Here is a 144,179-nt window from a genome sequence, read left to right as displayed (position 1 = left end):
ATGCAGCCCATCAGGCCCTGGGGATTTATCAGCCCTCAGTCCCAACAATTTACTCACAACCTCCTGTTTCTGGATCCGGATATCCATTAGATCCCCTACTTCCCCAGGAAAGTTCCCCAAGTCTCTTGACACTGCATGACCATTACCCCCTAACTGACCATAACCTATATCCTCCTTGGTGAAGACAGTTGCAAAGTATTTGTTAAATTCCTCAGCCATCTCCTTGTTTCTGGTAATAATTTCACCCTTTTCCATTCTTAATGGACTAATTTTGGACCGAACCAATTTCTTCCTCTTCACATATTTAAAAAATTTTTGCTATCCTCCATTATATTATTTGCTAATTTCCTTTCGTACTTAATTTTCCCCTCTCTTATGACTTTCTTAGTTACCCTCTGATGCTCTTTGAAGGTTTCCCAAGAAGGCTGTATTTGTACAATCAGATGACAATAAACTTGACTTGAAATGTCTCATACTAGCGAACATGCATTTAATGTGAGGCAGGAGGGGCAATTTAAAGAAGATGTGCAGGTCAAATTTTCACACAGAGTTGTGGGTTCCTGGAGTGGGCTGTCAGGATTATTGGTGGAAGCAAATATAATTAAGGAACTTTTAGAAAGACACATGAATATGCAGAGAAGAGAAATGAAGATCATGTGCAAGTTTTAGTTTAATTCATGAATCATGATCAAACCAGACATCATGGGCTAAAGGGCCTGTGCTGTACTATTCCATGTAAAATGATAGATTGTTTCAGTTCAAACTAGATATAACTGTCACCACAGACAGAAGGCATTCTCAAATATGATAATTAATATGGGGCCTTCCATTCCTCATTTACATTTCTATGAACTTATGGATAATGTGAATCAGCACCAATTTTTTCTTTCTGTAGTTTAATGGGAGATATTAATTTGAAAATTAATCATGTGGTGCAAGATCTGGATGGAAGTAGTACACTTCCACCATGTACAGTTTTCCTGCAATATTGATTACATCCCATCTCCAAATGTTACACAATCCAGAGAAAAGAAAAGGCAAGAAACTCCATCAGGCATAAAAATGTAAAATGGGGTGGGGCAGGGAAGGGGTAAGGTAAGAACTGGCAGGTGTTAGGTGGATGGTGGTGACATATGGATGAGCAGATGAAGCTAGGTGGGGGAGGGAGATATGTGGAGACAATAATTTCTGCTTATGGGATCTGATTTAAAAAAAATGTCCAAACAGATGGGAATATTAGGGGGAGAGGATAGGTAAAGCAACAAGAGAAGTGGGCAGTGGGAAGATGGAGGCAGGTGGGAAAGGGGAGAGAAACTGGGTTAAAAAGTGGTTGGGGTAATTTGGATATAAGGTGGAGGGTAAGAGGTTCAGGAGAGAATGGCTCTGAGGGTTATGGGTTAACTGATTTCCCAATGTCCATGTCATGAAGTTGTAGATTACTCGGGTTGAATAGGAGACTTTGTTTTTCTTGTTAGTTTCATTTCTGTTGATGCCAAATCCTTTTGAATAGTGTTACAACTGGTTCAGGAGTATGGATGGCCTGCACAGTAGCTGGATTTTCTGCATTCATTTCACTCAGCCACTTCTTGATATCGTGATGAACAGAATTGGATGAAGGTATTATCTATAATGCCTGGGATCTTAGGAAGCGATTAAGAGAAATAATTACAGCGTTGTCTCTTGTACTTGGGTTCCATCACTGACAATGGTTTACAAGTGAATGCTCCAGTTTGCGTCAATGACATAGAGAAAGGATATAAACCAGAAATCGTCTACCTGCATAGGGCGACGATTCGTTTGCAGAGGTAATAACTTCGACCAAATTATAACCTGGAACTTGCTGAGTTATTCCAAACTCGGGATTTGGCGACAAGCTAAAAGAAACATTACATCGCGTGGCAATGAGTTTGTTAAACAAATTCGCTGACATTAGTTTCTACAATGAGCTGAATGTCTCTGATCTCGGCTGATGTTAAAGCCGCGCCCTACGACCCAGCATAAACAAAGTTTTATTTACCTATCTATTGCCTGTAGCGACATTACCACCTGGTCCCCATCGCCATCTCATGGTTCACTAAAAGGGCCATTAACTTGCATGACAATTATCTAATGTTTGTTAGAACATCAATTCTTCAGTCCATCGGGACAACGATCTCTCCCCCGACTTGATCAATAGCCCACATTTAGGATCGGACCGGGTTTCAAGTTTGAGAAATGTAAACCAACCCAGTACTTTTCGCACAACGCACTGCTCGGTATCCGCTAAATGATCGTCCATATATCTTTTACTTCCTATGGAGACTGCGAGACCAGCTGAGTTCCTCCAGCATTTCTGGGAAACGACCCTCCTGCTATCTCAATCCATGTGCAGAACATGACGCTCATTGACCCCGCGCCAACCTGACGCTCCCCTCACTGATTCAATTCAACAGATCTTAGGTTCTAGCCACTGATAAGTATTCCCAACTCAAGCTGGACATAATCCTGGAGGATTCGTCGCTTCAACTCCTTTGCATGCCCAATGAAAGGGATTCACATGTATTTTCTGATCAAATAAAACGAAAAAACAATATTTTAAATGGGAACTTCAAGTTCTTTAAGAGCAAGGGTTTTCAATTCCTTGATACTCCTTGGGCTTTGGTCTATATCCATTACTCTCAGGAAATTTATTCCACAGAATTTGTTTGGTGTAAAGGATTTGCTTGACAGCTGTCCTAAATTTACCATCTACAATAAAAGATTGAAGATCATTTAAAAAAATAATATTCCTATTGAACGATTTCCTGTTCTGTTAGTATTCCTATGGACTTCAAGGCCATAACCCAATCGTCCCATCTCCGGTCACCCCTTCTCCTTCAGTCCATTGTTACACTCTGGACTGGGGACACCACAACACATGCTCAGTTTGCTCAAGGCATGCTTTTGGCGGAGAGCCCGATTCAATTTTCTCCGACTCCTTGGCTATAGAGATTGCTGTTTTCCACTCGTTAAGTACCTTTCGCTCAGAAGATTCACTCTTTGAGAAAACAGATGTCTTAAGCCTTGAATGGAGTTGCCCCCTTAACTCTGGTACTATATATTGACGCGGTTACCTAGAGTCCAGACACTTAGGATCATACAATCACATCAATGGAAGGGCAGGACTTGCTCTTCCAGCGTTGTTAACGCACAAATAATCAACCCTTACAAATCAGTAAGGGTGTCGCTTTTTTTGCTGACACCGTGATTGAAGTAAAAACAATGCTGGGGAAACTCAGGTCAAACAGTGTATTTTATCTCGCAAAGATAAATACACATAAACACCGAAACGTTGGTTATGTGTCTTGTTCTTTGCGATCTAAAATACACTGTTTTATTTGCTGAGTTTCCCCAATAATGATTGAAACTCGGTTTTACATTTTGATTTCAGGCTCTCTCTGAAGCATCATGTGAATTGGTGGGTTGGAGACATTCTGAGTACTAGTTCTGATACAGAGTTTTAAAGAAGTCCGAGCAAGTCTACGGATCCTGTAAATTATTTGAAAAAAATATGAAACGGCCTTGTAGTTAGGTTCTGAACCGTGCCACTGTTCGTAATAAAAGGAACGGGAGCCCTTAAAACATACCGGACCCTACACTCACTAAAACCACACTCACTAAAACCAATTTGAAGCTGCGGGAAAAAGAAAACTTTTTTTGAGGTCTGTTTCTACTCATCAAATCAGATTCTCTTCATCTGTCATAATCTTCACCAACAGTGGCGAAGTGGCTTGACAGGGTTTTTTATCGGATACAATAAAAATGTAATTTGAAATAGGTTACCAGCTCGATTCCCGTTTCTCCTACATTTTAACTAAAGCTAATCATAAGGATTACTCTTGAAGAAGATTCAACCGTTGTTAATCTCGAAACAAGGGATATTGTTACCAAAATTCTTATTTTTATTTATGTTTTTTTAAAAATAAAACATCCCCAATCCGAATGTAACTCACGTTCAGCATCCTCTGTTAAATTATTAGATCAACAAATATAAGTTCATTTTCTGATACTCAAACACCAAATATTTGTGTATAAATAAAATCAATGCTTGCAAATTTCGAATTCCAATTTTATTTCTCTACTGTCGCGTTTTTTCTGATACTCAAACACCAAATATTTGTGTATAAATAAAATCAATGCTTGCAAATTTCGAATTCCAATTTTATTTCTCTACTGTCGCGTTTTACAAACTGGAACCATTCTCGCAACACATTTTAGTAGCGGCTATTTGAACCTAAAGTTTATTAAGTCATGCTGTGACCTATTCCATCAATGCCTTATGCATTCAGACTGAGTGAACTCCTCGCCATCAACCTTGCCTTCTCTTCAGTCTACGAACTGCACTGTCAAATAACAAAGCATTTTTAAAGGGATTGTTCGCGTAGTATTTTCAAGTAAGTTTTATCAACTATGACAGGAAGTTTAAGGTACACCAAGCCACAATCAACGTGGCAGGTGTAGAAACATTCTTTTCTTAATATATATGGTGAATGTGATCTGAATGGAAGAAAATAGGTTGGTTTCTTTGCAGGACTTGCTATGAGCAAAATGAAGAATTTAACAATAGTTCAAATAAGCAACTCGTTCAACGTTTGTGCAGAAGAGATTATCCAGATCAATATCTTACGAGACTAGAAAATAAATCATAATTTCCTCCACTTATCAAATTCTGTATTTCGGGTCGGATAATTCATTATATGAGTTAATACACATTTTGGCACGTTCCTCTGCAACGTCCTGGACGTCCTCTGCAAATCGGATCAAATGGACATAATGGACCTCAAAACTGCTCAGGATAATTTGGCAACCGCCTGGGGACCAGTATCGAGTGATGAAGGGATTCCGGACTGTGTGTCAGCATCTTTCATTCTGTCTGTTATGCCTCGACATTGCTCGCCTGCCACTCGCCGAGGAATATCGGTTTTTTTCTCCCTAATTCCAGGCTTGGCTGACTGATCGAGGACGCTGAGATCGGGACTCCTACAAGATTTCCGAGATGTGCGACTGTTTTCATCTTCCCTTTCCAAACTGGCGAGGGGATCCAGCCAGTGGTGGGCTTACTATCTATGTCTTTGTAACTAACCTGTTCATCTTGCTTTCTTTCCTATGCTTTGGATTCGTATTCCTCGCTTTTCCGCAGTAGTAGGGCGTGGTGGATGTTTGCATGTACAAGGCAGCAAAAAGCAAGGAATGTGGAACTAAAACATCTGCAATATTTAGCTGCTTACATTTGTATGTTTTTACAAATGTTTTGCATTTGTATCAACCTAAATTCTTTTTTGTTTTGCATCTCTATCGTGGGCTGAACGACTAATTTCATTGCAGATATGCATGCATGGATTGTTATATTAACTTGATGTTTTAGGCAGACTGCCTCTGTTAATTATTTGGGGTGTAACCGTTTTGAGCGGAGTTTGCCTCGTTATCTCCCATCCCTGTTTTTGCTGTTGTTGGGCGTACGGTAGATCCGTAACAACTCGAGAGAAAGAATTGTGGGCGAAACCCTGAAGTCTATTTGTTGGCTTCGTGTATGATTAACCGGCACAAACAAGGAAGCATTGTGTGGTGTTGACACGCCAGAGAATGAGGATCAGCCACACCCGCGTTCTTTACACACTCTTTAGTTTTGTGTACGTTGTTTTAAACTTAACTTCACTATTGGGCGTGCGCTGCGGTCACTGAGAGATTGAAATACTTTTGTGGGGAGGTGACGGTCCGGTCCTGGTGACATTAGTAAATGCAGTGGGCAGGCTGGTAAAAGTTAGCTCACCCCAGAAAAATGATGGCATCGAACGGGAGAGATGGTTCAGCATCCATCATCCCACCTCATCCCCTCAAGGTCATCTTCAGCTCCCAGTACAGGTCCGCAGGGAGATTCCGCGGTGGGTTGTCAGAGAGCAAAATATTAGTCGAAGGCCGATTCCAAAAGTTTTTTTTTAAAGTAGGGATTATATTTAATTTGATTTTAATGGTACCGCAGGCTGACTCTGAAAGACTGATCTTGCCAATTCTCCACGAGATCAAAACAACCCGAATACACACCCAAAGCAAGGCCAAAGGATGGGTTTTGACCTTTCATAAGTTCTTGAAGCAGTGCAAGTGGCGTTTAAGCCTAGATGTAACAACATTCTATTATGTAGGATTCCATGTGTTTAATGAGAAATTTAGAATGAAAATTCTTGTGCAAAATAACCATGGTGCAGTTTGATTTGGCTCTTTTGCCCATTTAATGGTTTGCTAAATCGTGACCCTGCCATGACTGCAGCCAACTAACTCCTGAAATCAATACCCCTGAAGGCATCTTTATGACACGTGATACTTATGCTTTCTACTTGGCTCGACTTTGGATGGAAAACTCATTGCAATATACCCTATAAATAATTAGCATCGCAACTAAGTACAATTGACTAAAATCTGGAGCTCAGTGGTACAAATGCTATTTGTGAGCCAGCGTTGTCTGAATTCTGAGACTTTCCTGCTTCTGGCTCATTCTGCTTATTCGTTTAAGGTCTGAAACTTTGGAAATATAACTACTTTTTATGGACATGGAAAAAACCCTGAGTTTCTCCAGCATTTTGGTGGTATTTACAGGTGCCTAACCTTTTATCCAAGATTCTAAACACTGCTAACTCCAAAAACCGGCACTTTTTTGGGGGATGAAAATGCCCGACTGCCTCGCTCCTAGCCCCCGCTGTCCATACCCTCCTAGTCATCTGTCGCCCAGCCCCCACCCCCGTCCGTCTGTTGACGCACCATCCCCCGTTCCCGGCCATTCGTTGACTCACCACATCTGCCTCCAGCCATCAATTGGTCACCCCCCCACCTCTGTCCATCTGTCAGTTGCCCCCCTGGCCATCCATCGGTCCCCCATCTAACTCCAGCAGGGGTGCAGTGTTGCCTAGGGAGTTCACACATGAAGGTGGTGGTGACAGTTCAATGCAGGAGCAATGGCCATTTTCATTACCCATAATATTCCATGCAGCTGGAACTGCTTTGCCAGTGCCAGTGGTTTAAGCTGTGTGGAGGGGGGGGGGTTATGGATAAGGAAGACAGCCATTGCTCTCAAATTGAGCCAGCCGCTGCCACAAGTGAACTTCGGGCTCGGGGCTGAGAGTTACCTTTCCACTGAAAGTAAGAGAGGGTGCCCATGGGGATGGGGGACGGCAGGGATGGGGTTCTGAGCCAGTTTTATTTTGAAATTTTACTTTAAAATTTTAAAAAGTTAGTGATCTTATGGTCTTTAATTATCTAAATTCATTTAACACCCTATGGCTTCTGTTGTGTGTGATTTTGAAACATCACATTTACTTAAAGGGACCACCATTTTAAAATGATTCTGAAATCCGGAAGATTCTGAACAACGGCAGTTGTCCGGTCCCGACGGTTAAAAGTTTAGACACTTCTACAATCACAGCGTCTGCAGACTTTTATGTTTCACTCGCTTCTTCTCAGCAGAGATGTCTCGTGTGCATCCTGTAAATTTGTTTCTACATGTATGGAGGCACCCAGAATTGGATTTTCATTGAAGAATAAACAACAGATGAACATTTAATGAGCTCATCTAACATTTCTTACCATTATTTCACTAGAAATGCGTGTTCTTTTTGTCTCCAGAATTCTTTCTCTATCTGATAAGATAGCTCAGAAAATAATTTTGAAGAATTCTAACTTGCACAGCTTGCTTGTACTTGCATGAGCTGATTTGGTGGTAGTGCAAATGGGGAAAATATTTTTATTACTTAGCCTTATTATCATTCACTTGACAGGGACAAAATTTATACTCAAAGTGGTCTCTGTGAAATGGTGCTATGGTCTATTCTGCTTGAAGACATAGCAGGTTTTTAATTTGGTGCTTCAAGGTTGTTAAAGAACTTAAGACACTTCCAATACTGAATTTTATTGTTTTGTTAAGATTATTGTTGAGAAAGCATTATTTTTAAGGAGCTGATTTTACAAGGTTTTGCAGAATATTCCTCATGTAGACCTGCCTCATATGTTTCAGAATATTTCTCTGTAATTAAGCAATTCAGGAAGAATCAAATTTCAAATATCAAATTTTGGGAAAGGACTGGATGGGCCATTGAATGATTTTAGACAACAGCTGTATTTAATATCCATTCATTACTTTGATAGAAGAGATTCTGTCACATCGGGATATGTGTTACATTATCATTAATTCCACAATTCCTAATTGGGACATTTTCCTGGCCACTATATAGCTGTGTAAAACTCTAATCAGTATGAATGATACTGATTAGATAATGCTCATAAAAATCCTCAAGAGGCTCTGTGGCAGATTTTAAATGGCAACTGCCATCAGAGTGGAGCATTACCGTGAAGCCAAGAATTATGTGGAGTTAAAATTGATCATTGCCTTCTCAGACTATTCGTACATTTCAAGCTACATCCTGCTGTTTAAAGATTGGAACAACTTAAAAAGCCAGGACATTGTATGGAAAACAGGAGATTACAAACAAGGAACAAATAAAATGCTGGCATGTTTTCAAAAAAGGACAGAATCAAAATCTGTGCTATAACACTGACCCCTTCACACTAATGTTATGTTCAATAATAGTTGGCAACAAATCACACAGCTGTTTTATATATATTTAAGGTTGAAGTTGTTCAGAATTAATTCATCTTGCTTACTCAAATGTGTGGCAAGTTTTCAGACTGGAAATCCAACAGAGATCAGAACAGAAAAATACCTAGCATATCTAAGTTTGCCGATGGCACTAAATTGAGTGGAAAAAACAAAAAGTGTAGAGGATACAGAGAATCTGCAAAGTGATATAGCTAAGTGAGTGGGCAAGGGTGTGGCAGATGGAGTACAATGTTGATAAGTGTGAGGTCACTCATTTTTGAAAGGAAAGTAGTAGATTGGACTATTTAAATAGTGAAAAATTGCAGGATGCTGTTGTGCAAATATATCAGGGAGTGGTTGCGCAAGAATCACAATAACATTTAGTTTGCAGCTGCAGCAGGTAATCAAGAAGGCTAATGGGACGTTGGCCTTCATTGCCAGAGGGATTGGATTTAAGATCCAGAGGGATTGGATTGGTTCTTCAGCAACTGTATAGGATACTGAAGAGGCTTCTCCTGGAGTACTGTGTGCAGTTCTGGTCTCTACTTGAGCGAGGATATAGTGACTTTAGAGGTGTGGCAGAGAAGGTTCGCCAGGTTGAGTAGCCAGGGATTATATTTAATGGAGTTTAGAAGGATGAGAGAGGATCTTATAAGAGACATTTAAAAATTATGAAAGAATACACCAGATAGAAGCATGGAGGTTATTTTCACTAGCAGGTGAGCCTAGAACTAGTCTCAAGACATAGACTCAAGATTGGGGAAGAAAATTTAAGACAGATAAGGAGGAACTGCTCCCATGAGAGTAGTGAATCTGGGATTCGCTGCTCAAGGAAGCAGTGTCTCATTCAATGTATTTAAGACACAAATAATTTTTTTTTAAGAATGGGGGAATTAAGGGAAACAGGTGATGGATCATGGTCAGATCAGCTGTGATCTTATTTAATGGTGTATCATTTCATGTATTAAGGACTGTTATGACATATAACATATGTATTGACTGAAAAAAAAATTAATGCTTTAAATACTCAGCTTTGTAGTGAGAATTAATACCTTTCATCAGAATGAGGAATATTTAAAAAATGGTTATATGTTGAGGAGATGTACAAGAAAGAAATGAATGAATTTTTTTTCCTTGTGCATTTCAATCATTTTTGTTCTTTCAGTTTTTTTCAGCAATTGTCATTTCTTGCTCTTTGCTCTTTCCTTAAATCTGAAAATTGCCACGCATTGAATGGGCAAGGTGTATTAGTTATCAACAGCTTAAAAGAGTTGGGTGATTTGTCACATTAATTATGAAGGGGTCAGTGTGCCAGCATAGTTATTGATTCTGTACCTTTATTTAAGAATATAAATTTACTTTTCTCCATTCTAGTTTTTCACCTTTATTTTCTTTTAATTTATACTTTCAAATAAATGTATTTTGGGATTATTTCTTCCACTCATGTTCCTCCAGATTCTAATGTTTTCTATACAATTTCCTGAATTTCATTAACAATTTTAGTATTGTTAATTATACTATATTCTGTATTAAAATTAGTTATATTACCTCATTTCATGCATTTTTAATATTCTGAAAGCATTAAATTAATCAATGGTGCCTTTATTGCCTTTCAAATGGCTGGAGGTCCTCTCAAAACATATTTTATAAAAGATACACTTGCTTTAATTATATATAGCTAAAAACACATGGCAAATAATATGAACACTTCATAACTTGAATGAAGGGAATTTCTGGTGATAGATAATCAGAATACCTTGGGTCAGAAAGCAAATGTTGCATGATAATGGAATGTCGGTTAGTTTCATCGTCTAACAACCTTTGACCAGACTTACCCCATCAACCTAATGGATATATAAACACTTAAGTTGAATTTGATGATTGCCTTTGATGGGAAAGAGCTGACCTGTCGGCCATTAAACACTTACCATTGGTTTCAGCAGAATTAAAAATTAAATGGAATGTACAACTGGCAAACAAATGTTTCCTAAACTTGTTTAAATTTAAGAATATACTTCATGGAGCTAGGGAACCAATGGATGCAGTACTAGAACTGCATATATTTTTGTTCAAGACTAAACAGCTGTTTGTTCTTTGAATGTGGACTGGAAAGCTGGTGAGAATCAAACCCAATTAGTCTAGAGGCAACCTACCAACAGCTAGGAGAAGGGTGACAGCAACACATTTTGCCCATGAATGACATAAGTGGGAAAGGCCTGAGTTGCAATCTTCTGGTTTCATTGAGAAGAGAAAATGAGATCAAAATGGACCTTGTTAACTTCTCAACAGCTTTTCTGGATTGGCCAGGTAAGATGAGGTTGCTGCCCAGGAGTTGATGATAGTTACTTCAGACTCTTTTATCCATTACTGCATTAGCTTTGTAAGTCAGGGACTCATCTGAGTAATGCACATCTCATCTGCTGATAAAGTCTGTGGTATTTAAATGAGTAAGTGAGTTGGAGTAGATCAATTTTAACTGCTCCCTTTTTCATCCCCAATAATTAGAATCAAAATTATTTTGTCATACAGGGTATTGTTTGGTAATAGGCGCTAAATTGGAAAGTACTGAAATGGCTTTGGGGATCATAGGTGTGTGATTAACCATAAAATGGTGTCGGATGCTACAAAAATTTGTGTGACAACTGCATTAACAAGATATCCATGAACAGACAGCACCAATTGTGCTATTACCTGCTTGAATAAATATCCACAGTACAACCTTTGTAAGTAGCTAATGCGGATTCAAGCTTGTCAGCTCTAAATAGAGGTAGGCCTGCAGCACTTGGAGTGAAAGTTGAAAGGTGGGTGGATGGATGGAGAAGTTGAGGTATTTTATGACTGTAAAACATATTGGGTATCATTTATACTTGTTGGAAATGTCATCTTACCACTGCTGAGAACAGGTAACCTGTTTCACTTATGTGGCTTCGGAAATTTTGGCTGACGAGGTTGAGAGAAGAGAGGTTCTCTTTCGCCAGGGCCATAAATACTTCTAAGCAAATAATTAGCTGCTGGTGGGAGGAGGTAGTAAAATGAAGTTGACACCAGAACTGAAGTGGTTCAAATGTTCGCAGTCCTACTAAAATGTAATTATTTTATTTATCTGGTCAAGGGCAATATCATTTTCCCCCCACACAAACAAGGGCATGACCAGCCTCATTCATAATCTGACATCAGCCAGTATTTCTGTACTTCCACCCTTCATTCACACTACATGCTCTCATTTCTGTACTTTAAGCCTCATATTCATATTCCACAGTTTTCAAACAGTACTAGCTATTTAACCATGGCAGACACACCATTCAAATGCATTGCAAGACATTTGTGAATGCATTTTCCTCACTTTTGCAGGGATAATTAGTGATTAATTAATGTTGGGACTGTTTCTTTTTGTCTTGTGATTTGGATGGGTTTGTGGTTAAATTTGCAGATGATACTAAAATAGATGGTAGCCCGGATAGTGCTGAGGAAACTGAAAGGCTGCAGAGAGATTGGGATGGATTAGGAGAATGGGAAAAGGAGGGGCAGATGAAATACGATGTTGGAAAGTGTATGGTCATGCAGTTTGGTGAGGAAATAGATGAACAGACTATTATTTGGATGGGGAGAAAGCTCAAAATTCAGAGGTGTAAAGGGATTTGGGAGCTTCCAGTTTGAGTTGGTGGTGAAGAAGATGAATGCAATATTGTCATTAATTTCTAGAGGAATAGCAGACAAGAGCAGGAATGTAATGTTGAGACTCTGTCACAAACTTACCTTCATTGGGAGGAGAAGAGTTTGTATCAGGATCACCTGTGTGGCAGTTAGCCAATAAGAAGGTCAAAGGAGTTTAGCTGGGTAATGTTTGGGGAGTTGAAGAATGCAATGTTGTGTCGAGGGATTAATAAAAATAAAGTCGACTTCATGGTGTGCAGAAATAACTAGTAAGTGGTTTCTTTATTTGTTTGTAAGCTGTGTTAAATCACTGCTGTTACAACTCTATAAGGCACTAATGAAACCTTGGAAAACTCTGTACAGTTTTGGGTGCCTTATTTGAAAAAAGACCTTCTGGCGTTGGAAAGGGTTCAGAGCAGATTTATTAGAATGATACCAGGAATGAACGGGTTAGCATATGAAGAATGTTTGTCAGACTTTACTCATTGGATTACAGAACACGAGGGGTCCTCATGGAGGCATTTCAAATGCTGAAAGGCCTGGACAGAGTAGATGTGGCACGGAAGTTTCCCAAGATAGAGGAGTCTAGGACAAAAGGGCACCACTTCAGGATAAAAAGGTGTCAATTTAAAGCTGAGATGCTGTAATTTTTTTTAGTCAGAAGGTCATGAGTCTGTGGAACTTGTTGCCACAGATGGCTGTGGAGTGAGATTGTTGGGTGCATTTAAGGAAGAGATTGACAGGTATTTGATTAGTCAAGGCATCAAGAGTCATGGAGAGAAAGCCGGTGAATGGGGCTGAGTGGAAGGATGGATCAGCTCATGATTAGAATGGCGGAGTAGACTCAATGGGCCCATTTCTGCTCTTGTATCTCATGATCTTAACACATTAAGCACCATGCTGATCATGTATTATGAGCTAACTAATGGGAGACCAGTGCAGTACTAATGCTTAGACATACAATGGACTCATGTTTATTAGAGTGACCATCAAATCCATGGCCAGTAATAACAAAAAGATAATTAGGATAATAAAGAGTTCTTATTTAATCTTTTTTCTTACCTCCTAAGTTTAATAATTGATGTTACCCTGTTGATCGAGCTCCTAGTTTCTTCAGAATCTGATTGATGAAAGTTGACAATCAGACATAGAAGGTCCAATTTCTGCTTGGAACATGGGAAATATGTGGTATGTAATGTGATTTCATTCAATGTGAGATTGACTCAGGAAAATGTCAGTCATAAGGGGAATCATCCACAGAAATACCCATGGGAATTTCCTAATGACAGCATCTTTATGTAGAAAAGATTTCCACGTTTAACTCTTATAACTATCAGCCTCGATAATGAAGCCTCAAATTTAGATTTCTTTTTGTACAGCAATATTTTTCTTATGCAAGCTACAGATGGGGGCTGATAGAATATTAAAAAGAATGATGCTGTCCTTGTAAAGAAGGAGTCTAAGTCCCTCTTTAGAGTAGAAGTGATGGCAGACTCCACCTCTATACATGCAGACTTGTGTATTATATACTGCAACATCTAGGCAATATTTCAGCTTCCACTGTGGCAGCAGGTATCCATCATCTCTTAAATAATTAAGACAACTGCAGCACTGCTCTAGGTGTGCTCTGTTATGCATAAATCTGTTGGGTGTGATCTCAGGTATGATCTCATCATTGGTATTCCATTGATCATTTTGCTGCTGTCTGTTAACTAGTAATCCTAGACTGCTTTCACTTAATCTGAGACAAAGAATATCCAGCCTCAAACCTATGCAAATCCACTGGAACAAGGTGTCTGGACGAGGAAAATTTCCAATCCAAACCCAAGTTGTTGAAGGTATGTGACTTGCTGAAGATATTGCATCTGAATGCTAAAAGGAGGAGGTTAGTGCCTATCTTGTTGTAAATGGCTATTGCTTCCTATTTGTATGATGCAAAATGCCACATCTGCTCATGGCTGAATGTTATCCATGATCATCCACTTGAGAAGGGGACCTAGCAGTAGTAAGATGAAGAAATTGAAGGAAATCAGTATTAGTAGGGAAATGGTTTAGAAAAATTGATGGGATTGAATGCCGATAAATACCTTGACACAATAATATTTGTTCCAAAGTACTTAAGGAAAAGGGAATTAAAGAAGAGAATATGTAATGAGATTGCAAAAAGTATAATAAAATTGTAATAACAGGGGATTTCAACTTTTCAAATATTAACTGAGATGGCCATTATGCTAAGGGTTTGGAATGGGTGGAGTACATCATGCACTATCAATAACTTCAAAAGACTGGAAGTTACCAGACGATAGGCTTTTATTCCCAAAGACTGAATGTCAACTCATGTTGCTGGCCTGATTCCAAGGTTTGTACTGCAGGATAGACTTGGGCGTAACCACCTTTATTAGGGGATTTCTAATATCACCACACTGCATTCAAGACACTTTTCTCAAGCAATATGTAGAGAGGAAGCAATGCTTGTTGATCTCTTGGGAAATAAGGCAGGGCGAATGACTGAAATGTTCGTGGGGAAGCACTTTGAAAGCAGTAACCAGAATTCTATTTGTTTTTAATTAGTTAAGGAAAAGGATAGGACTGGTCCACAAGTTAAATCCTAACCTGGAACATGGCCAATTTTGATATTAGACAGGAGCATGCAAAGGTTGGTTGAGGCTATTTGCAGATAAAGAAGTATCTGGCAAATTGGAGACATTTAGAAGTGAGATAGTGAAAACAGGGACAGCATGTTCTTGTTAGTATGAAGGATGATACTCATATGAGTAGGGAGCCCTAGATGACAAGATATTGAGGCTCTGGTCAAGACACAGGAGGAGACATAAGTCAGGTAAAGACGATAAGAAGATAAGGTAAAGACAGAGAAGAATAGGGGATGTAGGAGAGCATTCGAGAAAGAAATCAAGAGCCATAAAGAGAACATGAGATAGTTCAGGTAAATTGAATAACTGAGATTCTACAAGTATATAAAAAGCAAAGAGTAACTAGGGAAAAAATAGGACATTTTAAGGATCAATGTGGTGTGACGGGTTATATATATGTTTTTTTAAATGAGATTGTGGGGAGGGGTGGGGTTAGTGTAGGTCACCACAAATAGAGTAACACTTCACATCTGATTTAAAATGCAAGAACTTTGCTGAAAGTGAGACATTGTGGGTGGCACGGAGTGCCTTTGCAAAGACAATAAAAACTTTTGGAAATGCTTTGCTAAGGAACTTAAAAAGCAGGTGCAAATGAACAGTCCATGCTCAGAGGCTGATAAGATCTTTCAGAGACTGGGACTGGTGCCCTGCAAGAAGGTCATGTGGTTTTGCAAGTAGAGAGAGAATTGACCAAACAGGCTTTCTCTAAGAGAGAGACAGAGAGACAGAGAGAGGGAGAACTCAGTTCTGCAGTGGCTTTTGAGTCTGCAACATGACAAGCTGGTAAGCTTGGTTGAAAACCCCATTTTGAAGACCGATTGTGAGTTCTGAGTTCAGCCAGTTTAAAAACCCTTGTGGTCCTTACAAGAGGAAATGGCCGGCTATAGTGTTTCACCTGAAATAAGGGAAACAAGAGGAACTTTGTGGTGACCTGGAAGAAGTTATCACTTGAAAAACCATGATGGGGTAAGTTTCTTCAGCAAGACACTGAGGTGGCTGATGGAAGTAAATCAGTTCGTGTGTGTCCAATGAGCAACGAATCTCTCTTTGAACCCAACTAAAACCTTCCTGAGTGGTAACCATTTACCTTTTCACTAGAGCCTGGTGAAAATTCATAAATGTTTAATTCTGAATTGACTGATACCAATGAACTTGAAGGATTGAGAAGTGAGATTGGACTGTGAATCAAAGAACTTTCCTGAACATATACACATTACATACATGTGCACTTAGAATTAGAAGGGGGGTTAAGTTAATAGTAATAAGTTAAAGTTTGATTCTGTTTTTATGTTTAAAGAAAATTAAAAGTAACTTTTATTTAAGAAACCATTTGTCTTGGTGAATTTCTATTGTTGCTGGGTTTTGGGGTCATTTATATATGGAACCACGAAAGATGGGCAAAGTACTAATCAAATATTTCTTGTTCGTATTTACCAAGAATACTAGGGAATTTGGGGAATTAAATAGTGATGTTTTGAAGAGAGTTTACATTAAAGAAGAGGAAATGCTCATGTCTTGTGCATTAAGGTAGAAAAATTCCCAGGGCCTAATTATGGAACATTGTGGGAAGAAATTGCAGGAGCCATGGCAGAAATATTTGTATCATTGGGTGAGGTGCCTGAAGAATGGAGAGTGGCTAATGTTGTATACTTATTTAAATAAAAAGCTGCAAGGGATAGCCTGAGAACTGTAGACTAGTGAACTTAACATAGATGTGGGTAAGTTACTGGTGGTGATTCCAAAATACAGGATCTGCATGCATTTGGAAAGGTAAGGCAGGCAGGATGGGTTTTGTGTGTGGGAAATAGTGTTACATAAATTTGATTGAATTTTTTGAAGAGGTGACCAAGAAGATTGAGGGCAGAGGAGTAGATGTTGTCTATATGGATTTTAGCAAAGCCTTTGACTGTGTCCCATATAGTCAATAAAGTCAGGTTACATGGGATCTAGGGTGACTTGTCAATTAGATATAGAATTGACCAGTCAGAAGGCAGTAGTGGAGTGCTGTTACTCAGTTTGGTGGCTTGTGACTAGTGGTGTGCCAGTCATTGTTGCTGGGTCCACTTTTGTATGTCCTCTCTTTGAACAATTTGATGATATTGTAGTTATTATGGTTAGCAATTACGCAGAGGATACTAAAACTAGTGGTATTGTGGAGAATGAACAAGATTATCTGAGATTATAATATGATCTAGATGAACTGGGAAAGTAAGGCAAGAAATGGCAGAAGGAATTTAACCCAGAAAATTGCCTTGGCTTACCCTATCAAAGCACACAATGAATGGGAGGGCCTAGGAGAGTGATGTAGAATGGAGAGAATTAGTGGTGCAGGTACATGATTTCCTGAGAGTTCTATCACAGGTAGAAAGTGTTGTGAAAAAGGCTTTTGGAAGACTTGCCTCAATCAATCAGGAATTGAGTAGGAACTGTGACATCATGTTACAAACTACAGGCATTGAAGATGTTGGTGATACTGTACTTGGAGCATTGTACACAGTTCGGGTCATTCAACTACAGGAACTACTATCATTAAGCTGGAAAGAGTGCAGAAAAGATTCATAAGAATGTTACCAGGAACTGGGGTGGGTGATTGGAAGGGGGGGAGGCGGGGGAGGGGGGTGGGGGAAGGTGTGGTAGCGGCTTGAAGTAGAAATCAGAAGCTGAATAGGCTGGGACTCTTTTTCCCTGGAGTATAGATGGCTGAGGGGAACCTTTATAAAATTACAAGTAGCATAAATAAGGTAAAATCATATCTTTTTCCCATGATAGGGGAATCTAAAACCAGAGGGAATAGATTTAAGGTGAGAGGTCTAAGATTTAAATGAGGCTTCTTTTCTTACATAGAGTGATGGGCAAATATGGAAGTAGCTGCTAGAGGAAATGTTAGAGGCATGTATAATTGTAACCATTAAGAGACATTTAGGGTTAGGGTACGTGGAGAGGAAGGATTTAGAAAAATATGGACAAACGGAACTGGCTTTGTCCTTCCTTTGGGGACTGTGCATTCTCCATGTGACTGCATGGTTTTTCCACCAGATGTTCCAGTATCTGCCCACGTCCCCAAAAAACATGCGTTGGCAGGAAAATTGATCACTGTAAATTGTATCCAGCATGCACATGAGATAGAAACAAAGAGAATGTTGATGGGAATGTGGGAAGTATAAAATGCGTTGAGATAGGATTAGCATAAATATGGGAGCTTGGGGGGTCTATGTGGACTCTTTTGGATGGCTTAATTTCTCTGATTCCATGAATCTATAGTACCTTTTCCAATGGCACCCTGTCCCAGGAATTAACTGGGACTTTACTGGGACAGGATCCAGTGGAAAAGGAACAATGTCTGAATGCTTGTGTCAAATGACGTCATTTCATCCTGGGGATTAATACCTCTACCCCTACTCGTATTCCCAGAATTTGCTGACGCTGGTGTGTTGATAAAACCAGCGGAAAAGAGGCAGCAGAAAGTCACCTGTTTCCAGCTGAAGGTAGAACACTATGATTCCCAGAGATCAGTGGAAAATCAATTTGTGTCCCAGTTAAGGGTGGTCCAGTGGAAATGGCACAAAGGGCTTCCTATCCCAGGACATTGCACAGCCATTTAACTGGGATGCCAGTGGAAAAGGGGCTTTTCACACTATGAAGTATAGAATAGACAACTGTTTATAAAATATAGTTCATAGTTCAAATTCATTGTCAGTGTACATACATGACATCACATACAACCCTAAGATTCTTTTACCTGCAGGCCAGACAGAATTTCTATTTATCAGTAATTGTAAATTGTACTCAAGAAAAAAATACGTATGAAAAGCGAGAAATGTAAACAAATTGACTGGGCAATAAAGAAAAAAAAAATTCAGTAATAAATAATGTGCAAAGTCAGAGTCTTTAAATGAATCTCGGATTGAATCTGTTGTTTAGGAGTCTGATGGTGGAAGGGAAACCACTCTCCTGAACCTGGTGGCGCGAGTCTTGAGGTACTGTATCTCCTTCCTGATGGCAGCAGCAAAAAAAAAAGTGTGCTGGGTGGTGTGGATCCTTGATGATTGCTTTCCGATTGCAGTTCCATGTAGATTTCCTCGATGGTGGGTGGGGAGAGTTTTACCTGTGATGTCCTGGGCTGTGTCCACTATCTTTCACAGAGCTTTCTGCTCAGAGTATTGGTGCCCCCATACCAGGCCATGATGCAGCCAGTCAGCACACTTTCCACAACACACCTGTAGAAGTTTGCCAAGCTTTCTGATGTCGTACTGAACCTCTGTAAACTCCTGAGGAAATAGAGGCACTGATGTGCTTTCTTCACATTACTGGGTCCAGGAAAGGTCCTCTGAAATAGTGACTCCCACGAAGTCAAATTTTCTCACTGTCTCCACTTTTGATCACTGGAACGTACACTTCTGGTTTTCCCTTCATAAAGTCTACAATCAGCTCCTTGGTTTTGGTGACATTGAATCGAGGTTGTTGTTAGTATATCATTCAGCTAAGCTTTCAATCTCCCTCATATATGCTGGCTCATTGCCCCGTTTTATACATCTCTACAGTGGTATCTTCTCAAATTTGTAAATAGTGCTGTTGTTGTACCAAGTCACGTTGTCATCGGTGTAAAGTGAGTAGAGCAGGTGGCCCTGTGATGCTCTGGTGCTGATGGAGACTGTGGAGGAGATGTTCTTACCAATTAGCATGGATTGGGATCTGGAGGTGAAGAAATCCAGGATCCAATTACACATTGGGATATTGAGGCCCAATGATTAGTAGCTGATTAGTTTTAAGGAGATGATGGTGTTGAATGGCAAACTGTAGTCAATAAAGAGCATCCTGATCTATGCATCCTTGCTGTCCAGGTGTTCCAGGGTTTTGTGAAGAGCCAGTGAGATGGCATTTGCTGTAGACCTGTTGCTGCCATAGGCAAATTGGAATGGATCCATGTCACCTGAGCAGCTATGCTTCCAATCCAGCCTCTCAAAACACTTCATCACTTTGAATGTGAGTGCCACTGGTTGGTAGTCATTTATGCAGGTTATCACAGTTTATCTTGGGCACAGGTACGATTGAAGCATGTTTGAAAGAGGAGGGTCACGCACCCTGTCGGAGAGAGATGTTGAAGATATCCATGAATATATTGGCCAGTTGATCAGGACAGGTCTTCAGTACTTGGCTGGGTACTCTGTCTGGACCAGATACTTTCCTTGGATTCGTTTTTCAGAAGGCAGCCAGCATGTCATCATCAGATACTGACATTAGGGGATCATCAGTCCTGGAGCATCACAGGGCTGTGTTCTTAGCCCCCTGCTCTACTCAAGTTACACCTACAACTGTGTAGGTTGGTATGACAATGACATCATCTACAAATCTGTTGATGATGTCACGGTGGTGGGTTGTATAAAGGATGGAGATGAATCAGGATACAGGATGGAGATTGAAAACTTGGCTGAATGGGGCACCAACAACAACCTTGCACTCAATGTTACCAAAATTAAGGAGCTGATTGTTGACTTCAGGAAAGGAAAGCCAGAGGTATACAATCCAGTGATATTTGGGGGATCAGAGGTGGAGAGGGTAAGAAAATTTAAGTTCTTGGGAGTCACTACCTCGGAGGATCTTTCCTTGACCCAAAACACCAATGGCATCATGAAATAAGCATGTCAGCGCCTCTACTTCCTCAGGAGTTTGCAGAGGTTTAGTATGGCATCAGAAACCCTGGCAAATTTCTACAGAGGTGTGATGGAAAGTGTGCTGACCAGATGCATCACGGTCTCATATGGGAACACCAATACCCCAAAGTGTTATGCCCTCCAAAATGCAGTGAACACAGCCCAGGACATCACAGGCAAAACTCTCCCCACTATTGAGTATGTCTACAGGGAACGTTACCGTTGGAGAGCAGCAGCAGCAAGAATCATCAAAGACCACACCACCCAGCACATTCTCTGTTCTTGCTGCTGCCATCAGGAAAGAAGTGCTGTAGGACTCGCACCACCATGATCAGGAACAGCTGCTACCCTTCCACCATCAGACTCCTCAACGACAAACTCAATCAGAGACTCATTTAATGAACTTGGGCATTTTATTCATTTTCTTTTGTGCACTCTGTATTACACAATCAGTTTGTTTACATTAGTTATCTGTTTACAGTTCTTTTATTTGTTTACATGTTTACGCTGTGTAGTTTTCTTTTTGCACTACCAATTAGTGGCAATTCTGCCACGCCCACAGATAAAGGAATCTTGGGGTTGGAGGTGATGTCATGTATGTACTCTTGACAATAAATCTGAATGGGGATTTGCAGTGGTTCTTCTTTGTTCTGGAGGTCAAATTGGGCATAAAAGCAGTTGACCTCATCTGGGAGTGAAGCTTTGCTACCTCCTATTTCACTGGATTTGGCTTTGTAGAAGGTTATGTCATTTAGGCCCTGCCAAAAATGTCAAGTATCCTTTGTTGTTTCCATTCTAGTCTGGAATCTCCTTCATCTGGGAGATGGTTTTGATAAGAGTTCCTCCTGGTGGGTGGTAGAATTGAGGCTTTAGTTCAGTCCAGTAGGTTGTATCTGCTCCTTGTGTAGTGTTTATTATATCCTGAAACCCCGTTAATCTGTGGAATCTCTTATAGCGTGGGTGTCTGTGGACCCCAAACTTTGCAAATAAGTTGATTAAAATTCAGAATACCAATATTAAAAGAATGTGCTTAAAATAATTTCATTGAAATTATTAGTTATAGATAGCGGATCCTTTGAAAACTGGTAATATTTGGGTTTGATTATCCGTGGGCACTCTGACGTATGTATCTGTTCTGCGACTCAGCTGTAACACGGTATGAAATTTTGGACCCTAGCTACTGCATTCTAATGAGGTTTTACTGTATATATTTTCTCAATTTTTATTGCATATTTCATTACAATTATCTTACTGGTGTTGTTCAAATCCAACCATTTTATCAATGCATTTGAAAATCCTACAGTAGTAAGACATTTTCTGATGTAAACCAACTAAAATGCTCAACAGTCTAAAAAAAGACAGCGAATCCCTTGTTAAAAACAAAAGCAATAAATTTTAAAGGATGTACTGACATTTTGTTCTGGGGAGAGTTCCAAATGCTGCATTTATATATTAAATCTTATATCTGATTGATAAGAAGTGAGTCAGTATAAATTTGATTTTGTATCTCTAATCAAATGAGAGAAGAGTTTCTGATTTTTGCTGACAAGTTTGAAACTACAAAGGAAAAACAAAATATGGGGAAAAATAAAACATTGCTTTGACTTTACTGTTTCATTTTTAGATTACTTTTATATTTTCTACCTTTTCTGCGAAATCACACTGGATGAGTATAATTTCTTTGTGTATAACTCCATTTAATTCTTTATCCTTCCTTGGCAAAATAGTTTTTTAAAATTTCCATCTTTTTCTTCAGAAGTATACTAAACCTCTATGTCAATGGCTCCTGATAGCGTTAGAGACAAGGTAAACTAGATGAGTGGCATGGATTAGGGACCAGTTATGTTAGAAGATCAGAGAGATTGGAGTTATTCTAGAGAAATTCAATGACTTTTTCAAATGAAAAAGTGGTTTGATAATAATTAAAGATGCAGATTTAAAATAATTGTCAGAAGAATCAAAAGGGAGATAAGGAGACATATTTTCCCAAGCTAGTTTAAAAAAAAATCACTGGGTTTGGATATCTTCGTCTGATTTGAAGAAACCTCTCATTTTATGATCTGAAATGATTGCCTGAGAAAGTTGATTGAATACTAAAGTTAAAAATAAAATTGGATTTGTTCACGATACAATGGGACAAAGTGAATTTTTCTGTGGTGTTTTTACGTGAAATCCATTAAGGCAATATTCACTCAGTTTCTTTTGTCAGTGCATATGTCAGAATCTCAAAACAAGACACTGACCATTACCCAAAGGAGTCATAATCTGAGATAAATTATGGCTTCTGAAGTCCATGAAAGTGTAATACTACTGTGTGAACTATGTGAAAGTATAATGACTCATGTTTCCTAAAATACAAGTTTAAAGGGTATGAACATGATTTTTAAAATAAGATATAATTAGAGTCTTGATGCCCATGATAATATGGCATGACCTATGGTTCCTGATGTGTTAAGAGTGACATAACTCATGAATCCTATGTTAGAGTGACACAATCCACAAATGATGAAATCTATGTTGATGTTTCTTTGGCTTGGCTTCGCGGACGAAGATTTATGGAGGGGGTAAAAAGTCCACGTCAGCTGCAGGCTCGTTTGTGGCTGACCAGTCCGATGCGGGACAGGCAGACACGATTGCAGCGGTTGCAAGGGAAAATTGGTTGGTTGGGGTTGGGTGTTGGGTTTTTCCTCCTTTGCCTTTTGTCAGTGAGGTGGGCTCTGCGGTCTTCTTCAAAGGAGGCTGCTGCCCGCCAAACTGTGAGGCGCCAAGATGCACGGTTTGAGGCGTTATCAGCCCACTGGCGGTGGTCAATGTGGCAGGCACCAAGAGATTTCTTTAGGCAGTCCTTGTACCTTTTCTTTGGTGCACCTCTGTCACGGTGGCCAGTGGAGAGCTCGCCATATAATACGATCTTGGGAAGGCGATGGTCCTCCATTCTGGAGACGTGACCCATCCAGCGCAGCTGGATCTTCAGCAGCGTGGACTCGATGCTGTCGACCTCTGCCATCTCGAGTACCTCGACGTTAGGGGTGTGAGCGCTCCAATGGATGTTGAGGATGGAGCGGAGACAACGCTGGTGGAAGCGTTCTAGGAGCCGTAGGTGGTGCCGGTAGAGGACCCATGATTCGGAGCCGAACAGGAGTGTGGGTATGACAACGGCTCTGTATACGCTTATCTTTGTGAGGTTTTTCAGTTGGTTGTTTGATGTAATATGACACGAATTGCTGAAGCCTAAGATGAGATGTCTTGCCATTGGTTTCTTAAATCTGTGTAATAAGTCATGACCCAAAGTCTCTGAAGACTGTGGTACTAAGGGCCGAAACAAAACAAAATCTGGTGTGTGTCAGAGTATATTGATATATATGTAAATATGTTTTTGGGAGATAAATTGGGAAAGGTTTGTTCGAGTAGGATACATACAAACACTTTAAAACAGATCTTATTTAAAATACTGGAGCTCTACCCCATGGTAGATGATTCGGCTACACAGCTTTTGCAAGAACGTTGAAGGGCGCTCAAGAGACTTCACTAATGGATTGTTGTTTGCAAAAGGCAACAGATGAAAGAGCATGCTGGAGCTGCTGTTGTCTTGGAGGAGAGGGTCATGTGATTTTGCAAGCAGAGAGAGTCAAACAGGCTTTCTCTCAGAGAGAGAGGACAGAGATCACTTGTACAGTGTAACAGCCAGCAGAAGTAGCTGGGACTGGAACAGGACTAGCTGCTGAGCCTGTTTGGAAGATGGCCTGGTCAAAGCCCTTGTGGTTCATGCAAGAGGAGAGGACTGGCTGTCTAATGTTTCACTTGGAATAAGAGAAACAAAAAGGAATCTGTGATGACCTGAAAGAAGGAGGTTATCATCTGGAGAACCCTGAAGGGGAAAGTTTCGTCAGCAAGACACTGAAATGGCTGATTAAAAAGGAACAACAAATCTCTCTCTCAAAACCGACAAGAACCTCGGAGCAGTAAACATTTACCTTTCAAGCACCAAAGCCTGGTGAACTTTATAAATGTTAAATTCTGTGCACAGTATAAGAATTGTCTGCAACCAGTGAACTTGGAGGAATGAAAAGTGAGATTGGACTGTGAACCAAAGAACTTTTCTGAACTTACACACACATTACATACATTACATATGTGCGCTTAGAATTAGAAAGGGGTTAAGTTAGGTTAAGTAAGTCAATGGAGATAAGTTAAAGTTTGATTCTGTTTTCATGTTTAAAGATAATTAAAAGCAACTTTTGTTTAAGTAACCATTTGTCTTGATGAATATCTATTGCTGCTGCATTTATGGGTTCTCTGGGCTCATAACAGGTGCAATAGGAAACAGTAAAGCTTCACTCCCAGATGAGTTCTATTTGCCTTATTTGACTACCTGAACAACGAGCAACCACTGCACACCCCCATGTCCCTAGATGAACCCTTATTGCCTTCAGAAGATTGAATCCAAGGCTGAGTACTGAAAACCTGTGCTGACCAACTGGCCAACGTATTCACAGATATCTTCAACATCTCACTCTGAAGTGATGTTTCAAACAGGGTTCAATCATACCTATACCCAAGAAGAGTGTGATAACCTGCCTAAGTAACTATCAACCAGTGGCACTCACATCCACAGTGATGACCCAAAGTGAGGCTGGTGTTGATGCACATCAGCTCCTCTCTGTGAGTGGTGACATGGATCCATTCCAATTTGCCTATCGCAGTATCAGGTCTATGACAGATGCCATATCTCTGGTTCTATAAAAGACTCTTGAACCTCTGATTAGCAAACATGCAAAGATCAGGATGCTCTTTAACACGATTATCCCCACTAAACTAATAAGCAAACTCCAAAAACTGGGCCTTAATACCCCATTGTGTAATTGGATCCTGGATTTTCTTACCTCCAGACCCCAATCTATGCTGATTGGCAAGAACATCTCCTCCACAATCTCCATCATTAGTGGAGCACCACAGGGCTGTGTACTAGCACCCTGCTCTACTCACATTGCTACCCATGACTACGTGGCTCAGTACAGCAACACCATTTACAACATTGCTCACAATACTATGGTAGTGGGCTGTATAAAATGGGCCAATCAGCATATAGGAGGGAGATTGAAAGCTTAGCTGAATGGTGTTGTAAATGCAGCCCTCATTCAATGTCACCAAAACCAGGAGCTGATTGTGGACTTTAAGAAGAAAAAACCAGAGGTGTATGTTCCAGGGATCATTGGGAGATCAAAGGTGGAGAGGGTGAGGAAAATTTAACTTCATGGGAGTCACTATCTCAGAGGACCTTTCCTGGATCCAACATACTAGTGTCATTGTGAAGAAAGCACATCAGCACCTCTACTTCCTTAGGAGTTTGCAGAGGTTCAGTACGACTTTGGAAAGCTTGGCAATACTCTGAGCGGAAAGTTCTGTAAAAAAAAAAGTAGCCATTTTAATAGACAAGAAAGCCAGTTAAAATACAAGATGTAATTACTGATCCTGCAGGGAGAGATGTTATGATAAAATGCCAAATTTTTTCACAGCATTGAATATATGCACTGAACGTAGATGATGAAAAATATATACAAGAAACTTTTTTGAATTTGGCAAATGCTCATGAGAATATGCTAATAGGTAGAGACTTTAATTTTTGCTTAGATCCAATTTTAGACAGATCAACAAGAGCTAATAGTAAGGTCAAAAGCAATCAATGCTACATTGTTAATGATGAAAGATTTAAATTTGATAAATGCTTGGAGAAGAAAGAGACATTTTATTCTAGTAGACTTGATTCTTACTAGATTGATTTATTTTTAATATCAGCACAACGTCAGGACCGAATACAGCAAGCAGATTATAAGGAAAGAATTCAGCAATAACAATGATGGATAGAGAAGATTCAGTTTATAGATGGAGGTTTAACTCTGTTATTAAAAAATAAAGATTTTTTTGAATTTATTAGAAGATGAGTCTTTTTTGTGACTAATTCTAACTCAGTTACAAATAAATTTACTTTATGGGTCTTAATGAAGGCCTATTTACATGGTCAAATAATAAGTTATTCTGCTAAAATTAAGAAGGATTATATGAAAGAAGTAGAACAATTGGATATAGAATAATGAATTTAGAAAAATATTTACAGAGGCAAGTTAGTGAGGATAAACGAAGATCTCTTATTTAAAAAAAAGCTTCAATGTAATACTTTACAAGCATACAGAATAGGGAAAGTGATAATGAGAACTAAACAGGGGGATTATGAATGAGGTGAAAGGGCACATAAGGTTCTTGCATGGTAAAGACAGAACTAGCATTGAGAGCAATTATTGCAATTAAGAATGATTATAATTTAACTTTTTATAAACCTCAAGAAATTAGCAACAATTTTAAAGTTATATCAATCAGAGTCATTAGAAGATGATAATAGATGATTTTTAAAATCTCAAATTAATTTACCTAAATAAATTTTGGTTGATCAGGGAGAGTTGGCTGCTCCTTTCAGACTAATAGAGGTTAGGGAGACACTGAGTTCTTTACAAACTAAAGAGTTTAAGGATTTATTAATTCTTCCAACTATGGAAGTATTAAGCAGATGGCTGAAACACCTACTTTACTGGAATAATAAATGATTAGAAAAAAAGAGATTCTTTAAAGCGATCTTCATATCGATCTATAATATTAGCAAACAGGTTGGAAAAATACTGAAGCTAATAAATATGGATCAAATGGATATTTTTTTAAAAAAAAGTCAGCAGATAATGTGACTAAATTCTTGAGTATAATACATTTGGAACAGAAAAGAGGACATATAAGTGCAGCAGTGGCTTTAGATGAAGAAAAAGCATTTGATAGATTAGAATGGAATTTTTAATTTAAAATACTTGAAAAGTTTGTATGGAACAAACATTTGAAAATTGGATTAAAGTCATGTATAATGGACCAAAAGCTAAAGTGGTAACAAATGGGCAAGTTTCTGATTCTTTTCAATTAACTAGAACCAGCAGACAAGGGTGCCCATTGTCTCCTGCTTTATTTATTTTATCAATAGAACTATTGGCAGAATTAGGTCTGATTCTGATATTAAAGGGTTTAGAGTTGGTAGAGAGGAATATAAGAGTAATCTATTATTACAGATGATGTAATAATCTGACGGAATTGGAAAGTTTATTACATAAATTATATTCAAGATTAAAAGTATATGGAATATTATCTGATTATAAAGTAAATTAGGATAAAAGTGAGATTATGCCTCTTTCTGGGGTGATTATACACAGTGTAAAAGAGATACCCAATTTAAATGGTCAGAGAAGGGAATAAAATATTTAGATATAGAAATTGATAATAATTTAAATAATATATTTATATTGAATTACAACCTTAAGAAAATTGATGAAGATTTAAAAAATGGATAGTTACCCATAACTTTATTGGGAAGAGTTAATTGTATAAAAATGAATATTTTTCCTAGGTTACAATATCTTTTTCAAATATTGCCTATATTTATTCCACAGAAAAGTTTTCAGGAATTGAACAAATATGTAAGAAAGTTTATTTGAAAGGGCAAGATGTTGAGGGTTTCATTAGAAAAATTAACTTTTTTTTTGAAGAAGGAGAGAAACCAACATGGATTAAGATAAAGTTGGATAAAATAGGGGAGACAATATCTGAAGATTTTATATATAAATGTGATATGAGATTAATAACCAGAGATGGGGATACTCCATTGTTGAAATATTTGATTAATATATGGAACAAGGTAAATATTGAAATGGGAAAGAGGAATCATATGATATCTAAAATGCCATTGATCCAAAATAGACTTATTCCATTTAAAATGAATAATCGACTTTTCAATATTTTGTCTTCCAAAGGAATTAGGAGAATAGTGGAGTGTTTTAAAGGGGGACATTTAATGTTATTTGATGAATTGAAAAATAAGTATGAGATATAAAATATTTTATTTATCAAATAAAGGCATATTTATGAGATAAATTGGGACAAACAATGTTATTGCCTGAAAGGAGTGAAACAGAAACTTTGATTTGTAGTAGATACATTAATAAATTTATTTCAGATTTGTCTGATAAATGTTATAGCAGCAATCAAGAAATAGGTACTTTTTTTTACACTCCACGTGGCCATGTTCAAAATTGAGATTATTTTGGACGTGTTTATGAGCAATTTTAGAATGGGTTACTGAAGTCAAATTTCTTCAAGATCCAATGGTTTTTCTATTAGCTAATATATCAGGGATAAGACCAAAATTGAAATTTAATCTGTTTCAAAAGGAATTTGTGCAAATTGGATTAGCAGTTGCAAGAAAGTGTATAGCGGTTAGATACAAATTAGATTTATAACTGGGAATGGATAGATGGCATGCTGAAATATATAGTTGTGTACCTCTTGAGAAGATTACATATAATTTAAGAAATAAATATGATAATTTTTTAAAAGAATCTGGTGCCCATATTTACATATTGTAGGTATTAATTTGGGAAAGATATCCTCTGAACCTCAGTGAACCTATCAACTCCTTGGCATCAGTATATGATTAACAATGTAAAGGCAAAAGTTGAATTAATTGAAATTTTAGTAATCCGGTGTGTTTGTTTTTTCATACTTTTTCTTTTGCCATTTTTTGTTTTTCTGGTCTTTGGGGTTATTATTTTGGGGGCATATAATAGCATGCATTATTGATTTGAGATGTATGATGGATATTTTTCTGTATTTGCATGATGGAAATTTAAATATTTAAATATTTTTAAAAAAGAGAAGGCTCTGTAAAAGATTGTGGACACAACCCAGTATATCACAGGCAAAATTCTCCCCACCATCAACAACATCTACATGGAATTCTGCCATTGGAGAACAGCAGCAATGATCAAGTATCTTTACCTCCCAGGACCTGTTCTATTCTTGCTACTGCCACACGAAAAAAATGTATAGGTGCTACAAGACTCTAACCACCAAGTTCAGGAATAGTTGCTTCCCCTCCACCATCAGACTCAGAGACTCATAAAATGTCTCTTATTTTACACAATATTTATCACTGTCTGTATTTGCACAGTCAATTTGTTTATATTTCTTTGTTTACATTTACCTCTTTTGTGTAATATCTTTTTCTTGAGTATAGTTTGCAATACTAATATGAAATTCTGTCTAACCCGCAGGAAAATGAATCTCAGGGTTGTATGTGATGATATATATGTACTCTGACAATATATTTGAGCTTAAATTTGAACTTGAATTTTAATTTTAATTTGGATAGTTCCTAAAACCTGACATGAATCACAAGTTTTGACACCTGTGAAAGTGAGACATCCTCATTGTTTCCAAATTCCAGTTAAACTGACATAATCAATGAGACATGCATGAATTGTGAGATAAAAACAATCTGAGACCCAAAAGATCACCTACCCTCTACCACTTCAGATGCTGTCTGAACCACTGAGTTCCTCCATCTGTTTGATATATTTTTTTGCCCCAGATTCCATATTCTGTAGTCTTTTGTGTCTTTATGAATTCTGAGTTGTTCAGTGTGGACTTCGGTTTCCTAAAGACAGGGGACACAAGAAACTCCAAACGACAGAATGTGGAATAACAATCAAGCTGTTGGAGGAACTCAACGGGTCAGACATCTGTGGAGAGAAATGTAGAGATGATATTTTTTGTCGAGACAATTCATCCAAAGAAAACAGAATAGAGAAAGAGTCCTTGGTGCGGTTTTCCAACCAAATTAAATTAATCATGAGACACCACATGATCTGCTCAATTTGGATAAATGGCTACACTTTATTAGACTCAGATTAATTCTATGAATGGACAGATACATTTATTTACCATTGTGTCCAGTCAAATAAATAAGTCAATGCAAATAATTACAGGTTTCACTACTCTCAAAATTCCACATTAACAAATATATTTCACTTGAATTCATTTTCAATTTAATAACTTTTTCCAAGGAATTTTAAAGCATGTATTCTCAGAAGAATTTTAGAAATTTTTGACCTTCTATAATTTTCTATCCTTCAAATAATGTAACTTTTATACTATTTAAAGGCTTAATTTATTCAGGAAACAACAAGAATCAGATGAGCAGATGAGTCCTATGTCAACATTATCATACTTAGGAAATATCATGGATTCCTAGAATAATACAAAATTGAACAAGGCACATTTTTCCCTTTTCAAGCATGTATAAAATGGTCTTTTGATCATTACTTCTGAATCTATCCTATTGTTTTTCAGCAGGTCCATTGTAGATCCTAAAACCTTTCCATGGAAAATGTGTTTCTCATCCCATCTTTTACCAATAATCTTAAATCTGGATAGTCCGATTTATGACCTTTCTGTCAACAGATATTATGTTTCTTCATATTTTTCAAAAGCATTTATAATTTTAAGTTCCACAATTATATTTCCTCTGAACATTCCTTGTTCTAAAGATATCAACTCCAGTTATTAAATTATACAGCAAGGAAATAGATACTTGGCCCGCCATATTTATGGTGAGTATCAAACACCCACTCATACTAATTCTGCTCCACTATTTTATTATCTCCACCTTCTCATCAACTCTCCACCACTACCACTTATCTAGATGATGGAAACAATTTGCAATGGCCAATTAACTAACCACCCTGGGATGTGTGAGCAAATGAGAACATCTGGAGAAATCTCATATGGTCACAAGGAGAATGTACAGACTAACAACAATTGCTCCAGAGGTCATGTGGTGATACAACCACTGGACTGTAGGTGATTTCTTGTGCCTGTTTTCACTCCTGCACTGCCGACTGCAGGGGGAACCTATTGTACCAATAGGGAGGTAACTTGGGAGAGTGGCTCCACCTGTTCACTGCTGATCACTAGCCCCACATAAAAACTCATGTTGCCCTCTGAGCAGGAGCAGAGTACACGCAGCCAGAAAGGATACAGAACCTGGTGGGCAAATTTTAAGCTAATTAAAGCCTGTAGTACAGCCTTTCATTGTTTGTGCCTGTCTTCACACTGCAGTGCACCACAGGTCCTTGGGGAGCTGAACCTGGGGGACTGAAAATGTGGGGCCACAACCCACTAATCCCACGTCTCACTAATCCTATGCTCAAAATTGCAATCCAGTTGTGGCCTACCAGTGTTTTATAAAGAAATGAGGGGGTGGTTAATTGGGTATCAAATAAGCAGATGATACGAAAATAGGGGGAGTGGTGGATAGTGAGGAAGGGTTTCTTGGATTACAGAAGGATTTGGTCTGTTTGGAAAAGTGGGCTGAAAGATGGCAGATGGAATTTAATGTAGACAAGTGCGAGGAGCTGCATTTTGGAAAAAAAATAACCAAAATAGGACATATATAGTTAAGGGGAGGGCATTGAGGAATGCAGAAGAACAGAAGGATCTTGGAGTTATGGTACAGAGTTCCTTGAAGGTGGATTCCCATGTAGACAGGGTGGTTAAGAAGACATATGGTGTGCTGGCCTTCATAAATCATAGCATAGAGTATTGGAGCTGGGAAGTGATGCTGTGACTGTTTAAAGCATTGGTGAGCCCAGGTTTGGAGTGTTGTGTTCAGTTCTGGTCTCCAAATTATAGGAAGGATATAGATAAGGTGGAGATGATGCCTGGCTTACAAAATCTAGAGTACTGAGAAAGATTAAGGATTGGAACTTTATACACTGGAAAGTAGACGGTTGAGAGGGGATTTGATAGAGGTATTTAAAATTATGAAGGAAATAGACTAGACGTGAGTAGACTCTTTCCCTTGAGGGCAGGGGAGTTTGGAACAAGAGGGCATAGAGAGTATTTAAAATTATGAAGGAAATAGACTAGACATGAGTAGACTCTTTCCCTTGAGAGCAGGGGAGTTTGGAACAAAAGGGCATAGAGAGTATTTAAAATTATGAAGGAAATAGACTAGACGTGAGTAGACTCTTTCTCTTGAGGGCAGGGGAGTTTGGAACAAGAGGGCATAAGTTAAGGGTAAGGGGGCAAAACTTTTAGAGTAATGTTAGAGGATGCTTCTTCACTCAGAGAGTGGTGGCAGAATGGAATGATCTTCCAGAGGAGATAGTTGCGGCAGGGTCCTTTCTGTCATTTAAGAGAAGGTTGGTTGTATATGGATATAAGGGGGTTGGAGGGTCATGGGTGGAGGGTGGGAGGGGGGAACTAGTGGAGTTGTTCAAGTGAACCAGTGCAGACTCGATGGGCCGATGTGACCTGTTTCTGCGCTCTGTTATATGGTGATAAATTTTCATTTTTGTACTTTATACCTCTTAATAAAACAAAGGATCTATTTGCTTTTTGAACAGGCTTCTCAATTTACCTGGTAGGTTCAAGAAATTTCTGTTTATGCACCAAATATAAAATATAACATTTAATGGTAGTTGGCTCTCCTTAATCTTCCTCCTAAAATGCTCTCTCTTAATTTTATCTGCCATATTTCTGACTACAGTAAAATCCCCATTATCCAGAATTCAAAAAAATAGCTTAAAACATTGCAGAAAATAAATAGGTAAAGAAGTTTAAAATTGCGCCCCCCCCCACCCCCAATTTAGAGGGATCTCTAAATTCTTAGCTCAGAAAGAAAGTTTACCCAAACGCCTAGTTCCTGGATCTGATTTATAATAGATTTCCTGGGCATGGCATGAGTCTGTCTCCTTGTGACTCACATTTAAGAAGTACATTGACATCATAGAATTTTGATTTGAATATTAATGGTCATCTGTTCAACTTGCTGAAACTTAGTCAAAATTAATGCTTGTGAGAAACTATTGTCATTGTTTTTCAATAACCTCTGACTTTTTTGCTCCTTGCTTTATATTCATTCCAGCATATCAAGCATATGACCCTCGACTGTGTCATTGCTAGCCATGACTTCTGCAGCCTTATCGCCTGCTCTGAAATTTCTTCGCTAAAGCTCTTTGCATCAGTTCTTGATCCATCTTTCGATCCTTTGTAAATCCCAGTCTTCTGATCATGCTTTACGTCACCTCTTCAGATACCTTCTTCTCTGACTCAGTATCCATTTTACCAGGACGTGCATCTGTCAGGTCCTCTCGATCAATTTTCTACATTTTATGTCAATGCAAGTTGTTAATTTTTTGCAATGGAAGATTTAGAAGAGTTATGCTCAACTACTGTAACTAAACTATGAATAAAGGGGTCATTGATTGCTCTGCATTTGTCTAAATGCAGTACCCCAGTTGTTATTTGAAAACTGTGGGTTTCAATTTCAAAGGATGTTAATATTGACGACAGTACTTTGCTTTGGTTAGGCAGCTTGGTTAGTGGAAGCAGATTCAAATTTGACTGGTAATGAACCGCCCCTTGAATCCTTACATAGACAAAACTAGTTTCACAGAAAAACTTTGCTCATTTGACACTCATACACTGATAGAACACAGCAGTCAGGCTGACGCTCAAGGGCTCGATCACATCAGGGCCAGTTTCTGCAAATTCTCGAGATACCAAGGGTGAGAATTTTACAAATTTTCTGGTAAGTTTTAAGAATGCATTTTACCTTTTATAAGCTACATTAACAGTCTCTGAAGTAAAAGTATTTCAAAGTGAAAATCTTAATCTTCAATCATTTGTTGTTCTATATGGTTCTGCCCTGTTTAAGAGAAACTAGCGTGATTTATACCTCTATGTAATACCCGTTGTTATATTTATATCATGAGACAACCTTCTTGAATGTGTTTACTTGTCCCCAGAACATAACTGAGTGCATTGGCCTGGAACTTTTAATACATGTGTGCAAGATCAAAACATTGCTCCATTTTATTTTGTAGTTTTGCCAAGTACTGTAAGCTTGACTTGGGGAAACAAGGGGAGTTACTAATAACGAGAAAAGCAGAGTTTGATCAAGAGTGTTGTAAAGAGAAAATCATGCAACTGGATTTCTGAAGGGCAAGAACTTCAGGCATGTACACTATGGTTTTGATTACTAAGCTGCCCACATATCTCACAAGGTCAGAATTTCCAAACAGTGGAAACACTGCCTTTAAAATTGTGTTAAGTTAAAAAGAAAATTTAAGATGTTAATTTTGTGATAATTCTGAAATTACGTTAAAATTATTGGAGAGAAAAATTAAACAATTTTTGACCATTCCAAATAATTCAAATAGGTTAATCATTTAAACTCAGAAAATTATAACAGTCCTATATATTTGGACCTCATCATTCATTACTTGCAAAATGAAAATTAAGGATACATAGAATAAAACAGGAACAAAATAACGTAGGACAATCTATATCCTAAGAATAAAGAAATCCATCTGGTTAAAAGCAAACTAAACAAAGCCCAAATGTACACTCCCTGAATTAATTAAGAATTGCTTATAACCATATAACGCTTATATTTTGTAAAAGAATTCCAATGAATACTTTTTAAAGTTTATTATGTGTTATGTTTTGCAGAAAATATGTTAAAAGTTTAAATTGAGATTTGACTTGTGTCATCCACTAAATGGGAGCGGCATTTAATGCTAGTTTCCCAGTCAAAGGCCAGCCCTCAAAAAAAAATTGAAAAGTTTTAACTCCGATAGCACCAATAAAACTCAGCCATTCCTGATGGCAGCTGTCTGCAAAAATTATAGGTGCCTCATTTTTGCTGCTGGGAGGGTTGGGAAGCAGCTCACAACCTTAAAAACACTCTCCACCTGAACAGAATAAGAGAATATAATTGAAGTGGGGGGATAGATGTGATGAAAGTGGGACACAACCACCCCTGCCATGTAAATTCCTGTTGATCAATTACTGTGCTCACATTAACCCAATGTGCAAGTTCCTCATTATTTTGAAAGTCTGCTACAGTATCAGGCAACAGTGACAACTCAGGCAAACATGCAAATTGGATCACTGCACTTGACATGGGAGGTAAAGGAGGTTGGCGGTTGAGCATATCACTCAATTTCTCCCAGAAAGGCAGATATAAGTTCAAGCACTTCAAAATCAAGAATGATGCTGTAAGAATGCCAACCATGTTTGGTTACTAGTGTTGGAAATGTCTGGTTCAATTTTGCAATGTACAAATTTTGACTGGAAATTGGCGCAATTGTACAAAATCATGTACAAAGTGACTTTTATGATAAATAATGTATTGATACCTAAACTTATTTGAAATAGGTAATCATAAACAGCATTTAAGAAATACATCTGTACTACAAATCAACCACAATCAGACAGAGTTGTGATTAATAAGCTTTAATCACCTGAAAGTGTCAACACAGCTTGCATGTTCCTGCTTTGGTTCCAAGGCAGGTATTGAGGGAGGGGTTTGGGCATGACTGCCCTTATGGGGATATCAGGGAGGGAGGAGTCACAAGTTCAGGGGACGTGCCAGCCCATACAGCACTTATATATCTCTATACACAAAAGTGGTAGCACCACATTCACCCTTCCTTTTTGAACAAAGTCCAGTGGGGTGGGATGGGTTTAGTGTCCATTGCAGGTTCAGCCTGTCCGGTAGTCTTGTCTGTTGTTTGGACCGTTGCAGGGTCTGCTATGCCACAGCTGTCGTTTCCTGGGTGGTGTCTTGGTAACAAGCAGTGCCTCCAATAGCTGGTACATGATGCTGTTCAGGTCATTTGGAGCTTGGGGCACGAGATTTTGAGGGGCCAATTGGTCAGGGTTACCAGGGGAGGGGGATTGGCTTGTTGGTCAGGGAGGTCTTCTGCATGAACCAGGACCTGGATGGAGATGGCATCCTGATACTCCACATAGGCATATTGGGGGTTGGCATGGAGGAGGTAGACCTTCTCAACCAGAGGTTCAGTTTTGTGGTGTCTGATGTGCCTTTAGAGCAGCATCGGCCCAGGGTTCATCAGCCAGGATGGTAGTGTAGTTCTGGATGCTGACTTCCTGGGGAAGGAAAAGAGCCTTTCATTTGGTGTTACATTTGTGGTTGTACAGAGAAGGGGCCTGGTGGGATGTAGTGCGTTGAGGACAGTGTCTTGCTAGTGGGAGGTGGGTAGGTCCTTTTGGTTTAAGAGCTAAGAGAACTGCCCTGCAGGTGGTGACATTTCCCCCACCCCCCCACCCCCGGACCTCTGCATTCCCCTTGGGTTATAGCCAGTGGTCCAACTTGTGGCTATGCCCTTGGCCAACAGGTACTGGCGCAGCTCCTTGCTCATAAAGGAGAACCCCTGATCGCTATGGATATAGCAAGAGAATCTGAACAGAGCAAAGATGCCACATGTAGGTGGCCATGGTCAAATCTGGGTAAGGGATGGGGAAGTGGGAGTTCAGGAAGAACATTCCTGTTGGTGGACGGGAGAGGTCCCTTAAAGTCTATGCTCAGCTGCTCGAAGGGGTGGGTGGCCTTAACAAGGTGGGTTTTGTCCGGCCGATATAACTGGGGTTTGCACGATACAGTCTGAGCAGTTGCTTGTTAACTCCCTGATGCGTTCAACTGAGTAAGGGAGGTTGTGGGCTCTAACAAAGTGATGGAGCCTGGTAACACCGGGGTACCAGAGGTTGTTGTGGAGGACTTGGGAGGTGATCCAGGTGCGCATTGGTGCACATCCCCCAGGACAGGCCATCGGGAGGCTCATTGAGCTTCCTGGCCGGTACAAGATCTCGTAGTTGTAGGTGGACTGTTCAATTCTCCACCTCAGGATCTTGTCATTCTTAATTTTTCCCCGCTGTTTGTTGTTAAACATAAAAGCGACTGCATGTTGGTCAGTCAGCAGGGTGAACGGTTTTGTGGCCAGGTGGTGCCTCCAATAGTGCACAGCTTCCACTATGGCTTGGGCCTCTTTCTCAAAGATTGAGTGCTGGAGCTTGGGGCCTTGGAGGGTTCTGGAAAAGAATGCCATGGGCCTGGTTGAGTGTGGCAGCCAAGGTGAAGTCGGATGCATCACTCCCAACTTGGAAGGGGATGGATTCATCTACAGTGTGCGTTGTTGCCTTGGCGATGTAGCCCTTGATGCATGTGAACTCCATTTGGGCTTCTGCTGACAGGGGAAAAGTGGCCAATTTTATCAGGGAGCGAGCTTATCTGCATAATTGGGGACCTACTGGGCATAGTAGGAGAAGAAGCCCAAGCACATTTTCAGGGCCTTGAGGGCCTGGAGTAAGGGGAGTTCCAACAGGAGGCATGTGCAGTCCAAGTCTGGCCCAATGACACCATTCTCCACTATGCAGCCCAGGATAGCCAGCCTTGAAGTGCTAAAGATGCTCTTCTTTTGGCAATAGGTCAGATTGAGGCTTTTGGCCATCTGGAGAAACTGGTTGGTTGGTATCATGGTCCTGCTGATCATGGCTGCAGATGGACACATTGTCCAAGTAGGGGAATGTGGCCTTAAGTCCAAATTCATTGACTATATGGTTCATCTCCCTCTGGAAGACCGAGACCCCATGGGTGACTTCAAAAGGGACTCAGAGCAAGTGGTAGAGGCAGCTGTCCATCTCGAAGGCAGTGTAAGGGTTGTCCTTTGGCCAGATTGGTAGTTGGTGATGAGCCGAAATGAGGTCGATGGTCAAGAAAACCCAAAACTGGGCAATCTCATTGACTGTTGGCAATGTGGGGGAGGGGGTAGGCATCCAGTAGGGTGATGTGGCTTATGATCTTACTGTAGTCAATGACCAATGCTCTTTACCACCACTACTTGAGCTCTCCAAGGACTGGTGCTGAGTTCTGTGAATCCTTCCGCTCAGAATTGTTTGACCTCCGCTTTAATGGCTGTACTGTCTGTTCCTAGTGGCTACCTGCTTGCAGTCGGGGTGAAGCTCTCGAATAGTGGTGGTGGGGGGACCCGGAGAGTAGAGAGGCTGCAGGTAGTGTTCAGTGGTAGGTCAGTCGGTTGGTATTTCAGTCTGTGAGGGGTGGTGGGGGCTGTTGAACTGCATATGGATGCTCTGTAGCTGGCACTGGAAGTCCAGTCCAAGTATGACCAACGAGCAGAGGTGTGGCAAGATCAGGAGTTTGAAATTCCTGTACTTGGTGCGCTGCACCATTAATGTCATGGTGCAGCAACTGCTTATCTTGGCGAATTGGGAGGTCTGGGAGACTTTACATTGCATAGAGGTCGTATTGCATATGATGGTATATTGGTGTACTGTACCTGGGTGGGTGAAGCTCTTGGTTCTTCCAGTGTCAAATAAATAGTTCATGGGGTGGCTGTTTACCTTGACATTCATCATGGCTTTGGCCAGTTGGTTGGGCTGTCTTGATCAAGGATGATGGAGTTGAGCATGTAGTCACTGTCCGAATTGCTGCTGTGTTGGTTTGGGGGTGCTCGCCAAGATAGCAGCCCCCATGTTGTGCACATGGTGCTGTTCCATGTTGCTGGAATTGGTGCTTCCCCACCCCAGGGCCTCAGATTCGTCCCCTGCCATTGGAAGTGATGACTGAGGTGAAGGCGGAAGTGGGGTGATCCAAGATGGTGATGGCTATCAACCGCACGTGGCGCTACTAGGGGAAGTTTGGGATCTACACACCTTTGCTTAGTGCCCTTTATTCCCACAAGATGAGCATGTGGCACTTCATGCTGGGCAGTTCTTTCAGAGGTGCTTCCTGTGCTTGCAGAAATAGCACTTCTGGCACTCGATAGTAGTGGTAGTGACTTGTGGCCCTGTGTCCCAAGGTGGCAGCGCCCATGTCTCCCCACATGGTGGCTGCATTACCTGAGGAGAATGCTTCGGCACTTCGCTGCACAGTTTCCAGTGATTTAGCCAGGTCCATTGTAGGTTCTGATTGCCCTTTTCTAGTAGCCTCTGTCTGATGTAGCCAGAGCTGAACCCGGCCATGCACGTGTCTCGTATTAAGCTTTTGAGGTGGGCAGCCACAGAGACTTCTCGGCAGTCACAGGCTCACCCAGCTACCACAATGCCCGCATTTATTCATCGATCGACTCACCTGGTGCTTGTTTTCGGCTGCCCAGGAGGAATCGTGCCTGGTACTACTTCTGCAGGTATTCCATCGCCTCAGATTAAGTAACAAAGTCTCTTATCACTTGGAAAACCTGATGGCCGACTTGTCTTGTCTTCCTCGCTCCTCACATCATTGCGCCTCATGAAAGTGTAGAGGCAGTACACCCACTGGTCAAATTTAGTCGAGGCCTCTGGGTCCTTGGGATTGGTGTCTAATCTATCCACCCATATTACCTTGTCTATGGTCTAAAATTAAAATGATTAAATTGTCTATCAATCAACCACAATCAAACAGAGAGTTGTGATTAATAGGCTTTAATCACCTTAAAGTGACAGCACAACTTGCATGTTGCTGGCCCAGTTTCCAGGCAGGTATTGAAGGAAGGGTTTGGGTATGACTGCCTTTAAGGGGATATCTGGGAGGGAGGAGTTGCAGGTTCAAGGGGTTGGCCAGCTCATAAAGCACTTATGTACATCTATACATAATAGTGGTAGCACCACAGCAACATAATAAAGAAACCATTAAGCAGCCACAGATTGCTGTATTTGGTATATTGTGCAGACCAATATCGAAGTTCATGAAAGTTCATAAATGTACTTCAGCAGTAATCATCCATAATTTCACAACTTAAACAGAAAGTATCTGTTCAATACATTTTGAATACTGTTTAACCAAATGGTAACATCTTATAGACTTTGGTCACAAAGTAAATTTTCATGGCTTTACATTTCTGCCTGTCCGCTGATTCTCTATTATCGGACATCTTATCCAACATGTGGTTCCAAATGAGCCATGATTTCCTTCAGTGAAACTGGTGGCCTTATCACGAATTGCTTCCCTGTTACTAATTCCAGTCACCTCCCTGGGAACTATCTCTGACTGAATGAGAGAGTTCACAGTCTATGACTCTGAGCTGAGTTTTCAAACTGAACTAGTATTCTCCACACAAGGAGCATCTACTTCCACAGTTCTTATAATATTCTCAGTTTATCTGCCATTCATGCTAACTAAATAACCCTTGCCTTTGCTGTCTCAAAAAATGATATTCCACTGGTCGCCTATATGCTTCCCAACTTTCTACCCCCTTCCAACCTTGGGGTTATCTGTTGCCTGGCTGCCCGCATTCTGATCTCTCTCATCTATCACCTCTGTGACCTCTGACGATATTGATTCTCAATCTACCAACAATTCAATTTTAAACTTTTAACTATGTAATAAAATAATTCAAGGTCTTTTGACCTTCTAACATTCTTCTAAAATCCAAGAAATCTGCTTTCCTGCAACTCTTATGATGGCCACTTTAATTGCCTTCAGACAGCTAGTTCCTAATTTTTAGAATTTCCTGCTTCATCTTTCATTTATCCTTTAAAATACTCTTAAAGCTTGCATCTTTGTCAAGCTCTTAGTCATTCACACACTTTTCACTGCTTAGTGTTTTTTGTTTTATTATTGCCATGTAAAGTATATGCTTGGACTTTTATATTGCATAAAATGTGCTATGTTTTCGCTGTCCTTTCATTGGTTATGTTTTCTAGATCAACCATGTAAAGAAAACCTTTTCATCTAATCTTTGTCCAAGATATTTCTGAGCTTAAATGCAAGGCCTCAGACACAGCTTGGATAATACATAAAGAAGCAAATGTTTTATGATCCCACAAAGCTCCATTCACTCAGCCTAATAGGTGAATTTGTGGAGGGGCACATCACTCGTGGTGAACCGGCCCCGCTTGTATCGCTGCTCTGGCGGGGCAGCCGTGGGAAGATGGCACCACTGGGGGACCTCAGCACCTCGTGGCTTAGGCCAAAGTGTGCGCCTTGGGCGAGCGTGATGACATCCACCGCCAGCGTGGGGCGGAGCTCACGCCACCCTTTAAGGACGTGCGCAAAGTTTGAATAAACAGTTCACTGGAAACTCCCACCGTGTTAAGTAGTTGTGTTTCTGTTTGTGTAGCAGCCGCTACAAATTGTTCATTTATGCAATTAATTTTGTTTTAAAAGTGGAATCAGACTTGATGAGATTTTCTTCGCAAAAATTATCCACAATTATAAAGCATTTTGGGTATCAACCATTCGTCTATTCCTATACAAAGTTTTCCTGAATGTATGATTAAGCATAATTCAAATTAATGTATCCTTTATGAATTACATAATGGTAAGTGGCAAAGTTGCGTTTGAAATCTAATCTCTATCTTTTTTCTGGAATTAAAAAGATGAATCCAATTTAAGTGTGTGGCCATACATTTTAAGACGTGCATGTAACATCATTTTGTGGACTCAGCCGTTTTATAGGAAGTTAAGATTTGTGTTGGAGGAAGCAGTAAATCTTTCACAGCATTTTTTAATTTACATTCTTCTGTCCTGCATCACTTAGAACCTGGTACCAAATGTCACTTCAGCTTTGCTTACTTTACAGTGTTTGCCTGACTGTTGAATCGCCAGGGACACTTCACTCTTCTTGAAACATGTAGCATTGTTTTTAATTTTAAATGAAAGCATTTTTTCCCTTGATGGCTTTTACAGTCATGGAGATCGTCTGTAAAACAAGGGTCCTTAAACACTTCTCTCAATTAATTGTAATACTTTCAGTGTGACTGTTTTGAACTGAAGTAAACAATGATTTAGCACAGAACTGCTTGTCTCACATAGGTATAGATTTCACTGAAAAATTTACTACTGCTCTGCCCATAAACTCTGCAGATCTGTCAAGCATCCAACCACAAGTGTTCAATATCTCTTTTGGGATTTCAGTCCTACCTTTGTGTTCACTCCTGCGTTTAGTATAACCTAGATGTTTGGAGCAACACCTAATGTGCAAGCCTGGGCTAATGACACCTTTTATTATAGAAATGTAGGCCTTGTCTTGTTGTAGACACGTTATACACATTTTAAAAACAGTTCTTCAGTGACAAATACTTAAGAATGCTCTGCCTCTGGGAAGGATTTTTTAAAAATTTACAGCAGTGGTTTTCAAACTTTTTTCCGCTCGCGTACCACCTTAAAAAATCCCTATACTATGTGGTTAGTAAAGGATTATTTAAGGTGATATATGACCAGTTTACCTACCTCGGCTACACCATTTCATCTGATGCAAGGATCGACAAAGAGATAGACAACAGACTCGCCAAGGCAAATAGTGCCTTTGGAAGACTACACAAAAGAGTCTGGAAAAACGACCACCTGAAGAAACACACAGAGCCGTTGTCATACCCACGCTCCTGTTCGGCTCCGAATCATAGGTCCTCTACCGGCATCACCTACGGCTCCTAGAACGCTTCCATAAGCGCTATCTCCGCTCCATCCTCAACATTCATTGGAATGACTTCATCACCAACATCGAAGTACTCAAGATTGCAGAGGCCGACAACATCGAATCCATGCTGCTGAAGACCCAACTGCGCTGGGTGGGTCACGTCTCCAGAATGGAGGACCATTGCCTTCCCAAGATCGTGTTCTATGGCGAGCTCTCCACTGGCCACCATGACAGAGGTGCGCCAAAGAAAAGGTACAAGGACTGCCTAAATAAATCTCTTGGTGCCTGCCACATTGACCACCTCCAGTGGGCTGATATCACCTCCAACCGTGCATCTTGGCGCCTCACAGTTCGGCGGGCAGCAACTTCCTTTGAAGAAGACCACAGAGCCCACCTCACTGACAAAAGACAAAGGAGGAAAAACCCAACACCTAAGCCCAACCCACCAATTTTCCCTTGCAACCGTGCATGCCTGTCCTGCACCGGACTTGTCAGTCACCAACGAGCCTGCAGCAGATGTGGACATACCCCTCCATAAATCTTCGTCCGTGAAGCCAAGCCAAAGAAAAGAAAGAAGATATGACTGGAAAGATAAATTTGAAAATCTCTTTTTTAATCCTACATAATTGACTCATTTTGTGCACATTTTCATAACTCTAAAGGAAATGGACAATTATAATTTTTCTCAAGCAAAATATTTCAGTAGTAACAACTGGGTCTAGAGCAGTGGTACTCAACTTTTCTTTTTCCCACTCACATACCATTTTAAGTAATCCCTTACTAATTACAGAGCACCTATGGCATAGGATTACTTAGGGTGGAATGTAAGTGGAAAGATAAAGGTTGAAAACCACTGATTTACAGCAATAAATTACCAACTTTATCTAATGCAATGTTGTAGGAATGAATTTGCTGTAAAGGAATGTATCATCAAAGTAGTTTTACTTAAGAATTGTAGAGACAAAATTTGACCATTTAGTCCAGAGCCCAATAACATAAACAAACTCCATATGAATTACAATGGATCAAGATCTTCATCAAGTGAGGTTCTAAATTTATTGAGTTAAATTCTTTACTGTAATGTGTACCAAGATATGGTGAAAATCTTTTTTTTTGTGCTATTCAGGCAAGTCAACCTATACTTAAGTACAACAGGAGGAGCAAAATAAAAGTATAGAGTACAGTGTTACAGAGAAAAATTTCAGTTTTTAATCTGAGAAAGGATTTACTATCTTGGAAGCAGTTCAGAGTTGTTTCACCAGGTTGATTCCAGAGATAAGGGAGTTATGAGGAGAGATTAAGTTGCTTGGGGTTACACTTACTGGAATTCAGATCGCGAGGGAATTTATGGAAAAATAAAATTATGAAAGGGATAAGTAAGAGAGAAAAGTTGTTTCCACTAGTAGGTGAGATGAGAACAGTGATTAAACATAATCTCTGGATTTAGGGGAAGAGATTTAGGACTGAGATGAGGAACTGATTTTCTCTGAGAGTATTGGAATTCTTTGCTCAAGAAAGCAATGGAGATTTCCTCATCAAATATATACAAGACACAGTTAGATACATTTTAGCATAGGTGGGGAATTAATGGTTATGGGGGAAAAGTGGATAGACTCAATGGGCCAGGTTTCCTACTCCAGCTCCTATCTAATTTTCTTATAAAAATTAGAGAAGCGTCAGTATTGGATCTGCTATTAGGAAATGAGATGGGTCAGGTGACGGAGGTGTATGTTGGGGGAGCACTTTGGGTCCAAAATAATTATGGAGAAAGATGTGTCTGAATCCAGAGTTGAATTTTTGTTTGGAGAAAGGCTAATTTTGAGAAGTTGAGAATGGATTTGGAAGTTATGGACTGGGATAAATTGTTTTATGGAAGGATGTAGAAGGAAAATGGAGGGCATACAAAGGTGAAATTTTAAGGATACAGAAATGGTATGTTCCTGTTAGGATGAAAGGAAAGGAAAGGGTAAAAGTTTTAGGGAGCCTTGGTTTTTAAGGGTTATTAGAAATATGGTTCAGAAAAAGAAAGAGGTGTTCAAAAAGTATAGACAGCATGAAGCAAATGAGGTGTTAGAGGAATAAAAGAATCTAAAGAAGGAAATTAGAAAGGCTAAGAGGAGATACAAGGTTGCTTTGTCAAGTAAGGTGAAAATAAATCCAAAGGGTTTCTACAGATATATTAGGAGCAAAAGAATAATAATGGATAAAATTGATCTACTGAAGGATGAGATTGGACAGCTATGTGTAAAGCCAAAAGAGATGGGGGAGATTTTGAACAGTTTTTATTTCTTCAATATTAACTAAGGAGAAGGATATTGAATTGTGTAAAGAAAGGGAAATGAGCAAGAAAGTCATGGAAAGAGGGAGTACTGGTGCTTTTAAGGAAAATAAAGGTGGCTAAGTCTTCAGGTTCTAACAAGATATTCCCTAGAACATTGAGGATTGTTAGTGTAGAAATAGTAGTGGCTTTGACGGAAGGTATTTAAAATGTCATTAGTAATGGGAATGGTACCAGAGGATTAGAGTAGTTTCATTGTGTAGTTTCATTGCTTAAGACAGGAGATAGGAGTAAATCTAATAATTATAGGCCCGTAAGTTTGACATTAACAGTTAATGTCTTAGAGATGGTATATATAAATATTTGGATAGGCAGTGTTTGACTAGGAGTAGTCAACATGGATTTTTTAGGGGAAGATTATATTTGACAAACTGAATTTTTTGAGGAGGCTACGAGGAAAGTTGATGAGGGTAAGGCAGTGGATGTTGTACATATGGACTTTAGTAAGGTCTTTAATTAAGGTTCCTCAGGGAAGGTTAGTTAGGAAGGTTCAATCATTAGGAATTAACATTTAAGTAGTAAAATGGATTCAACAATGGTTGAATGGGAGATGCCAGAGAGTAGTGATAGATAACTGTTCATCACATTGGAAGCCGATGACTAGTGGTGTGCCTCATGGTTCAGTATTTACCACCCCATCATCTAGATCATTAATATATATTTGATAAATGGAAAATTGCCACCTTACTTTAGTTCTCATCTACTACTAAACAAAAAATATATTTTTAATTAATATCAGTGGTTAAAGGATATTTACTTTATAGATGAATCTATATGATATGGAGGATCGAAAGCCAGAAAATACTATAGGTTCTTGGCAGCTCTCCACTGGCCACTGAGACAGAGGTGCACCAAAGAAGAGGTACAAGGACTGCCTAAAGAAATCTCTTGGTGCCTGCCACATTGACCACTGCCAGTGGGCTGATCTTGCCTCAAACCGTGCATCTTGGCGCCTCACAGTTCGGTGGGCAGCAACCTCCTTTGAAGAAGACCGCAGAGCCCACCTCACTGACAAAAGACAAAGGAGGAAAAACCCAACACCTAACCCCAACCCACCACAATATCTGTAGATATTGTGTTACAATGCTCGAGAAATTCAGCAGGTCAAACAGGAAAGATAAAGATATATCACCAACTTTTTGGGCTTGAGCCCATGAGCTGAGAAAAGTTGGAAATCAAACAGGTTTTGTATTTTTTTTTTGTTTTTCAAAATGAATTGAGGTGTTTGAAATGATCATCAAGTGAGAATGAAGTATCAATAATCATCTCACGATTATCATACCTAATCCCCAAAACTAGAACATTTATCATACCCCGTCCCCAAAACTAGAACATTTATTACTGCATTCTAGCATACAATATTACTGTATTCAGTTCCTATGAGTAAAACTTATGGAAGAAATTCTGAGTATATTCAAAACAGTTTATATTTATAAATTGTAAAGAGGTTACAAAGCATGATACATTTTAGGAATAACAAACATCTCGTGCAATCCTGTGCATTATTTGAACTCCAAATTGTGCTGTGGCTAATAATTAGCAGCCACAATTTTTAATGCTGTGCTCCTTAACTATTTCTTCTTGCTTATCACTAGACACCAGTCACATTATTAGAATGATTATGAAGGATTATTTTCTAAATAACAGTAAATTAACCAGCACTGATATCTGATACATTACTGGGTAAGTGTATGCATAAGAGAGGTGAATCAGCATTTGATGTTTAAAAATTCTTCTTCTTTGGCTTGGCTTCGCGGACGAAGATTTATGGAGGGGTAATGTCCACGTCAGCTGCAGGCTCGTTTGTGGCTGTCAAGTCCAATGCGGGACAGGCAGGCATGGTTGCAGCAGTTGTAAGGGAAAATTGGTGGGTTGGGGTTGGGTGTTGGGTTTTTCCTCCTTTGTCTTTTGTCAGTGAGGTGGGCTCTGCGGTCTTCTTCAAAGGAGGTTGCTGCCTGCCGAACTGTGAGGCGCCAAGATGCACGGTTTGAGGCAAGATCAGCCCACTGGTGGTGGTCAATGTGGCAGGCACCAAGAGATTTCTTTAGGCAGTCCTTGTACCTCTTCTTTGTTGCACCTCTGTCTCGGTGGCCAGTGGAGAGCTCGCCATATAACACGATTTTGGGAAGGCGATGGTCCTCCATTCTGGAGTCGTGACCTACCCAGCGCAGTTGGATCTTCAGCAGCATGGATTCGATGTTGTCGGCCTCTGCCATCTCGAGTACTTCGATGTTGGTGATGAAGTCGCTCCAATGAATGTTGAGGATGGAGCGGAGACAATGCTGGTGGAAGCATTCTAGGAGCTGTAGGTGATGCCAGTAGAGGACCCATGATTCGGAGCCGAACAGGAGTGTGGGTATGACAACGGCTCTGTATACGCTAATCTTTGTGAGGTTTTTCAGTTGTTTGTTTTTCCAGACTCTTTTGTGTAGTCTTCCAAAGGCGCTATTTGCCTTGGCGAGTCTGTTGTCTATCTCGTTGTCGATCCTTGCATCCGATGAAATGGTGCAGCTGAGATAGGTTAAATGGTTGACCGTTTTGAGTTTTGTGTGCCCGATGGAGATGTGGGCGGGCTGGTAGTCATGGTGGGGAGCTGGCTGATGGAGGACTGATGGAGGCTGATGTTTAAAAATAATTAAGTTATTTTAAAGAATATACAAATCATATTAATAAATGTGATCTGAATTTTGTTTACAATTACATACTTAATACATTTTTCTTGAAATAGGTATACAAATGCATTTGATTTTTAAGAGAAAATTTCCTTTTAATATTCACTGAAAGATGCATTCCTAGAAATTGGTTATCAGGAAGTTTTGGCCTTTGATAGATGGGTGAGTGAATTGTGTAGTTTGGTCCTGGAGATCCTGAGACCTTGCGATCATTTGTCAGCAGCAAGTTCACAGCTCAGGAGCTGCAGCAAAAGTTCACAAGCTCCTTTCTCTTTACAATGAGCTGTAGCATAGATCCTTTTAAATGAAAATTATGGTAAGATCTTTTTTCATAACAAAACAAATCCAATTCCTACACTGCTCACTACTTTATGTGCAATATATACCTGATTTAATTATAAAGGTTGTAAGTTACTGGACAAGATATTCTTGTGGATGCCAAGGTGGACTTAAAGCAGGGGTCTCAAGCTTGCAGCCCGCGGGCCAACTGCGGCCCTCAGGACGATAGTTTGTGGCCCAGCCTTAATATGAAAGTTTAATGTTAGTGTGGCCCGCGAGTTTGATATGATTGGCACTTTTCAGTGTTGTGTGCAGAGCTGAACGAACCTACCAATCACGGTGGGGTATATTGCTCTCGGGGGCAGGACATCGGCTGGGCTTATTGCGAATATAAGCATATTTGTGTGTATTTTCTATTTGTCATTATATGCATGCGGCACATGCGCAATTTCCGCGGCCGCTCCCGCTTCACGCGCTTCGGCGTCCAGTCTGAACCTGGAAGTTGTTGCTCAGCGGAACAGAAAAAGAAGCGGAAAAGACGCATCGGCTAAAATCTGAAACTTCAATGCAACAGTGACACCAACTGGAATTATATATATTATACAGCCCCAAACATGTCTTTTTCAAAGCCTGCAGTGAAGAGAAAGGTACAGACAATTTCAGGAAAAGTGGGAAGTGCAATATTTCTTTGTTGAGCACAGGGGTATCCCAACGTGTCTTATTTGCACAGAGAAAGTTGCAGTGCACAAAGAATACAATTTGAAGCGTCATTACACAGCTAGACATGCTGAGGAGTATGCAAAATACCAAGGAGATGAGAGAGTCAACCGGGTTGCTAATCTTAAAACATGTCTAGTGAGGCAACAAGATTTCTTTAAGAAAGCAACCAAAGAGAATGATGCAGCAGTCGAAGCTAGCTACGTGGTTAGTGAGATGATTGTTAAAGCAGGAAAGCCATTCACAGAAGGTGAATTTGTGAAAAAGTGCATATTACAGACTGCAAGTATTGTCTGTCCAGAAAAGAAAGGTCAGTTTAGCAACATCAGCCTTTCTGCCAACACCGTGGCAGAGCGCATTTCTGACCTGTCAAGTGACGTTTATGATCAACTGTATGAGAAAGCAAAATGTTTCAGTGTATACTCAGTTTCTCTTGATGAGACCACAGGCATCACCGACACTGCCCAGCTCGCAATCTATGTTCGTGCTGTTGATGACAATTTTGAAGTCACAGAGGAGTTGCTTACAATAATTCCAATGCATGGCCAGACCACCACTCAGGAGATATTTTACCAGCTGTGTGATGCCATTGAGAATGCCGGTTTGCCATGGAATAGGTTTGTTGGAATAACAACCGATGGAGCACCATCAATGACAGGGAGGAAAAATGAACTGGTGGCACTTGTTTAAAAAAAAAACTGGAAGAGGAGAGTGTGGAGGAGGCCATTGCTCTGCACTGCATTATCCATCAGCAGGCTCTTTGCAGCAAATGCCTGAAGTTTAACAATCTGTCGTGAAATGCATCAACCAAATCAGATCCAGGAGCTTAAAGCACAGAAGTTTCCGTGCTTTTTTAGAGGAAATGGAGTCAGATTATGGGGATGTGCTCTACTTCACCGAGGTACGTTGGCTCAGCAGGGGAAACATATTGAAGAGGTTTTTTGAGTTGAGAGCAGAAGTGAATGCCTTCATGGAGAAAGATGGGGTTGCTGTTCCTGTGCTAAGTGATCCCAAATGGCTCATGGACTTTGCTTTTCTTGTTGATATTACACATGAGCTTAATGTACTGAACAAGAAGTTACAAGGCCAGGGGCAACTTGTCAGGGCTGCCTATGACAATGTGAGAGCATTCTCTGCGAAACTTATGTTATGGAGAGCCCAGCTTTCTCAGACAAACCTTTGCCATTTCCCAGCATGCAAGGCACTCATGGATTCAGGCACACCATTCAGTGGTGAGAAGTATGTGGATGTCATTTTGAAGCTACAGGAGGAATTTGATCACAGATTTGCAGACTTCAAGATGCACAGAGCCACATTTCAAATTTTTGCGGACCCCTTCTCCTTTGACGTGCAAGATGCCCCTCCTGTGCTTCAAATGGAGCTCATTGACCTGCAGTGCAACTCTGAACTCAAAACCAAGTTCAGGGAGGTGAGTGGAAAAGCAGACAAGCGTGGGCAATTTTTGAGAGAATTGCCCCACAGCTTCCCTGAGCTTTCCTGATTGTTCAAGAGGACCATGTGTCTTTTTGGGACCAAATACTTGTGAGAAAAGTTCTTCTCTACCTTGAACTTCAATAAGTCCAAGTATAGGTCCAGACTTACTGACGAGCATCTTCAAGCCCTACTGAGGGTCTCAACTACCTCCTCCCTTAAGCCAAATGTGCCTCGGCTATGCGAGAGGAAGCGCTGCCAGATCTCTAGCAGTAAGAAGTAGGCAGAAGAAGACATGTTCATAACAGTTTATGTTCAATGTTCCATTCATGTTCAGAAAGTTAAAGGTTAAAGAACTATTAATACAGACATTTGAATCTGAATAATAATAATTACATTTCTCCAGTCAGCAACTCTATGTGGTTTCTTCAGTCTTCTATATCTGCTGTATTATTATTATTTTCATTATTATTATTTTCATTTTATTTATTTATTACTGATTGATTTTTTTTCTTATGAATTGTTAATTTATTTATTTTTTCATCTTATTTTGTGTTTAAAAAATAAAAATAAAGACATTTGATAGCGTTGGAATGTTTTTGTAAGAGGTTTTCTTGTGGAAAACCTGATGCGGCCCAGCCTCACCCAGACTCTACCTCCAGCGGCCCCTGGGTAAATTGAGTTTGAGACCCCTGACTTAAAGGAAAGGGGAACAGCCTCCAGCAGCATAGATGAGGTCTGCAATGTTACACTATGCCATCAAAACTCACCTACAAGAGGTGAAAGAGGAATTACAGTATTCCGTTTATATTTGACTATCCTTTTATAATTTTTTTTCAGAATAAGAATTCTAAATATTCTTTTACACGCATAGTTAGTCACTGTCATGTAGCAGCTTCTGGTATTCTGCACGTCTTCAGACAACAAGCCTAGAAAATTTCCTCATGTCAGTGTTCTCAGGAAAACCTTGATCGTTGCCAGAGAGCAATGGACACTTTAAAAATGAGTGTGACTCCGCAGTACAACATGTGATGGTTAAATAATCTGACTGATCCCTTTTGCTGCCATGATATTCTGGCAATTATTGAGCAAGAGCTCATTTGGGAACTTGCTCTTATCCTATGATGCTACTCCCTTACTTTCTCTGCACTTATAATGCTTAACATGATAACCTGTGACAGAATGACTCCTAGTGGCTGAGAAAATGAGCAGAGTTGCATAGTGAAATATCTGCTCCATGTTACTCATTGTCTACTAATCTACTTTTAGCAGATAATTGCAACCAACAGGAATACAAATAGAGCATTAGTCAACAGTGATTATTTGTAATTGTATGCCTGCTACTACATTGATTGGAAGGGGAGTAAAACCATGTGCCTTTACCTCAGTGCTTATTGTGACAGGCTATGTTGCATTTTATATTGTATATAGATATGTTTTAAAGGAGATAAATTGTGGCAGGTTTTTTAGTAGGGTCACTTACAAACACTTCAAAACAGATCTCATTTAAAATACTGGAGCTCTGCTCGAGCTAGACAGTCTGGCACCAAGAGCCTTTGCAAAAGCTTTGGGGAGTGCCTATAGAGACCCGATTAATGGATTGTTGTTTTGGAAAGCAACATGTGAAAGATCTCAGATTAGGTTCAGGTTCAGGTTCAGGCTGTCTGAGGGCAGAGCAGAGAGAGTCAAATAGGCTTTTTCTCTGAGAGGGAAAGAGAGTAGATTCAGTTCTGCAGTGCTAGAGTTCAGCAGCTGGGACTAGAACAAGACAACCTGGCAAGTTTGTGTAAAAACCCCATTTGGAAGATGGGTTGCGAGTTCTTAGTTCAGCCTGGCCAAAGCCTTTGTGGTCCATACAAGAGGAGAGGACTGGCTGCACAATGTTTCACTTGAAATAAAGGAAGCAAAAAGGAACTCTATAGTGACCTGAAAGAAAGGTTATCATCTGGAAAACCCTAATGGGGCAAGTTTCTTCAGCAAGACAATGATGTGGCTGATTAGAAGGAATCAGTTTGTATTCAGTGATCAACAAATCTCTCTCTGAAAACTGACAAGAACCTTCCTGAGTGGTAACCATTTACCTTTCAAGTACCAAAGCCTGGTGAACTTCATAAATATTACATTCTGTGCACAGTATAAGAATTGTCTGTAACCAGTGAACTTGGAGGAGTGAGAAGTGAGATTGGACTGTGAATCAAAGAACTTTTCTAAACTTACACATACATACTACATACACGAGCACTTAGAATTAGAAGGGGGTTAAGTTACCATATAACCATATAACCATTTACGGAGCGGAAACAGGCCATGTTGGCCTTTCGAGTCCGCACCGGTTCACTGATTTTGTGCGCCCTCTTCAGGCATTGGTCTCGGTAGATCTTCATTCAATAACGATGGGTGAATTCAATGCAGGTGGAATCAGTCATAGAATTGTTTGTGAAACATGCAGTTCAATACTTCTGGGCACATTCAATACAGGGTCAATCTAAAATTTGAACCTCCCTGATTAACCTCCCACGAGGGACCTTGTCAAAGGCCTTTAATAGAAATAAGTTAAAGTTTGATTCTGTTTTCATGTTTTCATGTTTAAAGATAATTAAAAGCAACTTTTGTTTAAGTAACCATTTGTCTTGGTGAATATCTATTGCTGCTAAGTTTTTGGGTCCTCTGGGCTCATAACATGTAATACTCTGATATTTGCATCACATGACACAGATCAAAGTTTCCTTCTACAGTTTTCAAGTTGTACATAAGATTAATTTATATTGTGATTACACACTTAAGTTGTGGAGAAAAGATTTATTGCTCAAATTATGATGTATCTGAGGCTGTTGAACAGCTGGCCTCAGTATTGTCTCATCTCTATAAAAGGTCTGTTTGAATATTGTTGTCTTTTGATTACACATTTGTATACTTTCAAAGTGTGAGGTAAAGGATTTAGTACTAAAAAACATCAACAGTAGATAGATTTCCAATACAAATAGGCTGTTCTAAACTCATTGAAGCTGAAGCTGCTTGATTTCTATAATAGGGGTTTAAAAAAACAAAAGGGCAGAAGTTTAAAAGTATATAAGTTTTAAAGGGAATCTGGGAAGTTTTTAACCCAGAGAAAGGTTGATATCTGGAATGCACTGCTAGAGGTGGTGGTGGAATCAGATGCAATTACTACAATTAAGATACATTTAAGTTGAGCTTAGATAGAAGGCAGAGAAGGATATGGTCTTAACATGAATAAAAGGGATAAACTGTGGATGGTCAAAAGATTGGCATGGGTATGGTGGGCCTAAAGCTGTAAAACTCTATGATTCTATCTTAAAATATTATTTCTTGTGTTTCTGCAACTATTCATGGCCAAAAGTGTAATGGTTTGCATAAAATATACTTTTTATTTCAGAAGAATATATCCCTCCTCCTTAGATCATGCATCAATTATTTTAGGAATTGTTTCAAAACGTACTGGGGGGGGGGGTTGTAGGTTAATTGGGTAACATGGGCTCGTGGGCTGACATGACCTGTAACTGTGCTGTATGTGTAAATTTATATTAAAAGATATTTTACAATTATATATAGAAATAAGTCTTTTGATCCGAGAGAGAAAACAAGCTGCCATTGTAGTAATCATAGTTTCTTGAAATCCTACGTTTTCAAAGCAACTTTGTGTATGAACAAGTTGCACCTCAATTTTTTAATTTTAAGTCAATAGGGCTTGCCTGGTAGATTAATAAACTAGAAATAAGTGACCTCATTAGAAACAGGACAGAGTTAAACCATTATGATATAACTCTTATGTCTTTCTGCAGGTTTAGCATCACCTTGTATGATTATTAAGTATTATGAATTTAATGCTATTGCAGGTTCAGTCCAATGCTTAAAAGATGCTGAGACAGATCCTGGAGAACAAGATTTTGTAAGTAATAAAGATAAGATAAATTGTCAGACATCTTAATTTGCCTTAGAGGATATGTTTTTATAATTTTAGCTGTGCACCATACACCGATTAGTTAGGTTAAAAAATAAATGCTGGACAATTTATCATAACATTTGAAATTAAATTTAAAAAGTTTATTGTGAATTATATGAATTGAGAGTACACATTTACATAAATATAAATGAAAAATAGCACATGATGGAAATCTGAAAGAAAACAAACTGTGGTTTGACCTCTGAGCATGTCTGACATTGCATTTCATATTTCCTTACTTCACAGGTGGCTGGCTAAACAGTCCTAACCTAATGCTAAATGGCAGCTCTCAGAGCAACCCTTCCCCCATTTATTTTTCTGTTATCTATTTTCTTTCTCCTACCACCCACTTTCACTAAGGAAAATTGTCAGAAGCCAATTGGTATATTTTGGGAGCTGTAGGAAGAAATCAAAACATCTAGATGAAACCACAAGGGCACAATGAGAGCATGCAACCTTCATGCAAGTGAGCAGCAGAAGTCGGGACTGAACACAGCCTTGATGTAGTTCTGTTTACTATGCCACAGTGCCACCATGTAATTACATCTGGGTGAAATCATTTGCATTTTGTATTATATCAGTCTATTGTTGATTTTTTTTAACACCATTCTAGAACTGATGTGAAGTGTTGACTTAAAAATTCATACATTGTCAGTCCTGTCAGTGATAGTTTTCAAGTTAATTTGATATTGCATTGAAAGGTATAAAAAGTTTAATTTCTAAATAACCTATTTCAAAATTCTCTTTCCACTATCACATTTTCATGCTGTATGATCACATTTATTTTTTGAATGTAGTTAGCATTTAATTGAGAAGTATTCCACTTTACATATTAATTAATGGTACATTATTTCTTCACAGGTGTGTGAGTTGTCAACAGAATTTGTAGAAACTGTTAGACCAAGGCCTCAAGGATCTTCACCAGTATATGACTACTCAATGACTGAAGAATACAAGGACAGAAATGTATGTATATAACACCAAGCTGGAGCAATGAGACGAAAAATGAGATAATCTGCAATCTGATCATGCATTTAAAATCAGTCTATTTGCTGATATTTTCCTTACTGTGTATTCCGTGAAGAGTGATTTGTTCTGAGAACAAGTCTGATTAAGGTGAAGACTAATGAGTGTTTTGGGTGCCTCTCATGTAAAATCAAATAGGACAGAAAGGGACCCATCAACCTCTTGTGCCTTTGGCAACCAAGACTGTGATGAAATTTGGAGCCGAGTGGCTTGGGCAAGACTGAGCATTAGTGAGTAGGCTACACAAGAAAATTCCCCATGATAATACTACCACCAACTACTTCCATCACATGAATGATGATTCAGGATACACTAATTGGACCATAATTTGCCATACTGTATTTGTCATACTTTTTGTGAATAAAACATACCTGAGCAATTTATAACATTGTTCAGTAGAATGCAATGTTGTTACTGTATTTTTAGAACTTGTGTATTGTCACAGTTAGTTCTGGAATGCAATTCTTCAGTATTACCGATGTATTGTTGTCTCGTCCTATAGTCTTTACTGTATTCAGGGTCTTTAGCCATTTCTTGGTATAATTTGGCATCAGTTAAATTGGCTGAAGACTGGTTTCTGTGATGGGAGAGATCTCAGGAGGAAGCTGAGATGGATCATCCATTCAATACTCAGACTTGCCCTTTGAACTTGTATGCTGGGGCCTGTCATCAAGGGGGAAGGGGAACTTGGATCCTCTTCCTCCTATTTGCTGTTTTATTAGCCTCCACCATTACCAGACATTACAAGGAGTGGTAGGGCTGCAGAGCCATGATCTCTTCCATTGATTGTGAGATGGCTTTGTTCTGTCTATTACTTAAAGGCAAGCACCTGTGTGGTACTGGCAATTCATTGCTACAAAATTTACATCACTGCCCAAAAATAAAATACAGAATAAAATTTGCACTAACAGAACAGGTGAAAATGGTAAATAAATAAACATCTTTTTTCCAACTCACATTTATTGATGCATGTACAGATAATGTAGTTTTGCATTACAGAAAATCACAATAAGGGTTATTTTTCTTGGCAAGCAATCCCTTTGTAGTCCAGGGGTTGCCTGTACTACTTTTGTTTTCAGTATGCAGATTGTAGCTTCACTTGTTTGGCAGTCATCATTTTTAGTTGCTCCTAGCAAGAATTCTACACTCTTCAATAAACCATGGTTGAATCTTGGGTTGATAGTAATTGTGGAGAGTTGGAGAGTGATATGCCAGACGGTTGGCATAGACACCTTTACAGCATCAGCGATCAGGAGTGGACTGGGGTTTGAATCCTGCCTTGTCTGTAAGGAGTTTGTATGTTCTCCCCATGTCTGTATAGGTTTTCTCTGAGGGCTCTGGTTTCGTCCTATTGTTCAAAAATGTACTAGGGGTGTAGGTTAATTGGGATTATATTGGGAGTAAACTGGCCGGCATGGACTTGAAGGCTGAAATGGCCTGTAATCGTGCTGTATGTCCAAAAAAAAAATACAGATTGTGGTTTTGTATATTTCTGCTATGGCCAGTGATCTACAGCACTTCATGAATGCCCAGTTTTCTTTGTCAAAGACATTTTATGAGGCATCTATTTTCATTAACTCCTTAAAGAGATTGTGATGAGGTATATTTATATTATATATTAATATGCCTTTAAAAGAGATTGTTGAGGATTTAGTGTAGGTCACCACAAACAAAGACAGTAACACTTCACAAAAGACATTTCATTTAAAATGCAAGAGCTATCCATAAGGAGAGACGTCACGTCCACAGTAACTTTACAGAAACTTTTAAGAATGCCTATGGAGATTTCACAAATAGTAAATGGATTATTTTTTTGAACATAACAGATGGCCAGGCAGAAACTGATTCTGGTGGAGGCAATCTGTCTGCTTGCATTTTGCTGTTCTAAGAGGGGTCATGTGGTTTTGCAAGCAGAGAGAGAGAGAGAGAGAGAAAAAGACCAAACAGGATTCTTCTCTGAAAGAGAGAGGGAGAGAGAATTGACTTCTGTAGTGGCTTGTTTGAAACCTAATTTTGAAGATGGGTTGAGTTCTGAGTTCAGCCTGTTGAAAATCCCTTGTAGTCTTTTACAAGATGAAATGACTGGCTGGAGTGTTTCTCTTGAAATAAGGGAAACAAGAGGAACTCTGTGGTGACCTGGAAGAAGAGGTTAGCATTTGGAAAACTCATGATGGGGCAAGTTTCTTCAGCAAGACACTGAAATACTGATTATGGGAAATCAGTTTGTGTGTGTCCAATGAGCAACAAATCTCTCTCTGAAACCCACCAGAACCTTTCTGAGGTAAAAACCATTTACCTTTTCACTAGAGCCTGGTGAAAATTAATAAATGTTAAATTCTGTGCACAGTATAAGAATTGCCTGATACCAATGAACTTGGAGGAGTGAGAAATGAGATTGGACTGTGAATCAAAGAACTTTGCTGGACATGTGCACATTACATACATGTGTGCTTAGAATTAGAAGGGGGTTAAGTTAATAGTAATAAGTTAAAGTTTGATCCTGTTTTTATGTTTACAGAAAATTAAAAGCAACATTTGTTTAACTATTTGTCTTGGTTAATTTCTATTGCTGCTGGGTTTTTGGGGTCCTCTGGGCCCGTAACAAGATAAAGACCTAACTGATTGTGCCACCTACAGAGCAATATCATTATTAAATATAGATTCTAAAATCTTTTCTAAAATTTTAGTCAACAGACTAGAGAATATTCTGCCTACAGTTGTACCTAAGGATCAAACAGGGTTCCTTAATAATAGGTATTCTCATATTAATATTTGAAGATTATTTAATATTATTTATTCTTCTCCATCTGAAAAACCTAAATGTGTTGTATCCCTTGATGCTGAAAAGGCTTTCAATAGAGTGGAATGGCCCTATTTATTTGAGATATTAAAATGATTTAATTTTTGTCTCGGATTTATTTCTTGGATTAAAATGGTTTATCAAGGTCCAATGGCTTCAGTTATTACTCATAATCAAAAGTCTCTTTACTTTAGGCTGTGTAGGGGCACTCGACAGGGTTGTCCCCTTAGTTAGTTGTTATTCAATTTGGCCTTGGAGCCTTTAGCTATATGTCCTTCAAGACTCCAATGACATTCAAGGTATCAAGAGGGGTGATACAATACATAAGGTTTCATTATATGAGGACAATTTATTTATATTTCTGATCCTAAGAAATCTATTCCTTTTATGTTGTTCCTACTTTCTGAATTTGGTAGTTTTTCAGAATATAAATTGCATCTTTAGAAGAGTGAACTTATTTGGTATTAAAATTACAAGAAATTTTAAAGATCTGTATAAATATAATCATCTCCCCTTGATAGACTATACGAAAGAAATGCTTTGCAGTTTGTCTCCTATGGCACTATCATTAATTGGTCATATTAGCTCAATTAAAACAACAATTTTACCAACATTTTTATATACTTTTCAAGCAGTACCTTCCTTCATCCCTAAAATACTTTTTGACAAGGTAGACACTGATAACCTTCTTACATTTGGAATAATAAAAATCATAAATTTACCAAACCTTTATTTTGCAGAAACAAAAGAAAGATGGAGGAATGGCTCTCCCTAATTTTAGATTTTATTATTGGGCTTCTAATATCTGATTTATTAACTTTTTGGACTTATTATTCAGACATACATGAATGTCCTTTATGGGTAGATTTGGAGAGGAATTCAGTTAGAGGGTACTCATTGGCCTCATTGGTGGGAGGTTCTCTACCCTTTGCAATATCCAAAATTAATAGACAAGATCTTAACCCAGTTCTTAAGCATACGATAAGGATTTGGTTCCTGTTTTGTAAATTTTTTTGAGTTTAATAATTTTGTTTTATCTCATAAAATACATCTTAATTTATTTTTAAAGCATCATTGATTGATTGATCAGGCATTTTCAATATGGAAAACTAAAGGAGTAATAATCTTTTTTAGTCCTATTTGCAGGAGACTGCTTAATGTCTTTCAGTCAGTTAGCAGACAAATATGATTTGAGCAAGGCACAATTTTTTAGGTATTTGAAAATTAGGGACTTTCTGCACACTTCCAAATTATTCTTCTGCTTATCTGTGTAATATGATAGACACCCTTTTTCAGGTACATCCACTTCAAAAAAGGTTAATAGCTATAATATATAATTGGTTAATTAACTTACGACTGATATCCAATGATAAAATTAAAGGTGCTTGGGAATTGGAATTCCAAGAATTACTTCTGGATGCTCAATGGAATCTTATTTTTCGACCAGTAAATACTTCAATTTGTGCTGTAATTCCTTGATTCAGTTCAAGATGGTACATCGGGAATATATGTCTAAAGATAAGTAGGCCAGTATTTTTCCCAGTGTAAAAACCTACTTGTGATTGTGGTAGCCTCTTTAACTCATGTGCTCTGGTCATGTTCAAAGCTAGATAATTTCTGGAAAGGTGTCTTTGAAACCCTAAAAATTGTTCTAGGATTAGAATTACAACCAAATCTATTAACAGCTATTTTTAGACTTATACCAGCGAAGACTAGACATATGTCTGTCTCTGCACAGTGAATAATTCCCGTTTAACGTTATTGGCTAGGAAAGCCATTTTACTTCAATGGAAGGATCTTAACCCACCTACTTTACTTCAATGGCTCTCTGTTGTTATGTTTAAGTTTGGAGAAAATTCAGACATTTGGACATTTGATACATCTTTTAAATTTGAAAAAGTTTGATGACTGTTTATTCAATATTTCCATATCAGTTAAGCATTATAATCTTCTGGTAAATTTGGTTTTAATCAGGAAACCCTTTGTTTTCCTCCTTTACTCTCAGAATGACTGCCCAGTCCCTTTTTTAAGATTGGTTATGGGGATGTTGCAATAAAAAATAAAATTTTCTCTTTCGGTTTTACAAGAGAAGAAATTTATGGTTAATATATATTTGTTAAATACTAATGTTCTTTCTCTTACAATCTTGTAAATACATGTATGTAATGTAATTCTCTTTTTGTACATATGTTTGATATAACTCAATAAACAGATTGAAAAAGAATGCCCAGTTTTGAGCTTCATAAGTATGGTGCAATGGTCATTCCTACCACTGCTATCATGGACACTTGCATCTGCCAAAGCTAGACTGACAAGGCAAGATCATGTAGGATTATTCCTCATCTTGGTTAACTGACGACATACTGCAGGCTCAGTATGGAAGCTATATCCTTAAAGATCCAGTCAGCTCTGTCCATGATGATATTATAAGCTAATCATGATGACAGAAATTGAAGTCCCCTCCTTCCAAAGTCCTTCCTTCTTTTGGTACTTCTGTGTTGTGGAACATGGCAGAAGCTGATTCATCTATGAACTTGTACTGACAATAACCACACCAACAGTGCGAGTATAAGACAGCTTTCACAAACTAATATGTACACTAAGAGGTCTTGTCTCTCTGCAAGACGAACCAGGTAGGCTAGACTGTAGCTCTGGACTGCTTTATATACAAGGTCACCGGGATGACTCCTGGTGACCTAGTGGTGTAATTACATATCACCACAGAACTGTTGTGAAGTTTGGAGCAATTCTGCGAAGTCCAAGGAATACCTCTGTCTCACTCATATATTTGCTATGTTGTCATCTCTTGGGAGTTAGTTCTGGCAGCAGGATAAGATGTACCCAGGAACTGTAGGAGATTGGCACATTGTCTGTAAGGTATGATCCTATGAGTAGATAATGGTAAACCTCTCCCAAGGTACGATCCTATGATTACATTATGGTACAGCTCTCCCAAGTCCTTGGAAGTCTTTACAAGGCCAACTAAGCTGGGAGTGGCTTGCCATATCTGAATTTGGTGCCGAGATTGACACTGGGTGATGTGTCCATCTCAATCTGTATTAAACATTGTGGTTCTGATAGATCTGACTAGCTTGTAAGGCTAGTCAGAGGGCATTTAAGAGTCAGCTACATGAAGTGGATCAGGAGTCACATGGAGACTGGCTTTGTAAAAAGGGCAGAATTTTCCCCGAGATGAGCATTAGTGAACCTGATGGGTTTTTACAATAATCCAGTAGTATTTCCTTATCTTTACTAAGAATAGATGTGTTTTATCTTCATATTCCAGATGATTAATTAATATTAAATTCCACATCTGCCAAATTGGAATTATTAGTCAAGGTCATTGGATTACCAGTCTGGAAATTTAATTACTGCAGAATACCCCTGATGGAATAACCTCTGGACAGACAACGGAGAACATAATAACATTATTTGCCATTCAGTAGTTAATTTGTATGATGCCAGAAACTGATGAAGTGTAAAACTTTTGCAATCACTGTTATTGGGAATGTAAACATAACACGCATAACAAAGTCCCATAATAAAATTAATTATTGGATACAATATTTTATAAATATTTTGAATATGACAAAGCAATTTTTAACTATATCATTTGGAATTTGAGATCCTAGCATCAGATTGTGCCGCACAAAGAGACATCTTTGGTAAGGCATCATTCTCTTCTTAGTGCCACAATATTAGATAAGTTGATCAAGAGCTTAGAATGGAGCTAAAACAGTCTACCACCTTAAGATGTAGAAATACTACCACAGCTAACACTTGGTAGTGATATGAAACTTGCATTCTGTATTTAAATGTATTGATCTGCAGAAATCTAATTTAACAACATGGGCTGCACATAATTTGTGTTTAGTTACCCTTATCAGATCAAAATATAAATAAAGTCAATGTATACACGCTAACTTCTAATTAAAATTACCTATGTATAACAAAAATACATTATGACAAGACTTTTTAATATGTAGGTTGGAAGTTTCCCTCTTATTTCAAATGGTTACTGAATTCTCTTGTGTTTGTACAGGTTTTAGAGGAAATACCAGCTGAAGCATCTACTGATATTATAGACCATAAGCAAGAATTAAAAAAATTGTCAAAGAAACAATCTCCTGCAAACATGAGCAGAAAAGTGGTAGGTTTATTTTATTTGCTATCTATAATTTTCAAAGCATTGTTTCGTTTGGAGACAAATGACAAAAAAAGAGTGAAAATGGTTGCCTTCCCATTTTTTGGCATTTACACCTTTTTTTTAGGAAGAAAAAGAAGAGGATGTTGTGGAAGTGTTTGTGAACACAGATGTTGAAATGGGTGCAAGTGGATTCAGTGTTAAAGGTGGAGAAAAGGATGGGATATTTATAAAACATGTTCTGAAAGAATCTCCTGCTGCAAAACGTCTAAGTATGAAAGAAGGTAAAACATGGAATTTAAACCCAGATGTTCATCAAAAATCTCAAAATAGTTTATAACCAGAAAAAATGAAGTGCTTGTTCAATAGCTAAATGTTCTGTTCAATCCTAACTTCGGGTGCTGTCTATGTTGAACTTACATATTTTACTGTAACTGTGTGGATTTTCCAGTTTCCTCCCACATCCCAAAAATTGGTTGTGGGCATCTGACTAGTGTAAATTACCATTAATAATTGATAAAATGATATTGATGGAAATGCTCAGAGCCTGTATAATTTCAAAAAGTCTCATAAGAAACTATCAGAAATATGGGATTGATACCAAATACAAGCAAGGGCAATTAATTTCAACACAGCTTGCCCCATGAATACTAACATAACATAACAATTACAGCACGGAAACAGGCCATTAGGCCCTCCTAGTCCGCACCGAACCAAACACCCCTTTCTAGTCCCACCTCCCTGCACAATGCCCATAACCCTCCATCTTCTTCTCATCCATATACCTGTCCAACCTTTTCTTAAATAATACAATTGACTCCGCCGCTACTATTTCTCCCGGAAGATCATTCCACACGGCTACCACTCTCTGAGTAAAGAAGTTCCCCCTCATGTTACCTCTAAACCTCTGCCCCTTAATTCTTAACTCATGTCCTCTTGTTTTAATCTTTCCTCCTCTTAACGGAAATAGTCTATCCACATCCACTCTGTCTATCCCTTTCATAATCTTAAATACTTTTATCAAATCCCCTCTCAACCTTCTACGCTCCAAAGAATAAAGACCCAATCTGTCCAATCTCTCCCTATACTCTAGATGCTTAAACCCAGGTAACATTCTGGTAAACCTTCTCTGCACTCTCTCCACTCTGTTTATATCCTTCCTATAATTAGGCGACCAGAACTGCACACTGAACTCCAAATTAGGCTGCACCAACGTCTTATACAATCTCAACATCACCTCCCAACTCCTATATTCCATGCAATGATTGATAAAGGCCAGCATACTAAAAGCCTTCTTCACCACCCTATTCACGTGAGTTTCTACCTTCAGGGAACGATGTACCGTCACTCCTAAATCTTTCTGCTCTTCTGTATTCCTCAATGCTCTCCCATTTACCACGTATGTCCTATTCTGATTCTTCTTACCAAAATGAAGCACCTCACACTTATCAGCATTAAATTCCATCTGCCATTTTTCAGCCCACTTTTCTAAGCAGCCCAAATCCCTCTGCAATCCTTGAAAACCTTCTTCATTATCCACTATTCCACCTATCTTAGTATCGTCTGCATATTTACTAATCCAATTCACCCCATCATCTAGATCATTAATGTATATAACGAACAACAATGGGCCCAATACAGATCCTTGAGACACACCACTGGTCACCGGCCTCCAACCTGACAGACAATTATCCACTACCACTCTCTGGTCTCTCCCTTTCAGCCAATGTTCAATCCATTTGACTATCTCAAAATTTATACCTGAAGACTGCACCTTCCTAACTAACCTTCCATGTGGTACCTTATCGAAGGGCTTACTGAAGTCCATATAGACAACATCCACTGCGCTACCCTCATCCACATTCCTAGTCACCTCCTCAAAAAATTCAATCAGATTGGTCAAACATGACCTTCCTCCCACAAATCCATGCTGAGTGCTCCTGATCAGACCCTGTCTATCCAGATGTTTATAAGTACTATCTCTAAGAATTTTCTCCATTAATTTACCTACCACAGACGTCAAACTTACAGGCCGATAGTTGCCAGGCTTCCTCCTTGAACTCTTTTTAAATAACGGAACCACATGCGCAATGCGCCAATCCTCCGGCACTATCCCCATATCTAATGACATTTGGAAAATTACCGCCAGAGCCTCTGCTATTTCCTCCTTCACTTCTCTCAATGTCCTAGGGAAGATCCCGTCTGGTCCCGGAGACTTATCCACCTTTATATTCTTCAAAAGCCCTAAAACGACACCTTTTGTAATCTCTATATTTCCCATATTTTGCTTTTTTTTATCTCACATCTCCCAATATCCTTCTCCTTAGTGAATACCGAAGAAAAGAAACTGTTCAATATCTCCCCCATTTCTCTAGGCTCCACACACAGTTTTCCGCTCTGATTTTCTAAGGGACCAATTTTGTCTCTAGCTTTCCTTTTACCATTAACATATTTGTAGAACTCTTTTGGATTAGTTTTCAGCCTGCTTGCCATAGTTTCTTCGTACCTTCTTTTAGCTTTCCTATTCCTCTCTTAAGATTCCTCTTACATTCAATGTATCTTTCAAACATCTCCTTAACTCCATGCTTCTTATATCTAATGTACGCCTCCCTTTATCTTCGAACCAAGTTTCCAATATTCCTTGAAATCCACAGCTCTCTCAAACCTTTTGCCCCTCCTTTTAACCTAACAGGAACAAAAAGCTTTTGCACTCTCAAAATCTGATCTTTAAAAGACTTCCATCTCTCTACTACATCCTGCCCATAAAACAAATTGTCCCAATGCACACCCTGCAAGTCCTTTCGCAACTCCTCAAATCTAGCTTTTCCCCAATCAAAAACCTCAACCCTTGGCCCTGACTTCTCTCTTTCCATAATGACATTGAAGCTGATGGCATTATGATCACTGGACCCGAAGTGCTCGCCAACACTAACCTCCGTCACTTGACCCATCCCATTTGCCAACAGTAGATCTAACACTGCTCCTTCTCTGGTCGGCACCTCTACATATGGTTGTCAAAAACTATCTTGCACACATTTTACAAACTCTAACCCATCCAGTCCTTTCACAGAATGTGTTTCCCAATCTATATGTGGAAAATTAAAATCTCCCATAATTACAACCCTGTGCTTATCACAAATATCTACTATCTCCCTACAGATTTGCTCCTCTAGGTCTCGGTCCCCTCCGGGTGGTCTATAATACACCCCTACAAGTGTAACCTCTCCTTTCCTACTCCTCAGTTCCACCCAAATAGCCTCCGTGGATGTGCCCTCTAATCTATCCTTCCTAGGCACCGCTGTAATATTTTCCCTGACAAGCAATGCAACTCCACCTCCTCTTGCCCCTCCGATTCTATCACACCTAAAACAACGAAACCCAGGGATATTCAGTTGCCAATCACATCCCTCCTGCAACCATGTCTCACTAATCGCTACCACATCATACTTCCAAGTATCAATCCACACCTTCAGCTCATCCACATTTTTTACAATACTCCTGGCATTAAAATATATGAATTTCAGAGATTTCCCAATTTTTATTCCCTGTTTTCCCTCATCTTTAATAACAACATTATTTACTTTTCCTGCCAATTGCCCTTCATCTTCTTCCAGAGCATTTCCCTTCTCTATCACCTGCCCATCCATATTCAAATACTTACTACAAACTTTCTTTGTTTGCATTCTAACCTTCTCCTTACTGCTCTGTACTATTTTGTTCCCTCCCCCCAACCATTCTAGTTTAAAGGATCCTGAGTAGCCCTAGCAAATACCTCTGCCAGGATTCTGGTCCCCCTGGGATTTAAGTGTAACCCGTCCTTACTGTACAGGTCACATCTCCCCCAAAAAAGGTCCCAGTTATCCAGAAACTTAAAACCCTGCCCCTTAAGCCACGTGTTAATCCTCCACCTCATTCTATTTCTATTCACACTGTCACGTGGCACAGGGAGTAATCCAGAGATAATGAAACAAGTTTCATTATTGTAGTTTTTGAACAGTGCTGCAGAATAAATTATGCATTTCCTGGTGTAAAGTTCCAAGGCATCTTAAACCAATGCAGTAATCACTTAGGGTTGTGTTGTTGACTGTAATTATGTAATTATATCCAGGATCAGACTTAAATGTGCCTTCTGAGCTGGGGGCAATATTGTTTCTATTAAAATCTCAACTAAGTGTCAGTTTGATTATTGGACATTAATGCTACTGGTAAAACAGGATAACATTTAAAAACCTTCAGAGGTTACAATGTAGTTCATATTCATATTGCCCACAAATAGTATGGGTTTGTGCCACTTAGTCGTGCCAACTTATTTAAGATTTACCAAAGACTATGACAGTTTTAATTAATTTCAGGATCTCATCACCGTGTAACAAAATTTATGAATTTGTTTTCAATTAGGTGATCAACTTATCAGTGCTACAATTTATTTTGATAATGTCAAATATGAAGATGCACTGAAGATTTTGCAATACTCAGAACCATACAAAATGCAATATTGCCTGAAACGAAAAATATCTGGTAGTATGGTACCTGAAGCAGCTGAAGGAAAAGGAATGAAGACTAATGTGGTAGGTTTACTTTCCGAAACAAAGCTATTACTTTCATTGATAGTATTTTTTTCTTAACAACACACTGCCATCAAAACAATTAAGAATATTTTGCTTGCAATGTAAAAAAAAAACTAGTATTACAGGAAAAAAAAGGCACTGAAAAGAACGAAGAGTTGTAACTTCAGACAACACCACTGTTTTAAAACTAAGTTTGCTCATTAAATGTTGTCACTTATTCATAGTATTCGGGTTTATGTTGCCTGAATCAGTAGGGGGAAGGTTTGGTGCTGTAAATGACCACACAGATGTGTTTTCATGGAGTGAAGGGTTGCTGCTTTTAGACAGTGTTAGTGTACTGAACCAACCACTAGAAAAAAATACTGCGAAAAATGTTGTAGAGGTCAAGAGAGCTGGATACATTTGACTGAAAGAAGAGGGGGAAACATGCTAGTATTGAAAGGTTTTGCATGAACATCAAGTCTTACAATTGTACTCACAGAGCCCTGCATATCTGGCTCAAGCAGATGCTTACCATAACTTTAGAACATTGCATCGCTGAAGTATTATTAGGTTTTAAAAAATAAATATGAATATTTAGGCCTAATGCTAACTGCTCCCCCTTTAATGTGGTCTTGGCACAAAAAAAATTGGTAATATCAAACAGCACATTTTTCTGTTTTATGCTATAATCTTAAAGAAAGGTGCTTTCATTTGTGAAAGCAAATTTATACCAGAATATAAGAATATTAGAAAATAGGAGCAGAAGGCTATTCCTATTATTCAATATAATCAAGGCTGATCCACACTGGCCTCAATTCCCCACAGTTCAATTCCTCAAATTTTATAAATAAATACCTACCTCAATTATAAATACCTATCTAGCTTTCACAACTCTCTGAGGTAGAAAATTCCTGAGATTTTCTTATAACTATGTTCCACTGGTGAAAATATCTCAACATCTACCCTATCCTGGCCCCTAAAGATCTTGTGTGTTTTCATGAGGCCACCTCTCATTCTTCTAAATCACAAAGAATATGGACCCAAACCTGTTAGCTTTCCCTCATCCCAGTAATGAACTTGGTGAATCTCCTTTTGAATTTACTCCAAAGTTAGACAAGTTGGCCAAAATTGTGTGCAGTATTCCAGTTTGTAATAAATTGCACAATGAATGTTGGACTGGCTTGCTAATTTATTGTGATTCATGCATTTAAAAACACCTAGACCCCCTCTCTATTTCACTCATTTTATGTCTCTCTACTTTGATAATAATCCACTTTTTGATTTCTCATGTGAAGTGTATGACCTCAGACTTTCCACTTAAAGCAATTTTTTTCCTTTTATCACCTTGTAATAAACCTTTTCCATTAGTTATCAGAACGTTATTGGGAAGAATTTCAATGGGCTGAACCTTAATCGCCAAAGCCTGCCTAGATTCCCATTTTCAATTTCCCTGTGATCCTGCAGAGCCTCTACTGTTCCTACTCCAGGCAGTCCAGACAACAGTGTCATTTTCTGAGAAACGGCAGGGCCTCAAATGATACACTTAAAAAAAAACTCTCCATTGCCAACCAGGGTTGGTGCCAGACTATTTTGTGTCCTAGGCATGGGCATCTACTTGCACGCCCCCCCCCCCCACCATATTGCCAACTCCTATTTTCAAAAACAGATATTTTGTAGGTAAGATGAAATACACAAAACTTGAAACTGCTAAATTTATACATAAGTAATACATAAATCATTGATTATCTTTCTCAAATACAAAAGAAAATATTTTGGTACACAAATCATGTTGAACTGAAGGGCAACCCAGCATTAAAACCTTTTACTTCACACACCTTTTGAGAGAAAATTGAAGTATCCAGAGGAAGCTCACTTGATCACAGGAAGGATGTGTAAACTGAATGCAGACAGGGCCAGAGTTCAGGGCAGAAGCCACATCGTCAGAGTTGTTAGGTAGTAGCTCTATTAATTGCACCACTGTGGACAGCATCAACTATAGCAATAATAAAGTTGATTACATGTCTTGTTAATAACTTCCTGGAAGGATAATATCTCCTTATTACACAACAACAACTGAGAACTTGCAATTCATTGATAAAGAACCCTGAGCAAATTGTAACTACCGGTATATCATTTTAGCATGGCTTTACACATGGAAATTCAAAAGTGCTTTTCTGTTAGTCTGCTTTTTTTCCTCATGTTTTATAAAAGTTTGACAATGAGGATAAATAAAACCATTAATATAATGACAAAAAAATAGCATGGTGTAATTGCTGAGATTATTTATTTTAAGAATTTATATATTTTTACTTCTCATCTATGAATATTAAGTTATTCTGCTATTTGCAACTAGCTAGTACCTCTCCTGAGCTCCCAACGCCCAACTCCGAAGACCAAACCCTCCCCTCAGCAGTCAGTCTACAACTGCACACTGGAGCTCCTGTTGCCATTTCTGAACCCTCCCCTCGACAGTCGGCCTACAAACTCACACCGGAGCTCCCAATGGCGACTCCTAACCCCCTTCTCAGCCTACCTGAACTGTGGGGCACAATTTGCTCTCTTCGCTCTGAGGTCTGTGCCCTAGGCACAGTGCCTAGTTGGCCTAAAAGTAGTACAGGTTCTGTTGCCAACACATTATTGCAAGCTTTGACAGTTGGGAAAACCTTGTTCCAGCTGTGCCAATTATAACAATTAGGTTTAAAATTTCTGAAAATTTCTTTAATATCCAGAAGTATTGAAATTGTGTTAACAATAAAAAAAAGAACCATTTAAAGTTAAAGAACTGAAATGTCCCCAAATGTTATAAACAATTAAAACATTAAAATAGTGCAACTTAAAAAAAAAGAAATCTTCCTTCTTCCTCTTTACTGTAGCAAGCATGGTTCTAATGTTCTGAGGTTTCAAATCCTGTGCTCTGTTTTGCCTGAAATGGAAACCAAACCTGATAAATGTAGAAAGCTCAGGAAAATGACCTCCACTTCTGGATTCCAGAGGGATTCCCTCTATGGATCAAACTGTAGAATTGTTTAACTACATATGAATAGAAGTTATGGATTTGCTTCCATTTAGTAAAATAAACAGCAGTTATTCCAAACAGAAATACATTGCTTACAGATCAAGAAGGGCTTAATGAAAGTAATCTAACACCACTGTAATCCAGCCATTCTCAGCAGGAGCCATACACCTCCCTCTTCCCTGGGCGGTGGGGGGAAGTGCACAGTAGACATAAAGGAGGCCACAGACTGAAATCATAATATGTTTTATATGTAGCCAGTAGGAGAGAAGTAAATTACAAAAAACAACTAAAATTTACTGCTTTACACAGAAGGGGGCCCATAAATTCAGAGCAGGGTCCTAAGGGGGCCATAATCAAAAAGAGTTTGAGAATGGCTGTTGTAATCCATGTTTGAGTTGGATGTGCAATCATGTGACAAATTTTATTTGGGGGCTACTGAAATGACTTTCATGTCTGTTTAAAAAAAACCCGAGAAATTTAGTGGGGTTTCAGGAGTTGGCCAAAAACAGGCGAAATCTGTAAACAAAATTCCTTCACATTGACCCAATGGAGAAGTAGTACTCCTGGTTTTCTACCCCCTGTAATTCATAATTGACCATCTTGTTTTTCCATCTATGTCAATACCATCCTCACCCTAGCAAGAAATTAATACTTGAACTATTTCTGCTAAGGAAAGGGATCCAAATTTCATCATGTCAAAAATCTGTGCTGCCTCCTGAGGTACATTTCTGAGTCTTGGACTTCCAGTTTCAGGTTGTACCAAGAATGCAATAGATAATATTGTACCCATATCAGCTATGTTAGAATATCTGTGCAGGATTTACTATTTAATGCAGAAACACCATATGGTATGTTATGTTGGGGTAGATGTTAATATCCCTTATTGCATTCCTGAGACACTGCCTAGATTCTTCGGGGTAGCCAATCACCTATGTAGTTTCATCAATCTTTTCCTTGATTTTTGTGCTTATATGATTTATATGCTTTCCTTAAAATTTTGTGTGTAAGTTTACATGTTAAACTTAATTAAAATATTTTAAAAAAGAATGAGGTTGGTATTGCTGCCAACTAAAATATATTTTAATGTTGCTGAAGTCGGGCAGAGGGAGCATTTAAGGTCCTCTCCATGCCACTGGCTGAGATTCGTGGCAGACGGCAAGGCATCATATGCAGCCCTGATGGTGAAGCTCACTCTGAATGTCTCCATCTCCCACAGTTCTTTCAAGGAGATCTTCCTTTTCTTCACTCCCTCCCATCTTGTCCATTGCCTTGCCTTAGCAATGGCTTTTGCATACCTTGCCACCACCTCATGCTAGATAGTGCAAGCTTGTTCCAGACAGTCAGAGAAGTCTGAGATCCCTGCTTTCTGGATTGATGTATTAATGAGATGGTTACTGTGCAGATATCTTGACAGCTTATAAGCCCCATACTAAAGAAGATTTTACCCTCAACATTCAGGAGACTGATCTGATTGAATTGGCTAATATCTGATGAACCCTTTTCCTTTAGGATCAGGATTCCTTGGGCTTTCTGCTAGGATGTTGGTATCTCCTGGTTACACCATACCATATTCATGAGCCTCCAGAGGAACAGCAGGACACCTGGTGCATTTTTGTAGATGCAGCCCTTGCTCTATGCACAATTTTCTCCACCTTACTCCATCTTGGTGGGCTGTTATCAAGTTGGTGTTACAGTGGATGGACTGGTGGAATATCCGATGAAATGGTGATCTCTTTGTGGTGTCAGTGGTCTGTGTAGAGGTTTTCCAGATGTTTTTCCAATTCACAAACTTGAAGGGAGCTTGTTCTTGTCCACTCATTCCTGCGCTTCCTTACCAAGATCTCAACTCTCCTCAGTGTCACAAGCCTACTTCTGATATCTGCTTGGAACAGGTTTATGCCTTCCTTCTCCTCCTCTGTGGCCTTTCTCTATTGTTTCTTCAACTACCTCCTTTCTCTGACCAGACGATTTATCTCCTTCTGCCTTCTGAATTCGGTGGGGATCATTGGTGTAGTCTTCTTCCTCTCGCACTCCAAAACGTTCCACCCCATAGCTATAGATTAATTCCCTCATTCTTTCCAACTTCTTCATGGTGTTTCCTCTAAGTGTTTCTAAGATGTAGCAGAGGTCAGCATTGACCTCCCCCCACCTTGCCTTCTCGCAGAATTTTGGTCACGATCAATGGATTTCGCTCCTGGATCTTCTTTCCTATTGCCAATCGAAATGGGCTGGGTTCAGGTTGTTCTCCTTTGCCTTTCTCTTCCTCCACTGGGACTGGGGTATTGATGTCAAGCAGACATAGGGTTTTGTCCTGCTGCTGAGCTTCAGTCAACTGACTCAACCTGCTCATCAAAAAGTAGCCGTCAATGTGAGGTCCCTGTTGGCCCTTCTTCAGGCATCCTTTTCCGTCCTGATGTATCTTCAGGCTTCTAGTAGAAGTAACCTTTGCCTAGCCACATGAAACTCTGGAGCTTGTGTCATACTGCAGCTGTTGCAGTCTCAGGTATGCTGATCATCCAACTCATCGTCTGTTCCATTCCTGCGTCGGTTGCTGGGTTATCTGCTGAAGGAGTCATCTTCCGCCTTCACTCTCACTAACTTGGGACTATCTTCTTGCAAGTTTTGGTAGCCAAAAGTGGTTAGAACCCACACACCTTGCATGCTGGATCCTGGTTCTGTGGGTAGCTAGCCTGTGGAATCCCCAGTGGGGTCTGTTCCCTCCTGCCAGCTGTCTTTCCATGCGCTAAGTATAACACGAAATATCACAGTATTTCTTAATTTTAGAGGTAAAAGTGACATTAAAAGAGCTTTGACTATGAGATGCAATTTCATATGGGTAGTAATGTTGCAGTTATTCATACCCAACCAAACTTGTGTGTGTACCAACTCCCTTGATGTGTCAAAGGAAGATTTAACTAAGATCACAGATGATGAGAAATTCAACACCAGCCCAAAACAACGCAAGTTGACAGGCTGAAGGAATCATCCAATCTAAGATCAAATTGATCATATAGATCCTCTGAGTGAACTGTAAGTGCAAAATTGCTATTACTTTACATTCAAGTCTGGTTTGAATGTAACAAGAAAGGAAATACAGAGGAAAATTAACAGATCAATTGTAAGACAAAGTGAAAACAGAAATACACTGCAATTGAGCATCTGCAGACAGGTCAGATTGTAGGTCAATAACATTAAATGTTAAGTTTTTTTTCCAATGAGTTGTGACATATGGAGAGATCTGGTTGTCCTAGTCCATCATTCACAGAAGTCAAGAATGCATATACTACAAAAAATTAGGAAAGCTAACAGAATGTTATCACTCATTGCTAAAAGAAATCATTGATGTTTAGTGTGCATTAAATAATCCCACCACAGAAAGAGATAATAAATATATTGTTTTGCCACAGCATCACACAGTGCAAACCATCTTACAAAATTTTTTTTTAAATGCAAGAAAAAGGCAAAGTAAGATAGTGTTGGGTTCATTGAGGTTCTTGAAGCAGTGCCTCGCATAGATGTCTTCAATGGATGGAATGTCAGGGCCAGTGATGAACTTCGCTATGTTTGCCATGTTCTGCAGGCTTCAGCATTCTTGGATACTTGAATTACTAAACTCGGCCAGTAGGAATGATAACAGTGGGGAAATAATTAATCAATTATGCAGGGCATTAGCAACACAATATCTGGAGTAATATATCCAATATTGGTATCCTTATTTAAGGAAGAATATCATTTGATTGGCAATGGATCAAAGATAGATAGACTGATAACTGGAATAAGTGAATGTGCCTGTGAGAAAAACATTGCAGTCTAGGTTTATATCTGTTGGAATTTAAAGCAAGAGGTGAGCTCACTGAAATATACAAACTTCCAAAATTATTTGACGGAGTGAATGGGGAGAAATTTTTGGTGGGAAATCTAAATCTAAGTATTCAGTTTTAAATAAACAGTTGCTCATTTAAGACAGCTGAGGTGATTTTTTTTCTCTCTCTCTCTTTCTGAAGGGTGTGTCTTTGGAATTGTTTTCCTCAATAGGGAGTGGAAACAGTTATGAGAATATTTTAATGGAGAGGGAGCTAACTTCTTGATAAGCAAGGTTTACTTGGGATAGGTGAGAATGTGAAGCTACGATCTTATCACATTCACCTATGATCTTAATGAAAAACTGAGCAGTTTCAAGTGCCAAGTATCTTAACACAGCTCCTGATTCACACATTGATATGTTTGCTGATGCTCCATGATCTGCTCATTGTTTCACACAAGTTCCATTTTCATTGAAGATTTTTTTTTTAACCATCAAGACTATTTTTCTTGAAGCTTTTAACAAGTAGTGGCCACTTGACCCCCCTTAAACATATTTCAGCATGTAAACTTGGGTTCTCAATTTAAGGCCATAAGAATTAAACATGTAAAGTGCCAGTACTTTTGATTCCTTTGAGTCCTGAAACTATTTTTTCATTTGTCCCCATATTCTCCACATGCTTGGAATTGAGTTTACGATCTACCATCAGGTATTTGGGTATTGTGTACAAATCCATAAGTTGGAGAGTGGCTGAAGGCTTCAAGAGAAATTTGCGTACAAATATTACTGGCATATTTATAGCAGCAATCAGCACTAATTATTTTATTGGATTATCTTAAGGCTGATACATGTCCCTCAAAATTTGACATAGCCATTGCCAGTTAGAGATTGCAAGGATAATGTTTAATGTAAGTTTATTGGCAGTGATAAAGTACAATGGACAGATACACCAACATTCTTACTTGTTGGAGCCAAACAGATACATGAGATCCAGTAAATAAAATAGCAAAAATCTAAATGACCACAAATGCAAGTCAGAAAAAAGAAATATCAAAGAATTGATAAATGTCTATTCATAGCTGCAGAAAAACTGATGGGGGGGGGGGATGGGGGCTGGGGTGGTCACGTGAGGCAGCAATGAGGAAAGACATGCAAATATGTGCTTCCTGAGAGTGCCTCAATAGTTATTTTTTATTTTGCTATGTTATTATTAAAACCACATTCTTAAAATTTCCAAAACAAATTTTGCTGCGGATGAATGTCATGGTATAAGAAAGACATTTCGTTATTACTGATGGAGGGTTATGGGCATTGTGCAGGGAGGTGGGACTAGAAAGGGGTGTTTGGTTCGGTGCGGACTAGAAGGGCCTAATGGCCTGTTTCCGTGCTGTAATTGTTATGTTATGTTATGTTATAAGAAACAACCTGCCCCTCATAGTTTGCAAATATGGCGACTGGCTCTGGAAAAGGGGGAAAGCTTTCCTTCATCAGTCATGACACCCATTCGGGAAAGCAAGGGAGCAATATCAACACAAAAACAACTGACACTAATTAAAATAGAATCTGTAATATCAACACGAGCTGACTGAGTTAAAGAAATGGACGGGCGTGTATCAGCTAATGAAGACAACATAAGAGAAGTCACCACGCATGTCGAGGAATTGGAGAAAGAGGTGTAGTTGTTGAAAGACAAAGTGGATGACCTGGAAAACAGGAGCAGGCAAAACAATATTTGGATACTTAATCTCCCTGAGAAAGCTGAAGGCCGCAAAGCAGCTGGATGTTTGGAAAAAGATCCTATCAGAAATTTTTGGTGTTGAAACCTTTTCAGCTCCCATCACCTGTGAGAGAGCCCACCGCTTGGGAAAACCAGTGGTAACAACTCACAGAGACCGAGACCTCGAATCGCATATCTCTTCAACTTTAAGAACCAGGCCAAAAGGAGAGATTCACTATGAAAATAACAGGATTTACATGTTTTCCGATTGTAGCCTGAGATTGCAAAGCCTTAAGGACACCTTCAAGGAGATCAAAAAGAGCCTACGGGAGAGGGGCATTGACCTTTCCCTGCACTATCCAGCTAAATTTTGGGTTATCATAAGGGAGTCACCAAGTGGTTTGCTATTCCTGCTGCAGTGGTGGTGTTTTTGACATCTATCAACAATAATAACTGATAGTCTTTTTGCTCCATGCACAATGCACAGGTCATTGCGATGCTTATGCATTGAGTAAAATTTTCTGACGTGATCATTGGATGGACCACTGTAATCTTGATATGAGGACACGAGTAAGTTTCACAATAAAGATTATTTTCCACCTGACACTTTATATCAACAATTATATCAAGAGTGAACACAATGAAAAACAGAACCATACCATATCCCTGTATGAGACATCTAAACAAAACATCTCCAGGGGGTAGGCTACTCTAAGTATACAAGGGTTCTCAACAACTAAAAAACATGTAATGAGCATTAAACCTTATTAATTAAGAATTCTGGATTCTACAGCCTCTAAGCAAGTACAAAGAAAGTCTAGGTGCATGTACATAAAACTTGGTAAAGCAACATGAATAGAACTAAGATTATAACATGTGCAAATGTTTAGTAAAAGGAACATCACACAGGGTCTCATACAGGGATATGTTATGGTTCTGTTTTTCATTGTGTTCACTCTTGGAGTTCTCGCTCTATCTTTATGCTCTGAGGTGTCTCTTAATTTTTAAAAGATTTTCTTTAGGGTATGACTAGTCAATGTAAAATAATCTCCTTGAATGTAAGAGGGATTAATTCTGCAATTAAGAGGAAAAAAATTCTTACATATTTAAAGAGACATATGCAAGAGACTAGCATCACTGTTAGAACATATTAAGTTAAAAAGGGACTGGATCAGACATGTATACTATTCATTTACCACAAAAGCAAGGGGAGTAGCCATACTTGTTAATAAAAAATGTGAGGTGTAAACAAATATCAACAGAAAAAGACGAACTTTTAGTTGTTAACTGCATATGAACAGGGTCACACTGGTTTGGCATTAAAACTTGCGACAGCTTTGGACCACTGTCTGGTTCAATTTGGTCCTAGATCTAGCAATGGATCTTTTAATCATTCAAGGGCAGCGATGCTCCTAGTTCAGGGGATGAGGGATTTGGGGTTATGTGATATTTGGCATCAACTTAATCCAAATGTAAAGGACTTTTCCTTCTTTAAAAATGTCCATCGGCTCCTATTCTAGAATTGACATGTTTTTAATATCCCAAGTATGGTATCCAGGGTTACTGAATGCTCCTGTCTACTGGCTAAACTTTCTGATTATAATCCAATAAAGATGACTTAGAGGATGGATATGACACAATCATCATCTTATAGTCAGAAAACTCCTCTGTGGAATAACCCAAATATCCTAGTGGTATAAAAACAGTTGAAGATTTATACAGCCAAGGTAACTTCATCAATTTTCAACAATTGTCTGTTAAATTCAATCCACCAAATCATAATTTGTTCAAATATTTTCAAATTCAACTCTGGGTCTGGAACAGTTATATAGACTCTCCTCAAATTCCAACAGAATCCTCATTTGGAAAGCACTTGCTTAGTGAAGCCCTGTACACTACAAAGGGTCTGATATCATCTATTTATATTATTTTAAATAGTAGTTTGCCAATCTATACTGAGTGATATTAAAAATGGGAATCAGATCTTGAATGAAATTACAATGGTGTAATATCCTTCAAATGTCTCACTGTATTAATCTCAACAAAACATAAACAAATACAGTTTAATATCTTTAATAGGGCTGACTACACCTCACGTAAAATATACCATAACCCCTCTCCCAACTGTCAAAGATGTAAACTTGTGATGGAGGTTTACTTCATAAGCTTTGGAATTGCTCTTGTTAAAGGTTATATTACATATTGTATATAAATATGATTTTTAAAAGAGATAGATTGTGGGGATTTAGTGTAGGTTACTTCACAAACAGATACTTACACTTCACATCTCATTTAAAATGCAAAGGTTTTGCTGAAGCCAGACATTCAGGCACCAGTGACCTTGCAAAAGACAATGGAACTGCTTTGGAAAGAATTTCCAAAGCAGGTGCAAATGGAAAAATCTGGGCTCAAGTGCTGATAAAGATCTTTCAAGGATTTGATTTGGAGCCATGGGAGGGACTCTCATTTTTACAAGCAGATAGAAAAAGGAAAGAAAACAGGATTTCCCTTAAAGAGAGAGAGAGAGAGAGAAAAAAAATGAGAACCTAATTCTACAGTGGCAATTGAGGCTGCAACATGCCAAGCTGGCAAGCTTGTTGAAAACCCCATTTTGAAGACCGGTTGTGAGTTATGAGTTCAGCCTTTTGAAAACTCTCGTGGTTCATACAGGAGGAAATGGCTGGCTAGAGTGTTTTTCCCGAAATAAGGGAAATGAGAGAACTCTGTGGTGACCTGGAAGAAGAGGTTATCATTTGGAAAGCTCACGATGGAACAAGTTTCTTCAGCAAGGCGCTGAAGTAACTGATCAGAGGAAATCTGTCTGTTTGTGTCCAATCAGCAACAAATCTCTCTCTGAAACCAAAAGAACCTTCCTGAGTGGTAACCATTTACCTTTAAGCATCAGAACCTGGTGAAAATTCATAAATGTTCTCCAAATGTGGAAGATAATAAATTTAGGCAAGATGTATTTTTATGAAACTGTCAAATGCCAATGGTAAGATTTTGATGGGAGATTTTAATTTGACATTAAATTCTAAAATGGACAGATTGTGAAAATACACAGGAGATAAAGTGTCTAAAGAAGTAAATTAATTAATGGTAGATATGGGATTGATAGATATTTGGAAAAAATGGATTATTCATTTTGTTCCTTTCGCCATAAGACATTATTCACGTATTGACATGTTTTTACTGGCAGCTCAAGTTCAATCTAGAGTTCAACAGGTGGAATATCTGGCATGTACTATCTCGGACCATTCTCCTTTATTATTATCAATAGTATGTGAATAAGAAAAAGCGGATATAGGTGGAGATTAAATAAGGTATTGTTGAAAAAGAAAGATTTCTGTGATTTTGTAGGAAAACAAATTGTTTTTTTATGGAAAATAATAAAGATTTGGTAAAGAATAAATTTGTTATATGGGATACTTTAAAGACATATTTAAGAGGACAAATAATTAGTTATACGGTAAAATTAAAAAAAGGACTATTTAAAAGAAGTAGATCAATTAGAAAAGGAAATAACTGATTTAGAGAAAACAATACAAATGAGTCCAAATGAGGAAAAGAGGAAATTAATGGAAACAAAAAAGGACAAGCTGAATATGATACAAACATACAGAGTTGAAAGATATTATGCAAACTTAAAAGTATTATAAACTGGGAGAAAGAGCTTACAAGATGTTGGCATGGCAGTTAAAAAAAAACAGGTATTTAGGACTATAATAGTAATGAATACAAAAATGGTGAGATGGTTTATAAATTGAAGGAAATAAATGAAAATTTTAGAGAATTTTATGAGAAATTATATGTTTGAGTTAAAATAAGATGAAATTAAAATTGAGAAATGTTTGCAACAAATTAAATTACCAAATTTGTGTGAAGAGAAGAAAGAATGATCTAATTCCTTTGCTGAAGATATATAATGTTTTGAAAGCATTACAAAATAATAAAGCACCAGAAGTAGATGGTTTCCCACTGAAATTTATAAAGAATTTAAGGAATTGTTGGTGCCAATTTTTAAAGGGATATTATATCAAATGAGAGAAGTAAATGATGTACCAGAATCTTTCAAGATGGCATTGATAATGGCAATACCAAAAAAAGGGGAAAGACCCACTACAAACAGCTCCATATAGATCAGTGGTTCCCAACCTTTTTCTTTCCACTCACATACCACTTTAAGTAATCCCAATGCTATTGGTGCTCTGTGATTAGTAAGGGATTGCTGAAGGTGGGATGTGAGTGGGAAGGGAAGGTTGAGAATCACTGCTGTAGTCCTAATTGTTACTGAAATATTTTGCTCAAGGCAAATTGTCTTTGGCCCATTTCCTTTGGAGTTATGAAACCATGCACATAATGAGTAAATTAGGTACATTTAAAATGGTGGTTATCAACATTTTTCTTTCCACTCACATACCACCTTAAGCAATCCTTTACTAATTACGGAGCACCAATAGCATTGGGATTACTTAAAAGTGAGTGGAAAGAAAAAGGTTGGAAACCACTGATATAGATCATTATCTTTGTTAAATGTAGATTATAAAATTGTATCCAAATTGTGGGCCAATCATTTGGTTAAGATGCTTCCAAAATTAACCAATATGGACCAGACGGGGTTTATTACAAAAAGAAAGATGGCTGACAATATAGTGAGATTTTAAAGTTTGTTTAATGTAGCTCAAAAAAGGAAAGTTCCAGTGGTAGAAATTTACTTCAGAAGCAGAAAAAGTGTTTTATAGATGAGAATGGAACTTTTTATTTAAGGTGTTATATAAGTGTGGATTTCCTGAGATATTTATAAAAGAAATAAAAACATTATATAATGAACCAAAGGTGAAAGTAGTAGTACATGGTCAAATGTCGAGCTTGATTAGATTATAAAGATCTTCTAGGCAGTGTTAACCACTTTCACCATTTCTATTTGCAATAGAATCGTTAGCTGAAATGATTTGAATGAGGAAATTACTGGTTTTGAGATAGGAGATAAAGTTCATAACATTAGTCTTTTTGCAGATGATGTTTTTGTACTTGACTAAACCAGAAATATCACTGAATAGATTAAATAAAATATTAATAGAATATGGATTAGTATCAGGATATAAGGTTAATGTAGATAAAAATGAAATAATGCTGATGGTTAAAAAGTTAGTAACATTTAAATGGCAAAATTATGTGGTTAAATATTTGGGGATAATAGTAAATAAACAATTGAATAATTTGTATTAATTGAATTATTTACCACTTTTTAAAAATTAGAGGAAGATTTAAAAAGATGGAAGGAATTACCAATAATGTTAATAGGACATGTGAATTGTTTTAAAATGAATATTTTTCCTAGAATTCAATACTTATTTTAAACATTATCAATTCAGGTGACTGAAATGCTTTTTAGACGATTAAATAAAAATATTAGGGAAATTTTATGGAAAGAAAAGTCAGCAAGGATAAGTATGGAAAAGTTAATATGGATGAAAAGTTCAAGGAGGTTTGAGATTACCCAAATTTAAAAAATTATAATAATGGGATACATATAGAAAGAGGTACAAGAAATGATCAGTTGGCTCATTTGACTTTAAGACAAAATCAACTTCTTCCATTTGCAATGAATAATTTTATTTGACATTTGGTATGAAAAAGGTATACAGAAAATTTGAGATTATTGTAGAGGTTCAATTTTCATGACATTTTATCAATTAAAGGAGAAATATGGGATATCGCAAAATACAATACTTGCATATTATAAATTAAGATCATATTTGGAGGAAAATAGGGACAGATTTGAAACTTCCAGAACATAGTCAATTTGAATATGTTATAATAAATACTTTTATTATTTGAATGTTTATAACCACTATGTTCAATAAATTACAAGAAACAAAGTAGAAAAAAGAACTGTATAAAACTAAATTGAAATGGGAGCAGAACTTAAATCTACAAATTCAAAAAGAAATATGGATGAAATTATGTATAGACAATGTAACTAATACAATTAATGTTAGATATCAAATGTTCAATATAATTTTTATATAAAATGCATTATACACTGTATAAGTTGAATAAATTTAACCCAAATTTTTCTACTCAATGTCTTAGATGTAAAAAAAGAAGTTGGTAATTTTTTTGAATTCAGTATGATTGTGTGAAAAGGTAAAAGATTTTTGGAAAAAGTTATGTGTTATGTTAGAGAAGATATTAAAAATAAAGGTTAAATTAGATCCAAGAATCTTTTTGTTGGGTAATATATATCATAAAGGTATCAAGTTTGGGTTAGACAAATATAAAAATATACTTTTGACTTTAACAGTAACAGAAAGTGTATAGCTAAAACATGGAAAATAGAAAGAAATGTAAAAAAAAAGAAGAAAGGTTTAATGAAATAAAACAATGTCTCCCATAAGAAAAAAAATGTATTATAACAGATGATTATGACAAATTTGGTCAAATATGAGAGCCTTATATGAGATATATGGATATAGATTAATCCAGATCTTCTAATCCAACCCCCCCCTTGAAAATATGGTATTTACATGAAGAAATATATAAATATAATTATAAGTATTACTACGAATGTGTTCTTTCTTCTTTTTTCTGTCTTTTACTTCTTCTGTCTGTAGGGGTTAGGAAAGGTGGGAGGCGGAGTGGGAAATTAAAAATTATTTAGTATCTATTATGTAATGATATTGCAAGCTAATTTGAAATGTATTTTCCAAAAAAAATTCATGAATGTTAAATTCTGTGCACAGAGTAAGATATCCTTGGCTGCGTCGTAGAGAACGGAGTTATTGCCCTGATCATGACCGAATGCATCATCTTTTGGAACTCCCCCACAGCCTTAAGGCCCTGAAAATGTGCCTGGGCTGCTTCTTCTACTATGCTCAGAGGGTTCCCAATTATGCAGACAAGGCCTGCCCCCTCATCAAATCCACCTCTTCTCCCCTGACATCAGAGGCTCTTCAGCCTCATCAAGGCAGACATTGCCAAGGCTTCAATGCATGCAGAGGACAAGTCCACCCTCTTCCAGGTGGAGAGCAATGTGTCCAACTTCGCTGCCACCCTTAACCCTAACCCGCACCCTCCATGAATCCAAAATTCGACACTCCTCTGTCGAAAAGGAGACTTGGGCCACTGTCGAGGCAGTACCGCACTGGAGACGCTATTTTGCCAGCAAATGATTTACCTTGCAGACCGTGCAGTTGCTTTTATGTACCTCAATCAGCAGTGAGGTAAAATCAAAAACGACAGGATATTGAGGTGGAGAATCAAATTTTCTACCTGCACTTATGATATCTTGTACTGACCCAAGAAACTCAATGATCCTTCAGATGCCCTATCAGTTACAAGCACTCCACAAAGACCTCTGCTATGCCAGGGTCACCAGATTCTTCCATTTTATCAAAACCCACATTGAGGAGATCAGGACCATGACTAGAAATTGCAAGGTCTGTGCAGAGTGCAAACCACACTTCTATCAACCTGACAGAGTGCATCTAATAAAGGCTACCTGCCTCTTTGAACACCTGAGCATTGGTTTTAAGGGGTACCTCCCCTCCTCTGACCGCAATGTATACTTCCTCAACTTCATTGATAAGTACTCACATTTCCCATTCGCCATCCCTTGCCCGGACATGACCACTGCTACAGTCATCAAAGCCCTGCACAATCTATTCACCCTGCTACATTCACAGTGACCAGGGATCCTCTTTTATGAGTGATGAGCTGTATCAGTACTTGCTGGCCAGAGGAGTTTCCACAAGTAGGACCACCATCTACAACCCCTGAGGGAAATGGCAGGTGGAAAGGGAGACCGCTACCGTCTGAAAAGGATTCTCCTAGCTCTGAGGTCTAGAGACCTTCCAGTTTCCCGCTGGCAAGATGCCCTTCCTGATGTGCTCCACTCAATCAGATCACTCCTATGTACTGCCACCAATGCCACTCTGCATGAAAGGATGTTTTCCTTCCCCAGGAAGTCCGCTTAAGGGACCACACTAGTTGATGTCCCCAGGGCTGGTCCTTCTCTGGAAGCATGTGAGAAGCCATAAGTCTAACCCACTGGTCAAAAGGGTCCATCTCCTCCACACCAACCCCCAATATGCCCATGTAGAATACCCCGATGGGTGCGAGGACATGGTCTCCATTCGGGACCTGATAACTTCAGGAGTCCCTGAGACCATTGCCGAGCACCTCGCAACCCCTTCATCTACCGCTATCCATGATGCACCAATGTCATGGTACGTTACCCTTGCCCCAATAGATGACATGCCAGATTCGGCGCCACACATCCACCAAGCCTATGTCAATGGCAACATATAGGTTTTCCATACTGTCTAGGATTCAAATGCTGTGCTGCAGCCGGTACTATGACGGTCGCAATGGCAGACCAGACCACTCAAAAGACTCAATTTGTAACAACATTTCACCCTGCTGGACTCTTTCTAAAACAAGGGGTGAATGTGGAAACCACTGTATATATATTTGGATGTGTTAGGACACACCCCTTGGTGACTGTGCCTGAGGCTCCTCCCACTGAATAAAGGTGACTGTGCCACAACCTCTCCTCAGTCCAGGACAGTTGACCAGCATGCACGTCCCTCTGTTCTGTTGTGAATAAAAGCTGATCAGTTTCTCTACAACTTCCAGTCTTTGAAGTAATTGATGGTGCATCAGCAACATAAACATTCAGTGGCTGAGTATTCTACAATGAGCAATGATCCCCTTCATCTCCAAAACCTTTCCAAAAGCCAGAATAAGATGAATACTCACACCCTTTGTTTTGGCAACCAAACAAAGCAGTCCTTTTGATTTTGAAAACACCCTAATGAATTGCACCTTGATGGAACAGTTTGAGTTTTTACTGCAGCACTCAAACACTGGATGATTTCTGTTTGTGATGCAATGGAAGCAGAGATATCAGGCCATCTGAAACATATTATAATTGGGGTCTGCAAATAATGAAATGATCATCATTTTCTGACTTAATTCTTTCCTTCTGTCTTCAGATTCCCGAATGAGCAATGAACCACAGACATTGCATTACTTTGACATTTTCTTGCACTATTTTTATGTATTTTGTAAGGTGGATGATATAAATGTTTACACTGTGATGCGGCCACATAACAATGAATTTGGTAACAATAAATTCTGATTCTGAGCTGTACTAGCTATTCTTCACATTGTACACAGAAATGTTTGCAGGCTAGCCAATACCTCATTAGATTGTGATGAAGAAGAGTTTCTTCTCTTGAAGGGTTGAAGTGAGGCTATTATTTATTTAATATTTTTATTCCAGGCAGAAGTTGCTGTTGAGTCATTTAATATATTTAAGGCTAAGACATACTTTTGTTTATAGGGAAATCAAGGGTATGAGATTTGGCAGGAAAAAGATTTTAAAAATGTATAATTATTGAATGCCAATACAGGCTCAAGTGTCTTTTGTACCTACTCCTTATCCCATACAACTGTTCCTTTTCATATGTTCTAGTAGGCATTAAAAATAACAATAGGATCTCAAGATGCACAAATATGCATGACAAAATTTTACAATATATTCAAGATACTTCTTTGTTAAAGATAAGGTCAAACGTTTTGCTATGTTTTACATTAAGTAACTAATATATGCCAAAGGATGTCGGTCTATTCTAATAAATAAGCTAAGTTTCACATTCAATAACCAGCCAATGTTTACGTGCCTGCCTCTCTACCTCATGGATTAACTCCAGACTAAAAGAGAGAAAATAACTCTCCCTATTTTCTCCTAGGGACCCGAAGAAGATTTTTTAATGAAACTCTATGGAAGTAAATCAAAAAGAAGAGATATTTCTGAAGAATTTAATGCAGAAGGTCCAGAAATTCAAGGAATCATTCAGAAAGGGAAGACAAAGAAGGAAGAAGGGCACGATGCCACCTTTTCTTGTCCCAAGTTTTCAGCTTTCAAAAAGTCAAAGAAACTAGGAAGATCTCGCAGCTTATCGGAACCAGAAGAATATGATGAACATGGCATTACCGTGACATGCACAGATAGAGAATATCATTTGAAATCAATGGAAACACCCCAAAAAGTGAAACAAAGAGGAAAATTAAAACTACCACAAAGAGAGATAAACACAGGGAAAAAAGAAACTTCTGACGATGAAAAGCAAGAAATTTTGATTGGAATCACGAATTCTACTGCTGTGGAATGTGATGTGCAAACAAAAGTGGATGTTACACCATTAAAATCAATAGACACCTTAATGATAACTACAAGACAAAGTAAACAAATACTGGATAACCAAAGTGAACAAATGGAATGGGACAAAGTGAACAGTAAATCTAAAGTCATATTGCCGAAACTCAAAGTAGCAAAATTTGTACTTCCAGAACCAATTCCTACAACACAAGATATTGATGAGGAGAGAACATGCTCTCAAACGATGAGACAGGATATTTCACAAAAAGAATTTAGCATTACAGATGTAAAAGATGAGGTTATACCATTACCAAAGAAACATGAAGTAGACATCACTGATATTTCAATTCAAACATCTGAAACAATAAACAAAAAAGACAAGATTGAGAGGCAACAGAAAATAAAAGAAGCAAAAATGAAAATGCCCAAAGAGAAAACATCTACAACTCAATCCAAGTCTTCTACCGTTGCAATTGATGTCAATCTGATGAAAGTTAGCATTTCAAAACGAAGCACAGATCATGAGACAACACAAGTGAAAATGGTGACCAGTACGATGGAGAGTGAAAGCAAGAGTGGACCAAATGAACAGCAAACTATCGTTCGAAGCATGGATATCAGTAAGAAGAAACAGAATGGCAGAATTTCACAGAACAAGTTTCAAGGTGACATCAGAGAAAGGGAGCTGATGACAGCAGGTCAGGAAACCAACTATGCAAATAATTCAAAAGAAATTCCAAGCCAAGAAACCAAGGAAGGAAGTAGAAGCCAAAAATCAAAAAATAAAAAGCATAAACAAGAACTTGCCCAATTTGAACAAAAAGATGCAAAAATACACTTACAAGCCAAACCAGCCGAAATTTCAAGCAGAACAAAATTGGAAATTACCGTGTCCGATATCACAACTCCAAATATTACTTTGAATCCCAGCCTACACAAATATGTGACTAGTCATGCAAAACTTGATCAAGATGTAAAGTTGATGGAGCAAGATGAAGAAAGGAAGTTTCAAACAGAACTCTATGCCAGGGTCAAACAGGTAGAGGAGCCAGAAGATGGTTTAAAAACACGCGAGATTGAAAAACAATCAAGAGACAACACACATCCAAAAGTGGAAGGTAAACTGGATATTGATGTGAGGATGTTGCAGACTGATCGAGACGATTCAACATCAGAAACGAGAGTGGACAAGAAAGCTCCAGGGTCTGACATCCATTCCCAAACAATTGATAGAGTTGTTGACACATCCACCCTAACAATGAAGGAACATGGCAGTAGGTTCAAAATTCCCTCCATGAAAATGCCATCATTTGGAATGAGTCTTCCCACATTCAAATTAAAAGACGTAGATTTTGGTCTGACAAAGACAGATGTGGACATTTCACTGGAAAGGCCAGAGGAGGACATTTCACTGCAAAAGCCAGAGGTGGACATTTCACTGGAAAAGCCAGAGGAGGACATTTCACTGGAAAAGCCAGAGGTGGACGTAAAGTGTGAAATGCTGGATGTGGCTGCTACAGAGGGTGATGTTGAGGTGCTCAGTGCAGATGTTGATATTAAAGACAAGGGAAAGAAAATAAAAATACCTACATTTAAAGTGCCAGCAATTGGGATTAAGGCACCTCAACTGACATCTCCTAAAATGAGCCTTGACGTAAGCTTGCCCAAGGCTGACATGTCTTTCCCAAAAACAGATGGGGATAACATTTTGCCAGAAGGGAATATAAAGGTAGGCAAGTTACCAGCTGATCTCATTGTTGGAAGGATAGACACGTCAGAGCCAGACAAAGGTCTGAAAATGCTTAAGAAAGAGATACCATCAATTGATATTCAACTTCAAAAGATGGAAGGTAAATTGGATACTGATGTAATGATGTTCAAACCTGAAATAGATGTTTCAGCTCCAGAACAGACATTGGACAAAAAGGCTCCAGGGACTGACATCTATTCACCAAGAATTGATACAGATGTTGACACAGCTGACTCAGGAATAAAAGATCATGGAAGTGAGTTTAAAATTCCTTCAATGAAATTCCCATCACTTGGAATTAATCTTCCGACCTTCAAAGGTAAAGATGTGAATGAGGGTCTGATAAAGCCAGATTTGCATATTTCACTGGAAAAGCCAGATGTGGATATATCACTGAAAAAGCCAGATGTGGATATATCACTGGAAAAGCCAGATGTGGGCATTTCACTGGAAAAGCCAGATGTGGATATATCACTGGAAAAGTCAGATGTGGATATATCACTGGAGAGGCCAGATGTGGATATTTTACTGGAACAGCCAGATGTAGACATTACATTGGAACAGCCAGATGTGGACATTTCACTGGAAAGGCCGGAGGTGGACGTAAAGAGTGAAATGCTGGATGTGGCTGCTATAGATGGTGAAGTTGATATGCTCATTACAAATGTTGATATTAAAGGCAGAAGAAAGAAAATAAAAATACCTAAATTTAAAAGGCCATCAATTGGGTTTAAGGCACCTGAACTGACATCTCCAAAAATGAGCATTGATGTGAGCCTGCCCAAGGTTGACATTTCTCTGCCTAAAACAGATGGGGACATCAAGTTAGCAGAAGGGGATAAGAAAGCAGGAAAGACAAAAGGTGATCTAAATGCTGGAGGTATATGTGTGTCAGAGCCAGATACAAATTTTGAAATCACCCAAAAAGAGACAACATCAATCAATATTGAACTTCCAAAGGTTAAAGGGAAATTGGATGCTGATCTCATTGCTGGAAGAAAAGATGTGTCAGAGGCAGATATAGGTCTGATTAAGCCCAAGAAAGAGATACCATCAATTGATATTCAACTTCAAATGGTGGAAGGTAAATTGGATGCTGATGTAAGGATGTTGGAACCTGAAATAGGTGTTTCAGCTCCAGAACTGCCATTGGACAAAAAGGCTCCAGGGACTGACATCCATTCCCAAACAATTGATAGAGTTGTTGACACAGCCACCCTAACAATGAAGGATCATGGCAGTAGGTTCAAAATTCCCTCCAAGAAAATGCCATCATTTGGAATGAGTCTTCCCACATTCAAATTAAAAAACATAGATTTTGGTCTGACAAAGCCAGATGTTGACATTTCACTGGAAAAGCCAGAGGAGGACATTTCACTGGAAAGACCAGAGGTGGACATTTCACAGGAAAGGCCCAAGTTGGGCACTTCACTGAAAAAGCCAGATGTTAACTTTTCATTGGAAAGGCCAGTTATGGACATTTCACATAAAAAGGATGAAGGGGACGTAAAGAGTGAAATGCTGGATGTGGCTGCTACAGAGTGTGATGTTGATGTGCTCCGTGCAGATGTTGATATTAAAGATATGAGAAAGAAAATAAAAATACCTAAATTTAAAGTGCCATCAATTGGGATTAAGGCACCTGAACTGACATCTCCTAAAATGGGACTTGATGTAACGTTGCCCAAGGTTGACATGTCTCTCCCTAAAACAGAGGGGGATATCATGTTGCCAGAAGGGAATATAAAGGCTGGCAAGTTACCATCTGATATCATTGTTGGAGACATAGACACGTCAGAGCCAGATAGAGGTCTGAAAATACCCAAGAAAGAGATACCATCAATTGATATTCAATTTCAAAAGATGGAAGGTAAATTGGATGCTGATGTAAGGATGTTCCAACCTGAAATAGGTGTTTCAGTTCCAGGACTGACATTGGACAAAAAGACTGCAGGGCCTGACATCTATTCACCAAGAATTGATACAGATGTTGACACAGCTGACTCAGAAATGAAAGAACATGGCAGAAAGTTTAAAATTCCCTCCATTAAATTGCCATCATTTGGAATTAATCTTCCTACCCTCAAAGGTAAAGTTGTGAATGATGGTGTTTCAAAGCCAGACTTGGATATTTCAATGGAAAAACCAGATGTGGGTATATCACTGGAAAAGCCAGATGTGGATATATCACTGGAAAAGCCAGATGTGGATATTTCACTGGAAAAACCAGATGTGGATATTTCACTGGAAAAGTCAGATGTGGATATATCACTTGAAAGGCCAGATGTGGTTATTTTACTGGAACAGCCAGATGTAGACATTTCATTGGAACAGCCAGATGTGGACATTTCACTGGAAAGGCCGGAGGTGGACCTAAAGAGTGAAATGCTGGATGTGGCTGCTAAAGATGGTGAAGTTGATATGCTCATTGCAAATGTTGACATTAAAGGCAGAAGAAAGAAAATAAAAATACCTAAATTTAAAAGGCCATCAATTGGGTTTAAGGCACCTGACCTGACATCTCCAAATATGAACATTGATGTGAGCCTGCCCAAGGTTGACATTTCTTTGCCTAAAACAGATGGGGACATCAAGTTACCAGAAGGGGATAAGAAAGCAGGAAAGACAAAAGCTGATCTAAATGCTGGAGGTATTGGTGTGTCAGAGCCAGATACAGGTTTTGAAATCCCCGAAAAAGAGACAACATCAATTAATATTGAACTTCCAAAGGTTAAGGGGAAAATGGATGCTGATCTCATGGCTGGAAGAAAAGATGTGTCAGAGGAAGATATAGGTCTGATTAAGCCCAAGAAAGAGACACCATCAATTGATATTCAACTTCAAAAGGTGGAAGGTAAATTGGATGCTGATGTAAGAATGTTGGAACCTGAAATAGGTGTTTCAGCTCCAGAACTGCCATTGGACAAAAAGGCTCCAGGGACTGACATCCATTCCCAAACAATTGATAGAGTTGTTGACACATCCACCCTAACAATGAAGGATCATGGCAGTAGGTTCAAAATTCCCTCCATGAAAATGCCATCATTTGGAATGAGTCTTCCCACATTCAAATTAAAAAACATAGATTTTGGTCTGACAAAGCCAGATGTGGACATTTCACTGGAAAAGCCAGAGGAGGACATTTCACTGGAAAGACCAGAGGTGGACATTTCACTGGAAAGGCCCAAGTTGGGCACTTCACTGGAAAAGCCAGATGTTAACTTTTCGTTGGAAAGGCCAGTTATGGACATTTCTCATAAAAAGGATGAAGGGGACGTAAAGAGTGAAATGCTGGATGTGGCTGCTACAGAGTGTGATGTTGATGTGCTCAGTGCAGATGTTGATATTAAAGACATGAGAAAGAAAATAAAAATACCTACATTTAAAGTGCCATCAATTGGGATTAACGCACCTGAACTGACATCTCCTAAAATGGGACTTGATGTAACGTTGCCCAAGGTTGACATGTCTCTCCCTAAAACAGATGGGGATATCATGTTGCCAGAAGGGAATAAAAAGGCTGGCAAGTTTCCATCTGATATCATTGTTGGAGACATAGACACGTCAGAGCCAGATAGAGGTCTGAATATACCTAAGAAAGAGATATCATCAATTGATATTCAATTTCAAAAGATGGAAGGTAAATTGGATGCTGATGTAAGGATGTTCCAACCTGAAATAGGTGTTTCAGTTCCAGGACTGACATTGGACAAAAAGACTGCAGGGACTGACATCTATTCACCAAGAATTGATACAGATGTTGACACAGCTGACTCAGGAATGAAAGAACATGGCAGTAAGTTTAAAATTCCCTCCATTAAATTGCTATCATTTGGAATTAATCTTCCTACCCTCAAAGGTAAAGTTGTGAATGATGGTGTTTCAAAGCCAGACTTGGATATTTCATTGGAAAAACCAGATGTGGGTATATCACTGGAAAAGCCAGATGTGGATATATCACTGGAAAAGCCAGATGTGGATATTTCACTGGGAAAGTCAGATGTGGATATATCACTTGAAAGGCCAGATGTGGATATTTTACGGGAACAGCCAAAAGTAGACATTTCATTGGAACAGCCAGATGTGGACATTTCACTGGAAAGGCCGGAGGTGGACGTAAAGAGTGAAATGCTGGATGTGGCTGCTAAAGATGGTGAAGTTGATATGCTTATTGCAAATGTTGACATTAAAGGCAGAAGAAAGAAAATAAAAATACCTAAATTTAAAAGGCCATCAATTGGGTTTAAGGCACCTGACCTGACATCTCCAAAAATGAGCATTGATGTGAGCCTGCCCAAGGTTGACATTTCTCTGCCTAAAACAGATGGGGACATCAAGTTACCAGAAGGGGATAAGAAAGCAGGAAAGACAAAAGCTGATCTAAATGCTGGAGGTATAGGTGTGTCAGAGCCAGATACAAATTTTGAAATCACCCAAAAAGAGACAACATCAATCAATATTGAACTTCCAAAGGTTAAAGGGAAATTGAATACTGATCTCATTGCTGGAAGAAAAGATGTGTCAGAGACAGATATAGGTCTGATTAAGCCCAAGAAAGAGATACCATCAATTGATATTCAACTTCAAAAGGTGGAAGGTAAATTGGATGCTGATGTAAGGATGGTGAAACCAGAAATAGGTGTTTCATCTCCAGAACTGTCATTGGACAAAAAGGCTCCAGGGACTGACATCGAAACCCCTACAATTGATATAGTTGTTGACACATCCACCCTAACAATGAAGGAACATGGCAGTAGGTTCAAAATTCCCTCCATGACAATGCCATCATTTGGAATGAGTCTTCCCACATTCAAATTAAAAGACGTGGATTTGGGTCAGACAAAGCCAGAGGAGGACATTTCACTGGAAAAGCCAGAGGTTGTCATTTCACTGGAAAAGCCAGAGGAGGACATTTCACTGGAAAAGCCAGAGGTGGACGTAAAGAGTGAAATGCTGGATGTGTCTGCTACAGAGGGTAATGTTGAGGTGCTCAGTGTAGATGTTGATATTAAAGACAAGGGAAAGAAAATAAATATACCTACATTTAAAGTGCCAGCAATTGGGATTAAGGCACCTCAACTGACATCTCCTAAAATGAGCCTTGACGTAAGCTTGCCCAAGGCTGACATGTCTTTCCCAAAAACAGATGGGGATATCATTTTGCCAGAAGGGAATATAAAGGTAGGCAAGTTACCAGCTGATCTCATTGTTGGAAGGATAGACACGTCAGAGCTAGACAAAGGTCTGAAAATGCTTAAGAAAGAGATACCATCAATTGATATTCAACTTCAAAAGGTGGAAGGTAAATTGGATACTGACGTAATGATGTTCAAACCTGAAATAGGTGTTTCAGCTCCAGAACAGACATTGGACAAAAAGGCTCCAGGGACAGACATCTATTCACCAAGAATTGATACAGATGTTGACACAGCTGACACAGGAATAAAAGAACATGGCAGTGAGTTTAAAATTCCCTCAATTAAATTCCCATCACTTGGAATTAATCTTCCTACCTTCAAAGGTAAAGATGTGATTGAGGGTCTGACAAAGCCAGATTTGCATATTTCACTGGAAAAGCCAGATGAGGATATATCACTGAAAAAGCCAGATGTGGATATATCACTGGAAAAGCCAGATGTGGGCATTTCACTGGAAAGGCCAGATGTGGATACTTCACTGGAACATCCAGATGTGGACATTTCACTGGAAATGGACGTAAAGAGTGAAATGCTGGATGTGACTGCTACAGAGGGTGGTGTTGATATTAAAGACAAGGGAAAGAAAATAAAAATAACTCCATTTAAAGTGCCATCAATTGGAATTAAGGCACCTGAACTGACTCCTCCTAAAGTGAGACTTGACGTAACGTTGCCCAAGGCTGATATTTCTCTCCCTGAAGCAGATGGTGATATCATGTTGCCAGAAGGGAATATAAAGGCAGACAAGGTACAAGCTGATCTTATTGTTGGAGGGATAGATACGTCAGAGCCAGATGGAGGTCTGAAAATTACAAAGAAGGAGATACCATCAATTGATATTCAACTTCAAAAGATCGAGGTTAAATTGGATGCTGATGTAAGGATGTTCCAACCTGAAATAGGTGTTTCAGTTCCAGGACTGACATTGGACAAAAAGGATGCAGGAACTGACATCTATTCACCAAGAATTGATACAGATGTTGACACAGCTGACTCAGCAATGAAAGAACGTGGCAGTAAATTTAAAATTCCCTCAATTAATTTGCCATCACTTGGAATTAATCTTCCTACCCTCAGAGGCAAAGTTGTGAATGATGGTTTTTCAAAGCCAGACTTGGATATTTCAATGGAAAAGACAGATGTGGGTATATCACTGGAAAAGCCAGATGTGGATATATCACATAAAAAGTCAGATGTGGATATATCAATGGAAAGGCCAGATGTGGATATATTACTGGAACAGCCAGATGTAGACATTTCATTGGAACAGCCAGATGTGGACATTTCACTGGAAAGGCCGGAGGTGGACGTAAAGAGTGAAATGCTGGATGTGGCTGCTATAGATGGTGAAGTTGATATGCTCATTACAAATGTTGATATTAAAGGCAGAAGAAAGAAAATAAAAATACCTAAATTTAAAAGGCCATCAATTGGGTTTATGGCACCTGACCTGACATCTCCAAAAATGAGCATTGATGTGAGCCTGCCCAAGGTTGACATTTCTCTGCCTAAAATAGATGGGGACATCAAGTTACCAGAAGGGGATAAGAAAGCAGGAAAGACAAAAGCTGATCTAAATGCTGGAGGTATAGGTGTGTCAGAGCCAGATACAAATTTTGAAATCACCCAAAAAGAGACAACATCAATCAATATTGAACTTCCAAAGGTTAAAGGGAAATTGAATACTGATCTCATTGCTGGAAGAAAAGATGTGTCAGAGACAGATATAGGTCTGATTAAGCCCAAGAAAGAGATACCATCAATTGATATTCAACTTCAAAAGATGGAAGGTAAATTGGATGCTGATGTAAGGATGTTGGAACCTGAAATAGGTGTTTCAGCTCCAGAACTGCCATTGGATAAAAAGGCTCCAGGGACTGACATCCATTCCCAAACAATTGATAGAGTTGTTGACACAGCCACCCTAACAATGAAGGATCATGGCAGTAGGTTCAAAATTCCCTCCATGAAAATGCCATCATTTGGAATGAGTCTTCCCACATTCAAATTGAAAGACATAGATTTTGGTCTGACAAAGCCAGATGTGGACATTTCACTGGAAAGGCCACAGGAGGACATTTCACTGGAAAGGTCCAAGTTGGGCACTTCACTGGAAAAGCCAGATGTTAACTTTTCGTTGGAAAGGCCAGTTATGGACATTTCTCATAAAAAGGATGAAGGGGACGTAAAGAGTGAAATGCTGGATGTGGCTGCTACAGAGTGTGATGTTGATGTGCTCAGTGCAGATGTTGATATTAAAGACATGAGAAAGAAAATAAAAATACCTACATTTAAAGTGCCATCAATTGGGATTAACGCACCTGAACTGACATCTCCTAAAATGGGACTTGATGTAACGTTGCCCAAGGTTGACATGTCTCTCCCTAAAACATATGGGGTTATCATGTTGCCAGAAGGGAATAAAAAGGCTGGCAAGTTTCCATCTGATATCATTGTTGGAGACATAGACACGTCAGAGCCAGATAGAGGTCTGAAAATACCTAAGAAAGAGATACCATCAATTGATATTCAATTTCAAAAGATGGAAGGTAAATTGGATGCTGATGTAAGGATGTTCCAACCTGAAATAGGTGTTTCAGTTCCAGGACTGACATTGGACAAAAAGACTGCAGGGACTGACATCTATTCACCAAGAATTGATACAGATGTTGACACAGTTGACTCAGGAATGAAAGAACATGGCAGTAAGTTTAAAATTCCCTCCATTAAATTGCCATCATTTGGAATTAATCTTCCTACCCTCAAAGGTAAAGTTGTGAATGATGGTGTTTCAAAGCCAGACTTGGATATTTCATTGGAAAAACCAGATGTGGGTATATCACTGGAAAAGCCAGATGTGGATATATCACTGGAAAAGCCAGATGTGGATATTTCACTGGGAAAGTCAGATGTGGATATAGCACTGGAAAAGCGAGATGTGGATATTTCACTGGGAAAGTCAGATGTGGATATATCACTTGAAAGGCCAGATGTGGATATTTTACGGGAACAGCCAGAAGTAGACATTTCATTGGAACAGCCAGATGTGGACATTTCACTGGAAAGGCCGGAGGTGGACGTAAAGAGTGAAATGCTGGATGTGGCTGCTAAAGATGGTGAAGTTGATATGCTCATTGCAAATGTTGACATTAAAGGCAGAAGAAAGAAAATAAAAATACCTAAATTTAAAAGGCCATCAATTGGGTTTAAGGCACCTGACCTGACATCTCCAAAAATGAGCATTGATGTGAGCCTGCCCAAGGTTGACATTTCTCTGCCTAAAACAGATGGGGACATCAAGTTACCAGAAGTGGATAAGAAAGCAGGAAAGACAAAATCTGATCTAAATGCTGGAGGTATAGGTGTGTCAGAGCCAGATACAGGTTTTGAAATCCCTGAAAAAGAGACAACATCAGTTAATATTGAACTTCCAAACGTTAAAGGGAAATTGAATACTGATCTCATTGCTGGAAGAAAAGATGTGTCAGAGGCAGATAGAGGTCTGATTAAGCCCAAGAAAGAGATACCATCAATTGATATTCAACTTCAAAAGGTGGAAGGTAAATTGGATGCTGATGTAAGGATGTTGAAACCAGAAATAGGTGTTTCAGCTCCAGAACTGTCATTGGACAAAAAGGCTCCAGGGACTGACATCCATTCCCAAACAATTGATAGAGTTGTTGACACATCCACCCTAACAATGAAGGAACATGGCAGTAGGTTCAAAATTCCCTCCATGAAAATGCCATCATTTGGAATGAGTCTTCCCACATTCAAATTAAAAGACATAGATTTTGGTCTGACAAAGCCAGATGTGGACATTTCACTGGAAAGGCCAGAGGAGGACATTTCACTGGAAAGACCAGAAGTGGATATTTCACTGGAAAGGCCCGAGTTGGGCATTTCACTGGAAAAGCCAGATGTTAACTTTTCGTTGGAAAGGCCAGTTATGGACATTTCTCATAAAAAGGATGAAGGGGATGTAAAGAGTGAAATGCTGGATGTGGCTGCTACAGAGGGTGATGTTGATGTGCTCAGTGCAGATGTTGATATTAAAGACATGAGAAAGAAAATAAAAATACCTACATTTAAGGTGCCATCAATTGGGATTAACGCACCTGAACTGACATCTCCTAAAATGAGACTTGACGTAAGGTTGCCCAAGGCTGACACGTCTCTCCCTAAATCAGCTGGGGATATCATGTTGCCAGGAGCGAATATAAAGGCAGACAAGTTACAAGCTGATCTCGTTATTGGAGGGATAGATACGTCAGAGCCAGATAAAGGTCTGAAAATGCCCAAGAAAGAGATACCATCAACTGATATTCAACTTCAAAAGGTGGAAGGTAAATTGGATACTGATGTAAGGATGTTGAAACCAGAAATAGGTGTTTCATCTCCAGATCTGACATTGGACAAAGAGCTTCCAGGGACTGACATCTCTTCACCAATAATTGATACAGATGTTGACACAGCTGACTCAGCAATGAAAGAACGTGGCAGTAAGTTTAAAATTCCCTCCATTAAATTGCCATCTCTTGGAATTAATCTTCCTACCCTCAAAGGCAATGTTGTGTCTGATGGTATTTCAAAGCCAGATTTGGATATTTCAATGGAAAAGCCAGATGTGGGTATATCACTGGAAAAGCCAGATGTGAAAATATCACTGGAAAAGCCAGATGTGGATATAGCACTGGAAAAGCCAGATGTGGATATTTCACTGGGAAAGTCAGATGTGGATATATCACTTGAAAGGCCAGATGTGGATATTTTACTGGAACAGCCAAAAGTAGACATTTCATTGGAACAGCCAGATGTGGACATTTCACTGGAAAGGCCGGAGGTGGACGTAAAGAGTGAAATGCTGGATGTGGCTGCTAAAGATGGTGAAGTTGATATGCTTATTGCAAATGTTGACATTAAAGGCAGAAGAAAGAAAATAAAAATACCTAAATTTAAAAGGCCATCAATTGGGTTTAAGGCACCTGACCTGACATCTCCAAAAATGAGCATTGATGTGAGCCTGCCCAAGGTTGACATTTCTCTGCCTAAAACAGATGGGGACATCAGGTTACCAGAAGGGGATAAGAAAGCAGGAAAGACAAAAGCTGATCTAAATGCTGGAGGTATAGGTGTGTCAGAGCCAGATACAAATTTTGAAATCACCCAAAAAGAGACAACATCAATCAATATTGAACTTCCAAAGGTTAAAGGGAAATTGAATACTGATCTCATTGCTGGAAGAAAAGATGTGTCAGAGACAGATATAGGTCTGATTAAGCCCAAGAAAGAGATACCATCAATTGATATTCAACTTCAAAAGGTGGAAGGTAAATTGGATGCTGATGTAAGGATGGTGAAACCAGAAATAGGTGTTTCATCTCCAGAACTGTCATTGGACAAAAAGGCTCCAGGGACTGACATCGAAACCCCTACAATTGATAGAGTTGTTGACACATCCACCCTAACAATGAAGGAACATGGCAGTAGGTTCAAAATTCCCTCCATGACAATGCCATCATTTGGAATGAGTCTTCCCACATTCAAATTGAAAGACGTGGATTTGGGTCAGACAAAGCCAGAGGAGGACATTTCACTGGAAAAGCCAGAGGTGGACATTTCACTGGAAAAGCCAGAGGAGGACATTTCACTGGAAAAGCCAGAGGTGGACGTAAAGAGTGAAATGCTGGATGTGTCTGCTACAGAGGGTAATGTTGAGGTGCTCAGTGTAGATGTTGATATTAAAGACGAGGGAAAGAAAATAAATATACCTACATTTAAAGTGCCAGCAATTGGGATTAAGGCACCTCAACTGACATCTCCTAAAATGAGCCTTGACGTAAGCTTGCCCAAGGCTGACATGTCTTTCCCAAAAACAGATGGGGATATCATTTTGCCAGAAGGGAATATAAAGGTAGGCAAGTTACCAGCTGATCTCATTGTTGGAAGGATAGACACGTCAGAGCCAGACAAAGGTCTGAAAATGCTTAAGAAAGAGATACCATCAATTGATATTCAACTTCAAAAGGTGGAAGGTAAATTGGATACTGATGTAATGATGTTCAAACCTGAAATAGGTGTTTCAGCTCCAGAACAGACATTGGACAAAAAGGCTCCAGGGACAGACATCTATTCACCAAGAATTGATACAGATGTTGACACAGCTGACACAGGAATAAAAGAACATGGCAGTGAGTTTAAAATTCCCTCAATTAAATTCCCATCACTTGGAATTAATCTTCCTACCTTCAAAGGTAAAGATGTGATTGAGGGTCTGACAAAGCCAGATTTGCATATTTCACTGGAAAAGCCAGATGAGGATATATCACTGAAAAAGCCAGATGTGGATATATCACTGGAAAAGCCAGATGTGGGCATTTCACTGGAAAGGCCAGATGTGGATACTTCACTGGAACATCCAGATGTGGACATTTCACTGGAAATGGACGTAAAGAGTGAAATGCTGGATGTGACTGCTACAGAGGGTGGTGTTGATATTAAAGACAAGGGAAAGAAAATAAAAATAACTCCATTTAAAGTGCCATCAATTGGAATTAAGGCACCTGAACTGACTCCTCCTAAAGTGAGACTTGACGTAACGTTGCCCAAGGCTGATATTTCTCTCCCTGAAGCAGATGGTGATATCATGTTGCCAGAAGGGAATATAAAGGCAGACAAGGTACAAGCTGATCTTATTGTTGGAGGGATAGATACGTCAGAGCCAGATGGAGGTCTGAAAATTACAAAGAAGGAGATACCATCAATTGATATTCAACTTCAAAAGATCGAGGGTAAATTGGATGCTGATGTAAGGATGTTCCAACCTGAAATAGGTGTTTCAGTTCCAGGACTGACATTGGACAAAAAGGATGCAGGAACTGACATCTATTCACCAAGAATTGATACAGATGTTGACACAGCTGACTCAGCAATGAAAGAACGTGGCAGTAAATTTAAAATTCCCTCAATTAATTTGCCATCACTTGGAATTAATCTTCCTACCCTCAGAGGCAAAGTTGTGAATGATGGTTTTTCAAAGCCAGACTTGGATATTTCAATGGAAAAGACAGATGTGGGTATATCACTGGAAAAGCCAGATGTGGATATATCACTGGAAAAGTCAGATGTGGATATATCAATGGAAAGGCCAGATGTGGATATTTTACTGGAACAGCCAGATGTAGACATTTCATTGGAACAGCCAGATGTGGACATTTCACTGGAAAGGCCGGAGGTGGACGTAAAGAGTGAAATGCTGGATGTGGTTGCTATAGATGGTGAAGTTGATATGCTCATTACAAATGTTGATATTAAAGGCAGAAGAAAGAAAATAAAAATACCTAAATTTAAAAGGCCATCAATTGGGTTTAAGGCACCTGACCTGACATCTCCAAAAATGAGCATTGATGTGAGCCTGCCCAAGGTTGACATTTCTCTGCCTAAAATAGATGGGGACATCAAGTTACCAGAAGTGGATAAGAAAGCAGGAAAGACAAAAGCTGATCTAAATGCTGGAGGTATAGGTGTGTCAGAGCCAGATACAAATTTTGAAATCACCCAAAAAGAGACAACATCAATCAATATTGAACTTCCAAAGGTTAAAGGGAAATTGAATACTGATCTCATTGCTGGAAGAAAAGATGTGTCAGAGACAGATATAGGTCTGATTAAGCCCAAGAAAGAGATACCATCAATTGATATTCAACTTCAAAAGGTGGAAGGTAAATTGGATGCTGATGTAAGGATGGTGAAACCAGAAATAGGTGTTTCATCTCCAGAACTGTCATTGGACAAAAAGGCTCCAGGGACTGACATCGAAACCCCTACAATTGATAGAGTTGTTGACACATCCACCCTAACAATGAAGGAACATGGCAGTAGGTTCAAAATTCCCTCCATGACAATGCCATCATTTGGAATGAGTCTTCCCACATTCAAATTGAAAGACGTGGATTTGGGTCAGACAAAGCCAGAGGAGGACATTTCACTGGAAAAGCCAGAGGTGGACATTTCACTGGAAAAGCCAGAGGAGGACATTTCACTGGAAAAGCCAGAGGTGGACGTAAAGAGTGAAATGCTGGATGTGTCTGCTACAGAGGGTAATGTTGAGGTGCTCAGTGTAGATGTTGATATTAAAGACGAGGGAAAGAAAATAAATATACCTACATTTAAAGTGCCAGCAATTGGGATTAAGGCACCTCAACTGACATCTCCTAAAATGAGCCTTGACGTAAGCTTGCCCAAGGCTGACATGTCTTTCCCAAAAACAGATGGGGATATCATTTTGCCAGAAGGGAATATAAAGGTAGGCAAGTTACCAGCTGATCTCATTGTTGGAAGGATAGACACGTCAGAGCCAGACAAAGGTCTGAAAATGCTTAAGAAAGAGATACCATCAATTGATATTCAACTTCAAAAGGTGGAAGGTAAATTGGATACTGACGTAATGATGTTCAAACCTGAAATAGGTGTTTCAGCTCCAGAACAGACATTGGACAAAAAGGCTCCAGGGACAGACATCTATTCACCAAGAATTGATACAGATGTTGACACAGCTGACACAGGAATAAAAGAACATGGCAGTGAGTTTAAAATTCCCTCAATTAAATTCCCATCACTTGGAATTAATCTTCCTACCTTCAAAGGTAAAGATGTGATTGAGGGTCTGACAAAGCCAGATTTGCATATTTCACTGGAAAAGCCAGATGAGGATATATCACTGAAAAAGCCAGATGTGGATATATCACTGGAAAAGCCAGATGTGGGCATTTCACTGGAAAGGCCAGATGTGGATACTTCACTGGAACATCCAGATGTGGACATTTCACTGGAAATGGACGTAAAGAGTGAAATGCTGGATGTGACTGCTACAGAGGGTGGTGTTGATATTAAAGACAAGGGAAAGAAAATAAAAATAACTCCATTTAAAGTGCCATCAATTGGAATTAAGGCACCTGAACTGACTCCTCCTAAAGTGAGACTTGACGTAACGTTGCCCAAGGCTGATATTTCTCTCCCTGAAGCAGATGGTGATATCATGTTGCCAGAAGGGAATATAAAGGCAGACAAGGTACAAGCTGATCTTATTGTTGGAGGGATAGATACGTCAGAGCCAGATGGAGGTCTGAAAATTACAAAGAAGGAGATACCATCAATTGATATTCAACTTCAAAAGATCGAGGGTAAATTGGATGCTGATGTAAGGATGTTCCAACCTGAAATAGGTGTTTCAGTTCCAGGACTGACATTGGACAAAAAGGATGCAGGAACTGACATCTATTCACCAAGAATTGATACAGATGTTGACACAGCTGACTCAGCAATGAAAGAACGTGGCAGTAAATTTAAAATTCCCTCAATTAATTTGCCATCACTTGGAATTAATCTTCCTACCCTCAGAGGCAAAGTTGTGAATGATGGTTTTTCAAAGCCAGACTTGGATATTTCAATGGAAAAGACAGATGTGGGTATATCACTGGAAAAGCCAGATGTGGATATATCACTGGAAAAGTCAGATGTGGATATATCAATGGAAAGGCCAGATGTGGATATTTTACTGGAACAGCCAGATGTAGACATTTCATTGGAACAGCCAGATGTGGACATTTCACTGGAAAGGCCGGAGGTGGACGTAAAGAGTGAAATGCTGGATGTGGTTGCTATAGATGGTGAAGTTGATATGCTCATTACAAATGTTGATATTAAAGGCAGAAGAAAGAAAATAAAAATACCTAAATTTAAAAGGCCATCAATTGGGTTTAAGGCACCTGACCTGACATCTCCAAAAATGAGCATTGATGTGAGCCTGCCCAAGGTTGACATTTCTCTGCCTAAAATAGATGGGGACATCAAGTTACCAGAAGTGGATAAGAAAGCAGGAAAGACAAAAGCTGATCTAAATGCTGGAGGTATAGGTGTGTCAGAGCCAGATACAAATTTTGAAATCACCCAAAAAGAGACAACATCAATCAATATTGAACTTCCAAAGGTTAAAGGGAAATTGAATACTGATCTCATTGCTGGTAGAAAAGATGTGTCAGAGACAGATATAGGTCTGATTAAGCCCAAGAAAGAGATACCATCAATTGATATTCAACTTCAAAAGGTGGAAGGTAAATTGGATGCTGATGTAAGGATGTTCAAACCTAAAATAGGTGTTTCAGCTCCAGAACTGCCATTGGACAAAAAGGCTCCAGGGACTGACATCCATTCCCAAACAATTGATAGAGTTGTTGACACATCCACCCTAACAATGAAGGAACATGGAAGTAGGTTCAAAATTCCCTCCATGAAAATGCCATCATTTGGAATGAGTCTTCCCACATTCAAATTAAAAGACATAGATTTTGGTCTGACAAAGCCAGATGTGGACATTTCACTGGAAAGGCCAGAGGAGGACATTTCACTGGAAAGTCCAGAAGTGGATATTTCACTGGAAAGGCCCAAGTTGGGCATTTCACTGGAAAAGCCAGATGTTAACTTTTCGTTGGAAAGGCCAGTTATGGACATTTCTCATAAAAAGGATGAAGGGGATGTAAAGAGTGAAATGCTGGATGTGGCTGCTACAGAGGGTGATGTTGATGTGCTCAGTGCAGATGTTGATATTAAAGACATGAGAAAGAAAATAAAAATACCTACATTTAAGGTGCCATCAATTGGGATTAACGCACCTGAACTGACATCTCCTAAAATGAGACTTGACGTAAGGTTGCCCAAGGCTGACACGTTTCTCCCTAAATCAGATGGGGATATCATGTTGCCAGAAGCGAATATAAAGGCAGACAAGTTACAAGCTGATCTCGTTATTGGAGGGATAGATACGTCACAGCCAGATAAAGGTCTGAAAATGCCCAAGAAAGAGATACCATCAACTGATATTCAACTTCAAAAGATGGTAGATAAACTGGATGCTGATGTAAGGATGTTGAAACCAGAAATAGGTGTTTCAGCTCCAGATCTGACATTGGACAAAGAGCTTCCAGGGACTGACATCTATTCACCAATAATTGATACAGATGTTGACACAGCTGACTCAGCAATGAAAGAACGTGGCAGTAAGTTTAAAATTCCCTCCATTAAATTGCCATCTCTTGGAATTAATCTTCCTACCCTCAAAGGTAATGTTGTGTCTGATGGTATTTCAAAGCCAGATTTGGATATTTCAATGGAAAAGCCAGATGTGGGTATATCACTGGAAAAGCCAGATGTGAAAATATCACTGGAAAAGCCAGATGTGGATATAGCACTGGAAAAGCCAGATGTGGATATTTCACTGGGAAAGTCAGATGTGGATATATCACTTGAATGGCCAGATGTGAATATTTTACGGGAACTGCCAGAAGTAGACATTTCATTGGAACAGCCAGATGTGGACATTTCACTGGAAATGCCGGAGGTGGACGTAAAGAGTGAAATGCTGGATGTGGCTGCTAAAGATGGTGAAGTTGATATGCTCATTGCAAATGTTGACATTAAAGGCAGAAGAAAGAAAATAAAAATACCTAAATTTAAAAGGCCATCAATTGGGTTTAAGGCACCTGACCTGACATCTCCAAAAATGAGCATTGATGTGAGCCTGCCCAAGGTTGACATTTCTCTGCCTAAAACAGATGGGGACATCAAGTTACCAGAGGGGGATAAGAAAGCAGGAAAGACAAAAGCTGATCTAAATGCTGGAGTTATAGATGTGTCAGAGCCAGATACAGGTTTTGAAATCCCTGAAAAAGAGACAACATCAATTAATATTGAACTTCTAAAGGTTAAAGGGAAATTGAATACTGATCTCATTGCTGGAAGAAAAGATGTGTCAGAGACAGATATAGGTCTGATTAAGCCCAAGAAAGAGATACCATCAATTGATATTCAACTTCAAAAGGTGGAAGGTAAATTGGATGCTGATGTAAGGATGTTGAAACCAGAAATAGGTGTTTCAGCTCCAGAACTGCCATTGGACAAAAAGGCTCCAGGGACTGACATCCATACCCAAACAATTGATAGAGTTGTTGACACATCCACCCTAACAATGAAGGAACATGGCAGTAGGTTCAAAATTCCCTTCATGAAAATGCCATCATTTGGAATGAGTCTTCCCACATTCAAATTAAAAGACATAGATTTTGGTCTGACAAAGCCAGATGTGGACATTTCACTGGAAAGGCCAGAGGAGGACATTTCACTGGAAAGACCAGAAGTGGATATTTCACTGGAAAGGCCCGAGTTGGGCATTTCACTGGAAAAGCCAGATGTTAACTTTTCGTTGGAAAGGCCAGTTATGGACATTTCTCATAAAAAGGATGAAGGGGATGTAAAGAGTGAAATGCTGGATGTGGCTGCTACAGAGGGTGATGTTGATGTGCTCAGTGCAGATGTTGATATTAAAGACATGAGAGAGAAAATAAAAATACCTACATTTAATGTGCCATCAATTGGGATTAACGCACCTGAACTGACATCTCCTAAAATGAGACTTGACGTAAGGTTGCCCAAGGCTGACACGTCTCTCCCTAAATCAGATGGGGATATCATGTTGCCAGGAGCGAATATAAAGGCAGACAAGTTACAAGCTGATCTCGTTATTGGAGGGATAGATACGTCAGAGCCAGATGAAGGTCTGAAAATGCCCAAGAAAGAGATACCATCAACTGATATTCAACTTCAAAAGGTTGAAGGTAAATCGGATGCTGAAGTAAGGATGTTTAAACCAGAAATAGGTGTTTCAGCTCCAGATCTGACATTGGACAAAGAGCTTCCAGGGACTGACATCTATTCACCAATAATTGATATAGATGTTGACACAGCTGACTCAGCAATGAAAGAACGTGGCAGTAAGTTTAAAATTCCCTCCATTAAATTGCCATCTCTTGGAATTAATCTTCCTACCCTCAAAGGCAATGTTGTGTCTGATGGTATTTCAAAGCCAGATTTGGATATTTCAATGGAAAAGCCAGATGTGGGTATATCACTGGAAAATCCAGATGTGAAAATATCACTGGAAAAGCCAGATGTGGATATAGCACTGGAAAAGCCAGATGTGGATATAGCACTGGAAAAGCCAGATGTGGATATTTCACTGGGAAAGTCAGATGTGGATATATCACTTGAAAGGCCAGATGTGGATATTTTACTGGAACAGCCAGATGTAGACATTACATTGGAACAGCCAGATGTGGACATTTCACTGGAAAGGCCGGAAGTGGACGTAAAGAGTGAAATGCTGGATGTGGCTGCTACAGAGGGTGATGTTGATGAGCTCAGTGCAGATGTTGATATTAAAGGCAGAAGAAAGAAAATAAAAATACCTAAATTTAAAAGGCCATCAATTGGGTTTAAGGCACCTGACCTGACATCTCCAAAAATGAACATTGATGTGAGCCTGCCCAAGGTTGACATTTCTCTGCCTAAAACAGATGGGGACATCAAGTTACCAGAAGGGGATAAGAAAGCAGGAAAGACAAAAGCTGATCTAAATGCTGGAGGTATAGGTGTGTCAGAGCCAGATACAGGTTTTGAAATCCCCGAAAAGGAGACAACATCAATTAATATTGAACTTCCAAAGGTTAAAGGGAAATTGAATACTGATCTCATTGCTGGAAGAAAAGATATGTCAGAGGCACATATAGGTCTGATTAAGCCCAAGAAAGAGATACCATCAATTGATATTCAATTTCAAAAGATGGAAGGTAAATTGGATGCTGATGTAAGGATGGTGAAACCAGAAATAGGTGTTTCATCTCCAGAACTGTCATTGGACAAAAAGGCTCCAGGGACTGACATCGAAACCCCTACAATTGATACAGTTGTTGACACATCCACCCTAACAATGAAGGAACATGGCAGTAGGTTCAAAATTCCCTCCATGACAATGCCATCATTTGGAATGAGTCTTCCCACATTCAAATTAAAAGACGTGGATTTGGGTCAGAAAAAGCCAGAGGAGGACATTTCACTAGAAAGGCCCGAGATGGGCATTTCAGTGGAAAAGCCAGATTTGGACATTTCATTGGAAAGGCCCGAGGTGGACATTTCACTGGAAAAGCCAGAAGTGGACGTAAAGTGTGAAATGCTAGATGTGGCTGCTACAGAGGGTGATGTTGATGTGCTCAGTGCAGATGTTGATATTAAAGACAAGGGAAAGAAAATAAAAATACCTATATTTAAAGTGCCATCAATTGGGATTATCGCACCTGAACTGACATCTCCTAAAATGAGCCTTGAGGTAAGGTTGCCCAAGGCTGACACGTCTCTCCCTAAATCAGATGGGGATATCATGTTGCAAGAAGCGAATATAAAGGCAGACAAGTTACAAGCTGATCTCGTTGTTGGTGGGATAGATACGTCAGAGCCAGATAAAGGTCTGAATAGGCCCCAGAAAGAGATACCATCAACTGATATTCAACTTCAAAAGATGGTAGATAAACTGGATGCTGATGTAAGAATGTTCAAACCTGAAATAGGTGTTACAGTTCCAGAACTGACATTCGACAAAAAGGATGCAGGAACTGACATCTCTTCACCAAGAATTGATACAGATGTTGACACAGCTGACTCAGCAATGAAAGAACGTGGCAGTAAATTTAAAATTCCCTCAATTAAATTGCCATCACTTGGAATTAATCTTCCTACCCTCAGAGGCAAAGTTGTGAATGATGGTTTTTCAAAGCCAGATTTGGATATTTCAATGGAAAAGCCAGATGTGGGTATATCACTGGAAAAGTCAGATGTGGATATATCAATGGAAAGGCCAGATGTGGATATTTTACTGGAACAGCCAGATGTAGACATTACATTGGAACTGCCAGATGTGGACATTTCACTGGAAAGGCCGGAAGTGGACGTAAAGAGTGAAATGCTGGATGTGGCTGCTACAGAGGGTGATGTTGATGTGCTCAGTGCAGATGTTTACATTAAAGGCAGAAGAAAGAAAATAAAAATACCTAAATTTAAAAGGCCATCAATTGGGTTTAAGGCACCTGACCTGACATCTCCAAAAATGAACATTGATGTGAGCCTGCCCAAGGTTGACATTTCTCTGCCTAAAACAGATGGGGACATCAAGTTACCAGAAGGGGATAAGAAAGCAGGAAAGACAAAAGCTGATCTAAATGCTGGAGGTATAGGTGTGTCAGAGCCAGATACAGGTTTTGAAATCCCCGAAAAAGAGACAACATCAATTAATATTGAACTTCCAATGGTTAAAGGGAAATTGAATACTGATCTCATTACTGGAAGAAAAGATATGTCAGAGGCAGATATAGGTCTGATTAAGCCCAAGAAAGAGATACCATCAATTGATATTCAACTTCAAAAGGTGGAAGGTAAATTGGATGCTGATGTAAGGATGTTGAAACCAGAAATAGGTGTTTCAGCTCCAGAACTGCCATTGGACAAAAAGGCTCCAGGGACTGACATCCATACCCAAACAATTGATAGAGTTGTTGACACATCCACCCTAACAATGAAGGAACATGGCAGTAGGTTCAAAATTCCCTCCATGAAAATGCCATCATTTGGAATGAGTCTTCCCACATTCAAATTAAAAGACATAGATTTGGGTCAGACAAAGCCAGAGGAGGACATTTCACTGGAAAGGCCCGAGATGGGCATTTCAGTGGAAAAGCCAGATTTGGACATTTCATTGGAAAGGCCCGAGGTGGACATTTCACTGGAAAAGCCAGTGGTGGACGTAAAGTGTGAAATGCTGGATGTGGCTGCTACAGAGGGTGATGTTGATGTGCTCAGTGCAGATGTTGATATTAAAGACATGGGAAAGAAAATAAAAATACCTACATTTAAAGTGCCATCAATTGGGATTAACACACCTGAACTGACATCTCCTAAAATGAGCCTTGACATAAGGTTGCCCAAGGCTGACACGTCTCTACCTAAATCAGATGGGGATATCATGTTGCCAGAAGTGAATATAAAGGTAGACAAGTTACAAGCTGATCTCGTTGTTGGAGGGATAGATACGTCAGAGCCAGATAAAGGTCTGAAAATGCCCCAGAAAGAGATACTATCAACTGATATTCAACTTCAAAAGATGGTAGATAAACTGGATGCTGATGTAAGAATGTTCAAACCTGAAATAGGTGTTACAGTTCCAGAACTGACATTGGACAAAAAGCTTCCAGGGACAGACATCTATTCACCAAGAATTGAAACAGATATTGACACAGCTGACTCACGAATGAAAGAACATGGCAGTAAGTTTAAAATTTCCTCCATTAAATTGCCATCACTTGGAATTAATCTTCCTACCCTCAAAGGCAAAGTTGTGAATGATGGTCCTTCAAAGCCAGATTTGGATATTTCAATGGAAAAGCCAGATGTGGGTACATCACTGGAAAAGCCAGATATGGATATATCACTGGAAAAGCCAGATGTGGATATATCACTGGAAAAGCCAGATGTGGATATTTCACTGGGAAAGTCAGATGTGGATATATCAGTTGAAATGCCAGATGTGGATATTTTACTGGAACAGCCAGATGTAGACATTTCATTGGAACAGCCAGATGTGGACATTTCACTGGAAAGGCCGGAGGTGGACGTAAAGAGTGTAATGCTGGATGTGGCTGCTAAAGATGGTGAAGTTGATATGCTCATTGCAAATGTTGACATTAAAGGCAGAAGAAAGAAAATAAAAATACCTAAATTTAAAAGGCCATCAATTGGGTTTAAGGCACCTGACCTGACATCTCCAAAAATGAACATTGATGTGAGCCTGACCAAGGTTGACATTTCTCTGCCTAAAACAGATGGGGACATCAAGTTACCAGAAGGGGATAAGAAAGCAGGAAAGACAAAAGCTGATCTAAATGCTGGAGGTATAGGTGTGTCAGAGCCAGATACAGGTTTTGAAATCCCCGAAAAGGAGACAACATCAATTAATATTGAACTTCCAAAGGTTAAAGGGAAATTGAATACTGATCTCATTGCTGGAAGAAAAGATGTGTCAGAGGCAGATATAGGTCTGATTAAGCCCAAGAAAGAGATACCATCAATTGATATTCAACTTCAAAAGGTGGAAGGTAAATTGGATGCTGATGTAAGGATGTTGAAACCAGAAATAGGTGTTTCAGCTCCAGAACTGTCATTGGACAAAAAGGCTCCAGGGACTGACATCGAAACCCCTACAATTGATACAGTTGTTGACACATCCACCCTAACAATGAAGGAACATGGCAGTAGGTTCAAAATTCCCTCCATGACAATGCCATCATTTGGAATGAGTCTTCCCACATTCAAATTAAAAGACCTAGATTTTGGTTTGACAAAGCCAGAGGTGAACATTTCACTGGAAAGGCCAGATGTGGACATTTCACTGGAGAAGCCAGAGCTGGAAATTTCAGCCGGAAGCCCCAAGGTTGGCATATCTCTGGAAAAACCCGATGTGGAAATCTCTCTAGAAAGGCCCGATGGGGACATTACACTAAAAAAGGATGAAGTGGATGTAAAGAATGAAATGCTGGATGTGGCTGCTACAGAGTGTGATGTTGATGTGCTCAGTGCAGATGTTGATATTCAAGGCAAAGGAAAGAAAAGAAAAATACCTACATTTAAGGTGCCATCAATTGGGATTAACGCACCTGAACTGACATCTCCTAAAATGAGCCTTGATGTAACGTTGCCCAAGGCTGACACGTCTCTCCCTAAAACAGATGGGGATATTGTGTTGCCAGAAAGGGATATAAAATCAGGCATGTTACAAGCTGATCTCATTGTTGGAGGCATAGATGTGTCAGAGCCAGATGGAGGTCTGAAAATGCCTAAGAAAGAGATACCATCAATTGATATCCAACTTCAAAAGATGGAAGGTAAATTGGATGCTGATGTAATGATGTTCAAACCTGAAATAGGTGTTTCAGCTCCAGAACAGACATTGGACAAAAAGGCTGCAGGGACTGACATCTATTCACCAAGAATTGATACAGATCTTGACACAGCTGACTCAAAAATGAAAGGACATAGCAGTAAGTTTAAAATTCCCTCAATGAAATTGCCATCACTTGGAATTAACCTTCCCACCTTCAAAGGCAAAGATGTGAATGTGGGTCTGACAATGCCAGATGTGGATATTTCACTGGAAAGGCCGGAGGTGGATATTTCTTTGGCAAGGCCAGAGGTGGACATTTCACTGGAAAAGCCAGAGGTGGACGTAAAGTGTGAAATGGTGGATGTGGTTGCTATAGAGGGTGATGTTGATGTGCTCAGTGCAGATGTTGATATTAAAGACATGGGAAAGAAAATAAAAATACCTACATTTAAAGTGCCATCAATTGGGATTAACGCACCTGAACTGACATCTCCTAAAATGAGCCTTGATGTAACGTTGCCCAAGGCTGACACGTCTCTCCCTAAAACAGATGGGGATATTGTGTTGCCAGAAAGGGATATAAAATCAGGCAAGTTACAAGCTGATCTCATTGTTGGAGGCATAGATGTGTCAGAGCCAGATGGAGGTCTGAAAATGCCTAAGAAAGAGATACCATCAATTGATATTCAACTTCAAAAGATGGAAGGTAAATTGGATGCAGATGTAATGATGTTCAAACCTAAAATAGGTGTTTCAGCTCCAGAACTGCCATTGGACAAAAAGGCTCCAGGGATTGGCATCCATTCCCAAATAATTGATAGAGTTGTTGACACATCCACCCTAACAATGAAGGAACATGGCGGTAGGTTCAAAATTCCCTCCATGAAAATGCCATCATTTGGAATGAGTCTTCCCACATTCAAATTAAAAGACATAGATTTTGGTCTGACAAAGCCAGATGTGGACATTTCACTGGAAAGGCCAGATGTGGAAATTTCACTGGAAAAGCCAGAGGCGGACATTTCTCTAAAAAAGGCTGAAGTGGACGCAAAGAGTGAAATGCTGGGTGTGGCTGCTACAGAGGGTGATGTTGATATGCTCAGTGCAGATGTTGATATTAAAGGTGAAGGCAAGAAAATAAAAATACCTAAATTTAATGTGCCTTCAATTGGGATTAAAGCACCTGAACTGACATCTCCGAACATGAGCCTTGATGTGAGTGGGCCCAATGTTGATATTTTTCTCCCTAAAGAAGGTAGGGATATCAAGTTGCCAGAAGGGGATAAAAAGGCAGGCAAGTTAGATGTTTCAGCTCCAGAACTGACAGTGGACAAAAATGCTGCAGGTACCGACATCCAGGCTCCAACAATTAATACAGATGTTGACACAGCTGACCCTATGATGAAAGAACATGGCAGTAAGTTTAAAATTCCCTCATTGAAAATGTCATCACTTGGAATGAGTCTTCCCAAGTTCAAAGGCAAAGATGTGGATGTGGCTATTTCTCTGGAACAGCCAGATGTGGAGATTTCACTGGAAACGCCAGATGTGGAGATTTCACCGGAAGGACTGGATGTTGAAATATCACTAAAAAAGTCTGCATTGGATGTAAAGAGTGAAATACTGGATGTCCCTTCTACAAAGATTGATGTTGAGGTGTTCACTGCAGATGATGATATTAAAGGCAAAGGAAATAGAATAAAAATACCTAAATTTAAACGGCCATCAACTGGGATTAAGGCACCTGATCTTACATCACCGAAAATGAGCCTGCCCAAGGTTGACATTTTTCTCCCTAAAACAGATGTGGATTTTAAGTTGCAAGAAGGGGATATAAAAATGGACATTGCTGGGTCCATGCATGTGACCGGTGCAGATTTATGTCTCCAAATGCCCAAAATTGAAAGGTCTTCAATAGATATTTCCCCTCCAAAGGTGGAAGGTAAATTGGATATTGCTGTAGATGTTTCAAGGCCTCCACATGATCCATCAGCTCCTGAACTGACAGTGGACTTCACTGCGCGACACTCTGATATCCATTCTCCAACAATCGATGCTGATAATGACTTGTCTGATATACCACCTCCAGACATGAGTCTGGATACCAGCCTCCGCAAATTTGATACTTTTCTTTCAAAAGCTGATGGAGATGTTGAATTGCCAGAAGGAGTTCTAAAATCAGGAAAATTCAAAGCTGGTATCACTACTGGAGACATAGAGGTGGTGATTCCTGATGTCAGTCAAGAAAGGATGAAGTTTGAAAACCTGTCAACAGCTATAGCACTTCCAATAGGAGAAGAAAAATTGGATGTTGATGTAGCAAGATCAAAGCCTGAACTTGAGGTTTCAATTCCAGAACTTGTAGGCCCAAAGACGAACTTCGATGTTTCTACTATGACTATGGATATTGACTCTGTTGACCTGAAGATGAAAGACCCTGGTGCTAAGTTGAAAGTACCATCATTTGGACTTTTCCTTCCTCAATTCAAAAGTGCTGATGTGGATAAGTGCTTAAATAAGCCAGATGTGGACACTACCAAACCTGACTTGAATGTTAAAGTTGGAGATGTCGGAGCTAAAATGAATCTTGATGTGAGCTCGCCTAAAATTGATTGCTCCCTTCCAATGGAGGGTAACCTTAATGTTCAGAGTGGTGAGTCAAAAGCTGTGAGTTATGAAAAGATCATAAGTCAGCCAGTGGACTTCAAAAGCCCAGGCACCAATGTTGATAACACAGGATTGAGTGTGGATACTAACGTGGCAAATGGAGAACATCGTCTGAAAAAGCCAGAGAAAAAAATGTCAGCGTTCAGAATTTCAATTTCTAAATTATCATTTCCAGATGTGGACTTTGACATTACAACGTCAAAGAAAGATGTTTCGCTCTCGCAAGATTCTGATACTGACAAGGTTGCTGCCAAAGAACCAGGTACTGATCTTTATGTCATGACACATTTTCTATAAAATTCATAAAATATCAGCAGAATTATTAAATCATTTGAATTATTGAAACTTGCACTTCTGAAAAATTAGATCTTTCTTTGGATCTTTCCAAAATGATTGCTAGAGAATGGCTGCCAGTCTTGTACTCGTGTTTTTGTTTCATTGAACTATCTTGAATATAAAGTCAGTCAAGGTTTGAAACCAGCCGTTGATACAATAATACTGTTTCAGATTAACTTCACTCCTCTGGATGTTGATGAAGGTACAGTACTACATCACAGAATTGCATTCAGATTTGAAGTCTGCTTCTCAAATTTTGTTAAAACTGCCATTAATTTTAATATGATTAGCTTTGTAATTAATTTATTCCACTCAGTTGATATTTTAATTGGAATTCAACTTGTTTACAATTATTACAGTTTGCTTACAATTATTAAAGAAATCTCAATACTGGACACAAAATTAATACTTCTGAGAAAAATAAACATCATAGAATCAGTGTTTTTATGGCATATTCTGTCTGCTATCCAAAGCACAAGCAGGCTACTCACATTTTCTCATTCTCTAGTCTTGTAGATGCTAACTGTTCAAGTAATCTTTCAGATCTATTTTGTATGTATTGAGGGTTTTCTGGCTTTGAGAAAATTATCAGATTAGTTGTCGAAGTTCAGTAAAAGTCGTTTACCCAGTCACCTGAAGCTTTTGAAAACTCTGTGCGCTCCAAATGACGTCATCGCATTGTGACATCATGATGTCACTCAGAACCTCCCGAGCCTCTGGTGAGCCACTACCTGTGCCCCCACCCCCCCACCCAAAAACTGGTGATAGAAGGCTAAACCTCTGGTGCCATTACAGTCCACCGCTCTTGGGCCTTCGTATCGGGGGTCGTGGCAAGGGCCGATCAAGGTGAAAATAAGCGGGCTTTAGTCGGTCAATCATAAATGTCTCTGGATGCCTTCCAATGTCCAGTACACAAGTTGTACAATTGTTCCATAGCACTGAAGGGCCCTCATATGGCCTTTGTAAGGGTGGCCCATGTGCACCTCTATGCACAAACACAAATCCACAGTTCCGGAGCTCCTTTGGGATGAAGGGTGTCATTGTTCCATACCTTGACGTGGGAACTAGAGTCAATTTTCCAAGCCGCTCCCACAGTCTGCCTAAAATTTCGGTCACAAGATCACAAGACAAAGGAACAGAAGGTGGCCACTAGGCCCATCGAGTCTGTTCCATAAACCTACACTAAGCTACTCTACACTAGTTCCAATTTTCTGCCTTTTCCCCATATCCCTTGATGCCATCACTAATGAGATTCTTGTCTATTTCTTGTTTAAATACTCCCTGTGATCTGGCTTCCACTGCTGTATGTGGCAACGAGTTCCACAGGTCCACGACCCTCTGGCTAAATAAGTTCTTCCTAATCTCAGTTTTATATGGATAACCTCTAATTTTCAGACTATGACCCCTTGTCCTCGATTCACCCACCAAGGGAAACATCTTACCCACATCCAAACCTTTCAAAATACGAAAAGCCTCTATGAGATCTCCTCTCATTCTCCAATGAATACAACCCAAAAGCTGCCAAACGTTCCTCGTATGTTAACTCTTGCATTCCAGGAATCATCCTAGTAAATCTCAGTCCCCTCTCCAACAACATCACATCCTTTCTAAGATAGGGGGCCCAAAACTGCACTCAGTACTCCAAAAGAGGTCTCACCAGTGCCCCATAGAGCCTCATCAACACCTCTTTACTCTTGTACACTATTCCTCTTGAAATGAAAGCCAACATACCATTCGCTTTCTTCACTACCAATTTCACCTGGTCATTAACTTGAATCTTCACCCCATCCATATAGTATTCTGCCTGTTTGTTCCCACTGCCAAAATGTACTACTGTACATTTCTCTATGTTAAATCTCATCTGCCATAATTTTGCCCAGTCTCCTAATCTGTCGATATCCTTCTGCAACTTTACGGTTTCAACTACACTTCCTACTCCGCCACTTATCTTGGTGTCATCCGCAAGTTTGGCCACAAAACCACTTATTACCACAATCCAAATCATTAATATAAATTGTAAACAGCAGTGGCCCCAATACTGACCCCTACGGAACACCACTAGTTATAGGCAGCCATCCAGAATTTGAACCCTTAATTTCAACCCTTTGCTTCCTGCCTATCAGCCACTTATCTATTTTCCCTGTAATTCCATGGGCCCTCATCTTATTTAGCAGCCCAATGTACAGCACCTTATCTAAAGCCTTTTGAAAATCTAAACATCCACACCTTTTCCTTTGTCTATCCTACTTAAGATTTCTTCCAAAAGTCGGTGGCACCTCCTGTCCGCATGCTGCAGGCATGAACTCCCCAGGTACAATGAGCAAGTTTCGTAAACCAACTCAGCCAATGAGGAGTTGAGATTCTCCTTGGGTGCCGTTCTTATTCCCAGGAGGATCCAGGGCAGCTCATCATGTCCCTGGAGGCGGGCCATCAGTGCAACGTTCATGTATCTATGGAACCACTTCACCAGGCCATTCGACTGTGGGTAATAGGCTGTCATGTGGTAGAGCTGCATTCCCAGCAGTCGCAACAAAACATCCTAGAGTGCAGAGGTAAACTGTGGACCTCTATCGGAGGTGACGTGTGTGGGTAGACAGAACCAAGATTCCCAGGCAGAAATAAAAGCTCTGGCACATGAATCGGTCGATGAGTCTGTCATAGAAACTGCCTCTAGCCACTAGTGAGTCTGTCGATGACCGTTAACAAGTAACTAGACCTTTGTGACACAGGAAGCGGGTCAATAATGTCGACATTCAAGTGGTCAAATCTGCGCTACGGTGGCTGGAAAAGCTGAAGCAGTGCCTTCATGTGCCTTTGCACTTTTGCAGATCGGCAATCTGTTCATGACTTTATCCAGTACATGACCTGCGTTTTGAGTCCTTGCCATACAAACTTGTTGTCTATCAGGCAGACCGTCATTCGAATGGAGGGCTGGGTCTGTCTGTGAATGGCATCGAAAATTCAACATCTCCACACAGCAGGCTGACCTGAGGAAACGTTGCACAAAGGCGACATCCTTGAGTTACAGGCTCGTGACAGCAGTGCTATAAGCTAGGAGTTAGTCAACACCTTGAACAAAGAGTGGGACAGGGCATCAGCCACCACATTTCTCTTACCGGAGATACATTTAATCCTGGTTGAAAACTTGGATACTTAAGATAAGTGGTGTTGCTGGTGCGCTGACCAGGGATCTGATGCCTTCATGAAGGTGAACTTTAGCAGTTTGTGGTCAGTAAAGACCTTGAAGACCCTGCCTTCCAAAAAAGAAAATAGCCAAAGTGTCTGAAAGCTAGGTACAGCGCCAGCAGTTTCCTATCGAATGTGCTATATTTTGCTTTCGGAGGACAGAGGTGCTTACTAAAAAACTCTAGAGGCTTCCATTGTCTATTGGTGTACTGCTCCATGACTCTGCCTACTACCGTGTTGGATGCATCTATCATCAAGGCGGATGATGCATCCATTTGTATATGGACCAGCAATGTTGCTTTCACTACCATCGACTCCTTTGTCCACTTGTGTTCTTTGGCACCACCAGACATGAGGTCGAAGAGGGAGTTCATAATATGAGCTGTAGAGGGTAGAAAACGGCAATAGAAATTGACCATCCCCATAAATTCATGGACTCATTTGATCGTATTGGGCATCGCTAATTTGAGGATGGTTTCCACCTTGCTAGGCAATGGAATGATACCCCAGCTGCTGATCTGATGTCCCAAGAACTTGAAAGAGGACTGCCCAAATTTGCACTTGGCAGGGTTCACAGTTAGCCCAAATTCCTGTAGGCAGTAGCAGAGTTAATGCAGATTCTGCAGATGCTCTTTGTGGCTGGTGACAAGTATGTTGTCCAAGTATACGAAAAGAAAGTCCATGCCATGCTAGAAAGTTTGTGCAGCATTTTTGAGCCCTAAAGGCACTCTCAAAAATTTGAAGAGGCTGAGTAGTGTTATAATGGCGGTCTTGGGCACATCCTCTGAGTTTACAGGTACCCACACACCAAGTAAATTTTAGAAAATATCCTGGCCCCATGAAGATTAGCTGTAAAGTCCTGTATATGGGGCACCGGGTAGCAGTCTGCTGTGGTTGTGTTGTTGAGACACCTGTAATCTCCATAAGGTCTCCAGTCTCCTGTGACTTTTGGCACCATATATAGTGGGGAATTCCATGGATTATCAGACCTGCATATGATTCCAAGTTCCTCCATTTTGTGTGAAATCTTGTTTTGCAAGCTGCAACTTGTCAGGAGGCAGGAGTTGGGCTCGGGCGTGTAGAGGATGTGGTGTGCGACACCATGATTGGGTATGGCAGTGGAGAACTGGAGTGTGACAAAGTCTGGAAATGCCGCAAGAAGTTTGGTGAATTTGTTGGTCGAGTACTCCTTGGTGTCTAGATGCAGGGTGGGTAGTTTAGTTTTTCTAACCAGAAAGTCTGCAATGTTGTGATGTTCCCTTTTAAGTCCACCATTAGTGAATGGCCTCTGGTGCACAGCAACAGCTGGGACACAGCAGCAAGAATGAACTTCCATGTGAACTTACTGTCGCTGAATTTCAGGGGTATAGTCCATGTGCCATACGTATGAATCAAACTGTTATTTACAGCAGTGAGCACCATATCTTGGAAGTCATCTCTCTTCCAATGTCGACCTTAACAGCTTTTGGACATCTCAGAATATGAGTCTTTTATGATTGTGATATTCGAATAGACACGAAAGTGTTAGTGTACAAAGCAGTGGTAATCCCAATCCTTCTGTATGCATCGGAAATCTGGACAACAGATCGAGGACATCTGAAGGCACTTGAAAATTTCTATCAACGCTGTCTTTGAAACATCTTAAATATCAGCTGGAAAGATAGAAGAACTAAGGTCAGTGTGCTAAATTAAGCAAAAACACAAACATTGAAGCCTCATTAAGAACCAACTAAGATGAAGTGGTCATGTTGTTCGGATGGAAGACAAATATTGTCAAAACAAATCTTCTACTCCCGTCTTAAAGAAGGCAAACGTAAAAGAGGTGGACAATAAAAGACATTTAAAGATGTCTTAAAATCCAACATGATGAAATGTAACAACGACATCAACAATTGGAAAACCAATACCAAGGATAAGAAAACTCTGGCAAATTATCATCCGAGAAGGAAGAGCAACTTTTGAAGCTGATAGAAAAGAGAAGAAAGTGGAAAGAGAAGCAGCAACACCAAAGCCCGATCTGCCATCTGGAACTACCTGTCCTGAATGTAGATCTTTCAAAGCCAAGATTGGACTCATAAGCCACAAGAGCCCATAAATAGATCAATGGAATGAAGTCCATCATCCTCTACCTCCAGGGATAGCCACCATGACGACTGCCATGGATCCAAAGTGGTGAGAAACTGGATCCATGCCCTGTTACAAATAATTTCATTCATTTGTAGAAATAATCAAATAATCAAAATTCCATATTAATATAGAATATATCTTTCCAGTCACTTATAATGCTCATGTCTGTAGTACTGATAAACTAAATGGAAGAACATTATTTAGGATTTATTGGTGCTCGTAAATGAGAGGGAAAAAAAATACAAATTCACATGGTTCAAATACGAATGCACTTAAAATAAAAGTGTAAATATGAATAATTCAAATCAAAACATATGAAGAAAGTACAGATTCTTTTAATACAAGTAAAATGCAATGCTAGAGAAACTCAGTTGGCAAAGATAAAAATACATAACCAACATTTGGGGCTTGAGCCCTTCATTAAGGTATAGAAAATTGTTGGCGGGTGCCCAAAATAGGTAGGGGGAGGAGCACGGACCCAAAGGCAAGAGGTAATAGGTGGATGAGGGAGGGCAGAGCAGGAAGGAAGGATGGCTCTGTGAATAGAGAAAGAAGGGAGTGTAGAGCTAAGAAAAAGGGAAAAGGTAAGGGAGGGAGAATGGAGAGTAGATTAGCAGAAAACCAGAGAAGTCGATATTAATGCCATCTAGTTAGAAAGTGCCAGATGGAAAATTAAGTGTTGTTCCTTCAATTTACGGGTGGTCCTAGTGAGATAGTACATGAGACCATGGACAGACATGAGGGTATGGGAGTGGGATGCAGAAATGAAATGGTTGGCTACTGATGAGGACAGGGTGAAGGTGCTCAACAAAACAATCTTTCAGTCTACGCCCAGTCTCTTTGATGTAGAGAAGGCCACAAAGGGAACACCAGATGCAGTAGATCCCTCCCACAGATACACAAGTGAAGTGTTGTTTCATTTGTTGTTGCATTTGTTTTGGACCCTAAATTGTGGTGAGGGAGGAGGTGTAGGTATAAGTGTGGTACTTCCTTCAGCCATAGGGGAAGGTGGTGGGGGGAGGGGGTGATTGGTGGGGAGGGATGAGTAGACAAGGGAGTCATGGAGGGAGTGATCCTTGCAGAAAGCAGAGAAGGGAGGAGAGGGGAAAATGTGTCTAGTAGTGGGATCATGTTGTTAGTGGTGGGATACAGAGGCTGGTGGGGTGGTAGGTAAGGACAAGTGGAATCCTGTATTTGTTATGTCTGGGGGCAGTGGGGGCCAGGGAAGGTGAGCAAGAAATGGAGGAGATATGGGTAAGGGTTGAGTTGATGGTGGTGGGAGGAAGCCACATTTCTGGAAGGAGGAGGACATTTCAGATAATTTGGACTGGAAGACCTCATCTTGGGGAAGATGCAGTGGAAATGGAAAAACTGCAAGAAAGAAATAGAATCCTTGAAGGGGACTGGGTGTGAGGATGTGTAGTCAAGGTAGTTATAGGAGTTGGTGGGTGTAAGAGCCAAAATGTGTATGTTTACCTTGTTAGTTGGCATCCTGGGGTCTGTCGGCTGGGTGCAACTATTTTGATTCCTGCGCACATGCAGGAGTCTTCATTGGTACATGCGAAGAGGGTTCACATATTGGAATTTGGTTGGCACATACATGAGAATTAAGGCCATGAATTCAGGATTGTTAGGGAGCATTGAACAACATGGCAGTGTAGATGTGAGGGTGAGTGAAGATTACATTTTTTTGTTGACTGTTAACACAGACATTTTGTTATTACAGATTGTTATGATAGAGCATTATTTATAGACATTTCAGAGAACATTAAAGAAGATCATTACAAGTTTTCTGTGTTAAAAAAAAATAAATAAAGGATTTAAATACATCTGAACTTGTATTGGATTAAATCGAAACACATCACGAATAAAGAGCCTCAACTAGCCTCCAAGAGGCTTTTGTGGATAGCAGTTGCTACATTTAGTCAACAAAAAATTATATTATTGAAACAGAAAATAGAAGGATAGAAAATAGAAAATAACCCCTCTTTGTTTTTGATTGTTATTGAAAATAATATGGCAGCCATCTTGGAAATGCCTAGAGCTTGTGGCAGACTGTAATATACATCCATAGGTCTGAGTAATGTCCAGAGCTTCAAATCTTATAGCAGAGTGTCCTAAAGACATTTTGATAGAGCCATTTCTTGAAAATCAGTGATATTATTGATGGATGCTGTGGTGGAAACTAATTGTTGACAGCACCACAATGCAGCCATCAGAAGAGGTAGGCTTACGTATGTGGACTCCATCTGTGTATTTGTGGCAAGTTTTGAACACAGTTTGGATTTTCTGCCACTAGTCCATTGGAGACTGATAATTTGGCTTGTGTTGTGCTTGCTTGGCACTTGAGCTTGATGGGCAGTTGAACAAGATGAGGAAAATGGCGATAGCCACCGGCGGTGTCACTGTTGGGGTGCAACGTTTTGAAGAGACGAGGACTGCGGATCTCAGAGCAGAAATGAAGTAACGGAGTCTAGACACAAGTGGTGTCAAAAAGGTTCTCATTGTGAGACTGAACCTGGCAAAAGAAGAAAAGGCCAGCTTCAGTTGCTGGGAATGAAGATATTGCAAAATCATTGCAGAAGACAACGACTGAATTTCAAGATAGAAATGTTGAAATGGATGAAGGTGTGTTTCCAAATGGTGATGAAGAGGATTTAAAGGATGAAGATGCAAAAGATGTCCAATTAGATCTGGAGAAAGAGTCAAGTAATAAGTAATAAATAAGACCATGTGAAATGTTGAAAGCAGGAGAAGCAAATAAAGTTCTTTTGGTTCAAGCACCAGAGTTTCCAGTATGACATCTACATATTTAAAGACTAAAGCTAAATTGGCTGCTCTTGTTACACAAAAAAAATGCTTGAGGATAAATATGCCTTAGAAGAACAAGGGAAAGAACAGGAGGAGCAGTTAAGGAGGATAGAGGAGCAGCTAAGTAGGAAAAAGGCACAGCTGAAGCTGAAAACAATAATTGCTGCTAATAAGGCTAAGGCAAGTGTACTAGAAGGCTCAAAGGTATCTGGTGTTTGACGTGAATTATCTAAAATGTATGCTGGTATGCAGTCATATTTTGAAAAAGAGCAGCAGGAAAGGAAAACACTTAATAAGACAGATAGTAGCACAGATACAAGACAATCATATTTATGGACGAATCCTCCCAGAGCATGGTGTTATCAATCCACGTGCACCAGTGGTAACATCCACAGAGAGAGATGTGCTTTAGGTCCATTGAAACATCGCAGTTTTCTTGGCGTTCCAGTCAAGCATCAGAAATACAGGTGAACATGCACAAGTGACTTTTCCAGATACATTATTTGCTACAAGTAGCCGGGAACAAAGCAACGTACTAACATCCATGGGAAGTTAAAATGAAATCGCTGCATCATTGATCCAGCTACAGTCTCTCTTTTCTTTACCCAAGAAGGAGATTCAAGTGTTTGATTGTGACCCACTTCATTACCAAACGTTCATTTGATCCTTTAAACGCAATACTGCAAGCAAGAGCCAAACCCTGAAGATTGTCTTTATTACTTGGAACAGTTCACAATAGGACAGCCAAAGGAACTTGTAAGGAGTTGTCAACATATGCCCCCAGATAGATGATTCAACATGGTTAAGTCTTTACTACAGGAGTATTTTGGCAACAAGCATAGAATTGCTACAGCTTATATGGAGAAGGCTCTTTCATGGTCATCAATAAAACCAAATGATGTGAAAGCTCTGCAAGCATACACCCTCTTTCTAAGAGGATGTTGTAATGCCATGGAAGATATCAACTATATACGTGAGCTTGAGATGCCTAGTAATATGTTAATCATCTTAAGGAAACTACCCTTCCGGCGGAGAAATTTGGCTTGTGATTTCCAGAAAAAATACGATCTGAAGGCTACTTTTAAGGATTTGATGGATTTCCTTGAATGGCAGGTGTAAATTGCAACAGATCCAGTAAATGGAAATATCAGACACTCCAACGGTGAGCAAAGATATAAGGAAGTCTAACGTGCAGCCTAATCCAAGATTAAAAGAAAGTATCTTTGCTACCATGGTGACAGCTGCAGATAAGGAAGGGGATAAAATAATTAAGGAAAAGGAGAATTTGCCTGCTGAGAAGAGGTGTTTATTCTGTGAAGGTGGACATGCTTTGAAGTTCACAGTTAGAAAAGAAAGAGCATAATGAGAAGATTGTTTTCTTAAAGGAAAATGAAGTATGTTTTGGCTGTTTGTGTAAAGAGCACATCAGCAAAAAGTGGAAATAGTTACTTAGCTGCAACATATGCATCCCAGAATGTTGAATATTCACCAAAGGAACAAGGAACTAGAAAAGGAGCAAGCAATAACAAAAGCAGCAGCAAAAAGCAGTGTTATAGCTTCAGTTCAGACAAGAGATCTTGTTTGGTGTAGATAACTGCAAGCTCTCAAAAGTGCCTGTACAATAGCATGTACTTATTCATTTCTTGACCTAGGTAGCACTGCATCTTTTTGCACAGTGGGACTAATGAATAGGCTTAATCTTCAGGGAAGAAGGTCAAGGATTCTGTGGAACACTATGGGTCAAGAGAAAGTTATTGAAACCAGTATTGTTTCAGGCTTAGAGGTTTCTGGAGTGCACAGCATTGATTTCTGTGATCTCCTAAGGTTGTACACTCAGAAGACTATGACTCTGCATGAAGGAAACATCCCACGTCAAAACAATATCGATCAGTGGTCTTATCTGTGGAAGGTTTATCTACCTAGAATTGATTCTGAGATAGAGATGGTGATTGGCTCAGATATGCCAAAGGCTCTAGAAATGCTAGAAGTAATGCCGAGTGTGAGAGATGGACTTCATGCCATCAGAACCATGCCTGGGTGGTCAATTAATGGATCTTTCAGAGGAAATAATGCTATTGCTCAGGAGCAGTCAGTGACAAGTGTGAAACTTGATGAGTAGTGGGAACAGCAAATGACTCTAAATAAGAAAGCCCCTTCAGAAGAAAAGAAAACAGACCAATGTGAAAATAAATCAGAGGCATCTAAACCAATATTCAAGGAATTATTTTCATCAGAAATGGATGAAAATGAAGTATTAGAAGATGTTGCAAATACTGCTGGTGATTATTCATGTGTAACTGAATCTGAGGCAGAACTAAAACAAATGACTGTAAAACTGGTGCAATGGCCCAAAGGGAAAAAATGTAGAGAAAGGACTTGCAAATATTGGATAATCATAAAAATGGTAACCAGAAAGATTTAATTGTGGATAGAATTTGCAAAGCCAGAGAGCAAAATAAAATAACTGCTGAAGAAATGAATGTAACTATTGAGGAAATGGATTCAGCTTTATCAAGATGCAAGAAGTTGGAGGAGGAGATTTATCTTTTGAAAGAGAACAAGTTATTGCAACTATCTTCCTTTATAATTGCTTGAGTCTATGTTATTGACTCGTTCAAAGAAAAGTCCATACTAAAGTTGCATTGAATTTTTCACAGTTTATTAAAACCTTATATTTCAGTTACAACATTACTATTTTCTTATAAGATTAAAACTACGATAAAACAATTAAAACAATACCTAAACGATGATTAAAGCAGTCAAAAAATTCAAACTGATTGTTTATCTTAAACACGCGGAAAGCTAGCCACAACCTTGAAGCTGGCTGTTACTAGGAGACACTCAAAGAACATTAACATTTACTAGCTGCTTGCAACTTACAATTCATTTTAACCTTACACAAGACATTGGTTAATAACACGACAGCTTTAAGGTTCATCTAATAATGATGCAAAAAGAAAGAGATATTGCATTCCACCAATGTAAGAAGCAAGATGAAGAAATTCAAACACTTCAAGTTTACTACAGCAGGGCTGAAAGCAGAAGTACCAATACATCACTTGATCTTTTCACTCCAGATCAAGTTACTACTTGTCATAAGATAATGAGAGAATTACTTTCCTATCAAAAGAATTTAATGCAGAGAAGATCTAATAAAAGGCTTCAAGATGAACTGTCAGAAACTGAGAATGAATTGGAAATTGCAAAATTAGAACTGGAATGGCAGGAAAAGGCATTAGAACCCAGAGTGGTGGAAAAGGCTGCAGTTCTAGTTAAAGAGATCTGTAGGAGCCATTAGTGGAATCAATTTACTTCTTTACAGGATTCTACAAGTGGTGAGCCTGTTGATGAGTTTGAAGAACTAATGTTGTTTGTTTACATTATATATGACCAACTGTGGAAAAGAAAAAGAGATGAGCGAATCTCTTTCAGGGAAAAATATTCAAAATCTGGTTCTAAGAGCTCATAAGCTGTGTCTATTTTGTCTGAGGAAGATCTGAGGGTTACTGGTCGGCATTTTAACTCAAAGATTCTACGGGTGACAGAGGAACTTTGATAAGTTTAAACTGATTTTATTTTGTTATTTTTTGCCCACTACACAGCTTACAGACTTTATTGGTCCAGAGTGGTGGTAAAGATCACTCTTTCTCAAGGCTATGCGCTGGAAACCTCTGGCCTTATGGAGAAAAAAAGATCTATTTAATGTTTGAATGTTATGTGCTTTATTGTTATTTATAATTGATTGTATAATTATGTAATTATTATTCAAGATATTTAATCTCATAATAATTAGGAGCTGGTATTGTACGAGCCAAAATATGCACTTAGCTTGTTAGTTTGTGACCCAGAGTCCGTCTACTTGACGTGGCCATCTTGATTCCTGTGTATGTGTGCGAGTCTTTGGTTGGTGCATGGGCGGTGGGTTTGCATATTGGAGTTTGCTTGGGGCATGTGCAAGAGTTAAGGGCACAAATTCAGGATTGTTAGGGAGCATTGAACAACATGGCAAAGTAGGTGAGTGAAGCTCACATTTTTTGTTGAAACAGACGATTTGTTATTATGGATCATTATCATAGAACATTATAGACATTTCAGAGAATGTTGAAGAAGATCATTACAAGTATTATGTGTTAATAAATAAAGGATTTAAATAAATTTGAATTTGTATCGAATTTAATCGAAATGCATCATGAATAAAGAGCTTCACCCAGCCTCAAAGCAGTTTTTGTGGATAGTGTTCGCTACAGTGGGTTTGTAAAAAAATGTCTGTGGAAAACTTATCTCCCCAGATGGAGATAGGAAGATCAAGAAAGGGGAAAGTATTGTTGGAGATGGACCAAGTGAATTTGAGATCAGGTTGGAAGTTGGCAGCGAAGTGAATGAAGTTGACAACCTCATCAAGGGTGCATGAGGCAACCACAATGTGGTTTTCAACATAGTGGAGGAAGAGTTGAGGAGCCCTGCCTGTGTAGGCTTGCAACATGAATTGCTCCACAAAGCCCACAAACAAATTTTCCATTTGGGCATGCTTCAACTGGTTGACATTAACATAAACTTCTTTGGTAATTGCTAACCTACTCTCCATTCTTCCTCCCTCCCCCTTTTCTCTTTTTCTCCTTTCCCTTCACTTTCCACCTTCTTCCCTCTAAAAAAAAACTCTCCTCCCACTGCTTGCTGCTGTGCCTCCCTCCCTCCCTCATCTACCTATTATTTCCTGCCTTGGATCTGAGCTCCTTCCCTTACCCTTCTCCCTCACCATTTTGTTCAGGTGTCTGCTGACAATTTTCCATACCTTGATGAAGAGCTCAAGCCAAAAATGTTGGTTATGTATCTTTATCTTTGCTATATAAAGTACACTGTTTGACCTGCTGAGTTTCTTCAGCATTGTGTTTTTACTTCAACCATGGTGTCTGCAGACTTTAGTGTTTTACTTATGTTTTAATACACATTCATTCCAAATGACATTGAGTTATATAGCACAGCAAAAGGCTCTTTGGCTCACCACATCTAAGCTGACCATCATGCTTATAAATTCAAGTCCCGCTTGCCTATATTAATTCCATATCCCTCTCTGCCTTGCTCATTCTAGTAACTGTCCACATGGCTCTTAAATGTTGTTACCGTTCCTGCCTCCACTACCATCTCTGGCAGCTCATTCCAGAATACCAACTTGTTTGTATGAAAAAAATGTACCCCTCAGATCCCCTTTCATCTTCTTCCCTCTCACCTTAACCTGCTTAATAACAACATCAGATGGAAATGGATTATGATAAGACAAAGGTGGAGAAGTTTAGAGATGAGATTGTATTTAATAAAATAATATTTGAATTTTTGAACATTCCTTATTCTTATTCCTGTGATGTTTCAGGTCCTCCAGTTCAGGGAAAGACAGCTGAAGACCTGAATAAAAGTGCTCCTGAACCGTCCCTGACAGAAGGAGAATTAACAACAAAAGATAGCTCCACATCAAAAGAAAGGACAAGTTGGTTTAAGTTTCCGAAAATTAGCTTTTCATCACTGTGGAAAAAGGAGAAAACTATTAATGAAGAGAAAAAAGCTTCACATGAAATTACCATGCTTTGTTCAGAACCAGACAAACTTAGTCTCAAATCTACCGACGTGACAACTCATGGTCATGACGATTTACCTCATCAGTCTGCAAATGAAGCAGTAAACGATAAAGGTGTTGAAATTAAAATTGCTGCTCATGACACTGGTCAACCGGTAACTAAGTTCAAAAACATGGATGTCATAACAACAGGCACGTATGTGAAAGAATCCAGCCAAGTAGTGACATCAACTGCAAGAACTGAGCTTGCTTTGCTAGAATCAGATGATTTCACCATGAATGTAAAGTCATCAAAGACAAATAAAACTCCTCTGCCTGGAAGTTTTTATCAAAGTAAAAATCAAACCTGCAAAACTGGAAATATTGACAAGCCAAGAATTTTTCAAGCTCCCAACCAATCAATATCTGTTCATCCTGAAGATTCATCACAAACAAATCCTAAAGAACATTCCACAAATATCACTTAGGGAAATGGCATTCAAGAACATGCTTCCAGTGAGCCTTCTGCGCCAGTACACTCTGCAAAAGAACATACTTCCAGTGAGCCTTCTGCCCAAGTACACTCTGCAAAAGAACATGCTTCCAGTGAGCCTTCTGCAATAGTGCACTCTACAAAAGAACATGCTTCCAGTGAGCCTTCTGCGCTAGTACACTCTGCAAAAGAACATGCTTCATCCTCAGTTGACTTCCATTTCCTTACATCTGAATATACCGGATCTGTTGAAGGCCATTCCTTCTCTAAGAAGTGGAATGAAAACTGAAGGAACTGTCAAATTCTCATCCATGAATCCCAAAATGCAAAAAGACAGTTTGAGAAGCAGCGACTATTGAAGATACATCGACTGTTTTCCAAAGAAAGATAAACAATCAGAATGAACAAAAATGGTTATATCAAACACTCAAGATGTTTTGGTTGCCATCTCTATATTTGAACCTGAGACCACAAAGGTTAAAGAATCTGTAGCTAAGAGAAAGTTATGTACTTTTAGTTGTGATATGATGCTCTTACATTGTAGTCATCTGCTGTTTTATGTACTAACCAAATACCAACTTGATTTGTCTTTGCAAATATAAGTTTTAAAGAACTATAGTATCAGATGCTGAAGGTCATGTTAAAATATAACATGCTTATATAGTCTGAATTTAAGATAGATAAGTTTAGTAAATTGTATATTATTGTACACATTTGTGTACAATTTGCTTCAAGCTATTTTTGGGAAAATGTTTCTTGTTTCCAAAGCTTCATTCAGCAGCACGTATCAGCCTGTTAACCTTTTTGACTTCACATAAATATAATCCTTTTAGAATAGTGACCTGCAGTCACTTTCATAAACAATGAAGTGTCAGCAAAGAAGATACCTTCTCATGAACATTTCTACGTGTAGCTTGTCTGATAAAATTAACTGAAGCAATGATTTTAAAAAAGTTTGACATGAGTAAAATAGAAAATCCCTATTCAATCCCTCATAATAAACATGATCTTTCCAAACAAAGATATTATTTAGAAATACTAAAAATAAGATAATGCAAGTGGCCATGTGGATAAAAATAATAAAATGAGAATGGTGATAATGTCCAAATTAAAATGAATTTTATAAATCTTCTAAAATAACATCAACATATTTTAAACATATTAAAATGCAAAATAAATCACTTTGCATCATCCATTGGAAAAATACATAACAATGCACCAATATTCCATTTTATTTCTCATCTTAATCAAGTTTAGACCTCTCTGATGAACATTGCCAATTCAAACCAATTCTGAAGCAATTTTGTGAATATTTTCATCTCACTGATTCTGAATCTATATTGCACCACACTGGTTTCCATAATAATTCTCAAATGTTTAAATTGGATTTCACATAATTGATCAGATATTTGTATTAATTAGAATCAAGGTCTAATTTTAAAGCATGTATTTGAATCAATACAAATATAATAGAATTATGTAGCACTGAAAAAGGCCCTTCAGTCATACTCATCTATGCTGATCAGATTACCTACTTGAGCTGGTCACATTTCTCTGCATTTAGCCCATATCCATCTAAATCATTTCCATTCATGTACCTGTCTATATGTCTCTTAAGTGTTGTAATTGTTTTTGTCTCCACCATTTCTTCTGGCAGATAGGTCCACATGCCCGCCACCCTCTGTGTGAAAACATTAACCCTCAGGTCCCTTTCAAACCTATGTCCTAAAGTTTTAGATACCTCTATCCTAGGAAAATGACAATGGTTTTATATTCCTCCAGCCTCCTACATTCCAGGGTAAAAAGAATCCCAGCCTATCCAGTCTTTCCTTATGCGTCAAGCCCTCCAGACCCCAGTAACATCCTTGTGAAACTTTCCTGCAACCATTAAAACTTAATGACATCTTCCATATAGCTGGGCAACCAGAAATGCACACAATACTCCAAAGGTCTCACCAAATCTTGTAACCTGACATCCCAATTCTTGTACTCATTGCCAAACTCCTTCTTCACTACCCTGTCTATCTGTGTCACCATTCTCAGGCAACTACGTACATGGCTTTTCAGGTTCCCAATGTTTTCTAGGGTCTTATCTAAATAATTTATTTTCCAAGTGGTAAACATCAAAACTTCAGAGCTTGGTGGATAGACAGCAAGTTTGTTCTTGTCATGAAAATCCCAAATATGGTTTAAGAAATGTGTGAATATTTTTGTTGTGAATATAATGAATGGAAATTTGAATCTGAAATTGCTGCTGGTGTATGCTATGATATTTGACCCCCGCCAGTGGGCTGATCTCGCCTCCAACCGTGCATCTTGGTGCCTCACAGTTTGGCGGGCAGCAACCTCCTTTGAAGAAGACCGCAGAGCCCACCTCACTGTCAAAAGACAAAGGAGGAAAAACCCAACACCCAACCCCAACCCACCAATTTTCCCTTGCAACCGCTGCAACCGTGTCTGCCTGTCCCGCATCGGACTTGTCAGCCACTAACGAGCCTGCAGCTGACGTGGACTTTACCCCTCCACAAATCTTCGTCCGCGAAGCGAAGCCAAAGAAAGACTTTAGGGTAATACCTCTATGAAGTTTCAGGTTTGCTTTGCTATCTTACAGTTAATGCATCTTCCAACTTTCTGCACATATCATCAATAAATTAGGTGTATATATATGTAAAATTTGAAAAAGGTTTAATTTAAGTGGTAAAATGATAGTTTTCACTTATAATGTGAAAAAAATGTTAACTTACTGAACTTAAATTGATATGTAGCACAGTAACTGGCACTTCCTGCTCATGAGTCCCTGCCCTCCAAATACACCAATTAACCTACAAACCCTGTATGTTTTTGGAGGGTTGGAGGAAACTGGAGCACCCAGAGGAAACCCATGAGAGATCGTACAAATTCGTACAGTACAGGATTCAAACCTGTATCGTTGTCCCCCTAATAGCATTGCACTAACTGTACTGCTCTTCTGTACTCCAGAGGCAGAACCAAGAAATGCAGGTTAAAACATGTAAAATTACCTGGATCGTTGTCCCCCTAATAGCATTGCACTAACCGTACTGCTCTTCTGTACTCCAGAGGCAGAACCAAGAAATGCAGGTTAAAACATGTAAAATTACCTGGATCGTTGTCCCCCTAATAGCATTGCACTAACCGTACTGCTCTTCTGTACTCCAGAGGCAAAACCAAGAAATGCAGGTTAAAACATGTAAAATTACCTGGATCGTTGTCCCCCTAATAGCATTGCACTAACTGTACTGCTCTTCTGTACTCCAGAGGCAGAACCAAGAAATGCAGGTTAAAACATGTAAAATTACCTGGATCGTTGTCCCCCTAATAGCATTGCACTAACCGTACTGCTCTTCTGTACTCCAGAGGCAGAACCAAGAAATGCAGGTTAAAACATGTAAAATTACCTGGATCGTTGTCTCCCTAATAGCATTGCACTAACCGTACTGCTCTTCTGTATTCCAGAGGCAAAACCAAGAAATGCAGGTTAAAACATGTAAAATTACCTGGATCGTTGTCCCCCTAATAGCATTGCACTAACCGTACTGCTCTTCTGTACTCCAGAGGCAGAACCAAGAAATGCAGGTTAAAACATGTAAAATTACCTGAATCGTTGTCCCCCTAATAGCATTGCACTAACCGTACTGCTCTTCTGTACTCCAGAGGCAGAACCAAGAAATGCAGGTTAAAACATGTAAAATTACCTGGATCGTTGTCCCCCTAATAGCATTGCACTAACCGTACTGCTCTTCTGTACTCCAGAGGCAGAACCAAGAAATGCAGGTTAAAACATGTAAAATTACCTGGATCGTTGTCCCCCTAATAGCATTGCGCTAACCGTACTGCTCTTCTGTACTCCAGAGGCAGAACCAAGAAATGCAGGTTAAAACATGTAAAATTACCTGAATCGTTGTCCCCCTAATAGCATTGCACTAACCGTACTGCTCTTCTGTACTCCAGAGGCAGAACCAAGAAATGCAGGTTAAAACATGTAAAATTACAAAAAAATTATCAACATCTGAAATAGTTCTTACAAAAGCTTGAAAATCATGTTGAGAACCGTCAGATGTCTCAATGGACCGATGTTAAAATTTTGCTGGATGAGTAATTAATTGAAACCAAGTTACCTCCTTTAACTGTAATAATCTTCAAATTTTGAAAAGTTAAAAGTGGAAGTGACTTTCATTGGCTAATTTTCAACATTGTTTAGCTAATCAAATCCCCTCTGCACATCGAAACAATAAGGGTCTGACCTGACAATTTGGAGCAATTTAGCACATTTGGTGAAATGTCCATTTCTTATACATTTTCCAAGCAATCACAAGAAAGAGTAGAAATATAACAGAGAACAATGATTGCTTGCAATTAACCTGAGTTTATTGTCCTGCCAATCCTCCATTTTTCTTCATCCATGTTTATGAATCAGATGAGAATGTAGTAATTTTTCAGGTGACACCAAAATTTGTATGACAGACAGTGAGGTAAGTTTTCTAAGATTTCAACAAGATCTGGATCAACTGTAAAAGTTGACCAAGGAACGGCAAATGAAGTTTAACTTGGACAAGTGTGAGGAGTTGCATTTTGGGAAGTTAAATCAGGCCAGACCTCACCTCATACGGTTAATGCTAAATCCCTTGGAGTGTTGGAGAACAGGGGCATAGAGGTACAAGTTTAGAGACAGAATGGCAAAGAGTGGCACGTTTTGCCTTCATTGTTCAGGGAACAACTACAAGAGTTGGGACATCATGATATAATTGTAAAAGGCAATGATGAGATCATACTTGGTGTATTGTTTACATTTCTAGTTACCCAGCAATAGAAAGGCTGTCATTAAGTTGGAGAGGCTGCAGAAAATAATCATAAGGATGTGACCTGGGGGACTGGAGGGCTTGAGTTATCAAGAGAGACTGAATAGGCTGAAGCCTTTTTTCCCTGAAGCATAGGAGGTGGTGTTGGGGGTGGGGGGAGGGGTTTGACCTCATGGAGGTATATAAAACCATGCCTGGGAATAGACAAGGTGAATGGTCAAGGACATCTAAAACAGAGGACATAGATCTAAGGTGAGAGGGGAATAAATTTAAAGGGAATTTGAGGGGAAACCAAAACACAGGGGATGGTGGAAGGAGTTACCAGAAAAGTTGTGGAGGTGGGTACAACTACAATATTTAAAAGACCTTTAGAGAATTCATATGGAAAAATAGTTTAATAAGATCTGGGCCAAATGCAGGCAAATGGACTAGATTAGGAAGCAACTTGATCAGGATGGATGAGTTAACATAACATATAACATAACAATTACAGCACGGAAACAGGCCATTAGGCCCTTCTAGTCTGCACCGAACCAAACACCCCTTTCTAGTCCCACCTCCCTGCACAATGCCCATAACCCTCCATCTTCTTCTCATCCATATACCTGTCCAACCTTTTCTTAAATAATACAATTGACTCCGCCGCCATTATTTCTCCCGGAAGATCATTCCACACGGCTACCACTCTCTGAGTAAAGAAGTTCCCCCTCATGTTACCTCTAAACCTCTGCCCCTTAATTCTTAACTCATGTCCTCTTGTTTTAATCTTTCCTCCTCTTAACGGAAATAGACTATCCACATCCACTCTGTCTATCCCTTTCATAATCTTAAATACTTCTATCAAATCCCCTCTCAACCTTCTACACTCCAAAGAATAAAGACCTAATCTGTCCAATCTCTCCCTATACTCTAGATGCTTAAACCCAGGTAACATTCTGGTAAACCTTCTCTGCACTCTCTCCACTCTGTTTATATCCTTCCTATAATTAGGCGACCAGAACTGCACACAGAACTCCAAATTAGGCCGCACCAACGTCTTATACAATCTCAACATCACCTCCCAACTCCTATATTCCATGCAATGATTGATAAGGGCCAGCATACTAAAAGCCTTCTTCACCACCCTATTCACGTGAGTTTCTACCTTCAGGGAACGATGTACCGTTACTCCTAAATCGTTCTGCTCTTCTGTATTCATCAATGCTCTCCCATTTACCACATATGTCCTATTCTGATTCTTCTTACCAAAATGAAGCACCTCACACTTATCAGCATTAAATTCCATCTGCCATTTTTCAGCCCACTTTTCTAAGCAGCCCAAATCCCTCTGCAATCCTTGAAAACCTTCTTCATTATCCACTATTCCACCTATCTTAGTATCGTCTGCATATTTACTAATCCAATTCACCACCCCATCATCTAGATCATTAATGTATATAACGAACAACAATGGGCCCAATACAGATCCTTGAGGCACACCACTGGTCACCGGCCTCCAACCTGACAGACAATTATCCACTACCACTCTCTGGCCTCTCCCTTTCAGCCAATGTTCAATCCATTTGACTATCTTAAAATTTATACCTAAAGACTGCACCTGCCTAACTAACCTTCCATGTGGTACCTTATCGAAGGCTTTACTGAAGTCCATATAGACAACATCCACTGCGCTACCCTCATCCACATTCCTAGTCACCTCTTCAAAAAATTCAATCAGATTGGTCAAACATGACCTTCCTCCCACAAATCCATGTTGAGTGCTCCTGATCAGACCCTGTCTATCCAGATGTTTATAAGTACTATCTCTAAGAATTTTCTCCATTAATTTACCTACCACAGACGTCAAACTTACAGGCCGATAGTTGCCAGGCTTCCTCCTTGAACCCTTTTTAAATAACAGAACCACATGCGCAATGCGCCAATCCTCCGGCACTATCCCCATATCTAATGATATTTGGAAAATTACCGCCAGAGCCTCTGCTATTTCCTCCTTCACTTCTCTCAATGTCCTGGGGAAGATCCCGTCTGGTCCCGGAAACTTATCCACCTTTATATTCTTCAAAAGCCTTAAAATTACACCTTTTGTAATCTCTATATTCCCCATATTTACCCAATTTGCTTTTTTTATCTCACATCTCCCAATATCCTTCTTAGTGAATACCGAAGAAAAGAAACTGTTCAATATCTCCCCCATCTCTAGGCTCCACACACAGTTTTCCGCTCTGATTTTCTAAGGGACCAATTTTGTCTCTAGCTTTCCTCTTACCATTAACATATTTGTAGAACTCTTTTGGATTAGTTTTCACCCTGCTTGCCATAGTTTTCTCATACCTTCTTTTAGCTTTCCTAATTCCTCTCTTAAGATTCCTCTTACATTCAATGTATCTTTCAAACATCTCCTTAACTCCATGCTTCTTATATCTAATGTACGCCTCACTTTTTCTTCGAACCAAGTTTCCAATATTCCTTGAAAACCACATCTCTCTCAAACCTTTTGCCCCTCCTTTTAACCTAACAGGAACATAAAGCTTTTGCACTCTCAAAATCTGATCTTTAAAAGACTTCCATCTCTCTACTACATCCTGCCCATAAAACAAATTGTCCCAATGCACACCCTGCAAGTCCTTTCGCATCTCCTCAAATCTAGCTTTTCCCCAATCAAAAACCTCAATCCTTGGCCCTGATTTCTCTCTTTCCATAATGACATTGAAGCTGATGGCATTATGATCACTGGACCCGAAGTGCTCCCCAAAGGCCAAAGGATCTACAGTTTTTCAATGCTGTATAACTGGATGACAAAAGGTAAGGCCAATGAGAAATTCTTGTGTAAAACAACAAAACACGTGACCACGGGAAAATTGTATAAGGAGGTAACAAGACTCTGATGGAAATTTCAATATCCCAAATATGATCACTCCATGTCAGAAAATGCTTCATGCCATTGTGAAATTTGCCAACTTGGGAGATGATAGACATATTTTCCTAAGAACATAGAACACTACAGCACAGTACAGGTCCTTTGGCCCTCGATATTGTGCAGACTCATATATTCCTTAAAAAATTACTAAACCCTCCATAACCTTCAATTTTTCTTCCATTCATGTGCCTTTTCAAGAGTCTTGTAAATGCCCCTAATGTTTCAGCCTCCACCACCACCTCTGGCAAGGCATTCCAGCCACCCACAACTCTCAACTCTCTCTGTAAAAAAATAATTTACCGCTGATGTCTCCCCTAAATTTCCCTCCCTTCACTTTGTACGTATGTCCTCTGGCATTTGCTATTGCTGCCCTGGAATAAAGATGTCCAACCTATCTAAGCCTCTCATAATCTTGTAGATCTCCATTAAGTCTCTTCTAATTTTTATTCTCCAAAGAGAAAAGTCTACCTCTGCTAACCTTGCCTCATAAGACATCTTTTCCTATCTATGCAACATCCTAGTAAATTTTATCTGCACCTTCTCCATAGCTTCCACATCCTTCCTATAATGAGGTGACTAGAACTGAACAGAATACTCCAGGTGTGGTCTCATCAGTGATTTGTCGAATTGCAACCTGACCTCTTGACCAATCCCCCATTAATGAAGTCCAACATCCCATAAGCCTTTTTACATATCCTATTAACCTGCGCGGCAACCTTGAGGGATGTATGGATTTTGACCTCAAGGTCCCTTCTGTCTTCCATGCTCTTAAATAACTGGCTATTAACCATATCCTTAACCTTCTGGTTTATCTTTTCAAAATGCATAATCTCACACTTGTCTGCATTGAACTTCATCTGTTACTTTTCCACCTAACTCTGCATCCTTTCTATATCCTGTTGTATTCTACAACAACCTTCAGCACCATCCACAAATCTTCTAACCTTCATATCATCTGCAAACTTACTGACCCAACCTTCCACTTTTTCATCTAGGTCTTTTATAAAAATCAGAAAGAGCACGGATTCCAGAAAAGATCCGTGTAGAACTCCACTAGTCACTGATCTCTAGGCAGAATACTTTCCTTCCTCTATTACTCTCTGCTTTCTACCTTTAAGCCAATATTTTTCCACACACCCAAGGTTCCATGGATCCAATGCCTCATGACTTTCTGAACGAATCTCTCGGGGGGGGACCTTATCAAATGCTTTATTAAAATCTACATAGATCACATATACCACTCTACCCTCATCAATTTCTTTTGTTATTGCCTCAAAAAACTCAATTTGGCTTGTGAGGTATGATCTTCCCTTCACAAAGCCATGCTGATTATCCTTGAGTAGATTATACTAATAGATTCTGCTAATAGATTCTATCCTTAAGAATCTTCTTGAATAGTTTGCACACCACTGACATAAGACTCACCAGTCAATAATTCCCAGGATTCTCCCTAATACCTTTTTTTAAACAAGAGGACTATATTTGCCATTCTCCAATCTCCCCCGTGGCCAAAGAGGACTCAAAGATCATAGCCTCTGCCTCAGCTATCTCTTCCCTTACTTTTTTTTGAATATTTTATTTATGATTTTCCAAATTTAAACTCGGTTATCGACATCATCAGTGTCAATGTTAACAGTATCAGCATTTACCACAATTTACAATTATTCATTTTATACAGTTTTCTGCAGAATTCAAGCTCTTTCCCTCCCCAAATCCCACATTTAACACTTAATACTTAACTAACCACAGTTACACACAACATTCAAGACACTCACATCTCTTCCCTTACTTCCCACAGCAACCTGGGGTATAGCGCATCCAGCCTTGCGAACTTTTTAAGAAGAGCCAATACTTCCTCTTCCTTAATCTCAGTGTCGTCCAGCACACAAGCCTGTTCTATTTCAACCTTACCCTTTTCATTTAGGACCTCCAAAACCTCCTCTGCCTCCAGGCACATAAAGTTGCCTCCTTTATCCTTTAACGACCTCACCATCATTCTCGTCAACCTCCTGTTCTTCATATACGCATGGAACACCTTGGGTTCTCCTTAATCTTATATGCAAGGCCTTCTCATGCCCACTTCGAGCTCTCCTAAGTCCTTTTTTTAAGCTCCTTCCGAGCCACCATATACTTCTTGAGGTGTCGTCGGTCTATCAGCGAAACTCTGAGGAAGGAGGACGCCCATTTGATAACCTAGAAGATACCACCACTCATTTGGCAACCCCACAGAGTCTTGGCAGTGAGTCTCAGGAGTGCAATAAGGGATATTAAAATCTAGTCCTACATAATGACTAGCTGTTTTCTCTTTTCCTACCATCTTTTCCCTGTCCCAGTAGTTCAAACCTATCCTGAACCCAGCACAAGTGGTCCTTAAATTTCCTCCACATTAGTTCTGTGCTTTCATCCATGAACATCTGTTTCCAATTTACTCTCACTAGTTCCTGCCTCATCCCATCATAATTAGCCCTTCCCTGATTAAACACTTTCCCATTTTGTCTGCTTTTATCCTTATCCATAGCTGTGCTAAAGCTCAGGGAGTTGTGGTCACTCTTACCAAAATCTTCACCCACCGAGAGATCCACTACCTGACCAGGTTCATTACCCAGAATTAGATCCAGTATGGGCTCTCCTCTCATCGCCTGGTCCATATACTGTCAGGAATCCTTCTTGAACACACCTGACAAATTCAGCCCCATCTATCCTTGGAGTGAGGAAGTGCCAGTCAATATTATGGAAGTTGAAGTCTCCCTTAACAACCCTGTGTTTCCTGCACCAATTTAAAATCTGCCTGCTATCAGCTCCTTGGTGTCCCAAGGGCTATTGGGGCTCTATAGGCTACTCTCAGTACAGTGATTGCTCCCTTCCTATTTCTGACTTCCACCCACACCATCTCAGTAGACACTCTTCAGTGTCCCCCCTTTCTAGCCATGATGCTATCCCTGACCAGTAATGCTACTCTCCCTACCTCTCTTACCTCCCAACCTATTCCTTTCAAAACATCTAAACCCTCTTACTTGAACCAGCCAATTCTACCCTTCCTCCAGCCAAGTTTCTGTAATAGCCACAACATCATAGTTCCACGTACTATTCCATGCTCTAAGTTCATCCCCTTTATTCCTAATACTCCTAGAGTTGAAATAGATACATTTCAAATCCTCTAACTGTCTACATATATGTTTCATCCCCTGCCTGTTCTTCCTCACAAACTCAGAACACATAGCATCATGCTTTTGACCTTCTGCCCTATTCTCTGCACTCACATTCTGGTTCCCAACCCCCTGCCAAACTAGTTTAAACCTTCCCCAATAGCTCTAGCAAACCTGCCCACCAGGATATTGGTCCCTTTTCTTTTTTTATATGTCAGACCTTCCCCAGAAGTGATCCTAATGATCCAGAAATCTGAATACCTGCCCTCTGCCCAATTTTTCAGCCAAGCATTCACCTGCCACAACTTCATATTCCTCCCCTCTCTAGCATGTGGCACAGACAGCAATCCTGAAATTACCACCCTTGAGATCCTGCTTTATAAGTTCTTTCTTATCTCCCTAAATTCACACTTAAGGACCTCATCCCTACTGCTATGTATGTCATTAGTCCCCAGGTGGACCATGACATTTGGCTGCTCACCCTTCCCCTCCAGGAATGCTGTGAACTCAATCGGAAACATCCCTGACCATGGCATCTGGGAGGCAACATACCATCCGGGAGCCTTGATCTTATTCACAGAACCACCTATCTGTTTGCCTAACTGAGTCCCCATTGATCATAGCTCTCCTCCTCCTCCTTCCCTTGTGAGCCAAGGGGTCACTCTCTGTGCCAAAGATGTGACCACTATGACTTGTTGATTGTATACTGTCCTCCCAAAAAGTATCCAAAGCAGTATACTTATTGATGATGGGAATGCCACAGGAATGCTCTGCACTGTCTGCCTCTTCCCCTTCCCTCTCCTACAGTCTTGGATTTGGAGTGCTGGAATTCTGGATGTTGTACCTTCTGAATTGTGAGTAGGGTAATGGGCTTTATTTATGAAGATGGCTGCCTCCTTGAAGAAGCATCTCACAAGGACTTTTTCAGTGAATATCAATGCCTGTAATGAAGTTTCTGTAGCCTTCTCTGTTCCTGGGAACTCAATTTATCAAACCAGGGCATGATCAAACCAGTCAATACACTTTGCACATCAATGGAAGTTTTCGAGAGTATTAGGCAAAGTACCAAATCTCCTCCAGTCTTCTGTATTTTCAGGACTGTCAATGGAAGAGAAGGAGGAAAGCACTTGGGAGAGCTGTGAGTGTCAGGAATCAACTTTTGGTGAGTGTATTTAAAAAGGGAGTGGAGGCTAATATAAGGGTTAAACAGAATGATGATTGATGGGATAGTATGGACAGGAGGAATAGAATGGACAAAGTTAAAATTTAACATTTCACATAAGCATCATAACAAGTCACAGCCCAGCAACAATTCGATACATTGGAAGAAATGAGGGAAGGCTGGTCACAGACTGTTCCAGAATTCAATACATTTGCAAAGACATTGTGATTTTGCCAAGGGAGAACTGTGCTGATGGCTGCAGACAACTTTTTGAAGTAGCTCTTGTGGCCGGTCATTTTTGTGGAATTCAGGGCAAAGCTTGCTCTGTGAACCACTGGGCCTTTTTGGTCTTTTAGGAAGCAAAGAGCTTCATTTTGAGTGTGACTAACTGTGAAAGAGACCTTTTCATTTTAAGTGTGACTAGCAGTGAAGTTACTTGGAAAGTCTGGTGCCAGGAACTTGGAAGCTTTATGGAGGCCGCCCAGTTTGAGTCTTGCCTACAAAAGGACTAGGAGTGTTATGACCACAGCTCATGTGGATAGGCATATTTTCAAAAGCAATGCGAGAAGAATTTGTGAGCCTATAGCAGGCACAGCTCCAGTCTTCCCATCAGTTATTATTAATTCTGCGCGTCAAATTTGAAAGGCCTCTGCTTCAACACTGAATTTAAAAGAGTGAACTTTGGAATAACTTTCTAGATTTCGGCCTGGACTGTAATGATTTGGGTATAACACACACACACACACACACACACACACACACACACACACACACACACACACACACACACACACACACACACACACACACACACACCTGCGCATAGTTGGAGATAGATTTAGTGTTAAGGATAGCTTAAAAGATAAGATTATAGTTTAGATTTCGAAAGAAAATTAGTGTTTTAAAATTTTTTCACTGGCCATGTTAATGCCCAATATAATTAATGCTACAGTTAAAAAAAAACAAGGATGATGGAACGGCTACATATAACAACTGCAGCCATATTCCTTCCTAATTTCTCCACTGATGCAACCATGACAGAAAGGAGGCTGTATCAGACAGTCTTTCTTTGGCTTGGCTTCGCGGACGAAGATTTATGGAGGGGTATGTCCACGTCTGCTGCAGGCTCGTTGGTGACTGATAAGTCCGATGCGGGACAGGCAGGCATGGTTGCAGCGGTTGCAATGGAAAATTGGTTGGTTGGGGTTGGGTGTTGGGTTTTTCCTCCTTTGTCTTTTGTCAGTGAGGTGGGCTCTGTGGTCTTCTTCAAAGGAGGTTGCAGCCCGCCGAACTGTGAGGCGCCAAGATGCATGGTTGGAGGCGATATCAGCCCACTGGCGATGGTCAATGTGGCAGGCACCAAGAGATTTCTTTAAGCAGTCCTTGTACCTCTTCTTTGGTGCACCTCTGTTTTGGTGGCCAGTGGAGAACTTGCCATATGACACGATCTTGGGAAGGCGATGGTCCTCCATTCTGGAGACGTGACCCACCCAGTGCAGTTGGGTCTTCAGCAGTGTGGATTCGATGCTTGCAGACTCTGCCAGCTCGAGTACTTCGATGTTGATGATGAAGTCATTCCAATGAAATACAGAATACAGATACAGAAATGAGCTCTCCGAACCCTTCTCCATTGACAATGGCGTGAAGCAAGGCTGCGTCCTCGCACTAACCCTCTTTACTATCTTCTTCAGGATGATGCTGAAACAAGCCATGAAAGACCTCAACAATGAAGACGCTGTTTACATCCGGTACCGCACGGATGGCAGTCTCTTCAATCTGAGGCACCTGCAAGCTCACACCAAGACAAAAGAGCAACTTGCAACTTTGCAGATGATGCCGCTTTAGTTGCCCATCATTCAGTAATGCCTGATATAAATACTTATTTCAGACATTAACTCTGATTCTTTGCTTGTTATTCTTTCATAGAGACCACAAATATGTAGACATGGTAGAGCAAGTGTTTTACTTATTTACTGATACTTATCCTTGTGAAGTCAGTGTAGTATCATCCTTTACCCTCCCAACTTTGCATGAACTGCATGCAAGGTCAGGGCAACAAGAGAAGATATATTCATGAAAGGTACAGTGGAAGACTCTTGCACCTTATAACAATATGTCTACTTTTGACTTTTTCCCTTACATCCCATTTCTGTGATTTAAAAAAAAAATTCTGCAAATATCAGCCAAACAAATCTGTGTTTTTGTTAATATTCCCCAAATCCCCTCTGTCCCAGCTGTGGTCACCAAATTAGGAGCAAAATTTTCACCTTAACTTCTCTCTGCATATTCAATGCGATTCCAAATAAAATTGCAATCCATTAGTGGGAAAATTAACTGTAAAGTCAAACCCATTTTAGGACAGATTTCCCCCTCCCCCAGTCCTCGATATTTTCACCGTAACTTCTCTCTGCATATTCAAGGCAATTCCAAATAAAATTGCAATCAATTAGTGGGAAAATTAACTGTAAAGTCAGACCCATGTTAGGACAGATTTCCCCCTTCCCCCAGTCCCCAATATTTTAAGATGTCATCCTATATAAGAATTACAGGGCAGGTTTAAGCTGCAAGGGGAAGATCCAATTTCCGTGCCAGTTTCTAAAATAGAATGAATGCTTCTGCCAGCATATTTCTTTGCTGGGTATGTAGTTTCAATGTCTGAAGGATATTCACTAAAATTGAAGATAATATTTATCAATTTATTTCTCATTTTAAAGGAGAAAAATGCTAATTTCTGTCCAAAGCATCATTTTTCTTGATTCTTTCATTTGAATGTATATGGCAATTCAGTAAAACAATTAATCATTATAATTATACAATAAATATTATCCATGTTTTTTTTCTATAACAGTTAACAATTCTTATTGTAAGATCCAATTATTTGCACAATTGTTGCTCAATTCTTTTTGGGTCATTTTAAGCTCTTTAATAAACAAGTAGATCACATAAGTAATTGATCAATAAATCTAGGATGTTGTTTGGCAGCATTCTCATGTTTATCACAGAACACTTGAACATCACTTATGATGATAAGCCCTCAACCTGAAGCATTTATTTTGCTTCCCTTTCCGCAGGTGCTTCCTAACCTATTGAATGTTTCCAGAATTTTCTAGTTTTATGGAATCATAGAATTCCATATCAGCATTTCGAATGGTTTTTTTTGCACCACCACTAGAGCATCTGTGAATGCAAATTTTCAAATTTTGCTAATTGGTCTTTATACTATTCAAAGGAAATTTAAAATGAGTGATGCTCTACAATAGAAAGTCAAGTTTATTGTCATCTGATTGTACAAGTACAACCCGAGAAACAGGGTTCTCCGGTCCTTGGTGAAAAAACATCCAGGCCCACAACGAGATATAACACACATACAGACAAAAAAAACATACGCAGGTAAAGTATTATATCTATAAAAATAAACAAATAAATATTGTTTGGTACAAATGAGAGTCTCAGACAGTTAGTGTGAGCAGTTCCTTTGGTCATTCAGCATTCTCCCTGCCCGTAGGAAGAAGTTGTTCCTCAGCCTAGTAATGTTGGCTCTGATACTCCTGTATCTCTTCGCTGACAGGAGCAACTGAAAGATCTTGTGTGTAGGGTGGAAGAGTTCCTCAATGATTTTGTGCCCTCTTCAGACAAGGATTCCTATAGATAATGTTGATGAGAGGGAGGAAGACTCCAGTAATCCTCTCTGCCACTCTTATGGTCATGTGGATTGACCTCCGATCCATTTCTCTACTGTAACCATACCACAAACAATGTTTGGAATTCTCTAACCAGGGAAGTGGTTGAGGCTGCCTCATTAAACATATTTAAAATTCGGTTAGATAAATTTTTACATGATAGAGGAATTAGGGGATATGGGGAGAAGGCAGGTAGGTGGAGTTAGGTCATAAATTAGATCAGCCATGATCGTATTGAATGGCGGAGCAGGCTCGATGGGCCATTTTTGGCCTACTCCTGTTCCTACTTCCTACGTTCCTATGTTCACACTGTGATGCAGCTGGCTAGGATGCTCTTGATAGAGCTCATATAGAAGATTGACATAATGGAGGCAGGTAGCCTTGCTTGCTTCAGTCTTCTCAGGAATTTCAGTCGCTGTTGCGCCTTCCTAAAAAGTGAGATGTTGAGTGTCCACGATAGGTCATTAGTTAAGTGAACTCCGAGGAACTTGGTGCTCTCCACTCTCTCTACTACAGAATTGTTGATGTGTGGTGGAGGGTGATTATTCCTGGTCCTCCTGAAGTCCACGATCATCTCCTTCATCTTATCTATGTTGATACTCAGGTTGTTACACTTGGACCATTTCACGAGATTTTCCACTTCTTTATAGTGTGACTCATCATTGTTGCTGAGGAGGCCAACTGCTGTTGTGTCATCTGGGTTAGTAGTGTGAAGAGGAGTGGGCTGAGCACACAGCCCTGACATGTGGAAGTCCAGGATCCAATTACAGAGAGAGGTGTTGAGTCCCAGCAAGGACAGCTTTTCCACCAGCTTCTGGGGAATGATCACATTAAATGCCAAGCTGAAGTCAATGTACAGATATGAATTGTTGTTCTCCAAGTGGGCCAGGATGGAGTGAAGCATCAAGGCTATAGCATCATCTGTGGAACAGTTTCTTCTATAGGCAAAATGAAATGGATCCAGCATCTCTGGGAGATGTGCTTTGATGCGTTCCATCACCAGATGTTCAAAGCAATTCATAATGATGAAGGTCAGTGCCACATGGTGGTAGTGATTGAGGCCTGTTATTGTCACCCTCTTGGGTACCGAAATGACAGTGGCTATCTTGAACCCTGTGGGAACAATGGATTGCTGCAGTGAGAGGTTGAAGATGTCAGTCAAGACCTTCATGAATTGGTCTGTGCAGTCCTTCAGTACCCAACCAGGTATGTTTTCTGGTCCTGCTGCCTTGTGTAGGTTCATTTTGGTTAGGGTT

At 39.4% G+C, this 144,179-nt stretch overlaps 2 protein-coding genes across 2 annotated transcripts; both read left to right on the top strand.

Moving 5' to 3' along the window:
- The first annotated feature begins 53,940 nt into the window (after positions 1-53,940).
- LOC138752202 (periaxin-like) lies at positions 53,941-67,126 on the top strand. Its single transcript, XM_069915193.1, has 6 exons — positions 53,941-53,993; positions 54,909-55,013; positions 61,916-62,023; positions 62,145-62,301; positions 66,416-66,585; positions 67,067-67,126. Exons 2-6 carry the CDS (start codon positions 54,987-54,989, stop codon positions 67,124-67,126), a joined length of 522 nt encoding a protein of 173 aa, XP_069771294.1. The 5' UTR covers positions 53,941-53,993; positions 54,909-54,986.
- A 16,336-nt stretch (positions 67,127-83,462) lies between these two features.
- LOC138752865 (neuroblast differentiation-associated protein AHNAK-like) lies at positions 83,463-129,831 on the top strand. Its single transcript, XM_069915483.1, has 5 exons — positions 83,463-83,549; positions 84,861-89,279; positions 89,388-108,143; positions 108,594-112,962; positions 126,529-129,831. Exons 1-5 carry the CDS (start codon positions 83,463-83,465, stop codon positions 127,194-127,196), a joined length of 28,299 nt encoding a protein of 9,432 aa, XP_069771584.1. The 3' UTR covers positions 127,197-129,831.
- The last annotated feature ends 14,348 nt before the right edge of the window (positions 129,832-144,179 follow it).

The sequence above is a fragment of the Narcine bancroftii genome, chromosome 2 (assembly GCF_036971445.1).
Source record: "Narcine bancroftii isolate sNarBan1 chromosome 2, sNarBan1.hap1, whole genome shotgun sequence".
Lineage (NCBI taxonomy): Eukaryota > Metazoa > Chordata > Chondrichthyes > Torpediniformes > Narcinidae > Narcine > Narcine bancroftii.
This window is presented reverse-complemented; position numbering and strand designations above follow the sequence as displayed.

Bases quoted from the DNA above. Each gene is read 5' to 3' on its own strand.
- LOC138752202 (XM_069915193.1), top strand. From the start codon at position 54,987: ATGACTGAAGAATACAAGGACAGAAAT. The intron at 55,014-61,915 runs GTATGTATATAA...GTGTTTGTACAG, and splicing joins AAGAATACAAGGACAGAAAT to GTTTTAGAGGAAATACCAGC. The intron at 62,302-66,415 runs GTAAAACATGGA...GTTTTCAATTAG, and splicing joins ACGTCTAAGTATGAAAGAAG to GTGATCAACTTATCAGTGCT.
- LOC138752865 (XM_069915483.1), top strand. From the start codon at position 83,463: ATGACGGTCGCAATGGCAGACCAGACCACTCAAAAGACTCAATTTGTA. The intron at 108,144-108,593 runs GTAGACAAGTTA...TCACTGGAAAAG, and splicing joins TGCCAGAAGTGAATATAAAG to CCAGATGTGGATATATCACT. The intron at 112,963-126,528 runs GTACTGATCTTT...GTGATGTTTCAG, and splicing joins GGTTGCTGCCAAAGAACCAG to GTCCTCCAGTTCAGGGAAAG.